Source organism: Haliotis cracherodii, unplaced genomic scaffold (genome assembly GCF_022045235.1).
Source record: "Haliotis cracherodii isolate W230 unplaced genomic scaffold, xgHalCrac1.p SCAF_1, whole genome shotgun sequence".
In the NCBI taxonomy this organism is placed as follows: domain Eukaryota; kingdom Metazoa; phylum Mollusca; class Gastropoda; order Lepetellida; family Haliotidae; genus Haliotis; species Haliotis cracherodii.
Window position 1 is genome coordinate 22,304,393 of NW_027266264.1, and position 124,020 is coordinate 22,428,412.

At 41.1% G+C, this 124,020-nt stretch overlaps 5 protein-coding genes across 9 annotated transcripts; 2 read left to right on the top strand and 3 right to left on the bottom strand.

Moving 5' to 3' along the window:
* Positions 1–780: 780 nt before the first annotated feature.
* On the top strand, positions 781–7,496 carry LOC139462028 (uncharacterized). The gene is made up of 6 exons (XM_071243531.1): positions 781–950; positions 2,195–3,009; positions 3,734–3,890; positions 4,130–5,324; positions 6,416–6,633; positions 7,107–7,496. Exons 1-6 carry the CDS (start codon positions 937–939, stop codon positions 7,234–7,236), a joined length of 2,529 nt encoding a protein of 842 aa, XP_071099632.1. The 5' UTR covers positions 781–936; the 3' UTR covers positions 7,237–7,496.
* A 1,631-nt stretch (positions 7,497–9,127) lies between these two features.
* LOC139462037 (N-acylethanolamine-hydrolyzing acid amidase-like) lies at positions 9,128–19,277 on the bottom strand. The gene is made up of 11 exons (XM_071243543.1): positions 19,058–19,277; positions 17,611–17,705; positions 16,438–16,507; positions 14,970–15,096; positions 13,178–13,277; positions 12,777–12,859; positions 11,210–11,297; positions 10,348–10,432; positions 10,087–10,152; positions 9,585–9,680; positions 9,128–9,233 (listed from the first exon to the last, which is right to left on the bottom strand). The coding sequence occupies exons 1-11, from the start codon at positions 19,237–19,239 to the stop codon at positions 9,161–9,163; spliced, it is 1,065 nt and encodes a 354-aa protein (XP_071099644.1). The 5' UTR covers positions 19,240–19,277; the 3' UTR covers positions 9,128–9,160.
* Positions 19,278–25,605: 6,328 nt separating this feature from the next.
* LOC139474475 (phosphatidylinositol 4-kinase beta-like) lies at positions 25,606–83,229 on the top strand. Of its 5 annotated transcripts, none has more exons than XM_071257515.1 (15): positions 25,606–25,693; positions 46,732–46,796; positions 63,998–64,908; positions 69,508–69,625; positions 70,244–70,515; positions 70,966–71,123; positions 71,355–71,445; positions 71,643–71,779; positions 73,343–73,573; positions 74,121–74,273; positions 74,738–74,920; positions 75,472–75,737; positions 77,467–77,602; positions 77,879–77,999; positions 78,819–83,229. In XM_071257515.1, the coding sequence occupies exons 3-15, from the start codon at positions 64,134–64,136 to the stop codon at positions 79,001–79,003; spliced, it is 2,826 nt and encodes a 941-aa protein (XP_071113616.1). In that variant the 5' UTR covers positions 25,606–25,693; positions 46,732–46,796; positions 63,998–64,133; the 3' UTR covers positions 79,004–83,229. The 5 variants fall into 5 exon arrangements, with proteins under 5 accessions (XP_071113616.1, XP_071113624.1, XP_071113646.1 ...); XM_071257523.1 differs by having other exon boundaries at positions 46,735–46,796; XM_071257545.1 differs by lacking the exons at positions 25,606–25,693; positions 46,732–46,796 and adding an exon at positions 55,281–55,298.
* A 628-nt stretch (positions 83,230–83,857) lies between these two features.
* LOC139462048 (solute carrier family 15 member 4-like) lies at positions 83,858–93,103 on the bottom strand. The gene is made up of 10 exons (XM_071243552.1): positions 92,860–93,103; positions 91,262–91,360; positions 90,584–90,669; positions 89,351–89,490; positions 88,620–88,789; positions 86,747–86,943; positions 85,938–86,124; positions 85,429–85,629; positions 84,734–84,868; positions 83,858–84,264 (listed from the first exon to the last, which is right to left on the bottom strand). The coding sequence occupies exons 1-10, from the start codon at positions 93,101–93,103 to the stop codon at positions 84,101–84,103; spliced, it is 1,623 nt and encodes a 540-aa protein (XP_071099653.1). The 3' UTR covers positions 83,858–84,100.
* A 2,839-nt stretch (positions 93,104–95,942) lies between these two features.
* LOC139454747 (solute carrier family 35 member F4-like) lies at positions 95,943–115,460 on the bottom strand. The gene is made up of 8 exons (XM_071236425.1): positions 115,451–115,460; positions 114,058–114,331; positions 111,008–111,230; positions 102,813–102,938; positions 101,294–101,360; positions 99,929–100,051; positions 98,591–98,680; positions 95,943–98,285 (listed from the first exon to the last, which is right to left on the bottom strand). The coding sequence occupies exons 1-8, from the start codon at positions 115,458–115,460 to the stop codon at positions 98,074–98,076; spliced, it is 1,125 nt and encodes a 374-aa protein (XP_071092526.1). The 3' UTR covers positions 95,943–98,073.
* Positions 115,461–124,020: the final 8,560 nt, after the last annotated feature.

Here is a 124,020-nt window from a genome sequence, read left to right on the forward strand (position 1 = left end):
AGTTGTCAAGTGGTGCACCGTAAAGCTCAATGGAGGAAGGCAGTTTCAATGTAAAGCTCCTCACGTGGGTACAATGTGTAAAGCCGGATTCTGGTGTCTCCCACCATGATATTGCCGGAATACTGCTAAAAGTGGCGTAGAACCATACTCATTCACGGTAAACCTCAACAGATGGGAACCATTGTTTCCTTAGAAAGAGTGTTTCTTTGTTTGTTGTTTTACGCCACACTCAGCAGTATTCCAGCCATATAACGACAGTCTGTAAATAATCGAATCTGGACCAGACAATCCAGTGATTGACATCATGAACATCGATTCACGCTATTTGGATTCGATGACATGCATCAACCAAGTCAACCAACCAACCATCAACCAAATATTGTCTCTAAGAAAGCCCCGCAGTTTAACATGGACACCCAACTCACGGGGATCTCACGGACACAGTACACTGACTCCGCGCCCGCCAGGCCTTGTTTTACCCCCTACTACCGAGCCCCAGGCAACGTAACAACAAGTACCCTCATTTAAGGTCTGTTTGGTGTGACGAGGCCGGGGATCGAACCATCTACCTTCCGCTCTCTGGACAGACGCACTATCCACAACACCACGGAGGCAGCCTACTTACTAACATCACCTTCAGGGACATATGCCATCCAGCTTGTTTACTCTCGTACGTCCCATGCATCACAGAGTTCGAAACGTCTGCATGAACTATAGACAACATGAAATCCATGATGTCACGTGGTTTGTCACGTGCATGTTTTGTTGACATAGATTATCAATGGCACGGCTAGTCCTACTTTCGCTTTCGGTTCTGTCATGAATTTCACAGAAGCCCTCGTGATAGCGTCATCGTCTGTCGTCGTTTAACACTTGGACATGTAGTTCTCCTGCTCGTCAACACATCCTAGATCTACTGACGCGGAAGTACACACAATGGACCCGGACAGGTAGGGGATGTGCTTATATTCTTCCTGGACATACAGGCCCCACTGGAAATGGCTAGTAAGCCACGCCAGAGTCAAGTATGGCGGTTACTGCACCGATCGCTCCGCTCCAATGTAATTGGTATCAGTTACGGGACGGGGCGTTGCGTAAACATTTTATATGATTTACGTCACGTGATTTATTATCACACACACACACACACACACACACACACACACACACATCGTGACAATGAATATTGGAATTTGTATACAGTTCGGTTTTTTTATATTTTTATATGATGTACATAGGTAGGAAATGTGGATATGCCGAAATAAAATCATGAACAGCTCAGCAATATGTCTGTCACTGTTGGGGATTTTATCACGAAGGACGAACTAACTAGAGTCATCTCCCTTAGTACGTCGCTCGAGTGAGTGTTTATATTCACGGAATCGATTACCTGGAGTAAATGGGGGTATGTTTTCTACCATTGCCATTGTGTTATGGAAGGTGTGCTTAGGTTACGCAGATTTTATTGACGAAACACAATAGCACTGGTCACAAGTGAGATGATACTAGTAGCTAGCTGCTTATTAGAATATCAAGACATTAATGAAATTTATAGATGTTTGGCTTTCATTACATCAATATCAGATATGTTGAGGTGTTTTTTTTTGTTTAACGTCGCTCTCAGCAATATTCCAGTTGTAATTATCTACAATGTGCAGTGAAACGTATATTGGACAATTTGATAGCTATTAGTGATAATTATCTAATATAATACTTAATAAATACATTATCTGTTGAAAATGGTAATAAAAACATCAGTAGAAACAGAAACGTGGAAGTTCACATGTGTAATTACGGTATGAGATATATAAGTTGTTAGAATGTAATTTTATCTGGAAGAAATATAATGTTTTCCTGAAAGTTTTTGAAAAAAAATATCAAAAAAGAATATTTAGCTCATAGTTATAAATAAAAAAATACTTGGTTTTGCATCTGTAGCTGAAAAATATCTGATATCTGATACACTAGTTTGCCTAATACCTGTTAAAGTCGGATTTCGAGTTAGAGTAGGTCCACTGCTACCTGTTGTCTACAGCCTAGGTGGGATGCTTGTCGTCGTACACAGTGAAACACAGGTTTCACTGGCCCTGACACGATTATTCATGGGCCGTCGTGATATGGATATTGCTTATATGTTGCTGACTGTCCGTTCACTCACTCACTCAAATGTCCTTTAATTATTTTACTTGTAAAGCCCGAGGAGCCAGAAGTCTCTGAGTACGTCGTCCTCGAGTGAGGACATATCCCGACCTTCCTCGGGAAACAAGTCTATAGACGTCACAAGCAGTACTGTAGAAATACGCCGCCATTCCTTGGATGACAGTGAAGATGAGGAGAGAGGGTTACTAACACGAGATGAGAATCCCCCAGAGACCGCCATCGAACAGCACTCGGACTCCCCAACCCCACCTCGTGCCAACAACGGAAAGACAAACCCTGGGAAACAAGAAACATCAAAAACGTTCTCAGCGGAATATGGCAGTGCGTCCCAGATTGACTCTATCAAGGAAGCTTCCCCTAACATAAATAAGGACTATACATCTGCTTTTGGTGTCACAATGCCTTCTCTTTTTTCACCTCCACCTTTTGCCAAGGTACCGTCAACTGAGAAATCCTTCACAACCAAACATGGCGTCAGTATCAAGATCTACGTCGGGGACATTACCAAGGTCAAGGCAGACGCCGTGGTCACGGGCGACTCCCCCAGCTCCAGAGACATGAGTATGGTGACCCGATCTCTGTGCAGCCTCCCGGGTGGGAAAGAGTTCAAGGACAAGAGAGAGACACGGCGGGTCTCTCGGGGCACCCTGCAGGATGGCCACGTGTACACAGTTCATACGAAGAACGACAAGTTCCCCTTCAAGTACGTGCTGCAGGCGGTTGTCAGCCCCTACGATGATCGCAAGAGTAGAAACTGGTTGAAGACCCTGAAGATACTGTACAGGAATGTATACAGGAAGGCCGACGACAAGGACATCAGCCACATTGCTATCCCGCTGCTTGGAACAGGTGAGGCAGTGACGTTTATCAAAACTGATTACCGTATTCGACGTAATAAGCGCCCCGTCCTAATAAGCGCCCACGCCGATATTTGCTAATATATTGGCTAGTGGACAATCCCAATTAGCACCCATTCCAATTGATTAATGTAAACAAGACGTATAATTTATTCGTGTATAATACGCACTTGTGTGTTATTTGCACCCTTAATTATGGGCAATTAAATTCTGGAAAATATATCTGTCGTGTATAATACGACTTTTCTTCTGTATCATTTCAGGCTGTCAGCATAAACCACGAAATTTATGATCTTTCAACTCTCTTTTTTCATAAGCTCCCTAGGCGCTGATTACGTCGAATACGGTATTCTTTTCACCATTCATTAGAATGTCACTGTTGGCCATACTTAGCCCGTTAACGACACGTTAGGACATCAACAGTTGAAATTGATACTGGATCAGGGATAGGCGCCATGGATTATATCCAAATCGTCCACATCTCGATTCGGAAACTCAGTTTATGTAACTACTAGATTTTGATTCTTACCTAAGATCAGTAATGTCTCATTTTAAGAAGCGCGTTTAAAATAGTGTCAAGACACAACGTTCGCAATCGCTAGTCGGTATCAATAGTTGTTTAAACAAATCTATTATTAATTCATTATACAATACCTTCATTAATATGATTGTGAAAATTTCTATAAAATAATGTTCCGTCTATTTCCGCTTGATAGGACGCGGTCGTGGCACTGCTGAGGAGTCTGTTGAGGCCGCTGTGAGGACATTGTACCGGCACCGTCCCGTGTGTCTGGAAGAGGTCCACTTCGTCAGTCTGGACAATGACATCAATGATTACTTCCAGGTCATCTGCGAGACCTCCTGTAGTCTCAGGTACGACTATCTGTGTTTTGACGGATCTTGATCATGCTGGTGGAACTTTTCGCTGATAGATCGTTCGTAATTACGATTGTTATCAACTGAAGAAGTGTAGATTGTTGTGTCATTGCTTCTTATGTCAAAAGTATACTGGCGCTCTGGCAGTAAGGTTTTACATGGGTTTGCTTTTACATGTACAGATGTACATTTTGACAGTGATTGTGCAATTAAAGTTGCATTGCTTCAATTTGCAGTGATGAATCCAGCTCAGAAGATGAGCCTGACACCACAGAGCCTGATGTGGTTCCTGTCTTCCCATCTGCATTTGCTACTCAAGCAGGTCCTGTGTCTACATCACACACGGGTCCACGGTTCACATCAGATCCACCCGGACTGTACCCAAGTACAACATACACGGGTCCTAGATCCACTGGATTGTACCAAAGTCGAGCATACACTGTACCCCGGTTCACGCCTGGTCCACCAGGAGCATATCAGAGTGGAGCATACACAGGTCCCCGGTTCACGTCTGGTCCCCCCAGAGCCTACCAAGGTAGACCTCACACAGGTCCTCCACCTAAACCTGGCCCAGGTGGGGTCTACTCGACAACAGCACATGCAAGTACAGCGAGGTCAGATAAGAAATCCCCACCACAGACGTTGCCCCTAACATCTCCTGTGGCTGCCAGTCCACGCCCGAAAGCTCCTGTTGGATGGGTTTCCTTATTACCCGGCCAGAAGAACGAGGACGTGCCGACACAAACTAGGGAAGACCGGATACAGAAGCTTATCAAACAATCCCATAAATCCACGGCTGTGTCTAAAAAAGATGCCAAAGACTTGTCTTTTGTGAAATCTCTGTCCATGACGGCTCTTCCCGAGCCTGTTGGATACCCTCTCCGAGACGCATGTCCACTGCAGGATCTCAACCTCACTGAAGATGATGAATCAGAAAACCGCTCCAGAGTTACAGTAAGCAGGAGTGACGACGACTCCCCTCGACATCGGAACCAGGAGCCTGTTGCTAAGTTTACACTTCTAGAAGAAGAGGACGAAGAGAAACCTAAAGACGATGAACTGGGTGATACAAATTCAAAATCTGGTGATGAAACTAGACTTGTAGACTTTGGTGATGAAGAGGACTTTCAATATCCAGCCTACAACCCTTTCAATGGAGGGACCGCCAAATATGGAGCTTTTGATGAAGCAGAGGGCGGTGGTTACCGTGATGGGGAAGGGTTTTATGAAGATTCGTACAGCGATGTGGATGATGATGGAGAAATAGCTGCGGTGGAGTTTGAGCCGTCAATAGATGAAAACCTGATCCAGAGGGGCAACCAGCCTCCCGGAACGATGACAGTTGCAACATTTGACCACTGTCACGTGTCCGGGTTCGATGACGTCGGCATTATCGTCATCAATTATTCCATTCCAGGAGGAAAACAGACGGCAAGTTATTTCTTGGTCCAGACTGACACTCTGTGTGTGTGTGTGTGTGTGTGTGTGTGTGTGTGTGTGTGTGTGTGTGTGTGTGTGTGTGTGTGTGTGTGTGTGTGTGTGTGTGTGTGTGATCTAGTCTGGGCCAGACAATCCAGTGATTGGTATTGTGAGCAACACCGCCGGGATTCGACATCGCCATCAACAAAGTCACCGAGACGTGACCACCCGATACGACCAGCATCTGTTGCTGGCACCAATAATTATTGTAGCCTGCCATCTTCATAATGCCCGTGTGTTGTCCAGGGCAGAATAGGTATCTAGTACACACACCCCACCCCACCTCACCCCCACCCCCACGGGGATTCCGAGAAAGACTAGGTCCAAAGAACTGACTGTAATGGGTATTGGCTTTTCAGAATATTTTGCCTGGGTATCATACTCCGATTGGTGTTCATACTATCAGTCACTGGTTTGAATGGTCCAGATTCGACAATTGTACTATAACTGACTGTGGCGTAAAAAAAACAATTCCTTCCATCCTATAAGAATCCATTATTCTTTTTGTGTAGAATAGTCCCATGGGCCATTGGCAATGTCACCTTACATATTGTCTTAATAGGTTATACACTGCCATTCTCCTACCGTGCATGCTCAGATTGTTTCTGTACATCAACTTTATTGTTCTCGTTCGTTTTGTTTGTGCCCAATGTTTCTCCTGAATTGCAACTGCCACCTTACCAGACACCGGCTGCTTCTTCTTGTGCAGTAAACAACGTCTATAACGAACACACTTATAACGAACTGGGGATATATATACATAAAATATAATAATAAAGTCCATGTGACTAACGTGGAATTTATTATTTTATTATATATATTACATGTACACCGAGTGAACATTTACCTCATTTTTGTATATATATATATATATATATATATATATATATATATATTGGTCCCGTCCATATGCTATTATTTATGCTGTATATGTGCTCATAACGAACTACGTTTATAACGACCGGAATTTAGTGGTCCCATTGAGTTCGCTATAACCGTAGTTTACTGTATGATACAACGTGTTGTATTGATGATATTTACAGGAGGATCACCCCCATCCCGGGAGGTTCTACCGTGGTGTAAATCGACGGGCCTTCCTCCCTGACAATGATATGGGGAAAAAAGTATTGCGCATGCTCAAGATCGCATTTGACAGGAAGCTGGTATTCACTGTCGGAAGGTCCCTCACTACCGGTCAACCGGATGTGGTCAAGTGGGGTCACATCATGCACAAGACTAGCCAGGACGGTGGGCCGGACGAGTGAGTCATCTTAATGTCCTTTTCTATCCTGAGGGAGATGGGTTAGACTGGTGGGAACAATCATTTACCTCAGGTTTTACCCCACGTATAGATAGTGTAGACTGGATATCCGGAGAACATGTATGTTGACTAGATCCTCATTTCAGAGAAAATAATTGTAGCTGGACCGAAATTACTGGACTTTTATAGTCAGTTAACTCTATTGCCTCGGGAAGATGACAGGCTTTCGTGAAGGGCAGAGCACGGGTATGGTTCTGGCAGACCTTTGTTCACAATCTTCACTCACGAAGAGCTACAAACAGCTGAAACCTCCATTCTCATTGCTGAGTTATACAGCAGGAGGAAGTCATCATTGTGTTCCTTCGTCAACTGACATCAACCGGATGCGACAGATCTTTGCTGGAGTAAATCAATCATCTCCGCCAGAACTCCGTCATGACCGAGAAGTGATGTGGCTCATTTCGCTGTTTCAGATACGGTTACCCCGACCCCGAGTACCTCATCCGTGCGGTGGAAGACCTAGCTAATCTCGGCATCGTTGACGACACCAACGACGCAGTGGACGACATGAACAGTCTTCTTGATGTTGAGAACGCCGAGTAGCTGTGTCCCGCCCGCATGTTAATGTCACTAGACAAATGTCACCATGCAGTACTCAGAACATTGTGATGAGGGAGGAAAAATATACCGTATTTCCTCGATTAAACGCCCGGGCGTATATTTCTTTCAAATATTCTTTACTCTGGATTATAATGGGGAGAATTCCGTGCATGAAAATCCCCCGCGTTTAATCGAGGAAATAGGGTAAAAAGTAAATTATGCCTGCAGTTGTAAAATAAATATCTGTATGTATGTAGGCGTATGTATGTACATTGCCGTTGTCACGCGTTTACCGGTGGTCATGTGGTACAAATTGCCACAATTTGCAGTCGCGGTGCGTCCTTTAGTCATTTTAGGATTCGTTCGTGGGTTCGAGTCCTATATCAGTCCTGATCACCACTCTTGCTTTGCCAGCTTTTTGTCGGTGCTCATGGGAGTATTAAGGTCAACTTATACGACTGTGATCACTTTAAGCTGACTACACACTAAATATGATCTCATTTGTCTGTATGACACCCTATAAAAACATGTTTGAGGTACAAAATCGACTTGTTTATATCATATTTCTTTAGGGGCGGACTATTTGATGTTCTGGGACTAGCCTGGGATTCTGTAGAGACGCAAGATATTTATTCCGCTACAGATTATTAAAGTTATGAGCCCAGCAACTGTGTACTTTGTTAGACAAATTTTTTTTCAACAGTCTGAAGCCTAATTATTTTTTTAAACATTTTCTGAAACAAATAATTACAATTGTACTTGAGTGGCATGTAATAGAATGACACCACTTCGATTCTTACAGGCAAGGGAGGTAACTGATTTTAAAAATCCAAACGGGACTTTTATAGTCACTTAACTGCCTTGCCTCGGGAAGATGCCATTCTTACGGTGAATATAGTTTTGTTTTATGGATGGTAAAACTTAGTTGTCCTTTTAATGGCTATAATCTAGGAGGACACGTGTGGTCAACAAAATCGGTGACTATATTTACTTGATAATGATACTGCTGAACCCACGTGTAAAGTGTTCTATAATCAATCAGGCAACGAACAATAAATGCATTCTGAATTTATGATAGGTTGAAACCTACATGTTAAATGTTCCATAGTTACGCCTTTTATTGAATATATATATATATATATATATGTGTTTATTTCTAATATGACATGGCGTTGGTAGTTGAAATTAAAATAGAAATATGTTTGGAAAAGCACTGTAGGATCGATGGATGAATTGAATTGACGGCTCTCTGAATGAAATAAGAATATGTACTTAGTTTGAAAGAATTTAGTATTTTTGCTCCAAATCAGAATTTCTTCTAGGTTAATATTACAACAGTCGATGCTCGTGCAATTGTAATTTGTTGAATGGCATTAGCTAGTTCTCGCAAAGAAGGCCTACGAGACAAGTGTTGTATGGCAACTGGTAGTGATGAGGTAGTATGTGCATCGGACATAACACACATCTCATAACACCCATTTCTAGGGTGACGCATTCATTGTTTGGATCTATCGAACCGGGTTTGTTGATCGCCTATAGTTGTGAATGTTCTGCCGACTGCCCCTTGCCAACACAACATTGCTGTTTTAAAACCACTAACATGTTTCTGTATCCAACTTTCAAAGTTGTGTCGATACTTTAGTAACCTGTGATATTTAGTATTAAACATGATTTCCATTCATCATGCATGTCCGATAATGCTACTTCTTTGTGAGATTAAACAAATGACACTCAAGCACGTGTCGGTGTTATGTTCACCATGGTACTAATATGAACTGTTCAGACATCTTGGCAATGACGGATTTACAGCAACTGCGTGTTCAGACACCTCGACCATGTTGACCGTAGGACCCGCCATCTCTTTCATAATCATGCACCAACACAGAAACCCAGAAGTACGAGACATTTATTGTAGCGTGTCCGCTGTTCAAGGCCATCTGACCCACGCACTGTACACGGCGGGCTGACTGGCGCTCATCACCATACTGTAGGTGGTGTTCCTGAAACACCCACGGCTTGCAGGTCAGATACATAACTTCTTTCCTGTCTCCAAGACGTCCAGAGTGGCAAATTGCTTGTTTTCAAATAACGTCAAATACAGAATTCCTTCCCTGCCTCCAAGACAAGTATGTATAAGAACGTTCTCACAAGGAGGACGATTATGAGATTACCTATATCTCGATTACTGTGATATAAAGAACATCACTGTTATGAACTATAGAACCAAGTTACTGTTACTACTTGCGATATTTCCACATGTACAATGTGCTCTCTGATCGGGGATGCACGACCACTGAGCTCCGAGTTATGGATCATACAGCATACCATGTACTAGATTAGTGGCAACTTACTCATTCATCACTGGTCGCGTGGATATGACGTTAAACATGGACTGCTTGTTGACTCCCTGCGTTCCCAAGGCATTCATGGTCTTCTCGGCGACAGCTCTAGAAGGGTAGGTGAATACGATTTTACGCCGCTATTATGAAAAATCACGACAGGTCAGACAAAGAATGGGCATCCATCACAAAATCCATGTGGGAAATTCAACGAAAAGCAGCAAGGAAATTTGGGGAAACATTTCAAATGTCAAACATATTGCCATAAATGCATGTAGTACAGAGGTGAGTGAGAGTATTGTTTATGTCGCTTTTACCAATGATTTGTTGTTGTAGTTTGGCTTTTACTGGTTATTTTTGGCTGGTTAGTCAACTACTTTTTCTCCTGTTATATCGCAGGTCTAGGCATGCCCTGATAGACAGGGCACGTGGTCTTCTAAAGGACCATGACAGTCAACATACAGCTCCAGATCAGCCTAATATCCCTAACATGTTTTGAGCAGTGGATATTTACCTCCTCTCTTTGTCGTAGGGTGGGGGCGTGGTCCAGTTGTCATAGTTGGTTTCAAGGACATAGAAACTGAAACAAAAGTCCGTTGATCAAAAGATATGACATATTACCGCTGTTTCGTCCCTGTTGTTAATTGTCTCCTTATTTCCTTAAATTTGTCTTTGTACTTTCGTTGATAAGATTTGTAAATGTCACGTCATTCATAGGAAAGGCATGTGCCAGGCCACCCGGTTTGGGGTGTAAATATAGGACGAGGACACTCACTTTCCATGTGCTGGATTCATGTACATCTGGTCCACAGCTGTCATGCGATCACGTGTTATGACCACACCCTCTCCTTGGTTCACACCTGGAGGAACACATTTCATTTAACTACAGTTTCCTTAGAAACATGGAATAGGCGCTATGCATCATGGGGTAACAGTTTGACCGACAGTGCCATTAAAGGAGTCCTCTATATCCCTATGGCTAGCATTTCGGTAAACCGACACTAATCCCTGGTGTCCATTCCCATGGTTCTCGCAATCTCAAATTACCTGCCCTTGATTTCCATTTGCCAGTTTGATTGGTTACGCTACTATTTCAACGGAACCAATCAGAATACGAGCCACAAACCAGCCTCACTCTTGGATTGGCCAGTCCCATTGATTATGATCGAGTTTGTGAAAAATTCAACATTGAAAAACTGAACTGAAACGCAAAAGAAAGCTCTAAAAATCTGTTTGATGGAAATGATGTCTTCATGTCCATTAAAACTAGCGGTGGTTTTTGTTTCTAGGTAATACGAGTTACCTCCCTAACCCTTTCCCCTATGTCGACGTTTGATTGGTCGGTAAAATGTCAATGAAAATCAAGGGTGGGTAACTTGCGATCGAAAGAACCACGGGAATGGATCAAGGGGTTAGTGTAGGTTTACCCAAAGACGTATATAGATACGTCTTTGGTTTACCGAAATGCTAGTCCTGGAGATATATAGAATGCACGAAAGGGAGACTACGCTGCACGATCTGGAACGACGTGAATGAAGATTGCTGGGACTGCCAATTACCCGTCTGTAGTGCCCTACTCGGAGCATGGAACTTTACTATGTGTTGGAGGAGGTTATCCTGCATGAAACGTGTCTTACCCCCAACGATGTAGTAGACAGGGGCGTGTATGGGCGTGGTCGACAGTCTCTCCACTGCATCCCGAAACCCCGTGTTCGTATCCAGCACCTGGCGGTGGAATACAGAGCATCATAGCATTCCCCCATCTTTGTTCAGTCAAATGTACCAGTATTTCAACTTGACATATAAATGCAGTTATTTCTCATCTTGTTTTAAACATATCACACTGGTTGTCACTCAAGATGACAAGCAAATGTAATGAAATGAACACGAAACACTATCTGCCATATCTGGATAAACAGTCCGAAACATGATGGTGTCCAGAATAACCAGCCTTGGATGCTTGCCTGCAATCTTTGGGGGACAAAAGGACTTGGTAGCCTTCGGTAGTTTCGTATAAGTTGGCAACGAACATTTCAGTAACGTACATTACAAAACTATTGATAAGGGTTGACATTCATCTTTTTAAACAAGCCCGTAGAAAAAGTTGTAGTTTGTATAGATCCCGTCAGAGACTGTGGATGATTTACTGATGTTGTTTTCATGTTTAAGCATGTGATTGTGTTTCGTTGAACGGTAACGTACATTTCACTTTAAAAATTACTATGCCGTTTGTCCCAATCATCAGCATGGCTATGAACCGTGTATTAATTAGGATAACATTGTAAATACTGTATAATGTTAATTTTGAAGGTTAACGTGGTACTTTTGTCTTATTACATGACAACATTTCTGGAACGGAACTTCTAAAGAAGTATAATTTGCTTCACAATAGAGCTGTCTAGGTGGTGTAGCATTGGACATAAACAATAATGTATTATTATGACCAAGTGTTCACAAAATATTTCTTTTGATGTTGAACTCTTCACTGGGACAGTAACGTACATTTCGTTTTCCCACATACATGGTAGAACTACGGACACAATATCCTACTTGGGAAGGTTTTCTTTCTTGCTATAGACACCACTGACATTCCCCTAAAACTATACAATATCTAGTGTTATGATTCATTGTCCATTGTGAAAATGTGCCAGGACATGGACTGGACCTCCTTATTGAACTTGAGTGTCCATGTAATGGTTCAATTGTATTTGAAATCCAACTGACTAATGCAATAATAGATAAGCTTTCCAGATAGTTTAAAAGAGCATTCCAACGAAATTCACAAAATGCCCTTTGAACACAGGGAGTATAACTGTATCTTTGAAATGGTTTGTGGTGTGCGTGTGCTGATGTATGGGTTTCTGCTTGTGTTTGTGTCCATGTATGTGTGTGTGTGAGTGTTTGGATGTGGCGTATGTGAATGTACATGTTTGTCGTAAGAGGCGACTACCGGGATCGGTTAGTCAGGCTCGCTGACTTGGTTGATACTTGTCATCGTATCCCAATTGCATGGATCGATGCTAATGATGTCAATCAATGGATTGTCTGGTCCAGACTGGATTATTTACAGACCGCCGTCATATAGTTGGAATATTGCTGAGTGCGGCGTCAAACAACAAACAAACACATTCTCTATGTGTATGTGTGGTGTGACTGTCTGTGTGTATGTGTGTGGTGTCTATGTATACACTTTATGACCTTCACCTGTCTGACGAGGAAGCTGACGAAGGACGTCTTCTTGTCCAGGATGGCCATGAGTATGTTCTGCCACCAGTGGCCCACGTGCACTGGAAGAAACCGACATTGTTCAGCTCGTACAGGATTCATTTTGTGACAATAGAGCTACATTATAGGACGCACATCAATTAAGATCTGGAGCCATAATCTACTGAAGCTGAATTATTACATTACAAATACAAGAATGGGCCTTAATGAATGCAAGAATTAGTTTAAATATTTATCCTATCCCTTTTTTATTGTATTAATTAAATATTTGTTCAGTTACATTGATAGATCAATTTCATTCAATAAGACTGGGGAGGGGTGTCGAAAAGAAAATTGTAGAAGGAAAAAATGTGAAAGTATTAGTATTAAGCTAGTCTGACCATGGTGGCCCCGTTGATCTACGGTGATGGTGAAGTTGTTAGGTCGCTGTCCTGACACCAGGCCCACGTAGCCGGCGTACGTCGTCCCCGTGTATGCGGTCTGGAAATACGCGTGGCACCTCATTATGTTTGACTATACTTAGTTTAAAAACACTGTCACAAAACAGGCTGCAATTGTATACCGGTGGACCGGTGCTAGGGACATTGTACAGGTTCCTCTTTTGTGGAATAGATCAGTACACGCCTCCAGACCCGTGAAGATCCGGGGAAGAAGAGGCCTTCAGCAAGCCATCCTTGCCGTAAAAGGCGACTATGCTTGTCTTAACAGGCGACTACCGGGGTCAGGTGTTCAGGCTCGCTGACTTGGTTGATGCATGTCATCGTATCCCAATGGAGTGGGACGATGCTGATTTACAGACCGCCGTCACAGTTATAGCTGGAATATTGCTGAGTGCGGCGTTAAACAACAACAAAACAAACAATACACGCCCCCGAGTCCGACTGACAGTTCATGCTGCAGGGGGAGAGAACTCTGAGTTAATTTCCTTCCCAGTTGGAGAGGACCTCTATCTTCAACAGACTGCTTCCCCTTTGTCATCAAACTCTAGACAGTACCTGCTTTCGTTATTTCTATTGAGTAGCCCGAGTCAACTGAGTGTACCTCCTTTCTAGCAACCAGGGATTGACCAGATACAACCTGAGTTAACCAGTACCCGAAATTAAACGTATATAATACAACCTAAGACATAATGTTGGATGCCAGGAGACGGAAAAACACCACAGCCATGTTCTATGACACAGCTATGAGATGTTCACAAGTTTTCATTTTTTGACACAGCTGACATTTTACCTTTTCTAGTTAATGTGTATAAATGACAAGAAACTTCAGAACTTACCCCATCAAACGACACCCAAAAACATCAAAGTAAATTTCCATGACGCATATCAGGATAAACATATACGATTCTTGGTTTAATCACATTCATTAAAATGTTTTTATTCGTGACTGAATCAATACATGAAACTTATTTACTTTACTGATGACGTCACTCGGAGGCTGTTAACCAGAGAACCGCCTCCCAGGGATTCAGTAGGTATGGGCAACTTGGGTAAACCGAAGTATGATGTCATTCGGTTAACAAGAGCTAAAATTGGTGAACCAAGGTTAACTTGGGTAATACTTTGGTCAACCAGTGTAATAATAGTGGTGTGTGTGAAACAGAGACACCATCTCAGTTAGGATAATTATCCACTGTTAGCTTGATATACATCCTCAATACAAACATGCATTTTTTCAAAAACAAGATTCAGTGTGTTCCCGAGCCTCGAAACTCTTCAAAGATGCCCAATAGTGTCAACGTTCAAGATAGCGTTTGAATATGTCGTTATGTTTCCTCATTGCCGGAAGCATTCTCAGAAGCTGATCCTAAGCTGATTTTATGTTCTAATATCTGCCTAGAAACAACTAGTTCAGACGAATAAACGCTGTAGCCACCACTGCACCAGTCGTTGCCTTGAGACGTCCATGACACCTCATCCTCAATTATTCAGTGTATTAAAGCTCCATGACATGGACCCATTTACCACCATCTTTATTTTGAGCCCGAATCGACTGCAACACTCTAAGAAAACGCCGCTTAATATACTCTCACGAGCGAGAGGTACTCTGCGAAAGCACATTTAGCATTGCCCTAGGTTGACCGCAAGGATCTCTGGTGAGAGAGTGCTGCGAAATGTTAGAGGATTTCCTAAGGTGGTGACATCATTTCCGGTGATGACGCTGTAGACGTACCTTGTTGTTCCTCTGGAAGTTCACGTTGATGGTCATGTTTCTCAGCAGGTCCCCGTAGTAGTAGTCCAGGTTACGTGCGTGCCAGATAACGCCGTCCTCGTCTTGGGCCACTATGCTCGTGCAGTATCTGTCAACAAAATTCATAATTGACCTACGAGGGCAGGTGTGGCCCAGTCGCCTCTTACGACAAGCATAGGTTGTCAGGGATCAGTTCTAACTAGGAATCCCAACTGGCTAGTGATGTACTGATTCACCAGAACATGGTGACATTGCACTGATAAGTCACATCAATCTCAGTGTACACAGGAGTCCGTGACAAGACGTTGTCAGTTTTACTTATTTCACAAGAAAATACGATCGCCTGCGTGGTCTAGTGGATAGGGCGTCTGTCTGCAGAGAGGAAGGTCGGTGGTTCGATCCCCGGCCGCGTCATACCAGGCGTTAAGAGATGGTACTCTTAACCTGGCGCTTGACACTCAGGGGATACAACAAGCACTGGTTGGCTCGGTGTCAGTATACTGGGTCTGAGTGGGTTGTCCTCACTGTTAAACTGCGATAAGGTATCTCAGGGGACACTATACAATCGGGACTAGTACAAGAAGGCACGTACATGAAAGTCGCTATGTAAGTGCAACAATTATGAATGCGACGTTAAACCCTATTTCACCTCAAAAGCAGGTGTATGTTGTTGCTACCCTATACGACAGTAGAAGAGAAACTATACAACTGAAACAAACGATTGGTTACTGAACAGTTTAAGAGGCTTCTTATCTGCTTTTGTTGTTATGGCGTAGAGAAAAATGTTAAAATTGATACAGTCTGGTGGCCCTGTGATGATGCAAGTAGTAAGTGGTAGGGGTTTACCGACTTTCGCAACAATCCTGCAAACATTATAGTGGTGGGGACCAAGAACTGGCTATCAAAACCGTACAATCGAACACAGTTCCTAGACGTCACAAGCTAACGCTTTCCCGTCCACCCATTGTGGTAAGAATGCTGAAGAAAACTTACCTTCGTACTCCGCTGAGTATTTATCTGCGTTTGTTCACCCGTACCTTCATGTGGTACATTTAATTGAATCAAAGTATGCAATGGCTTGGATGCTTACGACAATGCATATATATTCCCGGTGTGGTTGAAATGATAGTAATATCGCGTTGTATCTTTAAGAAATACCTTCATAAAAACTCTCAATAAAAGAGACAATATCACACTATATGCGAGTATAGGCCGCGCATAGATATTTGTCATCGTATGCCATTTGCGTGGACTGATGTTCATGATATCAATTACTGGATGCCTGGTCCAGACTCGATTAGTTACAGACAGCCGTCATATAGCTGGAATAATCCTGAGTGTGAGGTTAAACACCAAACAAACAAAGTAAAAGATTCGAGAAGCGACTCGGCAGCTCTTCAGCTCTTAACGTCATCGTGACACCATGGATGCAGGTTGGGTTGCTACGTACGCTGTCAAGTCGTAGAGGATGTTGAGAGCGATGGTGTCGCCGGGCAGCATGCCGAAACCATCCGCCACAGCTGCAAAATATTAACAACGCACATTTACAATAGTCTCACACAAACCCTAGACCACATCTTTCATCAAACAAGATCGCATTATCGTTCCCATCCCATTATCACCCTCCTATAAGGGAATATGGTTCATTTTAAAGTTTAGTTTAGACGAAGAATCCCGTGACTGGCGCATGGTCCACGCCATCGAGGCACACGAGGCCACAGAGCTTCACCACCGGGTACAATACAGTCCCTGACCCATGCACCAGCAACAGGATGCTGGGGACCAATGATAACCTGGCTCATGTGGACTCCGTAGAAGGCAACTGTACACGTAGCCATGACAAGGTAACGAATACTAGAAGAACAAACAGGAACTGAATTAATCATCCCGAAAACACCTCTATTAATCAGAAAGTGACATTTTTGTGCATTACATTTATCTGGCAACCGTGTCTCATCATAGAAGCAGGTATGGACAGGTTGCGTCCCATGGTCCATTGTGACGAGATCCGTGAAGATTCCGGGGTAGAATAGGTCTTCAGCAACCCATGCTTGTCCCTCGTGAAGATTCCGGGGTAGAATAGGTCTTCAGCAACCCATGCTTGTCCCTCGTGAAGATTCCGGGGTAGAATAGGTCTTCAGCAACCCATGCTTGTCCCTCGTGAAGATTCCGGGGTAGAATAGGTCTTCAGCAACCCTTCCTTGCCGTGAAAGGTGACTATGCTTGTCGTAAAAGGCGACTAACGGGATCGGGTGGTCAGGCTCGCTGACTTGGTTGATGCATGTCATCGATCCAAATTGCGTGGATCGATGCTCATGATATTAATCACTGGATTGTCTGGTCCAAACTCGGTTATTTACAGACCACCGTCATATAGCTGGAATATTGCTGAGTGCGGCGTTAAACAACAAACCAACCAACCAACCATGTTGACGACAAATGGTTGTGTAGGAGATTGGAGTCAATCGCCCTGAAGATACAGTCGTGGCAGGGAATTGGAGTCAATCGCCCTGCAGGTACAGTCCTGTCTGCCGTATTGTATGCAATACCAATCACTGATGCAACAGAAGGTAAACACTTTGCATGTTTCACGCATTACTATTCTGATCTAAAAGTAATTTACCCAACAATTCCTCGGCGAATGGGCTCGGAATTAGATTTTCAATATCGTCAGCGATTAACTCGGCTATAGGAATCACTTCCACTGGGACCAGTTGCCTGCAAAACAGTGACATCAAATACTACATGGAGAGTGAGGAGTACTTGAAAAAATAGGTGCAGTCTATCAATCCCGCACAATGGCACTTGTTATAATTACATATGTAACAACATAGGATTCGCTGTGGACTAAATGCTGCAAATGATGAACTCATGCATCAGGGTAACGTGTACTGCAATCGTTTATTAGAAAGTGGATTTCCGTATCTGATACAAAAAGAAATGTTAACAATTGTAAAATGAACGTAATATTGAAAAAGAAAACATCAACAGGAGTGTAAGTGAGATTGCTTCTCCGCTATCTTTAGCTTTATTCCGTTATATCATGGAGGATACCACAAATTGTCTTCACACATTGTACCCATATCGGGAATCGAATCAGGGTTTTCGGCGTGACGAGCGAACGATGTAACACTTAGACAACCCTCCACTTGTAGCATCAACACGAGATGAAGAAATGGTCATACAGCGAACAACTACTACTAAAACTTGTTTTATTTTTGGGGCGGTGGGCTAGCCTAGTGGTTAAAGCGTTCGCTCGTCACGCCGAAAACCCGGGTTCGATTCCCCTCATGGATACAATGTGTGATATCTGAAGTTCTGGTGTCCCCCGTTCGAATATTGCTAAATGTGGTGTAAACGACTTCTAGCCCACTTTTGTTATTGTTGTCAACGTGGTTTGTTCCAGGGTGTTTCAACTTTCAACTCATGTTGTTATAAAAACGCGCCTCAACTCACTTTCCATGATAAGAGTTGCGTCCCTTACGGGTGTAAGGAATTGCTCCGATTATGTCTGCCATCACCATACTTGTGCTCGTGGGTTTCACAATGGTGGACAACGTCTAAGACCTGCGTCATTTTTAATAGACTCCCCTCCCACGTGTAGCTGACACACCTGTACTGACAAACTGTTCAACTGGCAAGTGTGGGTTCGAATCCCGGACGGGACTCAACCCTAAAAAGGACGAGAATCTGTACTTTACTAAGAAAGTGTTATCCCAAGTATAACATTTGCTACATTTGACCACTTTCTAAATGGGATTTTGTATTCATAGCTTTCGGCCATGGGAGCCGTGCCAATTTACCTTGTCAGAGGGGTACCCAAAGTACGTGATCTAGACTACCAGTTGTCGGACTTTCATTTTTGTGGAAGCCTCGGTGGCTAAATGGGTTAGATCGCTGACTTTGTGTGCTGGCGATTAGGTGCCTCACTCTGTCAAGAGTGGGTTCGAATCCCGGACGGGACTCAACCCAACAAAGTACGAGAATCTGAGAAAGTGTTATCCCAAATATTACATTTGTTAAACTGTTCAACGTTGCGTTCAAGCCCAACGCGAAACTAAATAGCTCACCTTATAGTGGCCAGCAAATTTGGCACAAACTGCGTGTAGTCATTGAGGACTTTCGACCACCGCGTGTCTGCCGGGGAGTCCATATCCACATCATACCACTTGGTTACCTGAGGGTCGCTCGGTTTGCAGTAACCAACTTGTACAATAGTGAACAGCAAGCAAAGACTGACGAGGCCCGCCATCTTGAAATATTCCGAAGAATATATTGACCTGACGTTTCTAATTGGTACAAAAGCGTGCTTTATCTGTATATGATAAGTGTGTGTTTAAGTAGGCCATCTTTTTACCAGGAGATTTATGATTAGCTGTTGTTAATTCGGGTTTAACCTTGGTACAAACTGTGTGAGTTGCGAGTACTACCGGGAGAGCGGGGTAATCTTGCTCACCCTTTTCGCGAACACCTGGTGTTATCGCTGATTTTCAGTCATCCATTCATTCAACATTTCCAAAATTGTTAGAGATATTAGTGTCTGGTTATAGTTGTATGGTAATGTTGAACGTAATGGGAATACATTAAAACCGGTAGTGAAGTTTTAGATGACATGACCGGCAACGATCTTGAAGGACGATAGGTGTAAGATGGGAAATGTTTAAGTTGATGTTTTTGGTTTTGGATCAGCAATGCTTACCACCTCAACGATGTGTCAAACATTCATTCACTCGACGAGGCGACCCGTGAAGATCCGGGTTAGAATAGGTCTTCAGCAACTCATGCTTGCCGTGAAAGACGACTATGTTTGTCGTAAGAGGCGAGTAATGGGATCGGGTGGTCAGGGTCGCTTACTTGGTTGATGCATGTCATCGTATCCCAATTGCGTGGATCGATGCTCTTGGTGTCAATCACTGGAATGTCTGGTCCAGACTCGATTATTTCAGACCGCCGCCATATAGCTGGAATATTGCTGAGCGCGGCGTTAAACAATAATAATAATATATGCATGTGTATAGCGCAGCATTCACTGTGCATAGGTGCTCTGTGCGCTGCAATGAAACTTATAGTCAGTGAGAGTGTTTTTTTAACAGATGGGTCTTAATGGGTTTTTTGAAGCAGGGGAGTAATGAGGAAGTCTTTATGGAGAGAGGGAGTTCATTCCACTTGCAGCTTGCTGTGTAGGCGAAGGATCGCATGCCGAATGATGATGTCTTCACAAGTGGCACTGTTAGAAGGAGCTTGTTTTGGGACCGCAGAAAGCGCACATTCTTGTAAGGTGAAATCAGTTCTGTCAAGTAGGCTGGAGCTAGATGGTTGACACATTTGTAGGCAAAGGGGAGAAGTTTGTAGTAAAGTCGTGCAGGTATCGGCAGCCATTGTAGGTTCTCTAGAATGGGGGTTATATGTTCAAATTTGCGGGTTCTGGCGACGATAAACAATAAACAAACAAATCATAATATTAGCAAAACATAAGTGAAAGAAGTATGGTGGATGACAAGAGAGGATTCACTTACAGTTTTTTGTATGCATATATTACTTGAGTGGCACCTGCTGTTGTAGAAGCCTGCCTTGTAACAATTTAAACATGAGACTCTTCGCGCCATACAGTGTCTTTGAATAAGTGATCTGTGCCACTCATGACATTTAAATTAATTATTTCAATGAATAAGCACGTAACCCTCTTTTTAAGGTACAATTAATCTATTGTAAAACCCTAAGTTCTCGTGATCAGTCAATAATGATACTAATGATCTCTAATCAAAGGGAGCCAATTTCATACATTGAGAAATCAAAACGTATCTACCATAATCACTTAATAATATACATTATTAGGACTTACATTATTATCGCATAAGCAAGACTCTTTGGAACACAAAAAATAGTTTAATTACTTTCAGTCAACCTGTCCTCATTTTTCATTTGTGAAATGACTGATTTTTCCCCGTTAATTTATGAATTGGCAAAGTGGATCGGTCGTTTTACAAATTGCCGGACTTTAGACATTGATTGTAAGATAAACACTATACAGTGGCGCAGACATGTTCTACTTTATGGGATTTGGGGTGGAGTGTGTGTCATACAACTAGAAATACATTGATAATGACTACATTTATTTCAAACTGAATACACAAAGAACTGAACAATACAAAAAGTATCTTTAGTTCGATTGTGATCAGATCCCTTTTCGCTTCATCTGTACATGTCAAGAAGGTTTGTAGTGGTGCTTCACGAGACATCACAAGCGAGGGGTCACATGCCGATAACTCTTTGATGAACGTCAAACAAGAATGCAGAAACGATTATCTGTTGAGGAAAATATAATATTTAAGAAATCGAGGCAGAGTTAAAAGTATTCACAATGACTTCAATCCTTGCGCAAGATATAATACTGGAATATGCCCGTCCTGTCCTTGGTAGCTCCGACGCTTCGAATAAGTGTAAAACTGTCCATGGCGGCGAAGTTGGACGCCGACAGCAAAACAGGGGTATGTCCGAACACGATCATGTATCCCCCTTCCCGGACCGTGGGTAACAGAGCCTGCAATAGGGCCTCAGCTTCAGCTGACCGAACCACTTCACTGTTCAGGAAGCGTACAAATACAACATCGGCACTTCCGGTTCTAATTTTTGGCTCAATGGCATTCCCACAATGCACTTCATCCACTCTCTGACTGCTAACGTCTGCCATCTGCTGACTGAGATCTTGACCAATGGTGTAGCAGTGCGGGAAAGCGGTCTTCATCGCAGACAGGAACACGCCTGTCGAACAGGCCGGGTCATACAACCTTGGACTCTTTAACTTCAGAGTGGAGAGATACGTGATTGTAAACTGTCGGATGTGTTCTTCACCATGACTTAACATGACATCAAATGCATCATCTATTGACCACCCTTCGGGGGGCGACCCGAACTCTCTTTTCGTGTTCTTTTTCAGCAGCGGGAACGGGAATACGAGTTCCACTTCAGCAAAGTTGTTAGAGACAGTATCCCGGAATGCTCGCAATTTCTCGCTGTCGAACAATGACCGGTAGAATATAGTGTAACCATCTTCTGTCACTCTCATGTCAGCGTACAAGCCAAGAAGCATCTCAGCTCGAATGATGCTGCAAAATAGCTCGGGTATTTTGTTAGAGATCCAGTTCTCGGATATAAGTTTTCTTCCGACTAGTCGCATCACAGACCCGTCACAAGAAACACTCAAAAAGAAAATCCCCTGAGGCAGTGCTGTGTTCTCTTCAGCCAGTCTCGACACGGGTCGTTTATCCACGTCAGCCAAGTTGATGGTGTCAACTGGAGACACGTCGCCGGGTATTCTGGACATTTGGTATCGTTCCATTTCCTCCACAATAAGATCAACAGTGTTTACATCTTCGGCGTAGTGCTCTCTTGTAACGAGTTCTCTCGCCTTCCGGAAGAGTGGAACGCTTGCGTCCCAGTTGCCACTTGCCAGCGTTTTCCTAGCCTCTAGGAACACCTTCCTGGCACTGACACACTGGACGAACTTAAAGATCCCGTCATAATGATCGATTGCACTTGTCATGTCAGCCATTTCGATGATTGTGCTGATTTTGCCCCAGGTTGAGTGTGGCGACTCTTCGAGGGAATGTGTATTAATACAGCGCTGCGAGATAAACTTTGGACTTTATAAGCTGACCCGAGTCTGCCCTTACATGGCAGCACCAGCATTGCTTTTGCTTCATAAGATAAGATAACACGTCCCATTTTAATTCTGGAAACCCAATAATCCAGAAACTCTACATTATATGCCCAGTCTCGGTCAAAGGTATTTACAAAATTAAACATGCTGTGTTCATGGGAACATATTAAGGAAGAAAAAATGAAAAATAAATGTTCAAAAACTCAATATTTACCCTATGACGCCCCTGGGCCTGCCGATGGACAAAGAGTGGCCCATGGGCGAGAATATTTTCCTTTACTCAAAACTCTTGTTTTTGTGTCGAAAATACATAAAGGTGTTCTTACAAGTTTCATGTCACATAATTTAACTCATTTTAACTTAATTCATGCGCAACATTTATCAGTAAGCTTTTATCAGTGTCAAAAGCCTACCAACTTGGTCCTTGAGTACACGCGTGCATTATCTATACAATGATGCAACTATGTTGCTGTTTTGTCGCCTTTACACTTAAAACAACAAGTTATTTGGTTTTGTGTTTATGCGCTATCGCGCTGATAAATACTCACACGTGTTTTCACAATCAAGCCCGTGCGCGAAATACGCATATGTCGGAAAGCAAGTAAGTCACAATCAAGCATGTCATGCGCATCGTCCCATGTTGGATCTTACGTTTGTTTTGGTGACGTTGTAGCCATATATTTCAATTAAATGTGTGTTTTTATTTCGTATCTACGGTGAGAAATATAAAAGTATGAAATGACCGGTGCGCAAACTGTGTAAATCCGCGTAATATTTAAATCAATTCTTACATACTCTAATAAAATCGGATTAAAGTTGATTTGAGATGTTTAATTTGTTATATGTTTTGCGGATTTAAGGATGAGATAATAGTCGACTGGTTCTCATGTTTTAAGTTAATCCAGTACAGATGGCCTAGATGAGTACCTTCTTGCGAGAATGTGCCACCTTAACATCATCAACCAGAATAACATCAGTATATATAACATAGTAACACCACACAGTGACTGTAATCACAACTCCTATCACACACGGGGCGGTCGGGTAGCCTAGTGGTTAAAGCGTTCGCTCGTCACGCGGAAGACCCGGGTTCGATTCCCGACATGGGTTCAATGCGTGAAGCCCAATTCTGATGTCCCACGCCGTGATATTGCTGGAGTATTGCTAAAAGCAGCGTAAAAAAATACTCACTCCTATCACACACCTTCATCCCTTGTCACCATTTGTCCGTTTGTTGTTTTTGTTGATGTCAGTGTATGTGTGACAGAGCTCTCGGCCTATTACCTTGTGCTATACGCTCATCAGATGTAAATGGAGTTACTGGAATGTGAAGACCATTGCCCAGCCCCCGATATTGGTTAAAAAAAGAATTGCAGTTAGATCCACCACCTGTCGTAGATCTCCTAAAGCGAAGAGATGCAACAGCGAAGGCCAAACTAACTCTTTTTCTTAGCGATGGACAGCTACTTGATCGTATATTAACAGAGCACCCAAAGACAAAAATGAAATCATATCAATACAAAAACAGAAATTCTATGCTCGCAATAGATATGTGTACCCTACTCACGCACAAGAGTCCCACAGAGGGACAGGTCAGTCGACATTGCTAAGGCAGAAGGCGACCCCTTAAACATAAAAGCAACAACTCCTTGATGTTTTAAATATAGGAGGCCCAGTCGCTTGAGGCGACACAATTCTCTGTGAAGAGTTCAGTCCTTAGGCGCGAGAGAACGACCAGATACAACCTAATCATGTTTCTAGGATTGTCAGCACCATACCCGTGTTCGCGGTTTACCGCCACCAAACTGGTAAACGTCCAAAACCTCCATCACCTCGTGCCTTCCCCCACATCAGCTGACACGCCGTGATATTACGGTAAAACCTGCTGCGTTAGACCAAATTAACTCACTGCAACATAATTATAGTCCTGTGTACGTGAATGAATCAATCTAAAAATACACATCTTTCCGTATGAAAGATACAGAAAGTAGAACATATTTGAAGATTGAATGTTGAAATTTTAAATCACATGTCATTGTGGAATTTGACAATATAAATTAAGGCTGGGACGAGTCCAAATTTACTACCCGGGTACCCATCCCCTTATTACCCGACCCTACCCGGGTACCCACTGTAGGTCTCATGAGATAGGTACAAAATGTCCGAATGGGATTTTTTTATCATAGCCCTGGCAAAATGTATTTAGATACATGTGTTAAGTTGACTGAAGTATTATCTTTACTCAACCATATGAAAAGTCAGAGGGAATGGTGCATAGTCAGAAAGAAAATTAGTGACTTGTAGTGTAACCATAGAGTTCTAGATAATCTTTGTCATTTCAAAATATATCACGTGACTAACCACTCCTATGAGTACCCTACTCAGTGAGTCCTACTCAGTACCCACGCGACCCGGGTACCCGAGTTACTCGCCCCAGCCCTAATATAAATGTTGATTATTTCTCCCAGAAACTGTCCATATAATTACTGATAACTGGTTTACTAGAGGGTGTAGACAATAGAGATTTTATGAGTAGAACAGACAAGGTAGACACAATTTTTTTGGATAACAACTTCTTTATTACTGTAAAAAGCAACGTTTTTCGACAACGGTAAAAGGATCTATACCGAAACGTGGCTTTTTACAGTATTAAGAAGTTGTTATCCATAAAATTGTGTCTACCTTGTTATCCATCATCTTCTAAGTAATGCCTATCAAACAATTTAGAGTTGTACAGATCCTTACAAAACACATGAGTCCTTGGAGCTATTCGCTAAGGTCGCTAGTGTGTGGAGTTTTCAATGAAAGAGCTGAGATAAATGTATTTATGAAGCGCCATAAAATCCTCTCAAGGGACGTAACGTGTGTGTTTCTAAATGAATGACTCATCGAGCGCACCTGTTTGACGGACCTTGCCGGAAAATCACGAGTGAATTACAAGTTCAAGGACCACAGCCATATTCCAAGATGGCGTCGAATTCTTGCCCCTCTAGCCTTAGGGAATGCAACAGCCTTTAGATCCCAACCAGAGAGGTTCACGCCATAGGTATGTATCAGTTATGTTCTTTGGGGATTAAATGTGTTCGAGGTTGAAAAAACGTGTTGATTGTAGCTGCGATTATTCCCAAAAGAATAACTGTGTGTATGTAAACAAGACTGTTCCTCAAGATCCCTGCTGTCAAACTCTGCACGACTTCCATGTTAGCCAATGATGTATTCTTTTCGGCGACATGTCACCCTTATGATATTAGTATAGTGCATATATTTATACATGATTTCGTTATCTTTGTATCTGTTTTTTTATTCACTTCTCAGTTCTTTTCATAGTTACGTGTCTTTGATATTGTCATTTTTCTCCTCGATCAGTGATCTGTGATCCGAATAATCGAATGTTGATTGGTTCAGCTTTGTAGTTAAGGCTTGAGAGACAGTCTCAGACGTAACTTGGTATAATTATCAAACTATATCAATTATAAAATGTCTTACTGCAATCACGATGGAAAACTGGATACAAATCTTTTAGCATTTCTTTTTAAGTTTTTCTACATAACGTGTCTTTTGGCTGTTTGGGGTTGTTGTACTCACAGGTAGATAGAAAGTGTACATTGTATTGCAGACTTTGTTCCCGAGGTAAGGATTAGAAAATCAGAATTACTCATTGTGTAAATCTGTCTGTTTGGTACATATTTGCGTGCCAATGAGTACCTGAGGTCAGTGTTGAATTATGAATTAGTTTCCCAAGTTCACTGGCCAAGAGGGCTTCTCAACAAAAAATAGTGCGAGCCACATCCTATTTTACTAGCCCTGCTTTATGGCTACAGCCGACATATTTTGTGTTAGCCTAAATGTATTTTGTGTGTATTGAGACCATTGTGCTAAACAACGCTGAAGCTGATTGGCTGCTTTGTACTCTATGTTTGTCTGTAGTTTGGTGGTTCAGAGACCATATACCATGTATACCGATATGGTCTCTGGGTGGTTCTTACCGAGAATCTTAGACTTTGAGACGCATTGGTGTATCAGTCATCGCTTGTATCAAGGCTATATATACATGTACATTGGTCATAATCAGTGTACAGCAAAACCCCAGTGTACTACTTTGCATAGGTTTTTGATAAATGACAAAAAGACAACAGACTTTGACATTAATTGACGTCTTAACTGACGGGATGAAATAAATGTGTATTGACTAGAAATTTCAACTAGCTTTACAGAAATGATACTAGCCCAATTTAAAAGTCACTGTCATTTGTTTGGCTAGCGGGCAGGCAGCTATTTCGAATACTGCCTGAGGTGCATTCTTGTAGTTTCTGTGCTAACGACCCCAACACTTAAATTGATTATTGGTAGGCATATTTAGCAAATCTTGAACGACATAATAAATTAGTTTTTATAATCACATTGATGACTGTTTGTACACATGTATTCAGTGTGTTCCAGTTGTGGCACCTGTGCTCATCCATCTGTTTAGGAGTCCCCTAGATTCTGGGTTAGCATAAGTCCCCAGCAACCCATGCTTGTCATACAAGGTGACTTGCCTGAATGTCGGTCATTATACTCTGATGACATGGAATGCTGATATCCATCACAGGTTCGTCTGGACCAGATCCAATTATTTACAGGCCGCTGGGATATTTCTGAGTGTGGTCCTAACAGGCTTGAACACATTTTTACAAGTATTTTACATTTGATCACATAGTGGCCAGTTTTTGTCATATCCCTGTATTTACAGTTAATGCCAGGTGTCCATCAGTATTCTATTTACCATTTTTAGACATGCGGCAGATAGATTTGAGTGGGTGAACAACTGTGTAATATATTCTCTGCCTAGGGGCGGTCGGGTAGCCTAGTGCTTAAAGCGTTCGCTCGTCATGTATAAGACCCAGGTTCGATTCCCGACATGGGTACAATATGTGAAGCCCATTTCTTGTGTCCCCCGCTGCGATATTGCTGCAATATTGCTAAAAGGGGTGTAAAACCATACTCACTCACTATTCTCTGCCTAACATTTGGCTAATTGGTTTGTATGGGTTGGCATTGGACAAGTGCCTGATTTCACATTTAAAAAATTGTGGAAGGTATTGGAATGTTTTCCTGTTTGATTGGTATATATAAATGTTATCATGATTGTTTTAACAAATGTGATAATGTCTATTGACTGAAATGGATTGGTTGCTATTGCTGTCATAATCTTATTGCATGCTAGTACTGTGTGTGCTCCATCACCGGATAGCTTACACCATGTGATTAGTGGTGGGACGATACGCCGATGCATCAATGTATCACGATTGTTTTACTTCTCGATACAAGTATTGATCACTGTCACACACTAAGGAAAAGATATCCATTCTTACCTTAAATGTTTAGTTTTATAACTGTTATACTAAAAATTTGATAGTAGTGAAAGTTAATGGTGAAAACGTAAATATTTTCAAACATTGTGCCATACTTCCCACTGCCAACTGTAAATCGTCAGTTTTCCAGGTATTTGGCAATACTGTCTATGAAAAATATGGCTTATGGACCACAGATAAGAGCACATGCAACTATCGTGATACGCATCGGATCGTGAGTGAGGTATCGTGATATGTATCAGATCGCACAGTGAATACTGATCAACTGATATTTCCACTTTGTTACAAGTTTTCAGATATGAACATGATGAATGAGATAAAGACCATGATCATCATGATAGAGTGACTACATATTTCATACTGACAACTACATATATCATACTGACAGTGAACCATATCTAAATTCAGTTTGACATTATAATATTACGGTACATTATAATTTATATGTATTTGGTAAGTATGGTACATCTCTCATTGCATGGAGTTACAAAGTTCTATATATAAGGATAACACGAAATTATGTGCAAGGGTTACATAGCATTTGACATGTTTTCTGACCATGATGACCCTTGTGTCACGATGCAAATCATTTTGACTGTTTGGGGATGCAGGTTAGATTAGTGAGTAGCCAGTACTCTGTTGCCCGTCCTAAACCTCTTGGGGGAGGTGTGGAAGGGTCGAAAGTTCATGTGTGGTTATCATTGGTCCGTTATCTGCCAGTGGACTCTGCCCTGATAACGCTAGTCAGTGGACCAGCATCCTAACTTGTGTTATACACTATCACTATATGTGTTATCACAGAGGGCAGTATTTGTTTATACTTTCATAGAACAACAGTGGACTCAATTATTAAGTATTCAATGACTCAGCATGCATTTGTGTGTTCAGTATGAATAGCATCCTGCGTCCCATATAATGCACTACAACTGAAATTGTATATAGAAACAGGCCATGCATTGTCCAGAAGGACAGACAGTAATTATCTAGTTAACTTCTGATATAGCTGCTGGACTGTGTACAGTCTATAAGTTGACAGCAGTTAGTGATGTGTGATAAAGATAACAGTTATATTGAAAATCTGAAGATACTTTTGTTTGTTTGTCGTTTTCCGCCACACTCAGCAATATTCCAGTTATATGACAGCAGTCTGTTAATAATTGAGTCTGGATCAGACAATTCAGTGATTGACATCAGGAGCATCAATCCACACAGCAGAGATACAATGACATGCTTCAACAAAGTCAGCGAGCCTGACCACCCGATCCCGTTAGTCGCCTCTCACAACAAGCATAGTTACCTCTTGTAGCAAGTATGGGTTGCTGAAGACTCATTGTCTTCGCGTTATCAATTGTATTTAGAGCAATATTGACTTGCACCAGGTATATAATCAGGATGTTTTGTATTTATCATTTTTAAAAATATATTTTGTTTATTTTTCTAGATCATTTACACGGTTTTGCATAACAACATATTATTATTTTTTATTGATCATGTCTAATGTCTTTCTCTAATGATACTATGAACCCCAGCTCAAGTTCTGCATCTGTAATTTCAAAATCTCTGAATTCATAATTATATTTTTCATGCTGCATTACACTCTGTGTTTGCTTGTCTCTGTCTAATCTTGTGGCTGGTGGTAAATATCACAATAATCAATGAACATGAGTATACCTCAATCTTTTTCATTTGTAAGTTTTGATGGGGCACGGGTGGCCCAGTCGTCTAAGGCGCTGCGATTTGCTGTGCAGAGTTGCATCCCTTGGGCACGCCAGAAACCTATGATTGTGGGTTCAAATCCCGGTTCGCCCCGATCATGTTTCTAGGTTTGTGAGCACTAGAGGTAGGATGATTAATTAATCCCCGAATACATCAACCTTTTTTAATCTTTAGTGCTCTATCGCGAAAATCCTGTCCTTTCCCTCGGCCTCATTGCTGCCGTGCAAACATTTGTGTGGCCACCTGGCAACCTGAAAAGTCCTGTTTGGGCTTATTTCACCATATCAGTAGACTAAAAGGAAGTGAAATGCACCTTATGCGAAGTGAAATCACCGTATCACGGTAACACAACAAACTTATTCAATCATATGAAATAAAGACACAAAATAGTTAATTTTGAAATCAAGTCACAAAATGGCATGAGAATCGAATAGAAAGAAACCCAAATGCTCTACGAGTGATGTCAAACTACTACTTACAATGTTTTAGGCATTGAGTTGTCGTTAATAATAATATTCACTTGCATTATGCTGAAACTGAACACCAAATAAAACAGGCAGCAAAGGTTTTTTGTTTATTTTTTATTTATATTCAACATGATTCTGTAGAAAAGATGCACAAATTATTTTAATTTAAATTTATAAATACTCAAATGTTTGAATTTTTTTATTATAAAACAAGTGATACCACTATAAAACCGACATTAGTCCAGACTAGTGCAAGCAGACACAAGCACACTTGCGTACACGTCGCAATATAAGTGCAATATTCTTGAACACCATGTTAAACCACATTTCACCCCACCATAATCCATGGCTTCTTTGTCTTTGAGCTGAATTGTTAGATAAAGACCAGTTGGCAATGACGAAAAACCTGTGTTGTCAGTGGGATTCCAAACCACGAAGTCAGTACCAACGGCTAACAAATGTAGTCTTTTGCCACGGGGATTGACACTTCATCAAATTAACAATTACATCACATGATCAGGACTAATAGTTTACTCTTTTTATGAAAGGTGAAATACATGTTTTGTGCAGTTTGTTTATGATATTATTCTATGCATATTATGTATGTGTGATTTGGTAGCTTTTCAATACATATATAAAAGAAATTACTCTTATCTTAATCAGGGCTATGCATGCTCATAATAGGCCCATCAACATTGGCAAATATGTTTTAAGTGATTGATAAATGTGCTCGAGTTCGTCCTATATGAATTGTTTACTTACCCCGGGACATGCATTTCATAACCCAAGTCGCCAAAGAGTGAAAGGCACAAGGAACATATTTCATGTGCATCTCACAAGGGCACAGTTAAGCATAAGAGTTCTTGAAGATCTTTATAATACACTTTTCAAAACAATTTTCTTTAAACATTTTAAGTTCTGGGGTTCTTGAAAAGTTAAACATGGTTTAAATGGTTTTCAGACCTATGCTTACAGCAATTTCAAGTCATGGAATATAGAACTTGTTAACCTTATTCAAGTTAAAATGTTGTGGAAAGATTGCCTCTGTGCTACCATGTCTGCGTCAAGTGTTTTTCATGAATATGCAAGGATTTGGAGTGAAGGTCTCTGTGAATTTGTCGATCCTGATTTGTTGTTATTAAATTACCGGTGAGACTATATTCGATTGTCATCTAAATGTGTTGGATAATTGGTATTGCATTTCAACACTATTGCCTCTGAGCTATAATCGTGTTGCCGGAGTGATTTGACCAGGCTGGTTGTTATTAACACATTCAGCTTTGCATCAATATCTGTCAGTCAATAGTCAGTGATAGAGAGTGCGTGCTTGTAGACATTGTGGTGGCAGCACATAGACTTTGACATCCATCAATAAGCGTTAAACAAGCTGTCTGTTTGCACATTTGACATGAACGTGATATGGTAGTTTACTAATGTTGTGTTCTTGTTTATGAAATGTGAATGGAGTTGACTAAATGTTCACCAGAATCAATGATTTTGTTTTCATTTAACATTGACCCTTCCTAGTAGGTGATAGCGATCAAGCCTTATGTGGGTCAGTGAAGATGTAATATAGATCTGATTGGAACTTTTATTCGGGAAAATCTTGTCATTGACAACCACTATCTTCTATGAGCGTAGTTCCCAGTGTTCGGTTTATTGGATCATCTTCAATCAGTTGAGAGCTGGGCCAAATTATCTGTGTCCTTGATGTGGCCTCCTACAGTATTTGCAGACACAGGTGGCCCAGTCACCTAAAGTGACGCAGGGCGGTCGGGTAGCCCAGTGGTTAAAGCGTTTGCTCGTCACGCCAAAGACCCGGGTTTGATTCCCAACATGGGTACAATGTGTGAAGCCCATTTCTGGTGTACCCCGCCGTGATATTGCTGGAATATTGCTAAAAGCGGCGTAAAACCTCACTCACTCACTCACTCACTCACACTTGAATCTAGAGACTACCTACATTTTGACATTGGTACACTAGGGTTATGACATTATGGACAAAGGCCCATTTTCTTACATAATTTTGAACATTGCACTGGACAATGCTGGAAGAAACCATCTTTGTCAAATCAGGTCACTGCGTCACAAGTGTATATTTGAATAGTTCGTCAAGCTACAACGCACTGTTCCTTTTAGCAGAAACAAACAAATCCCAACAGAATATAGAAAGCATTATTGAGATTGAAAGTTGACTATTATGAGATCAGCATTCATTTATAACATAGTGTCCTGAATGGATTGCCAACGTCTCTCTGCTCTTTACAGATGTTCTGTGCCCTGCATGATGTTTACTATAAGTTTATTACTGAGATAATTGATATGTATGGGAAAGTTAGAATACTCAGTGCTCTGACGGTATTTTGAACATATATCCTTGTTCAGAGAAATTTGTTTGAACTTTCAGTCACCAGTTTTATTCCTCAAGAGAAATTAAAAGTTGTTGTCATGGCGATGTTACATGAAGTTTGATTTCCTAAAAGCCTGTGGTCAATCTCAAAGGAAAATTTAAAGCCTGCTTATATGAGTAATGGCTTGGTTGTTTGGCCTATTGGTTGGGTGTCTTAATGCAAGTAAAGCCATCAATATCGCATTAGCTTGATATGGGGGCCAGGTGGGGGAAGATGTGTCTAACTGTATGGAGCAGTTTGGTTAGCATGGTTAGTGATATATTGTAATTACCTGGTTGGTGGGTGGGAGAGGATGATTGACAAGGGAGGCAGCAGGTGCTTGGCTGGCTGTATCTGAAGATGTATAGCCGGACAGGGTGATGACGTCAGAGTTGGGTCAAGACGATATACCGTGTATACCATGTTTGTGATTCACCTGTATGAGAGTCTGTTAACTGTTCTAAGTCTTGAAGTGCTTGGAGAATTTTCCTGCTTGAAGTTGTTAAAGACCATTGAAGGATTAATTTCAAATTGACTCTACAATGTCCAAGGTAATGTATATCATGTATTATGCTCTGTATGTGAGTGTTTTTGGACTTAAAACTGAAATGAGTATTGTTAACCTCACCATGTTTTGTGGGGCTTTGGAATAGATAGTGGTATTTATGATAATACATATCAGAAGCTTGTGCTACTTAGTATTCATATATCATATAAGCAAGTTACTTCATTAAAACACACACACTATTACAAAGTAGACACAATTTATGGATAACGACTTCTTTATTTACTGTAAAGGGGACGTTTCGGTATAGATCCTAAAACCTTTGTCAAGCAAGACAACAGTACAAGGATCTATACCAAAACAGCGTCTTTACGGTCACTAAAGAAGTTGTTTTCCATAAATTGTGCTTGACTTAGGCATTACTTAGAAGTTGACAAATGACAATCAAATAATTCACACACCATAAATCATGTAAATAGGGATTTCTTAATACACAAATGAAAAGTGAATTTAGAATGGCTTGATCTCTCCTAGATATTTGTTTTGAACATGTGTCAGAAATATTGATTTTGATGTCGAGATAATGGAGATATGAAATATTTTGTTGTACGTTGAACTTTGGACATTTCAGAAATTGTATGTCAAATGCGTTTTTTAACGACAAAGACATAACATTGTTGAGAGTCCACTAGTAACTGACATATTGCCTTCTATTGTCTGCTTACAAAACACATTGATGAACCCAAACCAATTGGGAAACAGCAATTATTACCTGTTATTGTGCAGGTACCTGGTGGATTTTATTGTAGTTAAAACAAACAGGACGAAACAATTTGATGGTCCAGTCGATTACAAGAGTGAAACTTTATGATTTGATTCCCAGGCTGGTAAAACTGTTCCCATGTTTAAAGACATGGTTTAAGTCGTGCTGATAGTTTCTGAGCATATGAGATAGTATTGATTGCCACCCAGCAGAGAGAACAATACCAGCCTTGCTGTGCTCTGATAGCAATTGTTAATGTAGACAATGTGCATTTTTATTTGTGTTTAATTATGTTTATGTTACCAGATATTATCATGATTATGGAGATATGAGAAGTATTTAAGAGCATTATGTTAATACTGGTCGTGCTGGTGTGAGTGTGCAACAGCTATGCAATGCTGTGAGGTTTAGGCTATGTTTGTTCTGTAGACTTCATCATGTTCATGTCCTTGGTAGTAGCATTCATCTACAGTGTATGCCATTAAAATGGGGGTCCCAGGGCTGTGGTAGTATTTGAATCGAGCGACCTCCTAAATCTTCAGTTTTTACCATTAGGGTTATGTTTGTTTGTTGTTTAACGCTGCACTCAGACTATATGACAGCGGTCTGTAAATAATCGAGTCTGGACTAGACAATCCATTGATTGACATCATGAACATCTATCCATGCTTTTGGGATACGATGACATGAATCAACCAAATCAGCGAGTCTTACGACAAGCGTTGTTGCCTTTTACGACAAGCATGGGTTGCTGAAGACCTATTCTACCCCGGATCTGCACGGGTCCTTTAGGGTTTTTACAAGTACCCCTCTACCTTCCTGTTTAATTTGCACATAGTTGTAGAAAAACAGTGTGTTTTCAGCCCTCTTACAACAAGCATAGGTTGCTGAAGACATATCTCACCAAGATCTTCATGGGGGTATCCAGCTCTGTCATGTCTGTTACCCTGATTACCCTGATTATCCTGGCAATGGTCATGATGATTGAATTGTAAGTGATCATTACTTAGCATACATAGGGATTTCTGGTTTGAATTGGCCCCAAGCAACCTATTCTTGTCTTAAGACAACGTGGATCAGGTGGATAGGCTGTGTGACTTTGTTGATTGCATGTTATTATCAGCGTTAGAAATTTGCACCTTGCAAAACTGCCCAATGGTTAAGGTATCATAAGGTCTTGTAGAAATTTGCATTTTTTTAAGGGATTTGCTATATGTTATCATTATAAGGACTAGTGGACTGAAATTGTTAGTTTCTACTGCTGATTATGGCCTGATGGATCGGGTTTGACCCACACATCTATGTTCATGGAAAGATGTATTGAAATTAGTTGTAATGCAAAATGGTATTAAAAATGATTCTCAGAAAATATGAACTTCGGCAAATATGAGCCGCTGTTGTCCTGAAGAGCATGTCCTGTGATACAGAGATTAGTGGCGGTCTTCACCTCATGGATTTAATGTGCGGGATGTTACTCTAGCCATTTAGCTGTTACTTACGACTGAATGGTCAATGTGATCTCAGGAACATTAGGAGGAGTTGAGGAGCTGGGGAAGTGCCCGCTTTGATGTCGATGATTGACTCAGTGCTAGTCTGCTTGCTTCCTGGCCATTGGGAACTCTCCAGGAAAACATGGAACTTGAGTTTGATGATGGAAACATCAAACATGGATGTCTCCCTCTGGGAACAAGTGGTTCGTTCCTTCAGTCGTCAGTTTTTGCAGAATAAACACCTTCTGACCTGGTGGTGGTGGTCAGAAGTGAAGATTGAAGTTAGGATTCAGTCTTTGATTAGTGTTGTGTGAGGCTAAATGTTTGATGAGGTGCGTTCATGCAGGGGCATGTCAGGCAGACAAGATTGCCAATGCTCATACTTTTCCTTTCAACGGCACATTATTCTTTGCTGTTTGGGTTTTACTTTTTCCATGATAGTTTACAGTGTTCAAAGTTAATGGTGCATGTTACTGGCTCTTTGTTATGTGGAATTGTTAAACAGGGTTTAACTGGATGCAAACATTTTCATCATCTGATCATGTACATACAACAATTAAGAATGGACTGAAATGTCCACTATGTGTCCAATTGGACACAAAAGAGTATGGATATTTGAATGATATACTTGAAACATATGTATTGGACGTTTCTGTCCTGATAAGAAATATTTTCAATGTTTGGACAGTTCAGGTCAGACTTTCTTAACTCTGTCATTAAGGTTTGATTCAAACAAACATATCCCTTTCTATAAGAATCCGAAGGCATCACACCGAGTTTGCACTTTGTTTCCTGTTGGTGCAGTTGTCACCCTGGGACCTCCAGTTTTAATATCCGGGACCCCAGACATCTATTACTGGGAGTCCCCAGGACCCACACATATATAGACTTCCCTAGAAGCCTCAGGTTAAGAATGAAAGGCGAGGGGGTTACTAGATTAAACTACTATGACAGAAAACCCTGACAGGATATTGTTTGATTTTAATCACTTCCTTGTCATATTAATACTTGTCGGTGTTTGAAGTTAAGGATCAATTCAAGGTGTCCTGGTCTTTTTTTTTATATGTGATAGGCTAATGGGGCCTTAGGTTCAAATATCAAAAGTTTTCTGGGAACCTGAGGCACCATATTATATGTAAAATGTTTGAGGATTTCTTTCCATATAGTCATTTCGTTTTTGCATGATATCACATATTACAGACAAGTCCACATGCAGCAATAATCAGTGTTTTCCTTGTCTTTGAAGACTGGAGCCATGGATGTTACCAAGGAAGTATGTTGTGGCTGAAAGGGAAGTGTCGAGCCCTCGTGTAATAAGAACTGCATGTTCTTGATAGTTGCATGGTTGATTAGTGATATGGTTGCAGATTACAAGGTGTAACTTGAATTCACCCAAGCTAAGGCTGGAATGGTTAACTCAGGTCCTGAGTAGGCCCCAGGTACCCACAGGACTACTCAAGTTCATGGTTGGTCTAAGGATACATGTATTTTGTTTAATGACCATAACAATAAAACGCCATGGTTACACTACAACAGCGTTAGAAATTGGCACTAGTCCTATAGTCCTTACCAAACTGCCCAATAGTAAAGGTATCCTAAGGACTAGTAGAAATTGACCCATTTTAAGGGTTTGGCTATATGTTATCATTATAAGGACTAGTGGACAAAAACTGTTAGTTTCTAAGCCTGTACTACAAGTTGCTAATGTTTGCATTTCTTTTTGACTTTGCACACATTTCTTCTTTTATATGTCTGAGTAAACTTAAAGCTTCAGTGTATGAACAATCAGATCATTTTATATGTTTATGTAAATCATTGTTAATTTTTTTTAAATATTTCCCAGCCGGACATTTTGACCCAACTCTAGAAACCTACAGCATGTACCTGGGTAGGAAATTTTGACCTCATCCCAGCCCTAACGACAACCTAAACAAAACTCAATATTGCCAGACCTGCAGGATTCCCTAGGCAGGATGAACATGATGAATAGTTTGCCATGACATTAACAGAATTCAATAAAGAATGGTAATGTACGCATGTACATTATTCACTGTTTATGTGCGTGCAAATTATGAATTTTGGACATGTTGGAGAACTGTAAAATGAACCTTGGATTGTAGCTGTGGTTCTGTTGAATACTGAGACTTGAGTATGTGAAGATTAATGAAGTACACAGATTAAAGTAGTAAGTGAAAAACAAGAAAGAAGTCCCCATGGATAAGGTCTGACCCCTCTGTTGGAAGGTTGAGTGAATGTGCCTAATCCTCTAGCTGGTAGCCTGTCTGCATGTCTATTATGAGGTAGCCCCCTGGAGAGAGCCTCACAGTGGTTGGTGTGTCGTCACCCTTGACGTTAACACAGCAGGACACACTAGCTGGAAACTGGAATCAAACTTTTAGTGTTGATAATTATGGCATATTTCATGTGTTTGTGCCTGGTCATTGTAAATATCTGTACCAGGAACCTGAGGAACGACAGGAGAGGATGTGGAAGGTATTTCCATTCTTTTGTATTACTCTTGAACAGCTCAGTGTGTTTGGGATTCATTTTTCATAAAAACATGGTAAGATGTGTTTAGATAGATATCTTTATGGGAGCCGTCCTTTCATGTTCAGTGTAGCTTGGTAATATAAGAATTATTAAGTGACACCAGTTTGCACACTTGATAAGTTTCCCGGATTTGAACTTTATTCAGAAGGCTTTTATCGTCTTGATTTAACCAGATTTGATTTTAAGTTTGTTTTCTGATGCAAATCATAAGTGGAATAACTATTTCAGAAACATAAATTACGGAACGCGTTTTAGCAAAATACAGCCATCATATATTAGTTTTGTTTGTTGTTTAACACCACACTCAGCAGTATTCCAGCTTTCTGATGGTGGTCTGTTAATAATTAGGTCTGGACCAGACAATCCAGTGATTGACATCACATCTATCTACACCTTTGGGAGACAATGACATGCATCAACCATGTCAGCAAGTCTGACCACCCGATCCTGTTAGACACCTCTTATGACAAGTGTGAGTTACTGAAGACCAGTTCTAACCCAGATCTGCCCAGGGAGTTATTTCACCAAAGTAGTATACTTCTAACTTTGCTAACTGCATCACCTCAGGCTATCCTACCATATCAAGCTGACACGCCATGATAGAACTGAAATATTGTTCATAGCAGCATTAAACCAAACCTACCACATTCAGACTATTTACAGTCTGACTTTGTCATAAACACATCCTTCAGGCACTCCAATACACCTGAATTCTACAGTGAAATTATAAGCTCAGAATTCATGTTGAGGGCTCACCTGTTATGTTGTGGCTAAAATCAATAACTCTTTTACCTTTTGCAAAGAATGTGAAATAAGTATGGACAATGTTCACAGTACAGTAAGTAAGATCAACATCCCCCAACAAATTCTGTTACATCCAATTTTCTGTCTTGAAGATCTATATACTGGGCTTCAGTTCCGAGTCTGATATATATCCTGGACTAGCTGGGGGAAAGTAATTTCTGTCTGTTATTGACTACTGTGATTATAAGCAAGTGGAGTCTTTTATCAATATTCGGGGAAACACTTGGCTGGCTGATCACAGGTAATTGTTGGGTCTGACAGGCACTGTTGTGATGGGGAGTAGGAGGCATACTGGGTCCATGTAAGTGACGTATACTAATGTCACCTTAATGAGGATGTTGATCACAACGGACAGGCAAATGTTCTTCAACAAGGGAAATCTACAAGCCTGTTATCAGGTAATATCAGGGATATTCATGTTGCTGGGGAAATATTCCCACGGTTTGAGTCCTATAATAACTGGAGAGTTGATGTAGGCATCACAAGAGCATGTTGATGTAGGCAACACAAGAGATGGTTGATGTAGGCTTCACAAGAGATGGTTGATGTAGGCAGCACAAGAGATGGTTGATGTAGGCAGCACAAGAGCTGGTTGATGTAGGCATCACAAGAGCTGGTTGATGTAGGCATCACAAGAGCTGGTTCATGTAGGCATCAAAAGAGCTGGTTGATGTAGGCATCACAAGAGCTGGTTCACGTAGGCATCAAAAGAGATGGTTGATGTAGGCAACAAAAGAGCTGGTTGATGTAGGCAGCACAAGAGATGGTTCATGTAGGAGTCACCAAACCTAAGCACAAAAACACACAATCAGCCTAGTTACATTGTAACTTTGTAAGTATGTGACCACCTAATCCTCAAAAGTCATTTCCTAACTCATGCATGGGCTACGGGACCCATTCTGTCCCTGGATTCCCACATAGCCTGCACTTTGTGCTCACATGGCCTGCACAATCAAGACACCTTATTCAGCCGGGTGCGTGTTGCAGTAACTTGCACATCTAGTTCATGACGGTGCAGAGCAGGATGCACACAACTTCAGTGGAGAGGAGAACCATTGGGTGACGAAACGGAAGCATGTTTATTATGTTACACAGAAAGTTTATCGCGTCATCACCAGCTCACTACAATATGTCACTCCGACATTCCTCAAATGTTCCAATGTTACATTTATAGAACCTAGCAATTGATACTAATTTGGTGCAGTCAAGTGAAAAAAGTATGTAGGATGGTGGAAAAATCATTAAATGATGATATTGTTATTCAAATATTTTTTCGACTGATTGAGGACTAGAGCCCTGTAATCTTATCCTTCGTGCAGTTAGCCTCAGTGGCCTGTTTGCAGTCGCTTTGGCCTGGGTGGGTTTACAAGCTCAGCCTCCATCAGTTCTTTTCTTTGCAGCTAGTTTTAATGCTTTGATGTGTGGCGTCACGAGTCTCATCTGATGGCTTTAATGATGCCTTTCAACACGAGGGCAGACTGCCAAGTATATTCAGTTAGTATGCAGTGGGGCTGTTTGAACTGCAATCAGCCTGATATGGATTGTCCACACGCTCCAATTTGGAGCTGTGTAGAAATTATTATTTTGATGATATGCTGATTCACATAAACACTTGATTAAGCGAGTAGACATTTTTTCCCTGCTTCATTGTAGAGAAAATGTTTTTCAAGGTGGGCTGATCATGTTGAGGCAATATTTTCCAGAAACTGATGTACATGTTATACAACTCTAAAACATAATTTATGTTATTAATGATATCGCCATCATCAGTTCTCAGGGTTTGTAGTGCCGCTTCAATGCTTTAGTACTGAGGGATCAGGGACTTTATTATGCCTGGTGTATTGATCTGAAGGAATACAGTGCTAAATAGATTTGTAAGGAGATTTGTGTGAGTGACCATATTCTGTTGAGAGACACCCAATTCCTGAGAACTATGTTTTGTCTTTCAATATCTATGTAAAAGAAAAGGTAATATGGAAAATCAACATAAACTTACTTTGAGAACCTGATTTGAAATGTATTGCCTCAAAGTTTTGCATCTAAATTCCTACAATGAATACAGTGGATATATTCAAAGCTGACTATGAACAGAACAAGTCTTTGATAATGTTTACAATATCACAGGTTCTCTGTTATCTCAGTGTAGATATGGTAGATGTGAATGTTCTGTATTGACACAAATCCCAAATACAGATAATGAAGTAGATTCTTGTTTTGATTGGCTGCTACCTTTTAGGTGTTACTGGACAGCTTCTGTGGTCTGGTGGGGGCACGGGTGGCCCAGTCGTCTAAGGCGCTGAGATTCGCTGTGCAGAGTTGCGTCCCTTGGGCACGCCAGAAACCTATGATTGTGGGTTCGAATCCCGGTTCGCCCCGATTATGTTTCTAGGTTTGTCAGCACCATACCCGTGCTCGTGGGTTTCACCGAAGTGGTAAACGTCTGAGACCTGCATCACTTCGGGCTTTCCTCCAACATAAAGCTGACACGCTGCGATATAACTGGAATACTGTTAAAAGCGGCGTTAAACCAAACTCACTCACTCACTCTGTGGTCTGGTGGTTAAGAACGTCTGCCTGGAAAGAGTGTGTGGTCGGGGGTTCTAGCCGAGTGATACAAAACAGAAGTTAAAAGATGGTACTTGTTGTTTCCCTGCCTGGCACTCGGCATTAAGGGGTTAAAACAAGGACTGGTCAGCTTGGAGTGAGTATACAGTGTCGGAGTGGGGTATTCTTGTTAAACTTCAGCATGGTGTCTCATTACAAGCCACCATACACACACACATGTGCATGCATGTCGCTAAATAAGTGCAATAATTTTGAATGCTGCTCTAAATCCCATTTCACCTCACCTTTAAGTGTTGCTGTGCACAAGCATATGTTGTACTTCAGTGCCTTAATCCACTGCTTCTGAATTCACATGCCTATATATTTTAGAGGTGACTGATACCAGGAAAAATAAAGAGGTAGGTGCCTGGTGATACATTTTTGCATTAACTGCAATGTTAAAATAAAAAAACTTTATTTAAATTTTTTTATTTTGAACCCAAAATATATTTTTTCCCCAGTATGCCTGACAAAGGCTCTCAGTTTAGAATCATGGATAAATTACTAAATTTATAGACCCTCATAAATCAGACTGTGATATGTCAGTATGCATTCATCAGCATGTGTCGTGATAAATTATTCAGAATAGTAGGATGAAGTCACTTCATTGTTTACTTGCTGTAATTCCCATCTGTGTTTTTGGTACCTTAGTCTGTTAGTATCTTATTGTATGTTATAAAGTCTCAACTGGACACGTTATAACTAACTTTCATGATTATCATCCTGCTGAGCTATTTTAAGATATATAATATATTATTATTTTGTTATTGTGATGGATTATTGTGCTTGGTATGCTTGGACAGTTCATAGAAGAGGTGTTGATGGCAACACTAGGCCAGTACAAACACATTATAACCATCTTTACATTGTCATGTTTCCAGAAAATGAGGGTGACATTTGTATATGATCCCTTCCAAGAAAGAACACTTACTCTCCTCACACGTTGACTTGTGTCTGAATCACAATGAACCGAGGTGAGGCAGGAGGTGTTTGAGTGAGGTGTGGGTAATACAAGCTAATGATTTATATATGCTGGCCTATGAGGCAAAGTTCACAGGTATAGAATTCACAAGGGACTTTGTAGCATTACACTTAGAATATTTCTGTAGCCACTATCCAGGGTAATGGTCGGTGTTTTCGCTGTGAATGGGGAGGTAATTGCTCTGAGCTGTCAGTTCCTGTATACATGGTATGTGTGTATGGGCGTGCAGGAAGTGTTCATTGGACCATGTAATCTCCTACCGCTCTGGTCAGGGTGACCACTCTGGTCAGGGACTCCCACAGTGATTGCTGCATGGTCCACTGATGGCTGGACTTCCTGCCATGCCCAACAGGAGGGTTGGCAAGCCATTCAGCTGACATTGTGATTTATGATGGCAACCTTGGTAATTTTGTTTAATGTGAAAGTAATGTGCTTGGAATTAATCAGTAATCCAAGCCATTGGATTGATGATATTTATAAGCAAGCTCAATTGGGATCATGTTGATAAATTTCCTTTCAAATTTATGGATATCTTGTTATAAAACCAAATCATGTTGATGTATGAATATTTATAAAGGCCACTAACATGCTCAATAAAATCTATGTTTATTGGCCAGTAGATCTTATTTGTCATTGTCTTGATTCTTGATTCTTGTAATGCTGTAAGCAGTTTTGTCATGTTAATATAAAATGCATTTACAGTTAAGGTTTGCTGAACATGCTAACTATATTTATAGGAATCAGATTCAGCGATGAACAATTAAATGTAAAGATAAGGGATTAGTTCAATCAAATTTCACAACTAGTCTGACTCTAGAATTGGTCGTATGCCACCCATGCTTGTTATGAGAGGCGACCAATGAGATCAGGTGGTCAGCCTTGGTTGATGGATGTCATTGTATCCCAATTGTGTGGATTAATGCTCATGATGCCAATCTCGCTGGATCGTCTGGTCCAGACTTGATAGTTTACTGACTGCCATCATACTAGTTTCAATATTACAGAGTACGGTGTTAAAAAAACTAACAAAAACAAACTAATCTTCAAAGGAACAGGATGTCAATCGTTCTGAAGCTTTGTATGTAAATAATAGCAGATAACACCCAAGGTTATATGGCTCTGCTGCCTTATTCTGCGACAGAATGTTTTACTCCAGTGAGGATAAATACGCAAACAGAAATAGTTTTTCACGTTTTAGGATAATTTCTCACTGAAAGGTATGTTTATCTAATTGTATGGACTCGTTCAAATTGAAACTGGTGAAAACCATGAATGGACTGTGTAAGATGTGGCAATGTGACAGAGGCACGAGACTGGCTGCAAGGAACTCTGGGTAGGAGAGTGATTGGCTTCATACGACCGAGGCATATTTATATTGTAATCTGGGCATTGATAAACACTTGCATTAGTATTTTGTAACACATCCATGAGAAAAACACACAAGCCTTCCCTTCAATTTGCCTTGTGTAAAAGACATTATTGAAGCCTGTTTACTCTGCACACACCTTGCGTTGTCGGCTTTGCTGTGAGCAGCTCTATTGTTTTGGTTTGAGAATTGAATCAGGGATGTGACGTCACACTCGGAAATTATTTCATGCATGATTTAAAAACACACAGAACTGTTGACGTACTGTCCCTTTAAATCTAGAACAGAACAATTTGGTCCAATTTCAGATCAAAATAATAGCTTAGTTAATGAAAATGAATGTTTTTGTCAAGACTTATGTATCCTGAAAATGAGACAACTCAAGAGACAGTTTCATTTGAATGATTACATTAAAATATTCTCTATAAAGATGGAAAAAAAAGAGAACAATGTAACATTTCATCAGCCCCAATTTTTTAAGGAAGTATACCGTATTCGACGTAATAAGTGCCCCGCTCGAATAAACCCCAAGGCGATATTTGCTAATATATTGGCTAGTGAACAATCTCAATTAGAACCCCTTCCGATTGATCAATGTACACAAGACTTATTTATTCATGTATAATACGCACTAGTGTGTTATATGCACCCTTAATTATGGGCAATTAAATTTTGTATAATACGCACAGACTTTTCATTTGTATCATTTCAGGCTGTCAACATAAACCATGAAATATACGATCTTTCAACTCATTTTTTTTTTCACCAAAATTTCAATCTAATAAGAGGCCCCTATTTCTAATTTTGAGAGCGCCCTGAGCGCTTATTACGTCAAATACGGTAATACTATGTTAAACCACTACATTTGTGTGGGCCTTAACTGATGTGCTACCTTATAAGGTATAGGCAATGTATTACTGCCTTCTTGTGTTGAATCGTGACAGATAGGGCAGGTTATCAGCTACTGATAGATGGTTTCACTTCTCATCACGGACATCACATGTGTGTGCTGTGGAGATATGGTGACAATGACAGAGAGCTGAATGTTTGTAGGGTCTGTTTGTAGTTCGTCTATCGTCGTATTGTATACCATTATGTAATGGCATGTGCAACACAATACATATATGTCATACAAATGCTCCTGGATTTCACGAAAGTGGTAAAACGTCTAAAACCTGTTTCGCTTCGGGCTTTCCTCCCAACAAAAGCTGACACCTCGTGCTTTAACTGAAATACTGCTTAAAGCAAAGTTATACCGAACTCACTCACGCATCCATCAACTTCTAAGAGATGCCTATCAAACAATGTAGTTAGCATGTGTAGAGGTCATAAAAAAATATGTAACTTCTGATCAGACAGATTCAAGTCCTTTCAGGTAAGATCAGGATCCGGTGGTTAGGCTCACTGACTTGGTATCCCAATTGCGTGGATCAGTGCTCATGATGTCAATCTCTGGATTGTCTGGTCCAGATCCGATTGAATTAACAGACCTCTGTCATATTGCTGGAATAGTGCAGAGTGTGGTGTTCAACAACAAACAAATGAAGTAAAACATGGTCTAACTGGTATACTTATGGCTTATCAGACTTTTATTGTGAAGTAAAAACAAGATGTTACTGATCTCAAGGGAATTATAATCCTCTTGTCGTACTATCGTCTGCTATCTTCATGCTATATTACACCCATCGACTTGACAGTGCTTAAGGCACCTGTGTCACACTTGAGTATGTAGGCCTGTGATAGGTATTTAGTACATGCTGAGCATGGAAGCTATGTGAAGGCTGCTGTCAGGGACAAAGGGATTTACCCATCGTTATGTCACACTCCACATCTCAAGCTACACCCCCCATCTCCAGCTACACCCACTAAGGTCAAGGCCAGCTGTGGGCAGTGATGTGTGTAAGGGATGGGAGGGTAGGTGGCTTTGGGTTGCTGAATACACTCACTGTAAGGTGAAGGTCAGACTAGGGTAACACTAGTCAGCCATGTGTGGAGTCGCTGGGTGTGGATTGTTAGCAGAGAGGATAGAGAGTATGGGTGTAGATATAAGCCAGACATGAACACAACCGTGAAACTCTAGCTATTGTACTGAGGAATGTGTAGAGGAAGCTGACTGACAGAACTCTCCTGTGTGAGTGGGACTGTGTGAGGTTTATGTGGGATTAAGGACAGCAGTGTTATTGGAAAATACTGACCAATGCCATGGATACCGGATGAACTTTTAGAGTGAGTGAGTGAGTTGGGTTTTTATCATTATTCCAGTTATATCACAGCATGTCAGCTTAATGTGGGAGGAAAGCCCTAAGAGATGCAGGTTTCAGACGTTTACCACTTCAGTGAAACCCACAAGCACGGGTATGGTGCTGACAAACCTAGAAACATAATCGGGGCGAACCGCGATTCGAACCCACAATCGTAGGTTTGTGGCGTGCCGAAGGGACGCAACTCTGCACAGCAAATCACAGCGCCTTAGACAACTGGGCCAACCGTACCCCCTGAACTATTAGAGAATTCGGTGTTGTTTATTTGAGATGTACTCAGAAATGATTATCTGTTTTGTGTAAACTCTATTGGGTTATGGATCAACTTGTTTGTTCTCTCACTGCGACAGATGCTGGTATCGAATGAATAGACATTGAAATTCATATGCAACCCTGTCTTCACTGAAGCTTCACATTCTAAATGCCCCTTTATAGATACAGAAACTTTACTGTTGAAAGACCTGGTTGGGGTATGATCTATGTCCGGTGTTTCAGATTGCCATGGTGCCCTGATCGTTGATCCCTGTAAGAGAAATGACTTCTATTTCTGCACAAGATGATCACCAGGGTGCTGTTGTACAAAACAACCTTTAAGCGCTCCGATCATCGTAAGTCTGTGTTAAGGGGAGGGAGCTTTGTCCAACAGCACCCTGGCCTATATTCTGATACCTGGACAGCTAGCCTATGATAGTGATTTTCGCAGTAGTTGATGACTTGATCCATAAGCACTACATCAGTCTGAATCAGTGTTGTGTTTATTGAATTGTTCATTCTGTGTAACATGTGTGTACTTATCATGTATTTATCATGTTTATGATTGTCTTTGCTTCAGCAGGAGATGCTCTTGGATATTATACACAATATCTGCTGGCTAACTGTTTCATCACATCTGGCATGGTAAGTTATTTTATCATATACATAGGTGTGATAGATGCAGCTCTCGTGTGTGTTTTAGTAGTTTTACAGTAATATAGTTACTGGTATCAACCTTGTCAGTGCACCCTCGCAAAATAATATTATGAAAACTGTTCAGAATTTCGAAATGGATGAAATTAACTGTGCAGTTACTGTATAGATTTTATTTGCTATTTCCACAAGCAATGGAAGAAATAGACATCACATACTTAGAATCATTATTTTGGCTAAGTGGAAAAATACCATGTTAACTTTTGAAATGGTCCCTTACATTTAGCAAGTTCAGTGTAATTGGTCAACACCATTGCATGGGCCATCTCAACAGTACTGCTTTCCTCTATCAGGCAACGAACCAAACTGCTGAAGATCACATGTTTACTTCTTTTCATGTACACACTTATGTTAAATCAATTACACTCAGATCTACAAATCTGACGTATGATTACTTCTAAGTTTACCAACAAATTACACCATTCCCACTCGTTCTTGACTTGATAAACAACCCCCTTAACAGTTAAAAGCTAAGAGGGTTTGACATTACCCCCGCTAGCTGACACACGGGATTGAGGGCAACCTGCATCCTTGGACCAACTTCCTGCCCAGCGAAACACAACATAAATGTCATCTAAATGTTGATCTCAACTTGTACACTTGCACTTTGAAGCTAAATATTGATGGGCGGGTTGGAGATGTTTGTTTATACAGACAAGACAACAAAAAACACACAGGTGAAAGACAAGGATTGCTGTTTCTCGTGGAGGGAGTTTTTGTTTAGTTTGTGGTGAAGGTTGGATCATTAAGACGTAAAATCAGCATTTCTGACGGGAAATTGTATGTACCTTATCTTTATCAAAGGAAAATATTGAATCTGTTCTGTTAACCGTATATAACATGTTTAGTTGATGAATTTGATAAATTTCTAAGGTTTAGAGATTTAAAAGTTTGGAAATATATATCAATATTTGTGTCACAAGGAGCTTGTAATATTGTTAGCAGATGGTGAATAGTATATTAATCATGTTAATCGGCATAGTAATCATTCAAGTTGGTTTTTCTGCCCGTTTCGTTATTCATCTATGTCTAGTTTCTCATAATTTATGGTATTATTTGTGAACCCTGAATTTATGAAATGTTCTTACGGTCGCAATTCATGTAAATGGCATGATGGGTGTGTTTACTCTTCTGAGGTGATCCTTGCCAGATTGTTCATTTTCTATAGACTTCCATGCCTCTCCAGTCAGTTGAGGCCTCATCCATATATTGTGCCTTTCACTGTCTTTGCTGTGGGACAGAATGTGTGGAGAACAACTGGTTTGTCTTACTGGTTACCACATTTATGATGGTATGTTTGGTTTGGTCTCTCGTCAATCTTCTAACAGGACATGGTTGTTTCACAAGAAGTACCATGATATTGTTATGCATCTTATTATTGTATGGTATAGTGTTGGCCTGCTGAATGGTATTACAACAAGGTGTATCCCTACAGCCCAATACAGTGTTGACCTATGTTGTTGTCGTGCGCCGTTATTTACTGTTTGAACATCTTGTCGCAACAAGATCAGAATGATAAGCATTACATATGGATGTCACTGTATATCGCGATGTCAATGTTTCGATAATGTTTTAATAATGATGCTGTATTGATATTTATTGTGATTTTGATACAAAAGTAATAATTGACTGCTACAGAAATGTTTACATTTATTTAAATTACCATGGTTAAGATGGACCATTCAGGTTGGCAGAAAATTATATTTTAAGCATTTTTTTTCACTCTTGTTCATACTGAGCTTTAAATTGATTACCGGTAAGTCCAAGTCTACATAGGTGACCTTCATCTATACACATTCCTATAATAATGTCCAGTTAATGACACCCCTTGCGTTAAAACTTGCTGTTTGAGATTTGTGTTCATTCATATATTGTTGCACATGCTGCAAGAACTATATGCATTATGCAGTATTGAATTACTTCCATGCATAATGAACTTAATAGTCCCATTAATATATATTGAGATCATTTAATTACCACATAGAACACGAGAGTGTTTTTAGATTGAGTTGGTGTGGTTGGTGATAGAAACAAGGAGAATTGTGACATCATTGGGGGAAAATAGGTTCCCAGCACCCCATGTTTGTCACAAGGAACTACTGATACGAGGAGCTAGTGTTTAAAGTTGTACCGTTATGACACGGGTGTTTGCTCATGGTATCAAACACTGTTTAGTGTAGGCCAGACTCAGACATGTGCGTGCCACCATGATGCAACTGGAATATTGCTGACAGCAGCAAAAAACACATCACCCACTTACTCATGGAGAGGTTGAGATGTTAACTGCTTTTTTATAAACTTTTTCTTCTCATATCTTACAGTCGACATATCGCCTGAAACAAATATTATACAGCCCATGCAAGACTATAACAGTGGCAAGTCTAGAAGAAAGTCCCTAGGCTCCTTTTATTATATTTCATTTAGATAATTTAACAACTTTTTTTTTCAGTGAGATATGTTCGTTTCAGAGACTAGATGTTAGTCTAAGTCGACACAACACATTTAAATGTTGAGATTTGCATAGTAATTGTAGTTATTGACAGCACGGGAGATGGGTGTTCTGATGTCATGGGGGTCAGGGGAGAAGGGTGTTCTGATGTCATGGGGGTAGGGATTAGGGTGGTCTTATACCGTGGGTGTGGGAAGAAGGGTGTTCTGGTGTCATGTGTGTGAGGAGAAGGGTGTTCTGATGTCATGAGGGTGGGGAGAAGGGTGTTCTGATGTCATGGGGTTAGAGAAGGGTGTTCTGATACCATGGGGGTAGAGAAGGGTGTTCTGATGCCATGAGGGTGGGGAGAAGGGTGTTCTGATGTCATGGGGGTGGGAAGAAGGGTGTTCTGATACCATGGATTTGGGGAGAAGGGTGGTCTGATACCATGGGGGTGGGGAGAAGGGTGTTCTGATACCATGGGTGTGGGGAGAAGGGTGTTCTGATGTCATGGGGGTGGGAAGAAGGGTGTTCTGATACCATGGATTTGGGGAGAAGGGTGTTCTGGTGTCAAAAATGACGAAGGTTTGATGTTAATGTGATCTTTCCTATAGACTTTGTCACATTAAGCAATATGTATGCATGTTTGTTGTGTCTACGTTTACATGACTAATTTTCTCTGAACAAACTACAATTTGGGTCGTATGTATTGAGGAGTGATGATCTATGCTTTAGACTCCATATGGAAATGTCATTTGTGCACCATCTCAAATTTGCACTGCTTTTAATCAGGCTCTGATAAACCTTGCAAAACCTTGTGCTGTAGATTATTTATGAATTCAGCTCTCTGCTATTGGGTTCATGGTCCCATAATCCTCGCGCTAGCTGGCTTCATTATGGCTGAAACACATATATATCCATGATCCAGCCTTATAAGTCTGGGCGTGGTCATGTCACTCCAGTGTTGCTGTACTTTACTATGGCTGGTTGAATGCTGAAACCTGTCCATGCACTGAACTTGATTCATCTGCAACTTGAGACATTTATCCATTTATTGTACCTCTCATGATATTTGCCTAATGTTTTCTTATTTAGAATGACACTGTACCACTACAGTCGTTGAAAGTGAATATTTGATACATATTTTGAAACATATTTTGAGGGAACATGTGAAACAGTAACCAGTTACCATGGTTACATCTACATGTCTTTAAGTGGTTTCTAATCAAATGCTAATATATTTTGAAACAAAATATACGTTGTATGAGCATCCTTATCCTGATCAGTGTCCCCATCATATGGCTTAGTTAGGGCTTCACACACTGTACCCATGTGGAGAATTGAACCCGGATCTTCAGCGTGACGAACAAAAACTTTAACCAATAGGCTACCCACACAACGCTCTTCAATTGTAACAGGGACAGTTGGGTAGCCTAGTGGTTAAAACGTTCGCTCGTCAAGACAAATACCGGGGTTTGATTCCCAACATGGGTACAATGTGTGAAGCCCATTTCTGGTGTCATCTCCCCCCCTCCATGATATTGTTGGAATATTGCTAAAAACGGTATAAAAATATCCTCACTCACCCACCCACTGCCCCCTTAAATGGTGTCACTGGTTCTGAGTCCTTCCTATCCGAGTAAATTTCTCTAACACATTCCCAGGATGCCAATTTGTGGTATTTCTTTTACATGGATAACAGATGTTTACCTGACTGTCTTGTTAAGAACTGAGCAGTAATGTATCTGTCGTATTTAGAAGTTCAGTTAAGTAAAGAAGTGCTTATAGAATTTTGGTTGCAGCAGGCTTCTGATCTGTTATAGAATCTGTTAGGATGTGAAGATGCTTCAGATATATCTTTGATCATTAGAAAGGTTCATGCCACTGAATTAGCATGATTAGATCACTGTTTTGCAACCACATCACAGTAATTAACCTTTTGAGAAAAAGTCACTTAATCATTAAATCCTTATTACTCATAATGCATGTAATGTCTTATCAAGAATCATGTTCACATTTGATGTGGAGATGTATCTAAGAATGTGATGCATCTATGATTCATGCATGGCGACTGCGTTGTTACCCTGCGTATCTACCCCGAGTCCCAGTACAGACTCAACCTCATCCTGCCCACGTCACTGGACTTCGACCCCTAGATTACATTCTGACATAATATAATTATTCCTATCTCACAATATAAGAATAACATCATGATTTACTGACAATGACCGTGGATAGACTGTCTGTCAGTGGTTATCTGGGTATACAGAAAGTCCATCGCCATCTGTCACTGTAAGTAGAAGGAATTCTCATTATTGTTTACAAGTACAGAACGTCCAAATAATTATATATTATGTTTTATATCAAGCCTAAAAGTTATAGGGTCCTTGCGGTAAGTCTTGGTTAATGATAGAGGTTAAAAATAATGTTTAGGGAGTCCCAAGTGCCCAGATTCAAATACTTGAAAGGACAGATCCTATGCAAAACTGAAATTATTCTCTAGGTTTTTGTTTACAAGTACTTTGAGTATGTTAATTTCAAATATGAATTGAAAAAGTGGTGTCTCTGTGCTGTTTTGTGACTAATTCGTTGTTCTGAAAAATAATACTTTGAAAATTGTCCAAAATTCCCTGTTTTTTTTTTTTTAATTCAACTTTATTCTCAGTATTTGTTAATTGATTGAAATTTACTGATCAATTTAAAATAAATATATATTTTTATTACCACAACAATCTTTAACATCTGCATTCAAAGGTCCGTTTTAAAAGGATTAATGAGAATATTTGATGTGTTGTTTTTTCTAAACATTTAGTGGACTTTTACATGTAATATGTTTAAAACATAAACAATAATAATTAGAGTTTTGTTTCAGACTTGAGAGTGACTGAGACCATTCAGACCATAAAACAATCGGAAAGTATCGGGGTCAGTGACCCAAAACTGTTAATACTACTTTGGAGCAACTGAAAATGAAAATACAGTGCTGTCCTACGCATAGCCAAACTTCATCGAAACCACGTTTAGAATAGATTTGACACGTTCAGTTATGCTCGACTTAATTTAAAATGATTGCGAAAAACAAACTTATCTATATGTTCATGTCAACTGAAGGTTTGTTTGATAATGGACAACATAGTTTGACAGTTCCCAGTTTTTACCTCCCTTTATGAACTAAAGTCAGACATTTTCAAATTTTGACAAGAATAGATCTGGATATGTATGGGTTAAATAAACACTCTTTACATGTTATAACTGGAAACAACTAGAAAACATTTTGCTTGTTGATTATTTAGGAAAGTTGGATATATAAATATTAACAATCTTGACATTTTGACAAGCCAAAGTATCTTGTTTCAAAGGTCAATTGCAATAGCTGTAATGTCACTACATATTATTGATCATTAAATTTCTTACATTTGAAAGATGTTTATTCATGTGCAAGAACTAAGAAAAGTATTGACAAAATTGTGATACATAGACTTCATGATGATGTCATTAATGTGACTGGCATGCAAGCCTTCTGAAAGTAAATTGTCATTAATAGTTGATATACATACGCATGCCTAAGGGTTACAGTGGATAGGTATGTATTTATCTTCAAGAGATTGGGGTGTACGCTGGTTCTTAAACAGGTTGACTACCATCAGATAAGATACAGTAATCGTTATCACTTTCTGTTTGCTGCAAAACATTCATGGACAATTTCTTATTGATGACATGACTAACTGCACATAGCGACTTGCGGGGATTTTTTTTCGTTGTGATCTATTTTATGGCCTTTGTCTTTTCCACACACAAAATCTGAAATCAGTCAGTGTCATAAAATGACACATTGATGATCTTTTTGAGGCAATTAAAAAATGTGTTGATATTGTAAGGACAAAATTAACTCTTTATTCTGTTTGACATATCATACCAAACCGCTGGAGTAGAGATGTCATTAATCTCGTGTGAAGACAAATTTTGTTCCGCAGATGCATAAAGATTTGTAGGATGTGTCCTTACGATAAAACCTCAAGGATGCCAGTTCACCCATCCACCCCAGCCTCCTTAATTTCTAAATGTGTATGTCAATTATAGTGTGACTAGTTACTAGGGTTTGATCAGTACTTACTTACTTACTTACTTACTTACTTACTTACTTACTTTGGAGATTTAACATGCGCTTTCCGACTGATGTGTATTTCGCACACGGGCCCGGCCAGGCCATTTAATGTGTTTCCGAAAGGGGTGAAAGTGGTGTGTGCAACCCAAGAGGGGGCTTTAGGGGTTGCTTATATAGAATTTTGGAATTTTGAGATTTGGAATAGATGCCGATGGGGTTGGGGAGGAGAACAGGGTTTGATCAGTTTGAGGGTCTCCTGAAGTAGCATGATTCCTGGTTAGATTAAGCCATACATATGTACCACATACAACTTCAATACAGCCCTTCCTCTTGTACCACTACAGTCTCTCCATTGACACAGTGAGTGCAGGTATTCACTATTCAGCCATGCCATGCCTGAGTAGTGAGTGTACTGTGCACTGGGCCAATGTCTGTTACACCTCATTACACAACTGGGCCACAACAAGTGATTATTCAGCAATTATCACTTGAAAGCACCAATTAGAGGTACACGGCTAATTACTCTGCCACCTGTTTCTTAATTGGTTATCTTTGTGTGGGTTTGTGTACAGAATAGGAAGTTGTTGCGGTGTTTATTTAACTGTATGTATTGTGGGTTGATGTATGGAGTGTGTTGGCGTGGGATGGGTCTACAGGGGAAACAGCCAGCTTTGACTGAAGCCTCACAGAGGTACAAGTCTTTTGAAGATATTGATATTCAGGTAAGAACTTTCTATCAACTGGATGCAGTTGTTAAAAGTCTCCAGAAGTAATAAGTTAAAACTCTCTGGCAATTGTAATTGTGGGATGTACTTGATTCCAAGGAACTAACAGTGTAGTTTTATTCATGGTGTTCTATCTAGTCAAGACATTTATGCCAAACCATGAGTTGATAATGTGCTTAGTTGCTTGTTTGTTCTAAAGGAAAGTCAGCATAGTTGACATTACAGCTGAGCTCCCTGAATAGGCATGTAGACCTACGATTAGGGATATCAGCCCATCTTGTCTGTCTAGAAGAGTGAGGTTACATGGGTGTGGGGGGATGAATCACAGCTCATTTCAGTTACTAGTATTTATCTAGACCTACCCCAGGTCATGAAAATGTAAGATTTCCCAAATTGGACTTTATTATTTCCCAATTCATATTAGAGTTAATACTAATGGTATGGGTTTGCAGATGTGACTCATTATGATGTATGTCATTGATAATAGAATAAAAAACAAGCAAGAGACTTTCATGTTTAGTTTTATGTTATTGAATTAAATGCAGTGTTAAACTACTGTTGTATTAAAGAAAATCAGATCTTAATAAAATAACAGGGTTTTCCCAATTGGCCTGCCAAGGGCTTTTAGTTTGGAATCCATGATGAATCCTTGCATTTTCATTTTTGATCCTTCTAATAGTTGACTGTGTGACTTTACATTATGATTAGTGAAAAATTGAGTGAAATCATTCTCACAGTATGCTGATTTATAACATACTGCAAGAAGTGGGTTTCAAAATGACAAAAAGATTAATTATGAAAATATAAATATTGTTATGAATGAAATCTTTCTCCAATGAAATAATAGATATTTCGAAATAAAAGCTATGATTACGTTATGGAACGTTTTTTCATATCTGCCACATCAACTTGATTTACTGGTACAGAGGTTGGAGAAGTACACAACCACTGATGATTAGCCTGTGGGATTAGAGAGTTTATAAACACTCCCTCACAATAAGCAGTACACTGACACCTCCTCACATACACAGTAAACACAAAACACATTTAACGCATAGATATTGTTTGTGTATACAGTTGCTGGGCAACTGTTTTTTCCCCTGGGTTGCATGTGAGTGATACACACGGTACACTCAGTGGAGAGGCTAGGCTGTCTACAAGCAGTGGACTATAGGGTATGTGGACTTTAACTCAGCTAAGCATGACTAGGTCTCAAGAATGCACTGGTGAACCGCACTGAAATATTGTCTTGAATCACCTTCTGTGAATAACATGATAGGTTTCATACAATCTGAGTTTCAGTTCGTTTGCACCTTGAAAACAGAATAGTATGTGCAATAACTGCATGACTAGTGCATGTATGCAGGTAATTCAGTATCATGAGTATTGTCACTGATTGACTCATTTATGTGGTTGGCCAGTTCTTAAACGTTAGCATCAGGGTTTGATATTAGCATAGAAGCTACATGCTTTACTTTAGCATTGTAGCTCAGTCATTTACATGAACAGAATAGTGTTGTGCCAGTCAGATATACTTTAGCGTAGTAACTTGGTCCTTTACATCAGCATTGTAGCTGTGTCTTCCTTGAGGATCTGCTTCTATGTTTCATTCGGTATGTTCAATGTGGTATGTGTGACAGAGTATGTGTACAGTGTGTTAATGAGGAAGGAATATAGTTTCACTTTTGATGTTGGTGATCATTATCTGCCCTCTGTTGTGGACTAGGTTAAAGGATACAGAGCGTTGACCCAGAAATAAGATAATAATTACAGTTTGAATTAATCAGCACGTTTTGATACAGGTGATGAAGATATACCATCACATTGGGCTGCAGGTGATATAAATGGATATCAGCTTCATCATGTGGTGTGACTGAGATACGACTTGTTATTAACAGCAACACTGTAGTATTGTGTGTGCCTATGTGTGCACTACAGCTTGACTCCAGCGTAATAAGTGGTCTGTGAAAAAGCTATACATTTATATTCATCTTTTGAACATTGACATCTATCGGTGGAGTATTGATTGTTTGTTGCTTTTGTAGCAGGTATGTTATGTACAACTTAATTCAGTGTTATCATTTGTTTGTTTGTTTGTTGTTTAATGCCGCACTCAGCAATATTACAGCTATATGACGGCGGTCTGTAAATAATCAAGCATGAACCAGACAATCCAGTGATTGACGCCATGGACATCGATCTACGCAATTAGGATAGGATGACATGCATCAACCAAGTCAGCAAGCCTGACCGCCCTATCCTGTTAGTCGCCTCTCACAACAAGCATTGTCACTTCTTGTGGCAAGCATGGGTTGCTGAAGACCTATTCTCTACCTGTTATCATTTGTATTTAGAGCAATATTGACTTGCACCAGGTATCTCATCAGGACGTCTTGTATTTATCATTTTTTTAAATATATTTTGTTTGTTTTTCTAGAGCATTTACATGGTTTTGCATAACAACATATTATTGTTTTTTATTCATCATGTCTAATGTCTTTCGTTAATGATGATATGGAACAAAACCATGATATGTAACTCTTGCACCAATTGAAAATTGTATGCTGTTCACAAACTAAGAAAAAGTATTATCATGGATTAGCAATTTAATAATGTTTTGCCAACTCCTATTTTTAAGATTGATGTGATTTTAAATTCTAGCCTTACTACAGTAACAGTCAAATATGATATCTGGTTGACAAGTTCCTGTGAAGTACCTTTGCTGAAGGATGTTTTTCAACAGTATTATAGGTCTCAGGTATTGTTGAAGATTTGAAAATGTACGAGGAAATATACAGATGTTCTGTGAGAAATTTTGAAATACTACCACTCGATAATATTGATACGGGTATAAACTTGATAAAAAGATGAATTAGGAAATAACTGTATGTGTGATTAAAGTTCACTTCATATTATTTTGCTGTTTTACCCATAATACAGATATGTTCAATCCATGTTAATGGTGTTGGGATTTTCATTTTTAAACAACCAGGCAGAATACCAACTATTTATGATATACGTCCAATGAAAATATTGGTTGTGTTGACTCTACAGCCATAACAATACTCCAGGCCAATCACACAGCGGTGTGTCACAACCTGCTGTGGAGTGAGTCCAGGGAAACACTTGGTACTTCCCAGCTAGATCAGCATGTACCAGTGACAAGACTCAGGTTAGTGGTATTCCCTGCCACTTGGCTGTGTCGGTGCTGGTCAGAGGAGTGTAGACATGTGCTGCCTGACCCCTGGAATGTTTGCTGGGGCTGGCCACAATCTACCTCTCCTGCGTGTTGCCATGGGAGACAACAGCTGTACAATCATACACACGTGATCCATACGAGTTTGAAAAAGAGGTGAATAAACCATATGTTCAAATTTTATGAGAGACATTCAAATGTTTCGTCATCATCGGATAACAGTTTAAAAGTTACTGTAAAATCGGATCCCCATGGAAAGTGTGATAAGGCTTTTAGATTGATACACGATTTCGGCCCTTAAAAGATGTTGTTTTCCAAATTTATTGAAGAATTTGTTTAATAATGGGTATTGATCAAGACAAATTGGTAAAATCATGGAATTGTACTAAAAAGTTGTAATGTCATTTTATTGCTAGCCAAATCCCTGCATCTGAAGAGGAACACCAGAGGCTTGCTAGTTTCAACATCACTTCCAATCCCATGCTCTGTGATACGTCATGTGGTTTTACTCCATTCAAGGGGGGAGTTATGAGGACATAAAATTGTAAAAATATGTTAAAAAGTATCTTTTATGTAGAATCAATATTGATGATCAATAGCAAAGACACTATACGTTTTTAGCAGCGCAAAGACCATGAGTTAGACAGTGTCTCCTCCTGGGGGGAATACATTCACAGGTGAACGTGAGAGAGGGTTTGACGAGTTTCTGTGTAATGAGTTAAAAATTTCACCGATAGTGACAAGGACATGGGAGAGATGAGATCATATGTTTTCTATCTCATTGATTTCTTATCAGTGTGTGACAGGGATGACGCTAATAATCACCTCGGTATGTGCAAGCATTGTTATGTCATTGGTTGGTGATCAATGGGAATTCCTACAGGAACAAATCAATCTATAGACAGTGATGGGTGCGAGTAGGGTGGGCGTACAGGGAAGAAATGTCACTTCCTCTGGTTCTACCATGGTTTTATTATCAACCTTGTTTGTGGTAATTACAATCCATTTATTTGCAGATGTAGTTTGCTAAGAGGTGTGTTTATCATGGCTTTGTTTTGTTTCCATGGAGATGCCTGTTAGTAAGTAATGTATAGCTCATATTTTGACTATATTTTGTGGGTATTTGTTATTCTTGTATATAACATTGGTAGCTGTTGTGTGAAAAACAATAAATAACAACCAATCAGATCAACTCTTTTCAAACAATGGAACTGTACAAGAACACTGGGTTTTCCCCGGCATTGTCAATGTCAGGAAATACCCATTGTCTTCAGAATATGCTATGACCTGGGCTTGTCTGATTGTTGAGCTGACAATTATAGTGTTTTATCTTTTAAACCACCATGCTTCACCTAAGTTCTGTTGGTAACTGTGTGGGTCTACAGTGTAATGGTAAGTAGATTAACAAAAGTTATAGGAGGGTGTGCTTTTTTGTTTGGGATCACAGTATTTTTATCCCTCTCGGTCTGTGGAAGTTGTGGAGGAAAGTGTAATTAACGAATGTCAGCCATTTTGTATTAGTTAATATTTTATTGCAATAGTTGGTTTAAATATTCACCTAAAAGTAATAAATAGATTTGACATTATGATGCGGTATCCATTTCCCCTAGGCCTGATTGTAGAAGTAACAGTAAGCTCAAGAGTGAGATTCTCTGAGCCTCGGATCAATACAGGCCTACCTGTTGACTCGTTCAGACTGGAGCAAACGCTGGTGATGAAGGCCACATTACACAATAATCACGTCGTACCTATCAGATTAATGGTGGTTATTGGTGCACTATGACTTAATCCACTCGGTGGTTCTCCTTACATTTGACTGACTGTGATCTGTCAGTGGGGAAACCATCCTGTCTCGGCAGCAGTAATTGGCCGGCAGGATAATGGGACATCAGTAAGATGAGATAGGTGAGTCACATGACCAGCCTGGTGATTCATTCAGCTCAAGGTTCTGCTTGACTGACAACACAGAACAATAGATGTCTTTCAGGAGGGGTAGAAGGTGCCTCGTGGATTCTGTCAAAGTTCATGGCTGAGTGTGTCGGTGGTGTTGTGGTTGCACTTGCTGTAGTGGTTGTCTGAGAGAGGCAGACAGACCAGCAGTATAGATCAGTGGGTCACATCGCTTTCACTAGTGGAGATGTGTGTATTGTGGGACTTGACAGATGTGGATAGACTGGATGCCAAGGAATTTATTTGATGGAAGAGCTGTGTAGTGTGGGTGGTAAGGTAGAGTGATGGTTGAAAATGTTTGATGAGATTTCTGTTTTTGTTCATTATTTGTATGTGCATTTGATATTATTACATTTTATAGTGCGGAAAGAGTGCACAATATATTCTTCTTCTTTCTGTAAAGTAAGCCCTTGTTAATATGATAGTAAGTGTAGTCATAATATTGTGCCATTCATGTTTGCTGTACCAGACCCCCAGTGGGCATTCTGGGTTGGAATAGGCCCTCAGCAGCCTTTGCTGGTCGTAACATGCATAAGACAGGCGACAAATGGATTGGATGATCAGACATAGTGAATTGGTTGATTGCATGTCTTCCTACCCTGATAGCATGGATTGTTCCTCACAATGTCCTTGAATGGATTCTCTGGCCAAGACATACTTACAGGCCGCCATCATATAGCTGGAATATTGCTGAGTACAGCGTAAACAACTAACACACAAACCATGATGTACTAGTTGTTATGGTAATCAGTATTTGTTTGTATGGAAAGTCCCTTCTTGTCATTTCAGATGTGTTACAAATGCCATTGTTTATAGTTGTGTAGTCAACAACATTGTTTTAGAAACAATAAGAACAGCATAGTGTTATGACATTGCAAATTTTCAGACTCCACAGCGGTAGAAAGTAACATTTTTAGTCTACTAGCCCTTATGATACCTTAACTATTGGGCAGTTTCACAAGGACTACAGGTCTGGTGCTGCTCCATGGTATTTACATTTTTTGAAACACTGACAGAAAAGCCTTGATGCATACCAGTTGAGTCGTACTGACTGAGTATGAAAGTACTGAAAAACGTGTCTGTACGTACCGGTAAATGTCATGCTGGTAGCTGGCGACACGGTATACATATACTTGAGAATACATGGTATATATTTGTATATCAGGAAACCTGATACTATTCCTTGTAGGCCTGTGGAGAACCTGCTTAGTCTTTTGAATTGGCATTCATGAGATAGGTTAGCAGTACATAATGATAACGTTAGCATTCACATTGGTCCTTAGTATGACAGCTGTCATGCGACTACGTCGTGCATGGTGTCCTCACCATGCTGTGCTTGCTACAAGCTTCCTACAGCATATAAAATGGTAGATCTATCCACAGTAAAAACACTTTCACAAAATATTAAATGTACTGATGGCTGCAAGGCATTTGTTTTATCAGGACTGTATGACACCTACTATATGCTTGACAAAAACACATAATATACATTAATACCAGTTATATAATTATATCTTTATATACAGTGTTGGAAATTAAAGGGGTTCCTGGTGTCCTGGTTTGATCCCATAGCATTTGCATCTAGGGACGCCCTGTATATTGAAATGGAATGACATAGTTAATTATCCCTAATTAAAGATTGAGAAGTATATATCTCTGGTAAGCATATAATTCCCTGACTCAGCATTATTTACTTATCTCTAATCACTGCTAAAGCATGAATAGCTTCTGATTGAAGGAGAGCCTGGGTCATAAACCCCTGGGTTACATGGCCTTAGATTTAGAGCCATATGGGTCCCCTGGACTTATGGTTTTTGTAGCAGGCTAAGAGTTTAGCAGCAGTGTCTTCAAACTAACTGAAATGCATCTTTTGTCATACCAGGAATATTATCCTCCTGACTTTCATTTGCTGTGCTGAAAACAGCCACATGCCCCTGAGGCAGTTGGTGTCTCTTGTAGTCTTGTGAGGCGTCCCCACCATGCTTAGGTGAAGGATTTACATTGGTATTGTTGCTAGTGTATTCTGAAGGCTTTCTGTAATACCACCACATCTGGCAAATACATCAATACTGGAGTCGGTGAACAGATCAGTCATGTCGGCTTTGTTCAGATATACATGATGAAGTATATGAAGATCACCTTTACCAATGAAAGTAAAAATACTTTTTTTTTTATCTTTTTGTTTGTTTGTTGTTTAACGCCGCACTCAGTAATATTCCAGCTATTGTGACAGTGATTTGTAAATATTCAAGTTTGGACCAGACAGTCCAATGATTGTCATCAGGAGCATCAATCTACACAATAGGGAAACAATTGCATACTTCAACCAAGTCAGAGAGCCTGACCAACCGATCCACTTACAAGCATGGGTTGCTGAAGATCTTCAATGGGTTTTAATCAGTATATACTGTAGACATCGGCGGAGTGGTACGTAAGGTAGATGGTTGGTGGGACAGCTGAACCCTTGTGAGTTATTGTCATGATTATAGGAAGACAACTTCTCCAGGTGTGTATGGCAAGCTTATTGTTGGACATGCAAGAGGTTAATACAAGCCTGTCCTCATGACGTCAGTGGTATTGATTGTCTTCATCTACAGATTATAGAATCACAATCAACATATGTGTGTTACAACGCTCTTTTTATCCAGTGACAAAAATAGAATAATTGATCTTTTCGACAACAAAATGAATAAGCATTTGACAGTTTTCCACACAGATTGTGTGCCACAAAGATTGATTGTATTGTGGTGACTGAGCGTGGAAAATTCAACAGATTGTACGCGCTGACTGTGTGAAAAGACTGACAGTTCAGAATATAACAGTCTTATTACAATTTTCTGATTCATATTGCCCTAGGCAAAGTTATGCTACGGAACAATAGAAATCGGTTGATGTAGACCAATTTTGTTCCCTTTTTTACAGGGTTTTTGTATGGCTGAAGGCCGTTCACAAAATAAAAATAAATGTAACAAATGAAATCAATAAGATAAAAATGATAAGATAGATGATAATGATTAAAAAAGTTTGAGAGTATTTATTTATTGTTGCTCGGAACAGCCTCCACTTCCTGGTTAAAATCACAGTATTCATTGTTAGGGGAAGAGAATAGATGCATTTGTAACTGTTACAGGTAGTCCTAGTATGTAAGTTCAACTGTTATCTGAATCCATCTATTAAAGAAATCAGGCCATTGCTTTAACATCATGGTGTGTCTTGGTCTGAGTTTGTATAACATTGATGCTACAGACACATTTGATGATATACATTGTTTACGTTGGAATGAATTCCAGATTATTTTAGGAAGTGGCAAAACACAGATAAGAGCTTGTGTTGCTTGGACTGGCAAATTTGGGGACTTTCACAAGTCCATGTCTATTGACATTTAGGGTTTTCTGTGCAAGTGTCAAATATTTGACTTGAGCTCTATTTGAAGAAGATAATCGTGAAGAATTCTCCCCATTGTGTTCTAAGTTCTTGCAGTCTATTGTCAGCAAATAGTCCCTGCAATGTTTATGTCACAGCCTCTCAATCAGTTGAGGATATTATCCAGAGTAAAAAAAAGTGCTGAGTATGCAAGTTCTCTCAGGATTGCATTGTCTTTGATTGAGTGTCTATCATCATGATAATGTTTCAAATACTCTGGTGTTTAACATGATGTCCGTCCATGGGTACATGGCAATATCAGCTGATAGGACTTTCTAATCAGTGTAGATTACTACAGATAGCATGTTGTTACATTCAACATTTATAATATTTGGATGGCAATGTTTTAGTATGGACCCAAGTGTGTGACAAATATTTCAAAACTGAATGGTTAATTGGTGCAGCTAGATGTCATAGTTCATGATGCCCCTAGCTGATTCAGACGATATGTTATCTTCATCTGCGTATCTTTCACTGATGTAGTTCATACATATTCCAGGGGCGGTCGGGTAGCCTAGTGGATAAAGCATTAAAACATACTCACTCACTCATACATTTTCCTGCATTTTCCTTCTTAAATGCCAGTGGGCAAGGTCTGCTGATGAAATGGAATAACCTGCTCAAAACTTGGACTTATTGATAAAATGTCATTTATAAGTAAATGCGGACTGGTTGGGTAGCCTAGTGGTTAAAGCGATCGCTCGTCACGCTGAAGGCCTGGGTTCAATTCCCCACATGAGTACAATGTGTGCTAAAAGCACTGTTAAGACACACTTGCTTACTCACTTTAAATGAATACATTACATAGATTTATCTTGACCTTCTCAGAGGCAGATAGTCGTCCCTAGGTCTGCAGCAAAAGTCAGTTAAATTCTTAATGGATTTTAAGACTTTCCAATACAGGTTAATAGTTTATCAGTTGATAGTTATGACCTATGTTATGTCTTTGTAACAGTGACATGTATTTCACTGATACAAGAATCAATAACGAGAAAGAGGCTCCCATTGACATTTTTGGATTGAATGCTTTGTTAAACATGTTAAAATACATCTGGAATCAAGAACATTGAACAACTTTAAAAAAATCCCAAATTTGACCAAGATAAAGATTTTTGCCTGCCTGCAAGGGGAACGCAGTGTGGAACTCTAGCAAAGTCCCTGCATTAAGTTTATTGTCTTTCATTCACTCTGGACACTGAATTTTGGAATACTTGTAAGAGGTGTACATTGCTGCATGACCAACAACCCACATTAATTTCACCCACTGCTGATTCCTTATTCTAACAGAGTTACTTTGTTTTGCAGTGAAAACTTCAAGCGGCTCTGAACCAGACCCCCCAGTGCTGCCCCTGATCGATGTGGGCAATCTCAAGGAAAGACTTTACACCACAGCTAGGATGGCGTGTGTCTCAGTCTAGACACAGCTTCAGCCAGAGAAGGGATGGGGACCGAAGTCAAGATAAAGAATAAGATCTCTGCACTGGATGTTCAAATCCATCAAGCAGCAATTCATCCGAAGGGCAGATTCGAAGTGAATGGCAACTACATCGAAAAATGTAAAATGGCTGATGTAGATTCTTTCAATTTGGAGAATGGTTTTGTTCCGATTGGTTTACCGAGAATCATCTCCCCTGATGATGAGGCACCATCAGAACATCTGTATAATGGACATCAGGAGGTGGTTGAAGAGGAGGAGGAGGAGGGAGACGAGTCCTCGGGACTCACTGATCAGAGCGTGCCCTGCTCCTCTGGGGAACACACCAACAGTGTAGATGTTGTTGAGGATGATGATAATGACCAGGTAGCATCACAGACTGTTCCGGAGAGTAATGGTCCTCTCCCGCGGGTCACGGAGGAAGCTGAGCAAGGGGACTCCACCCAAGGGGATTCCGCCCAGGGGGACTCCGCCCAGGGGGACTCCACCCAGGGCAGTGATTCCGAGAGGACTAAGGTCGAGGAGGAGGACAAAAAGTTTGATCCTAAGAAAGGAGTACGACTGTCACTAAACCTAAGACATGCATTTACTAGTTGTAGATCTAGCAAAGATAAGAATCTCAAAGACAAACCACCTCTACCTGGAACACTCAAACCAAAGTCAAGGCCAGCCCCTCGCCAGTCATGGCTGTTGCGGTTGTTCGAATCCAAACTTTTTGACATGTCCATAGCTATTTCATATCTATTCAACTCAAAGGAGCCTGGAGTTCAGACGTATCTAGGTAGGTTCTAATGCTTCACATTATGCACATTATACCTCATTGTAGAGTAACTGTGCTTTAAAAGAAGTCCCTGTTACAGTTAATATTACTATGCTTACTTCTAATATCAATGGGGGCACAGGTGGCCTAGTTGTCTTAGGTGCTGCAAATCACTGTGCACATCAGAATCTATGCATTTGGGTTCGAATCCCGGCTTTCAGGTTTGTCAGTACCATACCCCAAACTGCAAGGACACCGGGACCTGCCTCAGTTTCTAATACAGATGATGTGTTCATACTGGCATGGTGATCTGTATCAGTATGGCCCTGACAAAGTTTCTATGGATAGAAACCTTTTTTAATGACTGTAAAGGTGACATTACAGTATAGATCCTTATACTGTTGTCAAACAAGGCTGAATGATGAACATGGTACAGAATATAGTAGGTGGAGGATTGACAGTAGCAACAATTGCATACATGAGGAGGATTAACATGAGCAGGTTAAGTAATGACAACAGAAGCAGTGTTAGAAATTGGCACTAGTCCTGTAGTCCTGTAGTCCTTGCCAAACTGTCCAATACTTGAGGTATCATAAGGACAAGTAGAAATTTGCCCTTTTTAAGGGTTTTGCTATATGTTATCATTATAAGGACTAGCGGACCAAAGATGTTAGTTTCTACCATTGAGAAGGATAATACTGTAAAATCATGATGGACAGACAACCAATGAGGTGGAAGCCAATAAGACAGGAAGCCAATTATCCTGTTTAATACGCTTCCACCTCGTGATCTTGACCAAAACGTCGCCTTTACAATAATTAAAGAAGTTGTAATCCATAAATTGTGTCTGCTTTGTCATCTGTCAACTTCTAAGTAAGGCCTATCAAACAATTCAGTATAGTCCCGGCTGATTGATGTGTGGACCTGTTTCCATTAGCATGATTAGATGACACCATGACGAGAACTAACAGTGGTATTAAACTAACAGTGGTATTAAAATCTTCAGAAAGGTATAGTATCTGGAGCAGATTTGTTTAGTGTCAAATGACATCATCCGTTTCATGTTGTAACACTAACTGCTTTCCATGTTTGCCTTGAAGGGTTGGATCAGGTTTCCCTGTAATAAATTGATTTTAGGATTGCCTGTAAATAGCATGGTCAATACGTTTTTGACTAGCTTGTAAGGACACCTATGTTATTGTGGAGAGGGTAAGGTTTTGCCAAAGGGCCCTACTCTGACCCCTGTAGGGATCCGGAAGTGGGATTGGCTGCGCCAGGGTTCGACCATGACCCAGGAAGGTAACCAGCAAGTTAGGCATTATATATAGAGATTCATGGTGACAGTGATTGATGTAGTTCAAAGGTTGCTGCCTGTGAAGTGTTAGCATTGTGAACCTAATCCTGACATATTCGAAATACATCACGTTAAGGCCATATACCGTATTCGACGTAATAAGCGCCCACGGCGATATTTGCTGATATATTGGCTAGTGAACAAGCCCAGTTTGCATCCCTTCCGATTGATCAATATACACAAGACTTATTTATTCGGTATAACACGCACTTGTGTGTTATATGCATCCTTATTTATGGTCAATTAAAATCTGGAAAAAAATATCTGTCGTACATAAACGTGTCAGGCTGTGAGCATAAACAACGAAATTTATCTCTCAACTATGATTTTTTTCACCAAAATAATATTCTAATAAGAGCCCCCTATTTCTAATTTTGAGAGCGCCCCGGGCGCTTATTATGTCGAATACGGTACCAAGTAAAAATGGCATTCATATATATATATAGAGAGAGAGAGAAAGAGAGAGAGAGAGAGAGCTAAAAGAAGTGAAGAACACCTCATTATCTACAGTAAAATGGCTTTGTATATGCTCAAGAGAAGTTATAGAACACAGATTAACTTCAGTAATATGAAAGAATTGGGTCTTCTTTAACTTCTTTTGAATAGTATACAGGTATATATATATTTTGTCATAATCATTGTACATTAATATGGCAATGCTAGTAATTAGGGGGATCAGGGTGTCCTGAAGGACATAGGCTCTAGCAGTCTGTGAAAAATATCAACATGATGTTTACTAGCCCATGCTTGGCCTTACGCATCGACTTTATTTGTGGCTTATAAGACTGCTATAATATTTAAATCTGTTCTATGAGAGGCACTGGTTTACCAATTGCCTAATGCGACTAAATTTGCTGACTAGTGTTGCGTCTTTTCCTTGGGTTGTTAGTGGGACAGAGACCTTGGAATGTGGGTTCGAATCCCAGATTCATGCTGATGATTCCAGGTTTGTCAGCACCATACCCATGCTGGTGGGTGTCCCCAATGTGGTTAAATCTCCGACCGTCATCACGTCAGCAGGTTCTGGCTTGATGTGTCTGAATCACTGTTCAAAGAGGCCTTGAACACATCTCAATCACTCACTGTTAGTATCATTCACGCTTTACTTGCAACACTGTAGGTACTGGGTTTCAGACAGTTCATTTTCTTGGTCTTCGACTGATTGCTGATTACAAATTAAATGTCCTGTAGAGTTTTTTAAATATGTTAATGATATAGAAAAATGCCTTAACTAGGGCTGGCTATCAATTCAGATCATAAGGATCAATAATTGTTCCCTAATTATTGATCAATTATCAATAAATATCAGAGAAGTAACTTTGAGCAAATACGGAAAAAAAAAGTCCAAAAGAAAACAACATATTTCACCCCATTGGAAAGTGTTGGCACAATTTTGCATGAATTACTTTGTGGACATTTAAGATATAACACAAACAGTTGCTCTCCGTCTTCAGCAATTGACATGATTGACAATAACAAGTCTGTTTTGGTTTGTCCAAACTTAATTTCATCACAGTCATTTATATAAGATATTATCGATGACACAATTTTCATATCGATAATCATTAATATTCTTCCCATCAACAATAATTCTGATAATTCGATCTTTCAAGCCAGCCCTTAAGTTTCAAGTTGAAAACCATGAACATGTCGTTTTGCCATTTGCCTTTACAAAAGTCACTGTGGTATAGTAGACGGGGGGCCCACCCACACAAGGACACTTTGACATGGCTCAGATTCTGCTGACAGTGCTGATGACTGGGTTTCTAAATTGTATTAAAATGCCAATGTCACAGTAAAATCGTAATGACACAGTTAATATAACTTCCTGGTGCCTGAAGGGCTCACATCAGAATTTCGAAATACCTTGTTATGATGTGTATTATATGAAGACAATGTTAAATGTTCTTTCACAATCTTGGGAAACACGAAAAATATAATGTTTGAATATGCTTAAGGCTTAAAAAAATGAAAGAATTTGTTCTCAGGCAATGGTTTTTGAAAATATAGTGCGGTTGGGCATAGTCTTTTTTTACTTTACTTGTTCATACTGGTCTGTAACCAAATAAACAGTTGTGTAACCAAATGAACAACGTATACAATCAACCTGGGAAAGGGCCTCCCTACATAAATGTATTCCTTGATGATTTGAATACTGGAATACAGTATTTGACTACTGTTGGACTTGGAATGTTATAGGGTGTTTTGGTGGGGTTTTTTTTCAAAATGGAAATGAAAATGAAACATGTGGCGAACTTTATAATGATGTGGGCGAGCCTGAGAACCAAGACTATTTTTTTTTAGCCTAACACTTAATGATTTATGAAGTCCACCGTGGAATTCAGAAAATGAATAAGATGTTATCAATATCAATAAAAAAGGGGGATCTCTTTAAAGTTTAAATTACAACTACATGTACCTATTATCTAGTATCCAGCTCATGGGGTAATAACATTCATCAAGTTCCATGAAGGATCAATAATTATTTTCTGATGGCCACATGTAAAGATCTTTTTAGTGCCCAGTTGTCATGGTGGTGCACTTCTAAATAAGCACCTTTCTATTGCTGGATCGCCGCTATATGGCGAAAGTGTTTCAGATGTGATGATAAATTTTAACTAGCTTACACTTTCGTTGGATTATGATGATGATATGACATCATTATACAGACAATCTTATACACATCCAGACTCAACAAGTATTCACATAGGTATTTGTTTGCCTTCAGACATGTTACACTTGATAGTGGTTCTGTATTCTGTCCTAGAGTCCAATGCACACACTGATCGTGGTGAAGGACATGGCATAGTCTATACCAGGATATCTCAGTGTGTCCATGGATCTCCTCACTCGTGTTCATAACATGAGGGGCGGTCTGGTAGCCTAGTGGTTAAAGCGTTCGCTCGTCACGCCGAAGACCCGGCTTCGATTCCCGACATGGGTACAATGTGTGAAGCCCATTTGTGGTGTCCCCCGCCGTGATATTGCTGGAATATTGCTAAAAGCGGCGTAAAACCATACTCACTCACTCATAACATGAATAACCTCAGTGGGGATTCGGGTTAGAGTAGATCCCCAGCAACTCTGCTGGTCGTAAGAAGTGACCAAATGGATTGGTTGGTCAGGCTTGGTGTGGATCGTTGATCACAGAATCGATCACTGGATTGTCTGGTCTCCACTTGATTATTTACAGGCCGCTGTCATATTGCTGGAATATTACCAAGTGCAAATAAATCTCAATATGTTTTATGTATTTCTGTTTCCAGGTAACAAAATGTTCAGTTTCCGGGATGAGGATGTTGACTTCTATTTACCCCAGCTACTCAACATGTACATTCAGATGCATGACGTCGCCGAGGCCATACACCCCTACCTTGTGCACAGGTCAGTTGACGGCTTTAACCAGGGCCCCATTCTCAAGGCCCAGTTTTATATCTGCATAATATCATGATAAATACCCTGGTCCCCGTTCCACAAAGTGATTGTAGCACTAAGACGATTGTAACTCCTATACTTTAACATAGACTTACGACACTCGTAGCACTACGATCGCTTTGTGGAACGGGGCCCTGGACCCAGGCACAACCATAGCTAAGAGTCTGGTTCAAATGACACAGCACTAAAAGTAAAATAGCTGTCCAATTACATTGTGATATCCCCAATCTTTAACATAACAGGAAACAGCAGGTTGCATAAAAACATCACTCCTATGTTCACTCTCATGATAACATTTCCGTAAAAAATATTTACCGGTATGACGTGATTTATATCCCCACTGACTAAATGAAGGGCTCCCTTGTATCTGTGCCGACTCTCATTCAGAAGGGATATTTCGTTGGTTATTGATTTGTGTAATTAGTGTTCGTGTGAAATTATGATTTCTACTAAAGAAAAGGGACAGTGATGACATAAGAACTCATTAAATGAAGTCGTTTGTCTTGATACATGAACTTTTGAACTGCCTTATATAATGGTTCAATCTGTCTATTTGGTATTTTGCAGGTGTCGGAACAGTGTCGACTTCTCCATCATGGCGTGCTGGTTGCTGGGAGCATACTCAGCAGATGTCCTCAAACCTTCATGGAAGAACTCGCAGGGTGTCAAGTTAAAAAATATGATCCTCAATGAGGAATTACGCCCCCCGAAACAACACTCCAAGAGCCAGTCTACCGTCACGAGCCCCACCCACCACGGGATGCTTCTACCTGGAGCCACACCCAACTCGTTAGCGGCAGTGAAGAAAACACATCATCGATCAAAGTCAGATGCGACAGGTAACTAGCTCAATTTGCACAAGATCTAGCATTGAAGGAATGTGTGTCTTTCTCTGTAGTTCCATGAAACAAGATAACATTTTTCTGGTAGAATGGTTTGCTTTGGGCTCAAACCCAATCAAAATTGTTCAACATGTTCAGGACATCTCCTTGAATATTGGCACCCATTGAGTGCCTGTTGCCATCAAGGGAAAGGTTAGGTAGCCTAGATAAGGTGTTTGCCTGTCATTTTGAAGATCTATTTTCAATCCCCTTTTCGGTATGATGTTTAAGGTCCAGTTTTTGTGTCTCCTGCTGTGACATGGCTGGAATGTGTGGTACAAACAGCACCCAGCTCTACCCACTGACAGTTGACAGTTCTGTTTGAGGTCCGTTTTGGTGTCTCCTGCTGTGGTACAGACAGCACCCAGCTCTACCCACTGACAGTTGACACTTACGTTTGTGTTCCAGGAATCTATCTGCGGCACAGTGACAGCACACCCAACATGCAGTCAGTGGCGGGAGACTTAGCATCTGGCAGAGCCTTCGACAACGGGTGCACCTGTCACCAGAGCTCGGAAGCTGTCCTCAACGACTTGACAGGGAAGGAGACGCTGTGTATGTGTGAGGTGAGTCCATACTCCACTCTCTCATCTGCATGTTTTGAGCTATTACTAGGAGATATTTTCTCATGTTAAATCATTAGAAATCATTAGGAGTAACTGTAGCCATGTTACAGATTCTCGTCTGGCTAAAGTAGAGCTGACACATGGACTGAAAGGTCTGACTGGTGTTATGTAAGGGAGATAATCTGATGTTTCACATGTGTCCACTTTGTATGAGATTACCTCCCTTTCCAGGCCCCACGACTTATGCCCCAGAATGAGTTTGTTCAGGCTCTGATGAACATCGGCAGTAGACTACAACTCCTTCCTACCAAAGAACTAAGAAGTAAGTGAATCTCTGCATTATCAGAATAATGAACTTTGAAGATAAATTTTCAAGGCCACTGTGAATAACTGCAAGATAGCTGATATGTTAAACAATAATTATTCACCCTCTTCTCAGTGTGATGAGTTCTGTTTTGTGAACAAGAAACCTTTTTATATCATTACATGGTTACTACACTGTCTCCCTTGTTACTTCAGCATCTCGCCTGATCGCAGAGCTTGCTATGTTAAACCTGAACCTCCCTGCAAGGGTGTGGCTGCCTATAGCTGCAGAAAACCATCATATTGTCAGGATTCCGCACACACAAGCTGTCGTGCTCAACTCAAAAGAGAAGGTAAGGACTGGTGTAAACATTTTAGACGGTCATACAGTCCAAATATTTACCTCCTGGTTCATTTCAACCACTACATTGCATCAGTAGCAGATTGGGACTTATGGTCATAGTTGATAAAGAGTGTTTACAATCTACACAGCAGCTATGTACACATTTATATGCATCTCCAAGCTTGCCGTAAAAGGCTTGTCGTAAGACTAACAGGATCAGGTGGTCAGGCTCGCTGACTTGGTTGATGCATGTTATCGTATCCCAATTGCATAGATCAAAGCTCATAATGTCAATCACTGGATTGTCTGGTCCATACTCGATTATTTACTGACCGCCATCATATAGCTGGAATATTGCTGAGTGAAGTGTTTAACAACTAACAAACAAACAAAATCACATGCATCTGATAATTTTGAAAAACATTTTACTTGGAGGCATCATCTTTGTTGTTTGTACGACATATCAGAGATAAAACACTACAAACAATGCAGAAGTTGTGATCCATAAAAGGTTCATGTCTTCATGTTCTTTCCAACTTCTAAATACCTATCAAAGACTAATACTTTATTTAATTGTGATGGTATGTAACCATCTACAGCATTCAAAATATGAAATGAAAGTGACAAGGGTCCATGGATTCAAATACTATTGTATAGAAAAGACTGTATGGACCATGGACCCCTCTATCATATATGAGACTATTTTTCACTCTTGTTGCTTTCTAAAAGCCATCTGGAATAGTTGGACAATGGGGTCTGCTGCACAGGGAAATGATGTAGTTTCAATGACTCAATTGACCTTAATTCCATCACATTAAAGTCAGATCTTGGCTTTTGTTGTGCCATCCTATTACGGGTCATGTCAGAACGACCTTTTAACCGACCAGTCAGAGAGTCCCATTCCAGATAGAGAAAGTGACCGTCGGAATGTGTTTTCTAATCAAGGTTAACACGGTTTATTCCAAACAACATTTACAGACTCTACGACTGAATCCATCAAAATCTTTCATTCCTATTGGATAATCAATTGAACGGAAAAGACTTTGCACACCCTGTAGGAAATGCTGCTATACAACCTTGGCTGTCTATTCCAGAATGTTGTTTTGTTCAGTTTTCACATTTTGATTTGAGAACTTTTTCATAATATTGTTCAAAGCGTTGTCTGGCATGCAAGTCGCTGGTCTGAAAGTGTATCATATAGCTTGAGAAAGCTTCTGTCTGATTGGTTAATTTCCACTTATGTTAGTCATTTTATTGGTTGGACATGGTTCTCAAAAGGCCGTTCTGACGAGACCTGTAATGGGAGGTCTTCATAGCTTTGTTTAGCGGTAGCGAGAACTTAGATCTGATTTTAATGAGATTAACCTTAATTTAAGGTGCCTACTGTAACTACCATAACTCTCTTTTTTCCATTGGTACTCACCATTCATGACAAATAACACACATGCAAACACATGCCAAACATATTTTGATAAATAAAACCTTTTATCTAAAATTAAGTGTAATCAGAACCACAACATTAATTTTATGAGGCCTATTGAAACTAACTGATGTAATGTTTGCTTGGCACCAGGCTCCATACCTGCTGTACGTGGAGATTCTGGAGTGCGAGAACACTGCGTCCAGCCAGGTGCCCCTCAAGCTGCTGGAAAACACGCTGCGCTTCACCCGCTCCGAGGAGGACCTGTCTCACTACGCCACACGCACCAACGGCTCGCCCAAACCTGACTTCAGCGTCTACTCCATGAACGGAGACTTTGATGATGCCGACTGCTGGTCACAAGAAGATGATGAGATCATTCAGGTCTGTTATATGCTACAGAAAGTAGTCGCAAGTTTTGTATATTTTTTTCTGTTGGTTAGTACAGCAGGGAAAATAAATGCTTTACAAGTGCAGGGTGTTCACTATCTTTTCAATAACAATGTTAGAGGAATATTTGTTACTGTATTACAGTCTGGGGTTTTAGCCACTTGTCTGAAGCCCCAATCTAGTAAAATTTCTTCTTCTTAAGATCAGCTTAAGAGTGTCCAAGAGTAAAACTGAACTGAAAATATTGCCAAAATACAAGTCCAGGCTAGTAAAACTCAAAAGTATTTACCAGACTGTTACTAGTTGTTTACCAGGATTTTTTATGCTCCTGATCTATCAGAAATAGTGCTGACAAGCGGCTGTTTTGGGTGCAGTCAGCAGGTACATGTTCCAGAAATTTAAACTAATCTGACCAAATATCTGACTGAAGTATACAACTGAAGTTCTAATTGTAGGTGTAGTTTATGTCATGCTTTGATGAGGAACTGTTAGCTGTGAGTGTTCCTGAGAATGAGAACAAAATATGTCCTCTCTCCCCCAGTTTGCAATGAAGTGCCGGTCTAGTGACACAATATCACAGATGTCCACAGAGAGTTCAACGAGTGCAGACAGTAAGGACCCAGTGTACATTGCAGCAGGAGACATCCGGAGGAGGCTCTCTGAGAATATCTCTGCCCCCAAGGGGAAGTTTGAGGTGTGTAGCAATTAATTCAGAAATCTTTTTAGCTTGTATGCTGAGCTTTTGTCTAATTTGGTTGCCTAGTAAATTTGGCATTGCGTTTCCACTGGTCAACAATTTCCGAAGCTAATGATGGTGTCGCTCACTGATATGTTTCCACAATACTGCTTAAAGCCTGTGACTAATCTCAGATCCTTTAAGCATGGGAGACTTCATGAGGTCATTGATTGCATCTATTACCTCAAAACTATAGTTAGGTGGACATTGCCATAACACCCTTTGCTAGAGGTGGTGGGGTAGTCTAGTGGTTGAAACATTTATTTGCCATGCCAAAAGCCCAGGTTTTATCCCCAACATGGTACAATGTGAAGCCAGTGTATTGTGTCATATACCATGATAGTGCGACATTTTTGGCTATAAAGAGTGTAAAGGACTATCTTGTTTGCACTTGTGTCATTTGAAATGATTCCATGTTTCAGCGAGACCCCGAGGACCCGTCAGCGGCAGCCCTGAAGGAACCCTGGGGGGAGAAGGTTGAGAGGATCCGAGAGTCCTCCCCGTACGGTCACCTCCACAACTGGCGACTGTTGTCCGTCATCATCAAGTGTGGCGACGACCTCCGCCAAGAGCTCCTGGTCTATCAGGTTCTACAACAGCTAAAGGTCAGTAGGCATCTCTGTCGCAAGGTGGGAAGAGACAAATTAGAGAATGTAGTCTTTTGTTTTCATCCACAGATAATTGATGCCAGGTAGCAGAAACAAAACTTTCTGATTCAATCAACAGACTTGTCATCAACATTTACTTGTCATACTAATCATGACAGTGTTTAACAATCTTCAACATGTAGCATTTCATTCCTGTAGCATGTATGGATACCTCTACTTTGGGGAATTTGGTTAGGCTATAGGGCTAATGTCTCTGAGTCTGTATACTGGATGTTGTTGCTGATGTGCTGGTCCATGAGAACCATCAATGATGTTACTCGCCCCGAAGATACAAAAATATTACATCTGATTGAGTAAAGTTTTACGCCGCTTTTAGCAATATTCCAGCCACATCACGGCGGGGGACACCAGAAATGATCTTCACACATTGTACCCATATGGAGAATCGAACCCAGGTCTTCAGCATGATGAGTGAACGCTTTAACCACTAGGCTACCCCACCGCACCTGTTACATCTGAAGATGTAAAGTTGTTTGTCCTTCTTCCAGAACATATGGGAACTGGAGCATGTGCCCCTGCGGATCCAGCCCTACAAGATAGTGGTGACATCCAATGACAGCGGGATGATTGAGCCTGTCCGGAACGCCGTGTCCCTCCATCAGATCAAGAAGCACAGCAAAAAGTCTCTGTTGGACTATTTCATTCATGAGTTTGGACCTGCTACATCAGAAGGATTTTTGACAGCTCAGAAGAACTTTGTACAGAGTTGTGCTGGCTACTGTTTGGTGTGCTACCTCATGCAAGTGAAAGACAGGTGAGCTACTGCAATGTTTGTGTGCTACCTCTTGCAGGTGAAAGACAGGTGAGCTACTGCAGATGATGGTGTGCTACCTCATGCAGGTGAAAGACAGGTGAGCTACTGCAGATGTTGGTGTGCTACCTCATGCAGGTGAAAGACAGGTGAGCTACTGCAGATGATGATGTGCTACCTCATGCAGGTGAAAGACAGGTGAGCTACTGCAGATGTTGGTGTGCTACCTAATGCAGGTGAAAGACAGGTGAGCTACTGCAGATGTTGGTGTGCTACCTCATGCAGGTGAAAGACAGGTGAGCTACTGCAGATGTTGGTGTGCTACCTCATGCAGGTGAAAGACAGGTGAGCTACTGCAGATGATGGTGTGCTACCTCATGCAGGTGAAAGACAGGTGAGCTACTGCAGATGTTGGTGTGCTACCTCATGCAGGTGAGCTACTGCAGATGATGGTGTGCTACCTCATGCAGGTGAAAGACAGGTGAGCTACTGCAGATGTTGGTGTGCTACCTCATGCAGGTGAAAGACAGGTGAGCTACTGCAGATGTTGGTGTGCTACCTCATGCAGGTGAAAGACAGGTGAGCTACTGCAGATGTTGGTGTGCTACCTCATGCAGGTGAAAGACAGGTGAGCTACTGTAGATGATGGTGTCCTACCTCATGCAGGTGAAAGACAGGTGAGCTACTGCAGATGTTGGTGTGCTACCTCATGCAGGTGAAAGACAGGTGAGCTACTGCAGATGATGGTGTGCTACCTCATGCAGGTGAAAGACAGGTGAGCTACTGCAGATGATGGTGTGCTACCTCATGCAGGTGAAAGACAGGTGAGCTACTGCAGATGTTGGTGTGCTACCTCATGCAGGTGAAAGACAGGTGAGCTACTGCAGATGGCGACAGTACTCATAACAGAATAGTGGGGTAATGGCCCTGTTGAGATCATTTGGCACACATCACGGTTTGATAGACAGGAGTCTTGTACAATGGTGTCATCAGCTCACCCTCTCCCTGACTGGTGGGTCTGCAATGATGAGGTTATTTCTTCTGTTTACAGATATATCAGTGCCATAAACTAGTTACATTACAGTATCATTACAAAGTGTTGTGTTGGGGTTCAAAGTCCCAGGAACCTGGTGCCAAGACATTATCAGCACAGGGTCTGAAATAGTGACACAGCTGTACAGTTTATTGAGTGCAATAAACAAGTTATCATTATAGGAAATTATGTTTAAAGTCTTTTTTCCCCATTCAAAAATTCAATGAAACAGCTGCACATACCTAAAACTTCAATTATCATGATATGGCTGAACAAAATAGAAGAATTGGTTCTCAGGCAATGGTTTTTGAAAATATAGTACAGGCAGGCAATGTCTTTTTTGTCTTTTTTTCAATGTTCATACTAGTATGTTACCAAATAAACAGTTGTGTAGCAAAATAAACAATGTGTACAATCAACCTTGGAAAGGGCTTCCGTAGATAAATGTATTCCTTGATGATTAAAATACTGGAATACAGTATTTGACTACCGTTGGACTTGGAATGTTAAAGCATTTGTTTTTTCAAAATGGAAATGAAAATGAAACGTGTGGCAAAATTTATAATGATGCGGGCGTTGCCTGAGAACCAAGACTATTAGGCTTTTTAGCCTTACATGAAACTTGTCTGAATCAAGTCTAAGTGACATTAATTATGTCACCCTAACAAGGGAGATAACCCTGGCTTCCATGTTTTGCAGACACAATGGGAATATCCTGCTGGATTCAGAAGGTCACATTGTCCACATCGACTTCGGGTTCATCCTGTCCAGCTCTCCGGGGAAGAATCTGGGCTTTGAGAACTCACCGTTTAAACTCACTCACGAGTTTGTTGAGGTAACACATTGTCATACATGTACAACCAACATAACACAAGCCTTGCTGGTCTAGATTATGGCATTGTCTCATTTAATCTTCCTTGGACTTTGCACATGTTGCAAGTGCTACATTTTTTGAGCTTTATAATGTTTTGCTGATAAAACATTTTGCATGTTTCTAGACATGACACTTTTTTATGCAGGGATAATTGCAACTTATGTTGCTTATCGTCAAGACTATGTCAGAGATTGTGAGTTTAGAATGGTTTGAAAGTGTCCATGTTTCTGTGTGCAGGTGATGGGTGGTCTGGGCAGCGACATGTTCGAGTACTTCAAGATCCTGCTGCTTCAAGGCTTCTGTGTGTCCAGGAAACACATGGACAAGATCCTGCCCATCGTGGAGATCATGCAGACAGGTAGGGGAGCAGATAGAGAAATACTACATGACTAGAGAATACATAGAATATAGAAAATATGGACTAATTGGGACCGCCTCCGTGGTCTAGTGGTAGAGCGTCCGCCCAGAGATCGGAAGGTCTGGGGTTCGATCCCCGGCCGCGTCATACCAAAAGACGTTAAAAGATGGTACTTGTTGTTACCCTGTCTGGCCCTTGGCATTAAGGGGTTAAAGCAAGGACTGGTCGGCTCGGAGTCAGTATACTGTGTCTGACTGGGGTATTCATGTTAAACTGCGGCATGGTATCTCAGTGTGCTAGCACTATAAATCGTCATCAGTCCGGTCTAGTACAAGCAGCCACATGCACGCACGCACGCAGGCACACACACACACACGCATGCACGCACGCACGCACGCACGCACGCAGGCACACACACACACACACACACGTCACTATATAAGTGCAATAATCTTGGACACAACGTTAAACTGAATCTCACCTCACCTCACCTATGGACTAATTGCTAACCTGATCCTGATTTAAATAATAACCATTTGGATTGCTACAACCAAGGATATTCCTCTTTTATGCCAGCAAGTTTTCCCATTTCAACCCAAATACAGAATCCCCAAACAGTTAGAAACCTCCCAAAGGGAAATGGTAAAATATTTAGTGCATGGAGAATAGCATGTTATAAGTGGATTATGATTTGTTGTTGTTTATTATTTTGGTTTTGTTTATTGTTACAGCATTATTATTATTGTTGTTGTCTGTTGTTATTTGTTATCGTTATTATGATACTGGTCCACATTCACTAAGGACTGTTGTTTGTTGCAGGGTCACAGCTGCCGTGTTTCAGCAAGGGGGTGAGCACGGTGCGTGCGCTGAAGGACCGATTCCACCTGAACCTGACCGAGGAACAGCTGCAGCTGCTAGTAGACAACCTGGTGGAGTCCAGTCTCCACTCACTCACTACCAAACTCTACGACGGCTTCCAGTACATCACCAATGGCATTCTCTGATACAACAACCAGTCACAGCAAATCTTACAAATACCAGAAGATGAGGATTCCATGTTACAAAGCATTACTAGTCTTCAGCGAGTCAGAATTGACACAATAGAACTGGTTCATGTTGCCCTGAGTTGCCACCCTGTGAGAACTGTTGTTCAACATCACGGATGGATGTTCAGCAGTGGTACAGTCAGTATTCAGCCATGGAACCCTCAGTGTTAGCAAAGGAACAGTCAGTGTCAGTCGAAGAACATACTGTTCAGCAGAGGAACATGCAGTGATCAGGAGGGGAGGATTCGGAGGGATGACAGTGGGATGTTCCTTGGAGGGAGAGTCATACTCAGTGTATAATGTCATTTTATATACAGACATCTCAACTAAATGATGAAATTATGATGAAGTGATACTGTGTTTTCTTCCAGGAAAGTGGATTGTTCAGAGAATCTGATGACATAGCCATGTTCAACTGTGTAAAATCTTCTTCGTCAAATTCTGTGACCAGAGCTACTTCATCTCGTCTGTTCTGGATGTAGAATAAAACACATTCAGCTTCTCATCTGTAGATATCATACGATCATCAATATTGGCATCACTGAAACAAATAATTAAATAGTGTCTCCCAGCTACAAGTGTGTTGTAGCTATCGTGTTATGAGCATGGTGGACAAATTGTGCATGTTCCCAAGAAGAATGTCTGTGTACCATGAACAGTGCTAGGGAATAAGCAACCATCTCTTTTGCTCTGATGCGGATGTTAGACAGCAAGAATTCAGACTGATGGAACCATTTGAATGAGATTCTTTCCATTGAATGCTATAGTCTCCATTTGTCAACTGGCTTCTAACAATTTTCACAATTGATATTTTAGCAACGAGAACCCATTGTTAGTAAATGCGTTTGTGAGGATGAGAAAGGTAATATGTGGATGAGTATCCTGTTGCAAGAAAGATGCACAGATGGCCCTTATGATAAGACATCTGATCAGGACTGGCCACTTTAGACATCCATATTCAGGTGAAGGATGTGCTGGAGGCACTACAGAGGGTAGAAGAACCATGGAGGTGTACATCCATGTTTGTCGTATGATTCCATCATTGTCGAACCACAGGTCATTCAGGGTTACTATGTGCTGTGTATGTATGGCAGACTACAAGCATGATGTGTGCATACTTCCGGGACTGCCTGGCTATTGTGTACTGCTGTGTATATATGTACCATGTCGATTATGTCACATTGTTTAGTTTGGATATGGCTCTTTTGTCAATTGTGCTACACATATTTCACACATTTATGAAAATCTTGGTGATATGTAAGAATTAAGAGAAACCATCATAGTACCGGTACTATTGATATGACATGCTAAAGGTACGTCATTGTCTCAACTCGACATGCTCTAAGGAAAGCAGGTTTGCAAAGTTTCAAGTGCACAGGCCTATTAGGTTTTGTATTAATATTTTGTGGACTCATTTTACCCTTCCTACAAATTAATGGATGTAGTTGTCTTCAAGCTGAAAGTATATCTGTCACTGCTTTGCCTGTGTAAAGTGTCCCCACTGTCTAGAAAATGTGTCACATTTTCTTCACTTGTCTCTCTTACTCCTTGTAGGATTAAATGGCATATATTTTTTCTATATCTTTCATCCACATCAACAGCTATTTTTTACCTTCATGTTAAGATTCATCATGTGGTAGGCATGTACTGTGTGATGTGTTTCTGATCACTGCGGTTGGCATTGTGGAAGTGCTTGTCAGTGGTATTGGACTCCAGTATTTTGTGTGTGGATAGTTTCCTCCTGTGACGCTCTTGTCTGTTGACTGTCTCAGTGTACAGAATGGAAGTACATTGCAGTACCTCCAGGACAGAATCAGTATTGACTGAAGTAACTTCACATGTTTGGGATGCTGGGTGATCAACCAGTGGAACTAAGGCATCTTTTGTGCTTTTGAACAACAGCAAAGTCAAAGTGAACAATAACTTTAGTCTAGAAGTTGGTAAGTAAGAAAGCATACAATCTTATGGATAACAACTTCTGGTTTATTGCATATAGCCAAGTTTCAATGATGATTCTTACATTGATATCAAGTACCAGCTCCAGTGTAAGAATCTACATCGAAAAATCGCTATATGCAATAATCAAGAAGGTGTTTTTTTATGATTGTTCAGTCTGGTTTTGAAAATAGTTTTTCGTTTTTAGAAATGCAGCTATATTTAGCATGCTTACTGTTATCTTTTCAAAATTTGCTTCAAACTTTAACTTTCTGTCCAATAAGCTTCAAATCTGTTTGGAATTGAGTGACCTCCCTGCTTTCACTCTCAGTCAAATATGCTTTAAGTCTACTTTCAGTTTTCCTTAACCTATGACTTTGACTCTATTATGCATTTGCCAATCTGGTCTTCTTCATTGGTTCAGTGCCTAGTACTGAAAATTAGTCAATCATTATTCGAAATGTGTAAGTTGGCTAAATGAATAGATCAAAGATGGCCAAATTGCAGGATTACTGGTAACGCTTTACTGTGTTTTTTGTCATATCATGCTAGTCATGCCCCAGCCAATGCAATATATCGAGAGACCGAGATTGTGAGAAAGTCGAAGAGAATGAATGTTCGTCATCGAATCAGATGCTTTGTTGCTTCTGACAAATATGCATTATCGCCAAAGGTCACATGTAAATATGAGCATCCTACTTAACATTGTTGTATAGAATACATTAGGGTAAATCTCAAAACATTTTGTGACTACTTTCCAACTGTGGACAACTGCTTTGGTGTTCAGTGGAATTGTTCTGATCTGAGTTGTTAGCTTAGCCTAATCTCTAAGATGTGTCATTTGCAAAATGACTTTGAGAAATAGCACAAAACGTTTTGAGATGGTCCCTGTCGCATGTATAGCAATTTGTGTCATATTTATTGAATAGTCCACTGAAATGAGCTGTTTTAACAAGTGACAAAGGATGGGACAGGGATTTGATACTTCTAAACACAGGAACTGAACATACTCTTTGATATGAGAACATGAGCAGTGCAATAAAGATGTGTATTGTAGTTTTAATGAAATTATCATATTGCAGAACAAATGTATGCGGGAGGTGTCATGCTGGGTGGTAACAGCTGGAGAGACATTGTCATGGATTTTAGACTTGTTATGTTTTCCAGTTTATCAGCATGATCATGTCACTTTTTCATTTCTTTTTAACATGTTGACACCTACGCCAGCGATTAAGGAGAGTTGCCCAACCATAGGTCATTGTGAATATTACATTGATGTCATTTCTGGGGTGTTGTCTGTTTTACCTTACCTGTTAGCAGCTACATTATGGTCAACACACCTCTACAGATAAACAGTCATCAAATAGCAGAGTGTAAGATAATGTGTTCAAGAGCTCAAAGTGAAAAAATGTTTCATAATCATTTTGTGGTAAATGAATAATGTACGATTGGCATAATGTAATGTTAATCACATCAAGTTTGTTTTTCATGAGTTCTTTTTGAATTGCATTATAAAGAAATTATAACAAACTCTTGGGGATGTATCGGGGATCACACAGCCTGATATTGTGGCTATGAGTCTGCAGCGGTTCCAAAATTGTGATTAAAACTTTTTAATTTAGTTGGATATAACTAGAACTTATATTGTAAGTTTGCAAAGGTTCCTTTCATTTTCCTGATCACTGGAGAAAGAAATACTTTAATATTATGGGGTTTTTTTAAATACAATGTTAAAATGCCTACAAATTTAGACTATATGGGTTCTTGCGAAAATCTCAAGTTTTGACAATACTTACTTTTCTTTCTAAATTTGTCTGTGAGTGACCATGGTGACACTTGATTCAAAATCAAAAATAACTCCCGAGCCTATCAAGATGACAACTGCATATGAACAGATTACCATATCCATGTCGTTTTCATTCTGTACTTGGTCTTATCTCATGCACTGTCATGCACTGTCTTTGCCATCCACTCATAATCCTTCTTATCTGTACCATTGAAACTAATTTTCCTAATCAGTGTCGGAATTCTTTTGTAGACAACATCCATCATGAGACAAGAATGTCCAGTTTAACTGTAGTCATATTGACATACTATTAATAAAGCAACAGTCATATACTGCCCTGATAGCCATTTTGTCAAAGAGGTAGCTGTTAGTTGTTGTGTTGCCATTGTCGCCATCTCATTTTACTGTACATTGCCAAGTTTTAACTGTAAATATTACATGATGCTCAAATATTATTTATGAATAAAACAAATGAAAGATGAAAGTGTGTTCCGTTTTCTGGATTTTTTTTAGAAACGTACATCTCCTCAGCAGGACCATGTTTTGAAGATCGCCTCAGCAGCACCATGTTTACAAGATGTCAAGACAAGAAGGAACGTGGTAGACACAATTTTATGGATAACTTCTTTAGTACTGTTAAAAGCGACGTTTCCGTATAGATCCTTAAACCGTTGTCAAGCAAGGATCTATACAGAAACGTTGCTTTTTACAGTATTAAAGAAGTTGTTATCCATAAAATTGTGTCTACCTTGTCATTCGTCAACTTCTAAGTAATGCCTATCAAACAATTTAGGAACCTGCCCCAGAGAATGTCTGTGGCAGGAATGACATGGTTAGCTGTGTTCGGGGAATCTCTGTACACATAAACATCAGTTGAGCCCAACCACGAATGGTGTGGTTCGTTTAGCATTAGATGAAACAAATGGTTGCATAATTTATTTATTTTTATTTACATGTATGAAGACAGATTTCATTCTCAGCAGTGTTCAGTTAAACAGGCCCTAAACAGAAATTAAGCAATCTGTTGATTTGAACTACACAACCATATTCACAGCGTCAAATGTCATCAAACTTATTCACTTTTCGTTTCTTTTTACGTGCCGATTTCCTCATATGAGTTGTTAAGTGAAGCTATATAACAGACTATGAAGATACTAAGATGGTGAAAAAACTGCAGATTATTTAGTAGGGTAGATTGTTATGTAGTTGCGGGTGTCAGGGCAGATCATTAAGTAGTTCCGTCGAGCTAAATATGCAACCCATCCCCCACCTCGGAGTCGTGGGCACAACTCACTGCACACTATTATATGCCTCATTGGTAGCACCACTTCCTGCTAGTGGGCCATTCCTTCTTTGATGTCATCGTCTTGTGTAGGTGAAGATCTGTATAACAACGATGCAACGGTGAAGATGACAGTGACGATGATTAGGATCCCACCCAAGAGGAAAAGCAGGTACTCTGCATGACATGTGTTCAGATCATCAGATAACCAGGGGTCTGAAACAGTAACAGTATCTAGTTGATCTGATAATCAGGGGTCTGAAACACTGACAGTGTCTACTTCATCAGATAATCAGGGGTCTGAAACACTGACAGTGTCTAGTTGATCTGATAATCAGGGGCCTGAAACACTGAAAGTTTCTAGTTGATCTGATAATCGGGGGATCTGAAACAGTTCATCAGATAACCAGGGATGTGAAACACTGACAGTGTCTAGTTCATCAGATAATCAGGGGTCTGAGACACTGACAGTGTCTAGTTCATCAGATAACCAGGGGTCTAAAACACTGACAGTTTTTGTTCATCACATAATCAGAAGCCTGAAACACTGAAAGTGTCTAGTTGATCTGATAATCGGGGATCTGAAACAGTTCATCAGATAACCAGGGATGTGAAACACTGACAGTGTCTTGTTCATCAGAAAAAAGAAAGATATTTCTTCAGTTTGTTTCAAATATGTAATTACCATTGTGCGTAGCAGCACTGACAGCAGCGAGTACACCTGTGCCGATGTAATTACCCAACCCGAACAGAGCCAGAACTGCACCTTGCATCATCCCCTGCATAGACGAGGGCACCTGGGTGAAGCCGAACTCAAACGCTGCAAAGTATATTAACATTCCGTGAAGGTGATTTATTTTAACGTCAAGCACAATTTCTGTAAAATGGAACAAAACATCATACGCCCAAAATTTAAAGTTTCATTAATCTTGTGTAATGTTCAGTTGTATGAAGAAATACTGGACAGTTAGTTTACTTTTGTTACACTGGAAGTACTTCATTGAAGCACAGGGCGGTAGGGTAGCCTAGTGGTTAAAGCGTTCGCTCGTCACGCCGAAGACCCGGGTTCGATTCCCGACATGGGTACAATGTGTGAATTGCTGGAATATTGCTAAAAGCGGCGTAAAACCATACTCACTCACTCACTCACTCACTCATTGAAGTACATGGGCTGTTTTGTTGCTATCTTACCCTAGTTTATCACGTACCCTTTTCTCGAACACCTGGTGTCATCACTAAGTTTCAGTGATCCATTCATATAATTGTCACCACTATTTTGCCTTTCTATGTACAATGGAATCTATTTCGAAGACTGGTTATCCTCTGGCGTTGGCGTTTTGTATCATTTCAATTATATTATGTAGCTATTTTATTAATTACCCGGTACAAATGTGAAGACCTCACTCATTCCACCGATGACAATCTGAGGAGTTTGCAGAAACACTGAATAGTGGGACGACCTGAAATCCTGTCCCCCTAGTGTCTGAATCATGCCACCAGAGGTCGCTATATCTCGCTTCCGGAAGATTTCAACCACACCGCTGACTACAACACCGATCATCGCAATGATCATCCCGACACCTGCAATAGGAGTGAGCTTGGCGTAACGCTGATATCAACAATATTTTATATAACGGCGTGTCAGCACAATGTAGGGGGAACGCCCGAGGTGAAGTAGGTCTTAGACGTTTACCACTAACATTGGTATGGAAACATTTTCAAGGCGAATCTTTGTTTCAGACCCACGATCACTGCATGTCTGGGTCGGCTAAGTGGCTCGTCTCTGCACAGCGAATTGTGGCACTGACTGAGCGCACGACTGTGGATTTAAAATATAAATTTGCAACGACAGGTCCACGGGACTGCAGATCTGAAAAACGATGTCCTACCAATCCTCTTGAGAAGCGTGAAGGGCCGACCAATCCGCTCCATGCAGGGGTAGAGGACGCGGTCGACGAAGGGGATGAGGATGAGGACGGCGATAGTGTTGAATATCCCTATAGCTGCCACAGGGATGGCGAAGTTGCCGAGCGTCACGTCCATCCTCAGAGACTGGAGGTAGGTTATGGACTGGGCCTGTGGAACAAGATGATGATGAATAATCAGGATGCCGCTGTGGACACTTTACGTATGTAGAGATCTTAAAGAATCTTAAACATGATGACACCAGGTGTTCGAGAAAAGGGTACGTGATACACTAGGATCAGACAGCAACAAATCATCCCATGTACTTCCATGAAGTACTTCCAATGTAACAAAAGTAAATAACTGTCCACTATTTCTTCATACAACTGAACATTACACAAGATTATTTTAGGCTTATGATGTTTTGTTCCATTTTAAACAACATTTTAACATTGCACCCACAGCAGGAACGCGGCACTATAGGTGTCAACATGTTTCTTTCTCTGTATTGGTCCCGTCATCAGTAAAATACAAGTAACCTTCGCAAACTAAACACTCAAGTTAGAACATTAAGATCAACCTCTGACGTCGCTTTGAGGCATATCTGGATGGGTCTTGTAATCGTAATTTTAAAATACATTTTAGCATTTAAGTAGTGTGTATACTGAAATTATGTCTTAATTGTCATACAGCACGGTTGTGAATGAGTAAATATTGTATAACGATGTATGAACATCTGTTCAATAGCTGTTCTTTGTAAGTAACATGAACACTGGGGTTGTTCAGAGGATACCTGAAAGTAGCAGGCGCCAAAGCCTGCGAGTGGGAGGAGAAGAAGGAGCACTTTGCCAAATGCAATGACCCCTGACACAGTTTCGTCGTCATAGCTACCACCGTAGCGTTTCCGGGGGGACTGGAAGAAAGGCTGTCCATCTCTTCTCTGCCTGACCGCTTCGTGAACCACACCCAAAGCAAGTTTCACGGAGCTCTCTGAAACTCATAGATATGCTGCTTTAATACTCCACTAACATTGAGTTAAATCAGCAGTGTCGATACCCAGGTATATCAGACAGCACTATCGATACCAAGGTAGTTCAGACAGCACTATCCATACCCAGGTAGTTCTGATAGCAGTATCGATACCAAGGTAGTTCAGACAGCAGAATCGATACCCAGGTAGTTCATACAGCAGTATCAATACCAAAGTAGTTCAAACAGTAGTATCGATACCCAGGTAGTTCATACAGCAGTATCGATACCCAGGTAGTTCAGACAGAAGTATCGATACCCAGGTAGTTCAGACAGCAGTATCGATACCCAGGTAGTTCATACAGCAGTATCAATACCCAGGTAGTTCATACAGCAGTATCGATACCCAGGTAGTTCAGACAGCAGTATCGATACCCAGGTAGTTCAGACAGTAGTATCGATACCCAGGTAGTTCAGACAGCAGTATCGATACCATGGTAGTTCAGACAGCAGTATCGATACCCAGGTAGTTCAGACAGTAGTATCGATACCCAGGTAGTTCAGACAGCAGTATCGATACCCAGGTAGTTCAGACAGCAGTATCGATACCCAGGTAGTTCAGACAGTAGTATCTATACCCAGGTAGTTCAGACAGCAGTATCGATACCCAGGTAGTTCAGACAGCAGTATCGATACCCAGGTAGTTCAGACAGCAGTATCGATACCCAGGTAGTTCAGACAGCAGTATCGATACCCAGGTAGTTCAGACAGCAGTATCGATACCCAGGTAGTTCAGACAGTAGTATCGATACCCAGGTAGTTCAGACAGTAGTATCGATACCCAGGTAGTTCAGACAGCAGTATCGATACCCAGGTAGTTCAGACAGCAGTATCGATACCCAGGTAGTTCAGACAGTAGTATCTATACCCAGGTAGTTCAGACAGCAGTATCGATACCCAGGTAGTTCAGACAGCAGTATCGATACCCAGGTAGTTCAGACAGCAGTATCGATACCCAGGTAGTTCAGACAGTAGTATCTATACCCAGGTAGTTCAGACAGCAGTATCGATACCCAGGTAGTTCAGACAGCAGTATCGATACCCAGGTAGTTCAGACAGCAGTATCGATACCCAGGTAGTTCAGACAGCAGTATCGATACCCAGGTAGTTCAGACAGCAGTATCGATACCCAGGTAGTTCAGACAGTAGTATCGATACCCAGGTAGTTCAGACAGTAGTATCGATACCCAGGTAGTTCAGACAGCAGTATCGATACCCAGGTAGTTCAGACAGCAGTATCGATACCCAGGTAGTTCAGACAGTAGTATCTATACCCAGGTAGTTCAGACAGCAGTATCGATACCCAGGTAGTTCAGACAGCAGTATCGATACCCAGGTAGTTCAGACAGCAGTATCGATACCCAGGTAGTTCAGACAGCAGTATCGATACCCAGGTAGTTCAGACAGCAGTATCGATACCCAGGTAGTTCAGACAGCAGTATCGATACCCAGGTAGTTCAGACAGTAGTATCGATACTCAGGTAGTTCAGTCAGCAGTATCAAAATCGTGATAGGGGCTACATTTAAAAATATCACTACTCAGCACTAGAATTAATTAAATTTGTGAATCAAGACTATTCTACTCGGGAAGTGCGGGGGTTCCACAATATTGCAGCTGGCAGTGTCGATGTTCTTACCCCGAGGCGGAATGTGTCTGTAGAGACCACGTGTTACCACAAGGAGGAAGAGGCTTGTAACCATGGAAATCAGAGGTATGACGTAGCCCCACGTGAAGCTGATGTCCTGTTGGACGTAGGCAACGGCTGTGAAGGCGATGGTGCTGCCCACGTTTATGAACCAGTAAAACCTGAAGTTTACACGAAATGCCAGAACGTAGACCAGCTATCCAGGGTGTTATAGTAAGCATTACGTCGGTCGTCCCTCCAACATAAAGATGAAACGACTAATGTTACTGACAAATGTTCAAAGCGGCGTTAAACCAAACCCAATCACTTACTCTCATCAGAAGCTCCGCACAGAATGTCTCCCGCACACGGGTGTAATTTGACTGGACAGCTATTTTTAGGATTGTGTAATTCGAATCAAAACGAGGCTATGGCAGGCAATGAGTCCAGGGAATGATACGCTCGAGCCATGTTGCATATACACCTTGTGTGAAAGTGTGTAATTAGGACAACGATTAATTGTAATATTGATACACAACACTCGAGTTAGCTAACCAAAAACGAGTATTAGAATTATTGCCAATTCTCCCGAGCATACCGCCATTTAAACACATACCTGTCCGAGTTCAGGTCAGGCAGCAGTGTCGATACTGTTCAGTAAGTGTGTTTAGGACTATAAGATTAATGTTTCTGGCACGAGGAACTATCGGTAATGGCCAAACCTGTCCCTACACACTGCTCACCAGTTAAAGAACGACCGCACTGCACCCTTGCCGTACTCCTCCACCTGCTGCGCCCCGAAAGGCCCCACTGTGGCCTTGATCCCCCCAGTCCCCACGGCAATACACACCAGGGCAATGTAGTAGTACACGCGGCGAGTTGTCTTTAAAAACAGAATGGTTTCAGATATTTAAGTACATATTGTGTGACTACATTCCATCATACTGATTCTATCATATCACATCACAGGGTATTCACACTTAGGCAGTATGTATAGAAAATATTCAGTATTTATAATCATAGCCCTAAGGGCAGGCATGTGAAGGTTTTGTTTTTAAGGATAGGTGAGCTTCAGTATCTTGGTTCTACTAGTGAGTTCGTTGGAGGAAGACGACTGTTCTTCAGTTCTTATGCATGATCATGTACATCCCAATTTTGAATTTTTGAATTCAAGAAATCTGTATTCTATATGCCCTTATAGATTAGCATACGCCAATCTCATTAAAATCAGATCTTTGTTCTCGCTGCCGCTAAACAAAGATCTGAGGACATCCCATTACGGGTCACGTCAGGACGACCTTTCGCGAACTTTGACCGACCACTGAAATGACATCAGCCAAGTCGACATCAGCCAATTAGAAAGCAGCTTTCTCAAGCATTACGGCGCTCGTTTCAACCAAGTGAATTCCATTTCTGTCTACGCTTGAAAAATATATTGACACAGTTCTCGATTAATATTTTGAAAACTGAACAAACGAACATTCCGGAATGTCTCATATATGGTTGAGAGTGTATGGCAGTGCTTCCCACGTACTGTGCAACGCGTTCTCCGTTCAAATGTTTATCCTACGGAAGCGAGAGATAGACGATAATTTTGACGGAATCAGTCGTACGAGCCGTTACTATCGTTCGGAATACCCCGTGCTAACGTTTTCGAGGTTGCATGATAAGAAAATACATTCCGACTGTCACTTTCATGATCTGGTAAGCCACGCTTTGATTGGTTGGATGAAAGGTCGTTCTGACGCGACCCGTAATGGGATGTCCTCAGATCTTTGTTTAGAGATAGGGAGAACTAAGATCTGATTTTAATTAGGTTGAGCATATGCAAATTAGCTTGTAGCGATTAGCATAATTCTTTTAAAATATTCTCAAGAGTCGTCCTATAACTAATCGATCATTGAATTGATTATCGTAGTGTTGTATGCGTGCTTTGCTAATGAGGTTCCACCTGTCAATAATGTTGCACGCCTTACCAGGTCAAGGTCAAACTGAGATCCATCCTCATCTGTACCAAACAAAGGGCGATAATCCATCGCGGAGGCGGGAATTAGCACGAGTCCTGTACAGGAAGAATGTGAAGAATATGTATACAGTGGTGCTCTAGGTCATGCAATTGCTTTTAATTTAACCGTCAAGTACAAATATATCCATACTTACCTACTATTCTGACGGGTTGAACAGTATTTGAGATATTTTCATACTTACCTATGATACAAAAGAGTTGAACAGTATTTGAGATATTTCCTTACTTGCCTATGATACAGACGAGTTGAACAGTATTTGAGATATTTCCATTCTTGCCTACAGTACAGACGAGGTGACGTGAGTGCAGACCTACCTACTATACAGACGGACCCGTGAAGATTCAGGTTAGAATAGGTCTTCAGCAACCAATGCTTGCGGTAAAAGGCGATTATGCTTGTCGTAAGAGGCGACCAACGGGATCGGGTGGTCAGGCTGGCTGACTTGGTCGATGCATGTCATCGTATCCCAGTTACGTGGATCAATGCGCATCATGTTAATCACTGGATTCTCTGGTCCAGACACGATTGTTTACAGACCGCCGTCATATAGCTGGAATATTGCTGAGTGCGGCGTTAAACAACAAACAAACAAACTATACAGACGAGGTGACGTGAGTGCAGACCTACCCACAACATAGATGAATCCCGAGCCCAGGATGGCGTTGTAGCGACCAGACATAGAATCAGCGATGTAGCCTCCGAATAAAGGCAAAATCAGGGCTGTTCCTGCACAGAGAATATTGCCATTGGTTGTCCTCACCGTTGATATATAATACACTCGTGACCATCACGTGACCACGGCTGGGAAGTACGTGAGATTGAGACATCAATATTATAAATATTCTTTAAAACACTGTGTTCGTGACGTTTAAACTGACATCGTTATTCCTGCTTCCAAAACAGTGGTCACACTCTAGAAACGTTACATCTTATTGAGGGTTTTCTTCTCACAGATTGGACACGCAACTAAACGTTAGAGAATGGTACATCCTAAAATTAACAGGAACAGGATGTTGTTGTGTGTACTGTGTAGTCGTAACGATGTTGTGTGTGCTGTGTCGTGTAGTCATGACGTTGTTGCGTGTGATGTGACATGTAGTCGTAACGTTGTTGTGTGTGTGCTATGGAGTCGTAAAGTTGTTGTGTGTGTTGTGTCATGTAGTTGTAACGTTGTGTGTGCTGTGTCGTGCAGTCGTAACACTGTTGTGTCGTGTAGTATCGTCGTTGTGTGTGCTGTGACGTGTGGTCGTAGTTGTGTGTGCTGTGTCGTGTAGTTGTAACGTTGTTGTGTGTACTGTGTCGTGTAGTCGTAACGTTGCTGTGTCCTGTTGAAACGTCGTTGTGTGTGCTGTGTCGTGTAGTCGTAACGTTGCTGTGTCCTGTTGAAACGTAGTTGTGTGTGCTGTGTCGTGTAGTCGTAACGTTGCTGTTTCCTGTTGAAACGTAGTTGTGTGTGCTGTGTCGTGTAGTCGTAACGTTGCTGTGTCGTGTTGAAACGTAGTTGTGTGTGCTGTGTCGTGTAGTCGTAGTTGTGTGTGCTGTGTCGTGTAGTCGTAGTTGTGTGTGCTGTGTCGTGTAGTCGTATCGTCGTTGTGTGTGCTGTGTCGTGTAGTCGTAACGTTGCTGTGTCCTGTTGAAACGTTGTTGTGTGTGCTGTGTCGTGTAGTCGTAACGTTGCTGTGTCGTGTGGTCGTAACGTCGTTGTGTGTGCTGTGTCGTGTAGTCGTAACGTCGTTGTGTGTGCTGTGTCGTGTAGTCGTAACGTCGTTGTGTGTGCTGTATTGTGATCTAGTTACGATGCTGTTCGACATGCATGTGATGTGTTCAGTATTCGTCACGGTGTATTTTTTCACGTTGTTTTAAGTCGACCCTGCTGTATTGTCATTACCAATGGCGTTGTAGTTGACGTGCTGTATTGTCGTTAACAAAAGCGCTGTAGTATACGTTGTGTTGTCTTGTAGTAAAAGTATCGTATTTTCATTAACAACGATGTTGTAGTCGACGTGCTCTATTGTCGTTAACAAAGGTGTCTGGTAAATGTATCATATTTTCATTAACAACGATGTTGTAGTTGATGTGCTGTATTATCGTTAACAACGCTGTTGTAGTCGACGTGTTCTATTGTCGTTAACAAAGGTGCTGTGGTAAACGTATCGTATTTTCATTAACAACGATGTTGTAGTCGACGTACTGTCGTAACGGCAGTGTAAAGAGTGAGCACCTACCAGCAAACACCTGATGTATTTTGACAGCCAGTGGAGCCGAGAGCTGCAGGATGCTGGTGGAGAAGAGCATCTGATTGGCCGTGACGCTGTAGTACGTCAACCGCTCACACATCTCAACGGTGAGGATGAATACTGCAGCAACCACACTCCGCCACGATAATTTCTGAGCACCGACATCGCCTCCCTCTATTATATGCCTTGATGTATCGCCCTTGTTGGCCACAGTGTCACTACCGTCCTCCATACTGGGATACTGGGTGTGATGTGCGCGTGTTATCACAACACACTAAATTGATTAAAGGACCAGTGACTTGTCTTGGCGTAAAATAATTATCAGGGCCCTGTTCCACAAAGCGATCTTAATGCTTTGACTATCGCAAGCATATGTTAGAGTATACGATCACCTTAGCGCTAAGAGAGCTTTGTGCAACAGGGCACAGGTGGTCTGATACATTTATACACCAAAAGTACTGTATGACCTCGACCTTCGTGTACGGAAGCTGCGAGTAATGTAAGTAAGACCTATTCATGCATTCCCCGAACACCTTGTGTTATCCTTGAATGTCACGCAAATTTATAGTCTCTATTTAAATTGTCGTTTCTCTTGGTCTGGGGTTGTTTTTGTTGTTTACCTTATATGGCCAACAGAATAAATGTCATAATAATTCATTATAAACCCAAATTACGTTTGGGCTCTCTGTTATAGGTTCCCTAAGGGAGGTTCGCTGTGCATGTGTGGCGGTGTTTCCTCCCAGTGTGACCACACCTCTGACAACATCAGCTCATAGCCGTGACGGCAATTATGTGATTTCACAGACATGTGAGATTTGCAAAATGACACCTCTTTTGTCATGTGTTTTAACCGCCATCATCCGACAAGAATGTGTTAGTAACACCCAACGAAGTGGTGATTAACATCCCCAGATACAGGCTTTAACGCACATTCCACGTGAGCCGGGTACTGTGGGTAGGAGAGTGTATACCTACCTACATCTGACCCCCTCCCCTGTGTCAGCTGGCTACGTAGTACTGATGATGTCTGGAGCGAATGAGGTATGTAGGGGAATTGCGGTCACCCGACAGAAACTCAGTTCTTATCTCATTGACAACAAACCAAGTAACATTGAGTATATACGAGGGTCATGACACGGGTCTTCCTCGTTGTACACAATAGTAGAGCTCACACGATGATCCGATCTGATATTATTGCGTGAGATCTTCGATAAAGCACGGCGTTCTCTCCGACTCAGTAATGAGCGCAGTCGGTAACTAGTGAATTTCAAGTTATTTATTGGCAAGGATGTGCAGTTCAATCTCATTAAAATCAGATCTTAGTTCTCGCTCCTGCTAAACAAAGATCTTTATTTAACCGTGGATACATGCGTTATGTCAATGGTATCTCTGACTACTTGCATGATTTACTACTGGACAGATTTTTAAAATTTCGCCATCTCCAATCTGTCCATGTCTTTACACGAAAGTGAGTGAGTGAGTGAGTTGGGTTTTAGCGCCGCTTTTAACAGTATTACAGTCATATCGCGGCGTGTCAGCTTAATGTGGGAGGAAAGCCCAAAATGATGCAGGTCTCAGACGTTTACCACTTCGGTGAAACCCACGAGCACGGGTATGGTGCTGACAAACCTAGAAACATAATCGGGGCGAACCGGGATTCGAACCCACAATCATAGGTTTCTGGCGTGCCCAAGGGACGCAACTCTGCACAGCGAATCGCGGCGCCTTAGACGACTGGGCCACCCGTGCCCCCTTACACGAAAGTAGTTAGTTAGTTAGTTAGTTAATTAGTTATAGGAGAACTGGTAGTAGACACGGAGGCATGCCTGAATCATTGTAGACTGTGTATTGGTAGGTTTTCGATTCCATCAACACATTAGATAGATCTTCGACACTTTAGGTCAGAACTTGTCCTTTAACATTCAAAGTACATGTTTATAACTGCGAAACGGGGTCACGGGTGGCCCAGTCTTCTAAAGCGCATCCCTTGCGCGTGCCGGAAACCTTTGGACGTGGGTTCGAATCCAGCATTTCCCCTGATTATGTTTCTGGGTTTGTGAGCACCATACCCGTGTTCGTGGGTTCCACCAAACTGGTAAACGTCTGAGACCTGCACATCATTGGGCTGTCTCCCCACATCAAGATGACAGGCCGTGGTGTAACTGATGTACTGTTCAAAGCGGTGTTAAACAAACTCACACACTCGCTATAAATCCGAAGAGGAATGTACAAACACAGGGCTCCTAAACCACATTTGAAACACAGCAGTGTTACCTAAGAAACCACGATTCAGTTTGTGATGCAGCAAAACATTCAATGCCCGAAAAGACATCAGCTGGGCCTGCTCTCGTCACGTTTAATATAGTGTCAAACATTGTTGCGGTAATTTTTACCTATTGAACTTGGTGACAGGGTGATTAGAGAAGTGGCTCTCTCGCTTCATGTAGCAGTGTTACCATGACTACTGGGGATAAGATTTGTTTGTTTGTTTGTTTGTTGTTTAACGCCGCACTCAGCAATATTCCAGCTATATGATGGCGGTATTGAATAATCGAGTCTGGACCAGACAATCCAGTGATTGACATCATGTAATTGGGATACGATGACATGCCTCAACCAAGTCAGCGAGCCTGACCTCCCGATCCCGGGACCCAGCATAATCGCCTTCAACGGCAAGCATGGGTTGCTGAAGACCTGTTCTACCCCGGATCTTCACGGGTCGGGATAAAAAGCATGAACCCGGAGCCGCCTTCTGGTTAGGTTATTGTAAGAGATTTGTCAACTAGACCCCCCACCCCCCCCCCACCCCCCCCCACCCCCACCCCACACACACACACCCCCGCCCCCTCACACACACACACAAAAAAAAAGAAAAAAAAAAGAAAAAAAAAGAAAAAAAACCCCTCCCACCCCAGCCTAACCAAACCTGTACCCAAACACCAATCAGTCGTAAATACAACAACGTTCCAGTTTACTTAAATGATGTTTATCCATAAACAAACATTCACAAACACAGGCATGATTTACAGTCTACAACTTTCAACATGTAATATGTACACACAACGTTCCCACTCATGATAACAAGGTCAAGTTTGGCACATGGAATAATGACACGAATTGTTGATATTTACAAAGATTGCTATTCAAGTTCTTATGATCCGACATGCGATTGCGAGTTAGTTTATGCATACGAAATAAACATAATTACACAGATGACACAGGGCACTTGTTATCAGTGATATCTACCATGTCTTATGTCTGAGTGACCCGTTTCTTAACCTACACCGATGTTGTCATCAAAAATTGACACTGGCATTGTTCACATCGTTTACAAGGCGTCCATTTGTGAAATTATTCCCTCAAAACGGCCACATACGTCACTGATCATGACACTGGACATTGTCTAGAAAATGATTGTTTAACAGTTCAAAATTTTCAAACAATACACGTTTAGAAATATTAAAAGCTCCGCAGTGATGAAAGCTTCAATAATGAGAGTTACCTCCCTTGCATTGACTATGCTATCAAACTAAAATAAACTACCCTCAACGTTGTCGTTTGAGAGGTCTAAAGGTCTTCATCTGTGGTAAAATCGTAATGTATTCAGTATAAAATCATTCAAAATACATTTTGTAACACAACTTACAATCATCTTCTTGTGACACATTTCCCTGTATATTTGAACAGTAAAGCTAGGTCGTGATCAGGAGATGCAGCTCACGACCAGAAGCAATGATATGTACAGAGTGTCGAAAGAACGTCGTGGACAATAATCGATTTGATCCAAAGCGAAGTGAGTGAGTGAGTGAGTATGGTTTTACGCCGCTCTAGCAATATTCCAGCAATATCACGGCGGGGGACACCAGAAATGGGCTTCACACATTGTACCCATGTCGGGAATCGAACCCGGGTCTTCGGCGTGACGAGCGAACGCTTTAACCACTAGGCTACCCGACCGCGCCCATCCAAAGAGAAACTTTTGGAGTTAGGAATTGCAAACTTTTAATTTCGAGGCCCCAGTAATCTTGAAATTACAGTAGCGTTTGGTTACGTGCAAAACCAATCACGAAGTCAGCTAAAGTCACGAAGCACACTACAATCTCCCAGCAGTCCTGAGAATGTTTCTATGGTTACTCTGGAACTCTTGGTCCTTATGATCTACCAAAAACAACCCTTACGTCATAGCTGTCTGTGACGACCACAATCTCTGTTCCTGATTGTCTCCACGGGTCTAGACGTTTTGTCATACCAAAATAACAGGACTGAGCAATACCATGTAGATGTCAGTTCGTGGCAGCATCACGATGCACGGCAAACCAGTTTCTCCCATCAACGCGAGGACTCTCTGCTTTGAACTGACTCTTTGTAACTGTCAATTCATTCTCCTCCCACTTCTGAGTTGAAGCCATATTAGCAAGCAGTTGATTGTCAAGAAGCTGGCAGAAGTATGACAGTAATCATATTTGAAACGAATGTCCATTCTACAACCATCGGCGCGCATCAGTTACGGCGAACTGGTGGTATGATCAAATTCGTGGAGAGGCATGATACTGATGTTCTTCAATGAATGACCCTTCACCGATATAAGCTCACAATTCCTCCCGCTCAAACTCCTTGCTTCACCGTAGGACCGTATACTTCATCTTAGGACAACAGGCTCCATCTTAGGACAACAGGCTTCATCTTAGGACAATAGGCTTCATCTTAGGACAATAGGCCTCGCTACACAACATCTCGGATTCAGCCATACAGACGACGATCAAATTCTTCGTCTGCCAGTTTTGAGAAGTAGTTGAAACTAGCACTAACTGGTTACCTTATTGTCTGAGGTTCAAACAGGGCAGAATCTACAATGTTAAATACAGACTGGAAAAAGGCACCAGGCATCGTGGTGCCCCTAGATCCGGTCATTTGTGACTGTAGCCTATGAGGGTTTCAGCGACACTTGGCCTCATCCTCCCATCACCTTGGTCACAACTCATTCCACTACCCTTCTTCGTAGACTTCACTTCGAACTAAACTCGCACTCTTCTAGTAATGACTCACTGTTCATTGAAGTTACCTACTGCCTCAAACCCCTATCCAGCAGCGACATTATCAACAACAACAACAACCCCCGTTTGGTCTGCCCCATGGACGATGTTGTCTTCGACTGTGTGTCCCATGTCCTCAATTAGCTGTTGTGTGTCCCTCCCCTGGCCATCACATACATGTGGTCCTGTGTAGCCGACTCCGTAGTGTCTCCCCGACTGGCTGTTCCGTGTCCCTCCTCTGCTGTTTCACTCGGAAGGGTTTGAGGATGACCTCATGCCAGTTCTCCGGAAGCAAGATAAGCAGCAGACCGATGCAGATTAACACGAGGGCAGCGATCTTCATCCCCGAGAACTCCCGACCCTTCCACACAGAGTCAGCGACTGGAAACAACGCCAACATATATCATTGTTTGTCTGAGAAGATGGGACCAGCGTGAATGTTTTATCAATTACATGACGGGCATATCAGAACAGAAGACAGGTGGTGCGTACACATTTTGTAAGCATAGTAAACATAGACAAAAAACCAACCTTTTGATTTACAACAAATTACACCAATACCAAACGCGAAATGTTTTCTCAAGCATGCTACAGTACACAGCACGCCCGCACGCCGCAAGCACGCACGCACACGGGGCGGGCTGGGACCAGGAACGTATGACGTGGTGGTTGTGTTTTCGCCTTACCTGCACAGAGGGGAATAGCCACGGCCAGGCCCAGACCGGTAAAGAGTGGATACGTCAGCACAGCGACATAGTTGATCAGTATTTGGTACACTGAAACAGAGGCATTGTCTTCCTTCAGACATAACTGTTGTGGTATAATAATCTACCCAGATGTCATACACCTAGGCTAACACTTTGTCAATGACAACATGTCACTAAAATAATATATATATATATATATATATATATATATATATATATATATATATATATTCTTTTTAGAAAGGACCTTTCCTCTTCTGCTGTTCAACTAGACTTGGTTAGTTTGATCTAGACTTGCCCAGGCTCTTAGTAAAATAACATACCTAAAAAATATAAATTCCACACTCATGATTCAGGACTATCATACACCGTACATGAGTAGATTACCCTTCAAAGCGAACTTACATTGTCTCCTCTTTCACGACCGGATTTCCCTATTTAATATTAAAAGTCTGCTGCTTTTATCGTTGTGAGGCGCTTTAAATAATACTGTGCAATGTCTTCCAACAATGTGTTAGTCAGTGGTAAAGGTTGTAAATAGCTATTCGTGGCAAACATTGCTGAGACTGATGCTTCCAATGCTGATGGAGGAATAGAACCCTATATAAATGTCGCATTACTGGAACATAATTGTAATCGTTAACATGTCCACTTGTGTGAAAGTCGTCAATCTGTTGAGAATATTCTGTCCTTGAAAATTATTATGATAAATATCAAACCCTCAGTGTAATTGTAGAGACCTGAAATATTACATTTCTGTCAAAACAATGTATTCTTCATGACTGGTCGCATCAAAGAACTTATGCAGTCAGATGCAGATTAACAGATGTATCGTCACGGCAACCGATTCAAGTAAACCTACAGCTATAACAGCAGTTGGACAGATGCATCGCCATGGCAACTGGTTCCAGTCAAAGAACTTACCTACAGTCAAAGCAGCAGATGGACATTGAATTTCCATGGCAACTGGTTCCAGTCAAAGAACTTACCTATAGTCAAAGCAGCAGTTGGGCAAATGAATTGCCATGAGAACTGGTTCCTGTCAAAGAACTTACCTACAGTCAAAACAGCAGTTGGACATTGAAATTCCATGGCAACTGGTTCCAGTCAAAGAACTTACCTATAGTCAAAGCAGCAGCTGGACAGATGAATTGCCACGACAACTGGTACCTGTCAAAGTACTTACCTACAGTCAAAGCAGCAGTTGGACATTGAAATTCCATGGCAACTGGTTCCAGTCAAAGAACTTACCTATAGTCAAAGCAGCAGTTGGAAAGATGAATTTCCACGACAACTGGTTCCTGTCAAAATACTTACCTACAGTCAAAGCAGCAGTTGGACAGATGAATTGCCACGGCAACTGGTTCCAGTCGATGACCTCTACCCCAGTGTAGTACAGGGCGAGGACTATCGGCCACAGGCAGGCAATGTTTATTGTTCCTTTGGAAACGAAATATTTTGTTATAAAAGTCCATAGATAATACTGCCCGAGTGGACACGTTCATGCAGACCGTGAGATGAAATGTAATTACCTTAAAACATTTTACATTGGCGGACTTATGTTGGCCTCGGGAGATATAATAGTATATAATTATAGAATAACGTACGAGCTACTCGAAAGTATGGATGACCTTCACCGAGTGTGTGAAAGGTAGCATTGATTCACGAGGGACAACCAATCCGCAGTTCTGAGCTAAGAGGAAGGTGTTCATTTTTACCTGGTGTCATTTAAACAAAGACAAAAAAGAAAAAAATATCTGCTTTGCGAATCAGCTAAATCCACATGACAAACATCGGAAGTTAAAACACTCGATCTTTCAAAGATTCGGGAAAATGCATGTTAAAACTGATAAATGGCTATCCTGCTTCAACCGAGAGATATTCTACGGTAGATCGAAGACAATTACCAAGAACAAACACAACCGATCCCAGCACAGGAGGTTGTCATAGCTATGGAGGATTTAATAGAGGAAGAAATAACTAATATGTGACACATGCTTTGTTATTGTGCACACGGAGCCACACTTCTGTGAAGTCAGCAAAGTCTATGCAGAAAATCCGCCATTATGGTTCAGAAAAAAGAGTGGGTGGCAATTCGCCATTGTTTACCCAAGGCTTTACAACCGCAAATGCTGTAGCAATGAATACATGGCTTCTGATGCAGATTATTTTAAAACCCGGGTGCTCATATTTCCACGTGTTTAACAGGAATATGTGAGTACTTTCAGGGCATACAGCCAGGTGCTGGCGGTCATCAGGGAGATAATACTGCGCTGACGACTCTTGTAATCCTACGAGTCACGGAATGTAGCGATCGAGCGCCCTACTTACAGAGTAATAGCAACACGATGCATAGTTTACCTACATACTAACCAACTGTATCTTCATCACCGGCATCCAATACATATTTGGTCCGACGGTTCATAGGATTCGAATCCACTTGAATGTTTCAACTCGAACATCGATGAACAGACTCTTATATACGGACAATGAACCGGGCGATTTTAGGCCAATAAGGGAAGATATACACGATCTATTTCCCTTTTCTTTCTTTTTTTATTCATTAAATATTCTTTGAATTATACCAATAAGTGAAGATATACACGTTCTATTTCCCATTTCTTTCTTTTTTTGTTCATCAAATATTCTTTGAATAATACCCTTTATATATATATCACTTACCTATTAATGTTAAAAATAAAGAGATTTGTCCTAAGGTCGCAGCTCCAACTAGTTTCTTCAGAAGGACCTGCAAGACAAAGGTTCAAGGTTACATCCTCGCAATGGTGAGTGAGTTTTGACAGTGGTTCAGTTGGCGTCTCTGCTTGATGTAGGAGGGATGATCCAGGTCTCTGACATTTTACCGCTTTGCTGAAACCAATGGTATGGTATGGTGCTGACAACCCTAGAAACATAATGTCGAACGCGTTGTCATAAAGGTTTGGCACAGTAGTTTTGCAAAGCGAATTCCGGCGCCTTGTAGGGAGTGTTCTCCCGTGCTTGACGCGTCAGTGATGAAAATGATGTCGGAAGAAATTCCCAATTTTGACTTGTACCATAAGTTCTTGACTTAAAGTCAGTATTGATCTTCACACAGTTCGTGAATGTATTATTCTTTGACATGATGCACTCACTGGCAATGGAGATGTGCAACATGTCAGTTGCATAGTTGTTCATATTAACAATTTTCAACAATACTGGTTAATGTCTCCTTACAACCTTAAGTACTAACAGGTATCGCAGAGTACACGTGAACACCAAGCATCCAGTACCCGTAGCCTCGGCCAACCGTGAAGTATATGCTGCGTTTATACAGCTATCAGAATCAACCTGACGTTGGTTTCAATGCCTATTTTCCCATCATGATCCCTTGGTCCCGTCCCTCAAACCGATCTTAGCGCTGCGACTATTGCAAGTCAGTGTTAAAGAAAGGAAGTTACGATCGTCTTTGCGCTATGATCACTTTTTGGAACGAGTCTCTTGTGTATAAGAACATTTCCTGTACTCGTAGAGTTCACCAAGGCAGAAACGTAACCTTTCCTACTTTAAACTGACAAAGATTTAACAGAAATATGCTTAAACTACCTCACTCACATGAGGTGAAGTCAAATGGGGTTTAACGTCCCGTCTAAGATTACTGCACGTATATAGCGACGTGCATGCACGTTTGTACTAGACCGGTGATGCCCATTTATAGTGCCAGCCCACTGAGATACCATGCCGCAGTTGAACATGAATACCCCACTCATATTGACTCCGAGCCGACAGGTCCTTGTTGTAGCCACTTAATGCCGAGCGCCAGACAGGGAAACAATAAGTACCATCTTTTAACGTCTTTTGGTATGACCTGGCCGGGTATCGAACTCCGGACCCACCGCTCTCCGGGCGGACGCTCTACCACTAGACCACGGAGGCGGTCCTCACTCACATGTGGATTGTCAGTGTACACGTTAGAGAGTTAACGCCAGTGCGGCACAGTATCAACGCAATCATACGATGGGTGTATATGAAAGTCATTACTTGCGAAATGCTTATCAATAAGGAAACAGCTTGTGAGAAAGTAGCATCACGAAGTTTGAGAGGATGGAGATGCAGTGATCTGTACTTGTTGAAGCTGGGGTAAGGGCAGCAGTAACGAGTCACTTATAGGCCCGTATCAGTGTGGGGCATCTCTCACTCACTCACTCACTCACTCACTCACCTTGTAAGTGGCGATGCCGGCTGATGCAGCTACCGCTACAACGACCCCCCACATGGCCTGGCTGCCGAAGCCGTCGACGTAGGCGAAGAGCACGATGCCGGTGATGGAGAATATCATAGCAAGAATCTGAAACAAACAGAGACAACATATACTGAAAATATCCAAATAAACACGTCTATAAAAATAATGCGACCTCCCATAAACCCCAATGGAAATTTTGAGAGAGAAAATTACTTCCATGAGGTTTACCCGAGATGTATTTGATGAAACCTTAACCCAATCAAACAGCAAGAGCACGGCATGTTAGCGCTGATTTGAGCACTTCCGTTAAAAACTGACCGGATACCAATGATGTTATTTCTCGTTAGCGTTTTAATGACTTGCTATTATCATATGTGCTTGTTTAAACAGATGCTCAGTTGACGGTGAAGTGGAATAGATAGCTGTATTTCCGCTATCATAATTAACTACGCTAAACATAGTCAACAATAAATCAGAAAACTCGAGATTAAAAATTAAGACGATGGAAGTAATCTCGGTTCACATCTTTGAAAAAAGTGTCATCATCGTGCCTGATAATAATTACTTACGTATCTTCTTTCAGTCAAAAATATTAATGAAAAGAGAAGCCTTATGGTTAACAACGCCTTTCCAGAGAGCTGAATATGTGTTTCAATCATAACTGCTGTATGCAATTTCCAGTTTGTTGAAGATTTCCGGATCAGCGTTCAAATTCGCCGTTCATGATGTTGCAAATATAACATGGGGTTCGTGAGCATCACTACAAACTCCGACAGTCAGTATTTGACTGTAAGAAAGATAGGGCATACGTGACACAACTTTATCGGGGTAGAGAAACAGTTGAGAGAAAACTAAGACTCGGCTTGTCCTCGCCATCTCTTCGCGCAAATGTACTTTTACATCCCGTTAAGTATTGTCATTGGGGGTAGGTGGGGTAGCGTAGTGGTTAAAGGGTTAGCTTGTCACGCCTAAGAATCGGGTTCGATTTCCGACATGGGTATAATGTTTCTGTTGTCCCCTGCCGTGATATTATTGGATATATGCTAAAAGCGGCTTAAAACCATACTCACTCACTTCGATGTGCAGTAAATGCGTGTTACTTCCCAAAGCAAAAACTGGTTATGTGTTTCGCTTCTATGAGTACATGACAGGCGAGCTACAGTGCCATGGGGCTGTTATTATATGTATATACTACAGGGATGTATAACATGGCTTCATTACGAGAACGGTAAGGCCAGGACTAGTGATAATAATTGGTCTTGAACATAAAAAGTATATTAGGTCTATGAATGACAAGAATATCAAGATTTTATCTGAAGGCTTTTCGTTCCTTGTTGAACGATGTCATTGATGCTGACGAGGTCTTTTTGCTGAAATACTGGTATCTTGTTCTCTCTTTAAATAATTAACTTCTTGTGACCTAATTAAACGCCTATACACAACCTCTCCAGAATAGCAAAGTTGCGCGGCAGCGTGAGAAATTGGCACCAGTCCTGTAGTCCTAATTTGCCATTTTTTAAGAGTTTTGCTAAATGTTATCATTATAAGGACGAGTGGACAGAAAATATGAGTTTCTACCTCTGCGTGAGTTCCTAAATTGTGCAGACACGCTGAGGAATAATTCTGTTGTACGGAGGAAGCACATGAAGAACTATTTTAAGGAAAGCATTAACGTTATGAGAACAGCACGCACACGTGGACGATAAATGTGCATACACTGTATGTCCGTGACGCTTACATTATCAGTCAGTCCACAGGAGTCCGTATCTAAAAATAGACGCCCTCATGCATATTCATGACCATCTCCACACCCGAAGGCTCACGTGTGGAGATGGTCATGAATATGCATGAGGGCGTCTATGTTTAGATACGGACTCCTGTGGTCAGTCATTGTGTCAACGGACGTCCCCACAGTTTGCATCTTCAAGAGGAAACGACTTGTTATCATAATAACACAAGCTTGTAAATATTTTCTGACCATACATACATTCTCCGTTTCTTAATAAAGTCCCTTATGAAATAAATAGATGATAGTTGTTTTCAAAACAACGGAAGCAGATACATATTTTCTGACCATACATACATTCTCCGTGTCTTAATAGAGTCGCTTATGTCTTGGTTTGATTTATTGTTTAACGCCGCACTATTCCAGCTATATGACGGCGGTCTGTAAATAATCGAGTCTGGACTAAACAATCCAGTGATCGATATCATGAGCTTCGATATATGCAATTGGGATCGATGACGTGCATCAATCAAGTCAGCGAGCCTGATCACCCGATCCCGTTAGTCGAGTCAAATATATTTTAAACTTCAGTTTAAATTAAACACAACACGTTTAAACGACCGGATCTTCTTCTAACCGACTGACCGCAAGGCGTGAGGTGTAGAGTAACGGTAACTATTTGTTCCAAACCAACGGTACATTATCTAACAGTGTCACTGCTTATGTAAGAGGCACAACCTAATTAGAAACAGCTGTCATATGGATAATGCTATTCACCAACTATAGATACATTGTATCAGTGTATCGCCATGTCCACATTGCTCTGTGCAGAGTTGTCTCCCCTTGGCGTGTATAAGCCAATGGTAGTGGGTTTGAATCCCAAACACGCCTTGATTATATTTCTAGGTTCTAAACACCAAACCCGTGCTCGTGGGTTTCAGGAAAGAGGTAAACGTCTAACACCTGCATCACTTCGGGCTCCTTTTCCGCAATCATTGGGGCGGTAGGGTAGCATGGTGGTTATAGCGCTCGCTCGTCTCGCCGAAATCCCGTGTGTAGATTCCCACGCCGTGATATTGCTGGACTATTGCTAAAAGCGGCGTAAAATCATACTCACTCACTCACTCACTCCTACAATCAGTCTGACGTGCCGTGATTCTCATCAGTTACAACATGCTTGTTTGATTCGTTCCATGTGCACGTATACGCAAACGTGTTTGTTTCGCGGAAGAAAACCTGTCAGCAAAATGGCGGTATAATAAAGTCAAGGACCCGTGAATATCCGCGTTAGAACAGGTCTTCAAAAACCCATGCACATCGTAAGAGTAGACTAACGGGATCGGGTGGTCAGGCTTGCTGACTTGGATGATGCATGTCATCGATCCCATTTGCTAAGATCGATGCTCATGATGGCAATCACTGGATTGTCTAGCTGGTCCAGTCTCGATTGCGGTGTTGAACAACAAACAAACAAACAGAGGTTAAGTCAAGAACCCTTCCTGTACAACTTTGATATTATGTATTTTACATGTAAAAGTTTTACCGGCCAAACCCAAACAATCTTGGTCGTACAAAGCCCCTCGTGTTGACGAGACACGTCTTAAAACTTGTAATAACCTGATCCAGCATCGACGCTCAATGTAGTGGACAAAAATCGTTACCGGTCAGCGCGCTTCTTGTGTCTCGCTTGACCCTTACAACATCGACAAGTCTAGACGCTCTGATAGCCTCTGTCCATGTTGATGTCCGACTGAGGGAATACAACACGGAAGTCATCTTCGACCGACGTTGGTCGATTGCGTAGCCTATTACTAACAGGTGTAATTTCACCTGAGATTGCCTAGCAATAGTTCCAGCTAATAGCAGCAAATCTTTACAGTGTAGTGTTAATCAATCGTCGCCATCTGGCTAAATTATTACCAGGAAAGCCTGATGTCATATCTCCATGGAGATAAACCACACAGAAAGGACACATACTACAGTTGCTAAGGCGCAATGCATTATCGACACAATCAGTAAGCTAATTTGGGGAGATAAAATTGCTCGCTGCTGTAGGCGAGTGAAAACGGTTCAACGTAATATTCTATCTCCCTGTATTACATGGACTGATGAAAAGTCAGTGTTTACATCGCGAACGTATTATCAGTACAAAATGTTCAGTTTGATCAAGATTCTGCCCCAAACCTCATTTCATAATGATACATGCCATACTCTTTAAAAGGTAAGGATACTCGGAAATACATTGTAAGTTAAAATTTCCAAAATTGTAAAATATAGTATTTTCTAGAGATAGTTGTATGATCACGATGAACGATTGGAAACACATTACAACAGGTAGAGAAGCATGACAGTAGATAGATATTATGACCGCCAACGAGCTTTGAGGGCCGTAGGGGTAAGATGGAAAGTTTCAAGATGGACGTTTTGGATCAGTAGTGCGTTATACCGCCACGATTTGTCAAACATTCATTCACTCGCCTGGAAAACTGGTAACAGTTTCCCATTGGCGCTTTGGGTTTCTCTGTCCCACTCTTCTTGCAGCGCCTGGCCAAGTTCAGCCAACGTGGTCGGCGGCCTATGACGTTGACGAGTACGTCTCCCTGTTATGTCTCAGACGTGTTCAGTAGGGGAAAGATCTGGTGTTCGTTGTGCAAAGCGATCTGTGCGCTAAGGTGATCGTAACTCCCATACCTTAACATAGATTTACAACTGTCTTAGCGCTAAGGTGATCGTTACTCCCATACCTTAACATAGATTTACAACAGTCTTAGCGTTAAGGTGATCGTTACTCCCATACCTTAACAAAGATTTACAACAGTCGTAGCCCTAAGGTGATCGTAACTCCCATACCTTAACATAGATTTACAACAGTCGTAGCGCTAATTAAGGTGATCGTGACCCCCATACCATAACATAGATTTACAACAGTCGTATCGCTAAGGTTGTTTTGTACAACGGTACCCTGGCCTCATTCCTGGCCATAATTCTATGGCTGTTGAGCATTGATGATTCCTGCACACGGTAAGCGCAGGCGCTGTCGTCCTGAAAGACAAAACGTCGGCCCAAACGCCTTCCCAACGGGACAACAAAGGAGTGAGTGAGTATGATTTTACGCCGCTTTTAGCAATATTCCAGCAATATCACGGCGGGGGACACCAGAAATGAGCTTCACACATTGTACCCATGTCGGGACTCGAACCCGGGTCTTCGGCGTGACGAGCGAACGCTTTAACCACTAGGCTCCCCGACCGCCCCGACAACAAAGGATGTCAGTATGCTGGCATATGTTGTCAGTATGCCGCAAAGCTCGACCACGTCGATCAAAGAAGTGTAAGTGAATCGGGACTCTTCAGGAATTAGAGGGTGGGTTTACTGTTGTATAGATTGGGGCAGTAACGATGTACAGAATTAGAGGGGAGGGTGGGTTTACTGTTGTATAGAATGGGGGAGTAACGATGTACAGAATTAGAGGGGAGGGTGGGTTTACTGTTGTACAGAATGGGGGAGTAACGATGTACAGAATTAGAGGGGAGGGTGGGTTTACTGTTGTACAGAATGGGGGAGTAACGATGTACAGAATTAGAGGGGAGGGTGGGTTTACTGTTGAATAGAATGGGGGAGTAACGATGTACAGAATTAGGGTGGTGTGGGGTATTAGGGAGGAGTAGGCACGTACACAGATAGGAGGGGATGCATTATTACAGAATGGGAAGGGACAGGCATGGAGAAATTATGTACGGGTGGGAGTGTGTGTGTGTGTGTGTGTGGGGGGGGGGGGGGGTAATGATGTCGAGCAGGGAAAGGGCTAATTATGTACAGAATAATCCCTGGAAAGAGGCAATGAACTATCAAAGTCATCGATTTTCTTCCAGATGTTGCTACTACTTGCATGGAAGCTTGGTGATTAGTAGTAGTCACTGAACCAGGTAAATTACCTAACCCAACTCTGGGATATATGACGAGTCGCATTCACTCTGTGGACATTCTACCTAATTAAATCATAAGTTCTCGTTGACAGCATTAAACGTAACTTGGTATCTGTTTCTTTTGTGAATATCTTTTCTGACAGATTTCCAGCTCCTTTAATGGGCGTGACATTGGTGTGAGCATCATCAGCAAGTTAACTGACTATGATACAAGAGTTCCCAGCAGACTGGTTCCCTGATTATGCTAGCGCTGGCGCTACACTGCGCCAGCGCAGCATACCCAGGGAACCAGGCTGAGTTTCCAGCGCTAGACTTTTACAGTCAGTGAACTCCCTTGGCTAGGGAAGATGCTACCTGGTCAACTTCATGTGCTAGACTCCACGTGTGCCACATTAAATGCGGGTATCTACTTGGAACTTCTGCCTGGTGTTAGTCTTATTTCTCCATGTGGGGTTACTATCTGGCGTGGGTATTATTTCTCCATGTAGGGTTTCTACCTGGTGTTAGAATTATTTCTCCAAGTGGGATCTCTAAATGGTATGGGTATGATTTCTCCATGTGGGATCTCTACCTGGTGTGTGTATTATTTCTAATGTGGGATCTCTACCTTACGGTGGCCCATAATGGACATGGAGTCTGTTTTGCAATATTTTGATGTTTCACTTACTTTTATCGTAACCTTGTGCAAATTAACACAATTTGTCATACAAATATGTGATAAATCATGTATAAAAACAACCGAAAACATGGTATTATTTCACAATGTGGGATTTCTACCTGGCGTGGGTATTATTTCTCCACGAAGGGTTTCTACCTGGCTTGGGTATTATTTCTCCATGTGGGTTTTTTTTTTGCTGGCGTGGGTATTATTTCTACCCGTGGGGTTTCTACCTGGCGTGGGTATTATTTCTAGATGTGGGATCTCTACCTGGCGTGGGTATTATTTCACCAAGTGGGGTCTATACCTGGCGTTGGTATTATTTCTTCATGAAGGGTTTCTACTTGGCGTCGGTATTATTTCTCCATGTGGGTTTTTTTTTTGCTGTCGTGGGTATTATTTCTGCACGTGGGGTTTCTACCTGGCGTGGGTATTATTTCACCAAGTGGGGTCTCTACCTGGCGTGGGTATTATTTCTCAAGTGGGGTCTCTACCTGGCGTGGGTATTATTTCTCAATGAAGGGTTTCTACCTGGCGTGTGTATTATTTCTAGATGTGGGATCTCTACCTGGCGTGGGTATTATTTCTCAATGAAGGGCTTCTATCTGCCGTGGGTATTATTTCACCAAGTTGGGTTTCTACCTGGCCTGGTCATTTTTTCACCATGTAAGGTTTCACCTGGTGTTTGTATTATTTCACCATGTTGAAGCTCTATTTAGAAATGGTATTGTTGCTGCAGGTCGGGGTGGGAACTGTACCGGCAGGGGGTGTATTGGTTTTCACTGAGAGACCAGACAGAGACTGCCAAGCTGATACTTACATCAGCTCGACCTTCACATATCGGCGTATTTGTTAATCATGCAACGATCATCCAGATTAATTAATTAGAAAGTAAACTCGGAAAAGGTATTAATGCAAGTGACTTATAAAGTTATTTAAGCAGATTACCTCTAATTGTCCCCAGCACTAACCATAATGATTTCCTCAGCTGCCGTTTCTTCTAATGTGTCCCTTCAATTACCACTAACCTCTGAGAAAAGATTAGCATGGTTTCCATGGTAACTGGGATGTTTCACACTTACATACTCTGTCACTGAACGCCGTTCTTGAGATTAATTGAACAATTGGGCCGTTTCAGCATATTTCAGCGTATCCCTTTTCAAGGAGAAGAATGGCTATTATTAACCACCATGTCACCATGGAGACACGATAAACGACTGATAATTAGAGATCAGTAGAGTTAGTCGACGTGTGTTTTCTCAGATAGAAACAAATGATAGCCACATTTATTCAGGTGAGTTACCCGATAACGTATGATCCACTCAATACAAACTTGACGTCGGGGAAATGTTCATTGTATAACTTGTTTTCCAGAGTTTCATTTTCTTAGGTTTCAGTAAGTGCATTTTCTAATGCAAAAATGACTTTGTGGCTTTATAAATTGACCAATATTCTAACTGTGTACACAACAATCCACTTGTCACTAGTCATACAAATCCGGATCAGAATTTGTCTTCAGCAACCCATGCCTGCCCCGAGAGACGACATACGGGATCGGGTGTTCCTGACTTGGTTGATGCGTGTCATCATATCCCAAGGTGCATGCGTCAATCATTGGATTCTCTGGTCCACACTCGATTGTTTACAGACCAGCGTCATATAGATGGAATATTTCGGCGCTAAACAACAATCCAGTGATCGATATTGCGAGGAACAATCTTCTCCTACGGCGAACGATGATACGTTATCAACGGGCCTAACTATGCATGATGCATGCAGACACACACACATGCACACGCACGCACGCACGCACGCACGCACGCACGAACGCACACACAATCTAGATACACATATCAGTACCTACCCTCATTGCTACAAATTTCTCGAATAGTACTATCCAAGACAGCATGTAAACAAAGCTCTGATTGGTCGCATAAAGAGCTGTGGCGTCAGCTGCAGCCAATAATCCAAGAGCTTTTATATAGGTGAAAATCGTGACACTCCACACCAAGCAGAATATTGCTGTTTTCCCCACAAATGGACCGCGTTTGAACTCGTCAGGTCCTTGGAATATCCGGAGTCCGTCCCTGAAAAGACATAAAAGATAATAAGTTGTCATGGTGGTGAGAGATGGAGAGAGGAGGGGGATGGAGGGAGTGGGGTATGTGGAGAGAGAGAGAGAGAGAGAGAGAGAGAGAGAGCTGTGTGTGTGTGGGGGGGGGGGGGGGGGGGGGGATATGTACGGTGATGTAAATAAAGAGTGCCGTTTCTCTACCGATGTGTATATTTGTGACTCAATTTCGTCTACCGATGCGTTCATCTGTGACTCCATCTCGACTACAGATACGTATATCTGTGACTCTATCTTATCTATCGATGCGTATATCTGTGACTCTATCTTATCTATCGATGCGCATATCTGTGACTCTATCTTATCTATCGATGCGTATATCTGTGACTCTATCTTATCTATCGATGCGTATATCTGTGACTCCATCTTATCACCCGTTACGTATACTTTTGATGCCGCCTTATCTACTGGTACGTGAATTTGCGATGCCGCTATATCTGTCAATATGTGTACTTGACGCCATCTTGTCTACCGATGCGTACATCTGTGACTCCATCTTATCTATCAATACGTACATCTATGATTCCATCTTGTATACAGACGCATACCTCTGTGCCTCTATCGTATCTACCGATGCGTATCTGCGACTCCATCTCGTCTACTGATGCGTATATGTGTGACTCCATCTTGTTTACTGATAGAAGCAAAATCATTAGCAATAACTGTCCACGGTTCTTACGTTTCACACAGCACAAACAATTTACCCCTTTATCAGCAATATTGATTGAGTTTTGTTTGACTGTTTACACATTATCTTAGTTATATCTCTGCGTGTCAGCTAGATGTGGGAGGAAAACCCTAGTTGATGCAGGCTTTAGACGTTTACCACTTTGCTGAAACCCACGACGTGTCATGTGTCGTAAACATAGTATGACATGAACACTCACATAACATCCTCTATATATGCCCAACACGGCTTCTTGTGAGATTAAGCACAACACAATAGTTGACCCGTCTCTGTATCCCGCTTGCAGGAAATGGTCCCTTCAGACTGCTGATCAATACCATATAATTAATATGAAAGATCAGGACTTAAGCGCCTTATTACTCCTCATTGTGCCGTAGATCTTAATGGCGTTCGTGGATGAAGATGTGTCTATACGTGTATGTGCTCGTCTCCTAATGTCACTGTCGACACACGCTGATTTGTCATCACGAAGATAGTATGACTATCAGGCTGTGGCCTGACATTGTGCATTGATCTGCTCGATGAGGACGCTACACTCACATGTGCTAGCCCTGACTGGGATTATACCTGGTAATTTAGAGTATTCATAGAGAACATCTTTTTGTAAGTGACCAGCGGGACGATGTACTGGGCGTGGTACGAACAAACAAAGACATACTACCCACATTTGGCTTCATCGCTGTGTCAATCTATATATTACATTAGTTAGCCTTTGTGTATGATTACACAATTCAGGTGTATCACGGAACATTATCTTAAATTGAGCGGTATTGTTTTTCTTCAGTATATTCCAGAAACCCCAAAACGGGAGAATACCAGAAATGGTTTTCATCCTTTGGACTGGGATGTAGGGAATCAAACTTAAGGTGAACCGTTCACCATCTCATTAAATTAATGTCCTTCACTCCGATGCGTTAGAGATATGTCGACACCCTAAAAGAACTTAAAATCAGAATGCAAAATGTGTGTGTTTTGGGGCAAATAAAATGCCAGTTTTCTGAAACGTGTCGACTTGAAAATAAATACCCACACAGGACACACGTATGCCTTTGCTGGTACTCGCTTTTGGGTGTAGAGGTCAGGGAGTTCAGGGTATATAAAGTATCCACAAAAATATAACGTCGCGGCCCTATGTATCTACAGTCGGAACTTATCGATTCAATTCATTTTTGAGCTACAGAAGTCTGAATGCTTCGCTCACTCGTTTCAAGAATTTAAAAGCCTCGATGTTGATTGGTTCATTATAATGTTCCCCTGACGTGACCATATATGGGGGTGCCCCCGGAAATTCACACAGAGGTATTGTATGAGAGTAAAAGATCTGATTGTAATTAGATTGAAGGCACTAATTACACGGCTAGACTAAGACAGGAAATGAGGACCGTAGGCGTCGTTCTTTACTATTATCATGACGGTAATAGGGAATACGGTCTAATCCTTCTTAGATCCCTCCACGTCGACAACGAAAGATAGTTTAAGGTTCTAGTAATACAACAGGGGAGGACCACGAAAGGGATTCGCCAGATACATCTATAAAGAGATGGACCCTCAACCAATACTCAGCACACCATATATTTGTCCGCGAGGGGATTCCGGGTTAGATTTGTTTGTTTGTTTGTTTGTTTGTTGTTTAACGCAACACTCAGCAATATTCCATCTATATGACGACGGTCTGTAAATAATCGAATCTGGACATAGAATCCAGTGATTGACATAATGAGCATCGATCTACGTACGCAATTGGGATACGATGACATGCTTCAACCAAGTCAGCGACCCTGACCACCCGATCCCGTTAGTCGCCTTTTACGACAAGCATAGACACCTTTTACGGCAAGCATGGGTTGCTGAAGACCTATTCTACCCCGGATCTTCACTGGTCTGGAAAAGGTCCCAGCAACCTATGATTGTCGTTAAAAGATGGCGGTGTTGTTGATCGTCATCGTACAATGTTTATAATATCAACCACTATTTCTGAGTGCGGTTTAAACTCGCTTCACTCTCATGTATTAGAGGGGTGAACAACACGTGAACGTTCAACACACAATTTCACCGACCAGTCAAAGCATGGCGCGTACATATGTTATGTATATACCTTAAAGTGTCCTTTGGTGATTTCCTTCCCCGTACGTTGACCAGTAGCAAGTACGCGGGGAAGAACATGGTCACCCACATCGTACAGAAGTAGGAGAGGGCGAAGGGAGCGTCGAAACCCGGCTGACTGGCATTTTGGGCCAGTTCCGAAAACGCAACCCACGTGACAGCTATCAAGATGGCGAGAAGCACACCCCAAAGACACTTCCGGTGGAACTCGGTGAATTCACAGCACGGTTTGTAGGCCTGGGCAGGAGCGGCTGGGTTATCTACATCTGAAACAAATAAAATATACTTAGCCTCCTTTATTACATATATAACACAAACCATACACTAGTCGTGTCCAGTTGACCGCTCCCCGCTTGACTTCTGTCGAGTGTACGGTCGGACCCCAGAGAGGAATGGCATGGTGGCCGGGTTATGGGCCGACAACAGACCATGTATGGTATCAATATATACTGGAAAGTGGCACCACGCTACACTATAATATGGCACCACACTACACTAGAACATAGCACTAAGATATACTAGAACATAGTACCACATTATAGTAGACCATGACCCCAAGTTATCCTAGTAGACAGGAAGCTATACGAGAACATAGCTCACCACGCTATACCACAACACGACACCACACTACGCTGGAATATGGCACCAAGATAATTGGCAAATGGTAGGATTAGCTGTATCTGATTGCCTGTTGAAAACTGGTAAGTTTGTTTGGCCTCGTGGAATTGGTTGTGTCAGTGAAAAGAACTGGAGCTTTGAAATTCTCTGGTCTTGTCATGAGAATAATGAGATACGTTTTGACAGATCAGGTAATCGTCATGTTTTAATTACTAAATTGCATTTGTTCTTGTTTTTTATCAGACCCCCTTCATACAACAATAGTAAGTCCTGTTAAATCACGATGTCGTCCTTTAAAGCACTCGTATCATCATTGTCAGTCGCTGATCATCCATGGTGTTAAAGCGTCCTCTCTTTCATTTCAAACATGGGTACAATGCGTGAACCCCATTTCCCGTGTTACCCGCAGTGAGTATTCCTGGAGAGTCGCTAAAAGCGGCGTAAAACCACACTCATGGTGATGAGGGAAGTACGCATTCGATTTCATTCCTAACTCCCTAAACACTGGGTACACATTCCTAACTCCCTAAACATTGGGTACTAACATATAGTTGTTTAGTTTAATCGTAATCGTCTTGCTCCACACATGACCATTGTCAGGGGCGGTCGGGTAGCCTAGTGGTTAAAGCGTTCGCTCGTCACGCCGAAGACCCGGGTTCGATTCCCGGCATAAGTACAATGTGAAGCCCATATCTGATGTCCCCCGCCGTGATATTGCTGGAATATTGCTAAAAGCGGCGTAAAACCATATTCACTCACTCACTCACTCATGACCATTGTCAAGAAATGTCATCTTTGTTTAGTTCGTACAACTCTACAGTTATCTCGTTGTGAAATGTTCATCCCACATCATCATGAATTTACCATTGTAACTTTTCAAAATCCAATTGACATACAATTTTAGCTCACACATCTTATCGTTTAAGTTACCGTCAGAATACACACTAGGAATTGGATAGAAAAGGCAAGATTTCCTTGTATTTTAAGTACGTCGACTTGTAATTTGTTTTGTAATGGTAGGGCAAGACATGCTTACCCTATTCGCGAACACCTGGTGTCATCACTGATATTCTGTGATCCATTCGTATAATATTAACCGTTATTTTGTCTTTCAGGCCTAATGTATCTGTTTCGGACACTGGTCATTCTCTGGCGTTGACGTTACATATTAAATGAATATTTGACTTACAGATTAGATTATAACCACCGTGTAAAGTGAGGAAGTATGGTTTTACGCCGCTTTTAGCAATATTCCAGCAATATCACGGCGGGGGACACCACAAATGGGCTTCACACATTGTACCCACGTCGGGAATCGAACCCGGGTTTGCTGCGTGACGAGCGAACGCTTTAATCACTAGGCTATCCTACCGCCCCTGTGAAGTGAATGAAACTGAACAACATTTAGCTTATAAAGGTAATGATGCATAGTATGTTAAGTATCTATTAAACGTCTAACGGGCGTGGGGTGGTCGGGTAGCCTAGTGGTTAAAGCGTTTGCTTTGGATCTTAAACATCCAACCACCTGGCACCATCGGTAAGTTCTATTTACCACTTACTATGGATAAACAATAGTAACATCTACAGAACTAGTCAATATGGATAAAACAACAGTTAGATCTACTGTTCTACTCATTTGAATAAACAATAGTAAGATCTACATACATCTCAATGTGGATAAACAACATCAAGATCTACATACTACTCAGTGTGGATAAACAACATCAAGATCTACATACTACTCAGCGTGGATAAACAACATTAAGATCACTATACAACTCAGTGTGGATAAACAACATCAAGATCTATATACAACTCCGTGTGGATAAACAACAGCAAGATCTACATACAACTCCGTGTGGATAAACAACATTAAGATCACTATACAACTCAGTGTGGATAAACAAAAGTAAGGTCTACATCCAACTCCATGTGGATAAACAACATCAAGATCACTATACAACTCAGTATGGATAAACAACAGCAAGATCTACATACAACTCCGAGTGGATAAACAACAGCAAGATCCACATACAACACAGTGTGGATAAACAAAAGTAAGGTCTACATACAACTCCATGTGGATAAACAACATCAAGATCTACATACAACTCCGTGTGGATAAACAACATCAAGATCTACATACAACTCCGTGTGGATAAACAACATCAAGATCACTATACAACTCCGTGTGGATAAACAACATCAAGATCACTATACAACTCAGCGTGGATAAACATCAAGATCTACATACAACTCCGTGTGGATAAACAACATCAAGATCACTATACAACTCCGTGTGGATAAACAACATCAAGATCCACATACAACTCAGCGTGGATAAACAACATCACGATCTACATACAGCTCCGTGTGGATAAACAACATCAAGATCACTATACAACTCCGTGTGGATAAACAACATCAAGATCTACATACAACTCCATGTGGATAAACAACATCAAGATCACTATACAAATCCGTGTGGATAAACAACATCAAGATCACTATACAACTCCGTGTGGATAAACAACAGGAAGATCTATATACTACTCCGTGTGGATAAACAACAGCAAGATCAATACACAACTCCGTGAGGATAAACAAAAGTAAGGTCTACATACAACTCAGCGTGGATAAACAAAAGTAAGGTCTACATACATCTCAGCGTGGATAAACAACATCAAGTCATTGTCTACATACAACTCAGTGTGGCTAAACAAAAGTAAGGTCTACATACATCTCAGCGTGGATAAACAACATCAAGTCATTGTCTACATACAACTCAGTGTGGCTAAACAAAAGTAAGGTCTACATACATCTCAGCGTGGATAAACAACATCAAGATCAATATACAACTCAGTGTGGATAAAAAACATCAAGATTTACATAATACTCAGTGTGGATAAACAAAAGTTAGATCTACTTTTCTACTCAATGTGGATAAACAACAGTTAGAGATATTCTGTACATTTGGATAAACAGTTAGAGATCTGTATTATTCATATGAATAAACAGTAAGATCTATACTACTTACTGACTGTGGATAACAGTTTGATCTACTGTACTACTCACTGGGTCTTAATTTAACATTAACTGGCATCGTTATTCCCCTCAAGATAAAACTACTACATCGCTAAATGGTCGATCATGTTTCAAGATACTTTCGTTCATTAAAGGAATGTCACGAGCTGAGGCAGGCCCTGAGACGCATGCAATATTTAGCATCATATATACCTCGGTATGTCACTGAGAGAACAGATGCGTTACGACTGCGGAAATATGCCGCGTTGAGGGTTTTCTAGGGAACCTGATCAAATAACTATGTCTTGCAGGCAACCAGTACTAGATCTGGATGGTTGTTGAACAATAATGCGAGCAATAATTATATGATCGTTGGGTGCCTAGGACTGAAATCTTCGCTGATTACATGAAACAAAGTTGGAGAAATGGCCTACTTAACATTAAACAGTGACTGAAGTTTGCGAAGGTTTAGCTTTTTTTTATATCACTTAACGAAATGAGACAATTGCCATATGTTTAACAGGACCTTTCTAGCAACACTCTATTAACACGCCTAATGAAACAGTGACGGGCTGGCTTTCTTCAATAACGCTGACGCCAACCGAGATAAGATCGTGGATGGATTCTCTCCTTCAGTCTCCCTCGGTGAGATCATACATAAAATCAGTTTATCCCCATTTCCGCTCTCGGTCCAATATCGCATATTTGCCATCAACATGCAATTGGTGTTTAAAAAATCAAAGGACGTTATACACACGACCTCCGCCTGTAAAAGTGTGTCTATCTACCTTTTAGAGGAATAAGTGTGTCAAGCACGTTGAGACCATCACATCCTTGTAGAAATACTTTAGACAAACGTGTTTACCTATCAACATTTCGGACAGATGTGTTGCGATTGAAAGACGTTTTTTTACCAATCGATACAGCTACTAAACACCCTTGTCCCTTGCTTAAAGTTGTGTCAGCCTCGGGGCCCATGACGTGAAGCAAGCGTATGATCTGCAATGCGTTGTCTTGATAAAAATGCTTTGTGTGTTTAGCGAAGACTCTCTCATATCATAGGTCAATGTTAATATCTACATCAAACTCCAAATGCTTTGTACGTGAACGAAATTTAATATACAAATGTACAAATGGTTACTTTTATTTAGGAAACATAATTTCTTCTTTAATTGGTTATATACATAAATATGTATTCAAATATAACCCTGCACAAAATGTATTTCATATTTTATTGAGCGTAGTTTCAATCATTTGGCATTGGCGATCAAAATACTAATCTGTATTTACAAAATATTCAAATAAATCATTACCAAATATATTCAAAGTTATTATTCTGTTAAATAGTTCTTGTCAAACTGTACCATTCATTATTCACATTCTACAGTTCACAAATGTGACCGGGGGGGGAGGGGGCTGCAGGAGGTGAGGGATAGATATATATGGTACACCAATGTGACCAAAGGAGTGGGGGGGACTGCAGGAGGTGAGGGATAGTTATATATGGTACACCAATGAAGACATCAGCTCATTATGCCAACAACGAGGTCGGTAAAAAAGTAAATAAACTGACCCAATGGCATTATGAAAACTGCAAATCCTCACTGGCGATACAGTTACACAGTTCACACGCAGTTCTCTTGGTTGCCGAATATATCTTCCTGTTTCTATGTTAAATTGGTGTCAACTACATCCAAAACCAGACAGGGCTAAATTTTGAAATTAACGTACAATTCGCAGCAAACGGATAATTTAACTATTGGTATATTGCCTTCACACGAAATACACTTTCTGAGATAAAAGATGAATTATAATTCCAAGATTGTTTCTCCGAAATATGATCAAATCCCCTAGAAAAGAGAATATATTTTATTTTTTATACTTATTATATTATAACACTTAAATATTTACATGTGTACGCGTAAGCAATGCTCGCCGAGTGCCAGATTCAGAGATGTTTCTGCCTTAGAAATGAAGGGTTTCTCCGACTTTGTCTCTGATATGCCGGGGGGACAGGGAAGGTGCGATAGCTGGATATAATAAAAATGCATTATCTGTAAAGAGATTCAGAATATATAAACTGAAGTCCGCTGTGTGATGTTCGTCAAATATGTTTCCTTAAAAACAGCCCATTTAAAGAAAGTCTTAATGTGACACATTATTCTCAAATATGTCTATGAGTGTTCAATATGATTGGATCGCCTCTGTAGTCTAGTGGTAGAGTATCTCAGTGGGCTAGCACTATGATATAGACATTATTCGCACTAGTACAAGCAGCCACACACACACACACACACACACACACACGCACGCACACGCACGCACGCACGCACGCACGCACGCACGCACGAACGCGCATGCACGTCGATAATCTTGAATGCCACGTCAAACCCCATTTCACCTCACCTCAATATGATCGATAGTTTTCGTAGGCTAGGTTTTGAATGGCTGAAACGGTTACAAGCTTTAAATCTATTTCTTATTCATTATAATGAATAAAATATAGGAATGTGACAGAATGTTATTGTTTGCAAATGTCAGAGAGATCATTGCTGCAATCATATACATACTTACGATCTTTATCCACTCAGAAACTTGAGGATAATGTACGCAATGAAGTATAACTGTGTTTACTTGATTATGTGAAAGTCAAATATCATAACAAGATCAGCCATAAAACAAGCCAAACAATGGGACAATGTTACATACAGTTGACCTACCCGTTTACACTTATCTGGGGGAGGTAGGGGGGGGGGGGGGAGACCCGTGACAATCTGGGGTAGAATAGGTCTTCAGCAACCCATGCTTGCCCTTAAAGGCGACTATGCTAGTAGTAAGAGGCGACTAACAGGATCGGGTGGTCAGGCTTGCTGACTTGGTTGATGCATGTTATTGATCCCAGTAGCGTGAATCGATGCTCATGATATCAATCACTGGATTGCCTGGTGCATAATTTACAGACAGCGGTCATATTGCAGATTTAGTTCCATCAGTTGCGTAATTACACCTGCAGAAGCGACTTAACATCACAACAACTCCTTAGTCTAGTGGTAGAGCGTCCACCCGGAGAGCTGAAGGCCAGGGGTTCGATCCCCGGCCGCGTCATACCAAAAGGCGTGAAGGGTGGTACTTATTGTTACCCTGTCTGGCGCTCGGCATTAAAGGGCTAACGCAAGGACTAGTCGGCTCGGGGTCAGTATACTGTGTTTCAGTGGGGTATTCATGTGCGGCATGGTTTCTCAGTGTATCACTGTAAATCGGCACCATCTAGTACAAGCAGCCACACACACACACTTGCATGCACGTCGCTATATAAGTGCAGCGTTAAACCCCATTTCACCTCATCTCACAACAACTTGCATAATGATTAATGTAAGAATGGGATCGGTGGGGTAGCCAGATGGTTAAAGCGTTCGCTCGTCTTGCAGGTTCGATTCCCCACATGGATGCCATGTATGAAGCGACTTAAACTATACTCGGTCACTGGTGTAATAATAGCGACGAAAAAGACCGAAATAACATCCAAATGTGACAAAAAAATATGAATTTTCAATTTCACTGTTGTTTTAAGTTCAGAAAAGACACAATTATGTTTCTAGGTTTGTCAGCACCATACCCGTGCTCGTGGGTTTCACCAAAGTGGTAAACGTCTGAGACCTGTATCACTTCGGCTTTCCTTTTCCACATTAAGCTGACACGCCGTGATATGACTGGAATACTGTTAAAAGCAGCGTTAAACCCAACTCACTCACTCACTCAGAGAAGACACAGAAGTTAATGTTTATGAAGGGCAATGGACAAGGTCCATACATTGAGATGATAAGTCTCTCAATGTGAGCTCAACAATTCAAGCAAGAAGTTTGCTGGATCATTATGGTGACACATATGGACGCATTATTATATACGACTCTTAGTTCTTATACACAGGACTTTAATTACTTTACAAAACAATAACGTATATTCAGCTCAATCTATTATTTTGGATGAGTTAGGTCATTGATGGGGTCAACTACGAACACTGGAAACAAATTCGATCCAAGATCATCACTGTTCCCATCAGTGTCTATTTACTTTCAGAAGTACATAATTCAAACCCGGAATATGGTATGTTTCAATAATACTTATGATTATACTTATATACTAATCATACTATATACTAAAATTAAACCTTGAAACCCATGCTCACGAAGCCGGGTACGTTTCCCGGTCCCGATTACGTCATACTGTGACTAATTCATGCATCTCAGTCACTGTTCCCATCAGTGCCTATTTACTTTCAGAAGTACATAATTTAAACCCGGAATATGTTTCATTTGGCGAGCTTTGCATGGTGTGTTTTAACAATACCTGCCACAATGATTAAACTGGAAACCCTTGCTCACGAACCCGAGTACGTTTCCCGGTCCTGATTACGTCATACTGTGACTAATTCATGCATCTCAGTCATCAGCAGCTAAATCATGATTCCATTACGCACACTGTCACCAGATCGCTATAGTTGTGTTTTTAATACTGAACACAAGAAGCAACCAAAGTAACAGTATTAATCATTCCAAGTTGTTTCAAACATTGTCGACAGGTGTGTTTGCAGATGAATAAAACAGATGCGATATTCTCAACGTGCAAGACCATTTCATTACTTGAGCTTCAGATTAACGAGTTTCAGATATTGTTCAATCAGTAGTGGGTGGGTGATCGCTGACCAAGAACGTTGATTTATGTTTCTGAGAGGTGTGGACACAGGGCTTCAGCAAAGATAACACGATGTAAAACCGACACTCGTTAAGTCACTTTTGGGGAAGTGTTATAATAGTCTTTTCTTTTGCTTTTCTACAGATTATGTTTTCATAAGAACAACGTTTAATCGTGGTAGCGCAACGTTTGGGACAAGGAAAAGAACGGGTACAGAGTACGACTACATACTGAAACCACGTATGCATATCCACAATAAGAAGTTGGCATCCAACTTTGTTCCCTTGAATCGTGTCATTGAGGATTAATGAAGAGGAATATCCCTCTGTAAAACTTGACAAAACGTCTGGTGATTTTTTGGGGGTTTTTTTTGGTTACTCGTCATTACTCGTCGCTATATGACTGAAATAATGCCGAATCGACGTTAAACTGTAACTCACCCACTACTCGTCAACAGCACTGTGGTGTAGCTATGCGATATTAGTCAGCAAGCTGTGCAAGTGATCTTGGGTTCGAATCTCTGGGAGGCACGGGAGGCCCAGTCGTCTAAGGCGCCGCGATTCGCTGTGCAGAGTTGCGTCCCTTGGGCTTGCCAGAAACCTATGATTGTGGGTTCGAATCCCGATTCGCCCCGATTATGTTTCTAGGTTTGTCAGCACCATACCCGTGCTCGTGGGTTTCACCGAAGTGGTAAACGTCTGAGACCTGCATCACTTCGGGCTTTCCTCCCACATTAAGCTGACACGCCGTGATATAACTAGAAAAGTGTTAAAAGCGGCGTTAAACCCTACTCACTCACTGGCTCACTCACTCGAATGTCGTATTCACCCAGATTATGATCACTGGCCAGAACCCCTGTAATTACGAAACGCCTGTACGTCACCCGGATGTCATTATCCATTAATTTTACTTTATAAGCCCATCTATTTCTTAGCACATGGATATCATACACTGCTTATACTTGCTTGAATATGTTGGCACTATCCTAACCCAACCCTGATTCTGACATTCATAATTTGAAAAAAGTATTAATTGTTACACACGTGTTAACAAAGACAGGCAGTGGCAAATCACTTTGTTTCGAATGTGTACCAGTTTTGGGAATGATCGCACCGCTTTCAAGCACAGTACTTGGGCGATTTCAATTTAAAACTTGGAAAGACTTAGAAAATACTTGTCTTCGCTTAACTGGTGAAAGAACTTCAGCGCAAATTCGATAAAGCTATGGCAGCGGCTATGTTTTCGGAACCCGGACGTTAATTTTGTGAAACGTTCGCTGATTGGACTATCCATATGTGCGATAGTCCAATCATATTTAGCACAGAAAAGTAGGCTTGATGTGGCAAGGATGGAAACTAGACTTTGATAAATAAGCTAGTGGTCGCCCATACCTTTGGAAGATGGAAGAACCTCGACCTTTTTCAGCACGTTGCCAAGCTCTCTTGCAGAGCCTTGTTGGTTTCATACACGTGCAATCTTAATATAGATTTAAACATATTAGAAACAAATATGCTAAATGCTGCTTTCAATCAGGCCAAAGTTTCCAAATAACCACTAGAGAGAAGCTGCATGTCTCTGATGACAACACGCGGGACAGGTACGTTGAAAGACGTTGACGGTG

Coding starts and splice junctions, on each gene's coding strand:
- LOC139462028 (XM_071243531.1), top strand. Junction 5,325..6,415: donor TTCCAGGAGGAAAACAGACG/GCAAGTTATTTC, acceptor TGATATTTACAG/GAGGATCACCCCCATCCCGG. Junction 6,634..7,106: donor CAGGACGGTGGGCCGGACGA/GTGAGTCATCTT, acceptor TCGCTGTTTCAG/ATACGGTTACCCCGACCCCG.
- LOC139462037 (XM_071243543.1), bottom strand. CDS start 19,239: ATGGCGGGCCTCGTCAGTCTTTGCTTGCTGTTCACTATTGTACAAGTT. Junction 16,508..17,610: donor ATTCGCCGAGGAATTGTTGG/GTAAATTACTTT, acceptor AATATTTTGCAG/CTGTGGCGGATGGTTTCGGC. Junction 13,278..14,969: donor ACTTCCAGAGGAACAACAAG/GTACGTCTACAG, acceptor GCGTATTTCCAG/ACCGCATACACGGGGACGAC.
- LOC139474475 (XM_071257515.1), top strand. CDS start 64,134: ATGGGGACCGAAGTCAAGATAAAGAATAAGATCTCTGCACTGGATGTT. Junction 71,124..71,354: donor AGACGCTGTGTATGTGTGAG/GTGAGTCCATAC, acceptor CTCCCTTTCCAG/GCCCCACGACTTATGCCCCA. Junction 74,921..75,471: donor AGGTTCTACAACAGCTAAAG/GTCAGTAGGCAT, acceptor TCCTTCTTCCAG/AACATATGGGAACTGGAGCA.
- LOC139462048 (XM_071243552.1), bottom strand. CDS start 93,103: ATGGAGGACGGTAGTGACACTGTGGCCAACAAGGGCGATACATCAAGG. Junction 85,630..85,937: donor CACGCTTCTCAAGAGGATTG/GTAGGACATCGT, acceptor CTCCTATTGCAG/GTGTCGGGATGATCATTGCG. Junction 84,265..84,733: donor CAGTGCTGCTACGCACAATG/GTAATTACATAT, acceptor TTACTGTTTCAG/ACCCCTGGTTATCTGATGAT.
- LOC139454747 (XM_071236425.1), bottom strand. Junction 101,361..102,812: donor CCGGCATCGCCACTTACAAG/GTGAGTGAGTGA, acceptor TTTGTCTTGCAG/GTCCTTCTGAAGAAACTAGT. Junction 98,286..98,590: donor GGCTATTCCCCTCTGTGCAG/GTAAGGCGAAAA, acceptor CGTTGTTTCCAG/TCGCTGACTCTGTGTGGAAG.